At 40.0% G+C, this 144179-nt stretch overlaps 3 protein-coding genes across 3 annotated transcripts; 1 reads left to right on the forward strand and 2 right to left on the reverse strand.

Annotated features, from left to right (window-relative positions):
- Positions 1-3147: 3147 nt before the first annotated feature.
- On the reverse strand, positions 3148-10858 carry FBXO4 (F-box protein 4). Its single transcript, XM_058823707.1, has 7 exons — positions 10766-10858; positions 10417-10652; positions 8578-8798; positions 7514-7589; positions 6834-7012; positions 5835-6010; positions 3148-4807 (listed from the first exon to the last, which is right to left on the reverse strand). The coding sequence occupies exons 1-7, from the start codon at positions 10841-10843 to the stop codon at positions 4718-4720; spliced, it is 1056 nt and encodes a 351-aa protein (XP_058679690.1). The 5' UTR covers positions 10844-10858; the 3' UTR covers positions 3148-4717.
- Positions 10859-11177: 319 nt separating this feature from the next.
- On the reverse strand, positions 11178-14594 carry RIMOC1 (RAB7A interacting MON1-CCZ1 complex subunit 1). Its single transcript, XM_058823708.1, has 6 exons — positions 14504-14594; positions 14095-14195; positions 13560-13703; positions 13036-13167; positions 12711-12825; positions 11178-11510 (listed from the first exon to the last, which is right to left on the reverse strand). The coding sequence occupies exons 1-6, from the start codon at positions 14571-14573 to the stop codon at positions 11221-11223; spliced, it is 852 nt and encodes a 283-aa protein (XP_058679691.1). The 5' UTR covers positions 14574-14594; the 3' UTR covers positions 11178-11220.
- Positions 14595-28828: 14234 nt separating this feature from the next.
- On the forward strand, positions 28829-114957 carry OXCT1 (3-oxoacid CoA-transferase 1). Its single transcript, XM_058824533.1, has 17 exons — positions 28829-29275; positions 32731-32839; positions 34151-34241; positions 46022-46157; positions 50247-50396; positions 52093-52199; positions 58670-58730; positions 74476-74583; positions 77143-77254; positions 77629-77723; positions 78391-78439; positions 81527-81599; positions 82369-82444; positions 96767-96856; positions 101595-101675; positions 103710-103811; positions 111183-114957. Exons 1-17 carry the CDS (start codon positions 28829-28831, stop codon positions 111216-111218), a joined length of 1923 nt encoding a protein of 640 aa, XP_058680516.1. The 3' UTR covers positions 111219-114957.
- The last annotated feature ends 29222 nt before the right edge of the window (positions 114958-144179 follow it).

The following is a 144179-nucleotide window of genomic DNA, read 5'->3' on the forward strand; positions in this document are numbered from 1 at the left end:
CCTCTGCCCAGGACTTGTAGCTCTGAATCTGGAGGGTGTCCAGTTTTAAGTCTGCACTTTGCTGGATGCTCTCTGCAGAGAATCCAGCAAAGGGTCACTAAGACATTTAAGAGGCTGGAGGAAGGAACCCTGTCGAGATCTCTAGCTGGTCAGAGTGACCCGAGAAAAGTTGGAAAGTCTCTTTTCCCAGCCTGGCACTTGAAGGAGGAGTCAGGGCTCTTCATTTCTTGGTCTCAAGGTTGCTTATTGGTCCTTATCTATAAAATTCTTTCTCCTGTCTTGCCAAGGTCTGCTCACCACGACAGTCAGAGGCACTCTGCCTGCCCCCAGGGCGGTGTTATGTCTTTATACTAAAAACTATGTATACAATGTTTATGATTACTTTCCAATACCTATCACCTATGTTACACAGTGAGCCTCTACACTAAACCAATCTAAAAGTGCCAACATCACAGTAGAAGATGGAGACCAAGAAGAAGAAGAAGTATAAAGGCAGGACATGCCCAGATCCCTCCATCTTGGCCCCTGAACCTCCATTCTAGAAACCCCAAAATCTACTTTTCCACCCAGTGATAAATTGACTATCATTCTACTTAATTTGTCACGGCTTGCAGATCATCTAAGGTTGGTAACTTGCAAACAGGTCATAATGAAAACCACAGGCATTTCTGGGTTCTGTGCCAGGGTCTCTGAGACCCCTGGCAGGGGTCGTGGCTGCTCAGGACAGCCAGAGGGATGTCCTGGGTCCTGACAGAATCCTAAGAGAGTGGCTGCTCAGGAACCTTGGCCAGTAATGCCCAGACTGGTACCTGCCAACAGCTGCTCAGCAGAGATGTGGTAATGCTGGAGAAGGAGATATCTAATCTCACTGGTTCTTAGATATTCCCCTAAATGAGCCTTAATTGGTCTTATCCTAGGCAAGCTATTACAGCTCCAGAGCTCAGCCCCCAAGGGGACTGAGTGCCAGAGGCCAGCTCGCTCAGACCAAGGCCGTGGGACAGCCCTAGCAAACAGGGGAATATTCAGCTCTTAGTGATTAGGCAGCTCTTATGATTTCAGCTTTGCTTGCTAGGTAGCTTTTTCCCTTGGCTTGAGGCTCCAGCAGACGGTAGAGAGAGGAGAAGCAGAAGACGCTGGCTGTTCCACGAGTATGGCTTTATTGGAGGGGTCCGTGAAGGGTGTCAGCACTTCTTCCTCTGAGTTAGTAGGGGTACAGTATGCTACTTTTGTATCCTTGGCCCGCTTCCAATCCTGACCAATGGCAAAAGGTTAGAAGGACCATAAGTGACCAATAGTAGGGTTAACAAGATATTGCCTTACATGGCTGTAGGGATAGGTTATAGGGTGGATGTCCCTGGAGTCAGGAAGCTTCTTTGCTGCTGTGTCAGCATTTCTACTATTTAGTTTCTCCACGGGGCCCTGGCTAAAGCTGAGGGTTTCACTACATTCCCCTTATCCAGACCCATCATGTTTTGTTGTTTGCCAGGTCTCTGCTCTATGCCTACTACCTACATTCTTGATTGCAGTTTCATCCTCCTAAGACAACTGAGAGCAGCCTTTGTTCAGACATCCTCTGAGGTTTAAGTATAGGCTCTAGCTATATCACATTCTGTAACTGAACAAAGAATGTTATTTCTCTACTCCTGTGTTTGAGACAAGGAATTTATCCAGAACCACTAGTGCTAGAGTGGCGTGAAAAACACAATAAATCACAGACACCAATCACTTTGCAATAATGCCAATGATTATTTCCATACGTCTTCTGACAGCAACTACATCTGTTCTTTTCAGCTGTGATATTCATGCTGCCATACAAAGTGATATTGACAATACCCACCAGATTAAAAGGCAGCATATTCCCCGTCTATGAGCCTCTGAAAAGCATTTCGATTTTCCCAAAGTTCTTTCTGTAACTGCACCTGCTTCCTGCATTTCTGAGCAGCGAGTGCAATTGATTACTTGGAGCAATTTTGGCAAAGGGTGTAGGGATGTGCCTGGACAGCATCAGTGCTGATGCAGATCAGCAATGCCATCCTGCAGGACACACAGAGAGCCACAGCTCCTTCTGAAGCTGCAGCTGGAAGGGTCCTGACACTCGTGCTTAGATCCAGGGCTGGTCCATCATCATCATAACGTGCAAGACATCTCACCAGTTACAGCGTGCTGCCTCTGTCTGAGAGCCTGACAGGTGCCACCAGGCACTGCTCTGGGGCTGGCAGCAGGCATTTTTGTTATTTAAATTTTCAAAGATTTGAAAATTAGCATCCCCATGGCCACTTTCTTTTTTTGAAAGCAGCTCAGGTGAAGTCTCAGTAACTGAGTTTTCTTATAAATCACATACATTGTCATTTTAATCTCTTATTTTGTGACCACTGCTTAGATAAACATCCTGCCTCAGTGAGTACAAATCCTTCATCCCTAGGGAAAGCAAGATTCCTGGGATCCAGATGCTGGTTTGATTTTTCACAAACCCATCACAGTTGCATCTACTCTGATAAATACAAAACAAATCAGATTTTTTTAAAGTATTCTCTTTTTACATTACAAAGTTTTAAGATACACTTAAGTCATGTTCTAATATTCCATATCCAACTATTTTTGACTTTCTAAAAATGACAGTCCCAAGCTTAAATGATTTCTATGCTTCTAAATTCAGGAGACGCAGGAACTGAAATAGGAGGAATTGTCAAATGTGAAAGACAGTGCATGGCTTCAACTATTTGCTGTGTATGCTCAACAAGCTGGTTGCCTCTTCCACAGCGTATCTCTGTGCACCTCAGCTGCTCCTTTGGACAGTGTCCATGCTTATCTTCCTTGCCTGTGCTGATCCACCACAGTATTTAATCATGGAGCTCTGTGACTGCATGGACTTCCCGTGCCCACTGTGTGTTTTCTAGACTGCACCCTTAACACCTGTAATTCTGATAGGTATTCTAGCTTTAAGTTAATCTAACAGATGTTCTTTCAGAAAATCTACATACTCTACATTATCCTAACCTTTTGAAATGACAGTTATCTTAATTAAACTGGTAACATACAATAACCTTGTTCATTAATTACTATAGATGACACACCTGTAAGGGGCTTAACACACATAGGAAGACTCTAAATATCATGCTTTAAAAAAGTATTTATTCCTGATGAAGAAAGTAGAAAGAGGATCTTCCATAACCCCTGCATATTTGTAGTTGCAAACACAGCATCAGGTTGCTGCATTCAATCCCATACAAACAGACCACTATGAAATTAATGTGATTAGGAGGAAAATCACATACACCCAGTCACAAAGCATGGAATTTTACTCCAAACACTTAAATCTGTTGGGTCTGCTCTGTTTTAAAGGGCAAAACACATACACTATTAAAAAAAAAGTATAAACCACAGAATTTTCATTGTAATGTTCCTTTGGATTTTCTCTTTAAACTGTCACGTGTCCCTGATGAGGAGACATCAAAAAATCTGGGAAAATGGATTAATTGTGTAAAAAGATGGAAAAAAAGGAGATACTTTCTACTTTCATTAAAAAATCCCAAACATCTTCTCAAATGAAATGTTTCTGACATGGCTGTGTTGATCATCACTCAAGTATCCCAGACTCAAGTATCCCAGAGGGCAGTTACAGCTGTATGTGTGTTATGCAATCATTTATCTAGGGTTCCAAGAAGAAGCTACAAGACACCTGAATTTCCATGATGATAGGAGAAAATAAAACAAAAAGCCCAGAATAAAGCAAATAAATGCCCTAGCAATAAATCCAAGTGAAGTTTCTGAACATTCACCCAATAGTAAAAACATGAAAAGGTGGAAGATGATGACTATCCTGAAAGGCATCTATATGGAAAACACAATTTCCAGCTTTAAAATGTTGCTTTGCTTTTCATAAAACTATTTGCAAATGCATAGAAAATTTCAAGACAGGTATAATTCATATCTGCAAATGGCCACAACTATTTGGAAAACTTGATAGTCTGTGTATGCAAAAAAGTCCCAAATGATCCTGTTTAACATTTGTTCATGGAATCAGAGGAATATCCAGTTCAAGGTAATGTTTTCAGTGCAACAGAAAGAAAAAGATGCTGAAGTCTATTGTGGTTGGTTTAAGTAAGATCACAATAAAGAAACAACAATTCATATGCAACAGTGTTTGTTTGCTTTTAAGAAATTTGGTCTGGGCTGAAAATTCCCCACACTATTTTTTGTCTAGGCATTTTTTCTAGAAAAATTCAGGGGAACTCACTTTTCTAAATTCAAGAGTTACTGTCTTTCTGTCAACCTCCTACTGTACAACCTGCAGTATGTTTTCTTCGGTCAGGAAGTATCACTGTAAAGATCTCCATTGAATATATTTACTAAATGTGTGATAGGGCTGTGCTGATAAACTAATGTAGTGTTACATATTTATTTATAGAAGATATTAGACCATCAGATATATTGGAAAAGATTGTAATCTAAAGGCTTCTGGTTGAAAGGAGAGAAAAACAACAAAACACTCAAGACAGTCCCTTCAAATCACTTCTTCATTGCATGTAGAATCGAGGCAATCCTACTTGTACTTCTAATTTTGGAAAAATGTTAAGGATTTAAGTATGTGCAGTGAAATATATACAGGTCTGCCTTATTAGTTTTCCCTTCTGACAGTACTCTGGCAGGAAGGACAATCTTTAACTGAAATGGAAAACACCAAAAGGTTTATACATGGCAACAATGCCTAATCTTACTACTGGGCACTTTTACAATTTGCTTCTTCCAAGAGCCACTCAATTCCATTTAGCAGTCCATCTAAAGTTGCAGCTACAGTGTCCTGCATCTGTGAAAATAAAATTAAAATTAAAAGTTATTGTATTAGAGGTAACAGCTAACAGGATCTAACAGTATTTTAATATCACTCTGTGTCTATCTGTTAAGTCAGAAACACTCATATCAAATCTAAATTTTTATCACTAGTGTAAAGGTCCCTTAGACAAAAAAAGGTTTTATAAAAGTAAGAAAACAAAAAATCCCTGTCATGTTAAGAAAGCTTTCACTCTTAGTATCAGAGGTGAATTTTTTTTCAATTGTTTCATCAGCTGTTTTGGAAGATTACATTTACTTTACAGTTGGCAATCCACTTGAAAAATCTTGTTACTCTTAAAGTAAAACTGCCACTTTAGAGCTTTAGACTTCTATGCATCATTAACACTCAGATTTTGTAATATCCCATCCAGTGGCTATTATAAATGGTATGTTTTGTAAAAAGCCTATAAACATTTTCCTTATGAAAACAAAGGAATTACCTCAATTAGGATTTTTTTCTGGTTAACTTATTCCTCAGCTACACAACATCAACAAAAATGCATTTTGTGTGGCTGAACCATGCTGATAGATACTGTCCTTTACAAACATAAAAAACCAGGTTCAAGACCTCACATCCTAGGTAGAAAACGGATCTGTCAAAAACTTAAGTCATCACATCAACTGAGTGACAGTAAACAGTCTTTTAAAAATGTCCCAAAAATCTATCTTGTGTCCAAAGCTGTGACTCAGGAAATTTAGATTTAAATGAACTGAAGTTTCCTTACTCCCTTCAAGACCATAATTTTTCCTTCCTTACATTCTAGCTCCATCTTAAGTCTGTTGTGTGCTTTTGGGCAAGTCACTTAAGCTTCTTGTTTACAGACAAGCTAATAATTCATTTTGGAGCACCAGAGAAACAAAATCTTTCACTTGAATGGAAAGCTTATGTACTAGTGCTGAAAGCTGCACTCTTGCTTAGGTAGATATAGTTAAGGAACTTGAGAGCCTGAATTAAATTTAAACTGCAGTTGAACAGAAAATAAAGGTTTAAGAGCAAGTACCATCCAGGGCTGATGCAGCAGATTAAGTTGCAACTGATGTGCTACGTAAACACACGGAATTCTTTCCACACCGATGTCAGACACACAGGACAAAACCAGCAGAGGTCTGTTCGGAGGCCCGAGGGCTGGATCGATCATTGCCGAAATGCGAGCCAGCTCCTCCTGACGATCATGTGCTAAGAAACAATTTTTAATATATGAGTCTTAAGTATATGCAAAAAAACAAGGTGTTTTCTTGTTTTTTTTTTTTTGTTTTTTATTTCAGAGGCACTTAGACAGAGGGCTGGAAGGGCCAAATGAGCTTGTTCTGCTTATCACAAGACTTACTCATCTGCTCTTATGTTACACAAATATTTATGACATTTGGATGTTAAAGATCTCCATAGATTCTACGGCAGTCTATTTCAATCCTAACATCAGAGTGTTTTCTGAGTACCTCACAGAGATCAAAATTACAACAAGCCATTCAGAAGTACCCACACACTGCACAGTCAGCAGCCTTTCCCTACTGAATGCACTTTTCTCTTAGTGCATCCCTTCAAAGTTTTTTGCCTCTTTTCGGAGACAGCCCTTTTCCTCCATTCAAAGCTGATGAACGTAAAGACAACTACCGGAATTGTTATTTGGATTATCATCTCACAGGACTAAACTGATTTAGACTAATTGCATTTTTTACTGTTTTCCTGGAGAAGGTTGTTTCCACAGCACACACAATGTATTTTCAAGTTTCTCCTACACATACCCATGGGGTTTTTTTGTTTTTTAGTCCATGTGATTTCCCACATGTAATTTAGATAGCAACCATATCAGTATGTGCCATAAACAAAACAAGGGGCCACAATCCCTAACATGTTGATGAGAGTGTCTAGAATAGGAGACCTCTTCAACATGAAGAAACAGCAGATTTTTAAAGGATCAGAACATGGATTTTGATGTATTGCATATTCTTTGTAACCTAACACACCAGTTATTCACAAAATATAAAGAGAAACTCCTTACCTCTATGAGCTTCTGCATTAGCAACATAAATGAATCCATCAACTACTGCGCACGCCTTCCTCACTTGAGCTATTACACTGTAGTGCATGGCTTGCTGGTTCCCTACTGTGCTGTTCTCTTGGTAAAACATCTTATTCACAGCAACAGCTTGCTCCTCCCTTGCCCTCCTCCTTTCCACACTGAAAGATATTTCAGTGGTCAGGTTAGCTGGGAACGCCAAAGGAGAATCTCCAAAGTCTATGCAGTGCAGGAAAGGGACAGGAAAATGGGCTGAGCCAGAAAAACGGTTTCATTTCTCCCTGGCCCCTCCTGCTCTCCTTTCTTTCTGAGAGATGGTTGGCAAACTGCAAGATGCTTATGAAAATACACTCCAGGATAAGTGCATAAGAGTGTTTCCAAAGGGACTTAACCAAGGTATTAAGAGGGTTAGATACACCTGTAATGTGCATGTTGAACACCTTTAGTACATGGACTGTTTGGAAAAGCTTTTTACTTCAATGAGAAAACTTAGTGGTTAAAAAAAGAAAGGAAAAGCAAAGGCATGCATTGAAACTTCAATTTATAAAGGATATCCATGCATGAGAAAGTGCACATGAAAAGTCACAGGACAAAAATATGAAAACTCGAACATAAATTAGAAACTGTACTTTTCATTTACTGGAGAACAGATCTTATCTTACCTCGTGGTGGAATACAATGTCACAATATTGAATTTTTGATTGTTGTTAAACTGAAAACTGACTCCTGATCCAATTCCTACAGGGAAAAAATGAATCTATGAGATTACAGCTATTTGGCTACTGAATACAACTAAGTGGTAGTTCAAACATTCCAGTGGTGCTACAAAATGAATATATTCAAACCTAGATATTGCTCTTAGGGGTAGACGATTTACTATTTTACAATTAAACTTTATACATGCTCCAATTGATGAGACTTTTAATTTCATGAGAATCTAGTCAAAGGTATAAAAACCATTTATGTATTTCTGATTATTAGAATTGGAGCTAGAAATCTACAACAGAAAGGAAACAGACTTGTATGTATTAGCTGAAACTGGCATAGAAAAGGCTCCAGTCTGCTTATGACAAGCTGCATTGAAAAGGACATATGAGAGAAAAAAAAACCACTAAAAATAATTGTCATGCTTCCTATAAATACAATTTAATTATTTAACTTCTGCTGTGATGAAATAACTGTTAGTTAAAGAGTAACATATTTTTGTCTCTGGCTTGGACTGAAGTCAAATTAGACTTTCAAAGCTACTGTTTAAAACATAGAAAATCCCCCACCTGCTCCTCTAACTCTTCTAAGTAAAATTTACATAATTTGATATCAGAATACAGAATCGTATAAGGATCAGCCTTGAATTCCTGTGTAAAGTCACAAAGGTCTTTTTTAGCCATTTACTGAAAGCAGTACTGATAGAAAGGCTTGTCTGCATTTATTGATCACAACAGCAGCAGTAACATGGAATTTTGGATGAAAGTAGAAGTACAAGGAGCAAAATGATTCTTCAGACAATGTCCAAATTTAATAATAAATTCACTGAAGCTATTAGTTTGTCCCAAATGTTTGCTGCATTTATCCATCTGAACACATCAGAAATTGGTTTGTTTTTACCATGATTCTACCGAATTTTATGGATACAAAAAATTGTTCCTTTTCTTCATTTCTTCCTCAAAGTTTTTTGTGTTATATCTTTTTAGAAAACAAGAAGGCCAAAAGCCAAAACCATCATTACCATGAATTTGTCTCTGAGGTAGGCCAGCTACCAGCAGAATTTCTGGGCATGTCATCATCTTTTGTACTAAAGAGTTGTCCAGCTCTTCCAAACCTGGCCCAAACATAGCAAAGCGAGGTTCTGCCTGAGTGACCAGTGATTGCAAAAAGGAAGTCACAGTCCCATACCGGGGACGGATCGATTTCAAACTTCTTCTACCCTCAGGACAGCTCCTTTTATATCTGTTTAAAATAGATGCAACTAGAAATTAAACACAAAATACAAAAGAGGTATTAATCAAACAAATTAATTTAGGTCCCACATTTCTTATGCTTTGCAACTGGTACAACTCAAAGCATATGTCAAAAATTAAAAAGTTCCAAACTGATGGTTTCAAGCAGCAGTACAAAGCAGGCAAAAGCATCAGTTCTTTTAAAGTCCAAATACTGACTTTTTGGACCTCAGTACACTTCTATCTACAAATCTTTCAGTTTATTTAAAAATAAAATAAAAATCACAACTTTCAAACCTCACTGAAAACACAACATAGGTTAAATAACATCAAAGCAGAAGAGTCACATTAAAAATGTAATTTTAAAAATGAGCCAGCTGATTGCATTTTAAACCTTAATGAAATTCTTCTGTGTTTATAATAAGTAACCACTTGAAAATAAACATTTTCCCTGTAGTCAGAAAGCATACAAGCTGTGGAAGGAGACAAGCGTCTGCAAACTTAGATGCTCGTTTGGTGTGGATGCTAGAAGGCATGGGAAGACTGGTAATTGAGATGAAGAAAAACAAGACATCCTAGAGCAGCAGTTTCAGTTTGCTTCTGGAGCCATGGTAGGCTGCTGCTGAGCAAACCACTTAAAGGAAGCATCAAATGTGGGCTCCTTTATACCCACACTGAAATGTTTCAGTTGAGATCAGCAAAACAGCTAAGTGTGTGTAGACACAATGGAAATCAGTGACAAATGGTTTCAAATTAGTGATTCACACCCAAACAGATTTAAACCCAATTTCAAAATCAGTCCATATTTTGCATGTCAAATTCTGTGGGTACTGCTCCCACCTGTTAAAAGAGGATGAAGGGCACAGAGATTGCAGAATGTAGTGCACTTACCACAAAGCAACGTGTTAAGGACCACCTTTGGAAAATATAACTGCAAATAAATCAGAAGTCCCAAACAAATCTACAGACCACTACTGCAAATCAAGGGAACTAAATGAAGTTTAGAAAAGAAATCACCACAAACTAACTTGTTTTAAGAGTTCTTCTCAGTCATCCAAACATATTTATTGTGTTGCTATACTTTTCACCTATACTATCTGAAATCAGTCTTCGTCTTACAGCCTTTGACAATCAGACCTAAAACAATACAACTTGCTATTCTGTGCACATTCTGTACACTTTTTTATTATTAGGTCTTCCAAATAACATGAAAAACAATGAAGATTCATTTCACTCACTGTAGTTTGAAGACTTGGTACTTTTATGAAAATAACTGCTGTGGCACTGAGAGCAAAGAACACTTCTTTATCAAGATCAACAGTAAGCAGTATTTCTGTGCCACAGCAGACAGACAGTTTACAAAAAGCTGTAATTTTTTATAGCATTACCGTTGTCTTTTTTACAATGTTTTACATTCTTGTTGAGTTCCAAACAGAAAGAGCTGACCAGACCACAGAGCAACAGGAAATTGTATTTCCAAAATAAACAATGGATTTGAGACACATCAACATTTAAACAGCAGCTTACAGCAGAGCTTTATTTCTGTAAATATGAAACATGCCTGTGGGCTGAATATTACTGCTGTAGGCACACTTGGAAGTAATGTAAGAGAATATGGAGATACTTACACTGCCATGTAATCATACAGTTCATTGTCGCTGACCTCTGAAAAGGCTTTATTAAAAATCTCCTCATCTGGAAGTGATTTCCAATCAACAGATGTCCAAGAGGGAAGATCCCGCAGGAGAAAATACCTCCATAACAACGGGTCTTGCACAGCTGCCCTCCAGTAACAACTCGTGCTTCCCAAACGGCACAAATCTTGGGGCGAGAGGAAGGACATGATGTTCAGCTGCAAGTCGATCTGAAAACCATTGAGAGCAGTGGTTTAAGAACTCCCGAATTGAGCAGTGCAGAAGGACGGGGTGGGATGCAGCGCTCTGCCCCCCCTTCCCCGCCGCACCGGGCCCCTCTCACCGGCAGCGTCTGCAGGGCGCTCTCTCCCCCCGCGCCGTCCGGGGGCGCCTTCGGCGGGGCGGGCGCGGTGCCCCGCATCCAGCGCTCCCGGAGGAGGCGCAGTCCGCCCCGCACCGCGGCCTCCAGACCGGCACCGCGCGGCTCCGCTGCCGCCGCCGCCGCCGCCATGGCACCGCCCCCGCGCAGCGCCGCGCACGCTCCGGCACCGCCGGCACCACGCCCCGCTCCGGCACCGCGCCCCGGCGCTGCCCACGGCGGCTGCCGCACCCACGCCCCAGCACCGCACTGCACTTTGGACCGCGGTCCGGGAGTCCTTGGAATGCGCGTTTTTAATGCAACGGAAGTATACATTTCGGTTGGAAAAAAAAAAAAAAAAAGAAAAAAGAAAATAAGTCAGTGACGAAGACTGCTCTTATGTCACGAGTTTTCTTCTAGCACAGACGACGCAGTGGATCTTAGCTGTGAGATTTCACAAAGTAATGCAGCATTTGTTTTGCAGTTGTTGTGTTCCACCCTTGACCTTTTAAGGGTCCCTCACATACGGCCACATACTTAGTTAACATGTTTCTCCCCGTTTCTTGGAAATCCAGCGATATGCTCTGTGATCTGCTGCCCGGGTCACTGTTAGACACAGGATCTATTGACTCAAGGCTTTCCTGCTTCCCTTCTCCACAGTGTTTCAGTCCCCAGTAGCACATTTCTCCACTGTACATCATTGCCAGTAAGTGCGTGTCACTAAATATACCTGCAAAAATAATTTAGATCAAGTACTTTATTGTTCTGCTACAGGAAAGTACACAGCTTGTTAGTTCTTTTTCAGTAACAATGGGGAAGAAAATTCCAAAAAGACAGCATAAGTATATAATTATATAAATATATAATGCCCAGAAGGAAATCATGGATCAAGACCGTGCTCATTTCTCTGTCCAGTTTGGCCCTCCATAATGTTAAAATCTTTTAAGACTGCCATATAAATATTATTTCTATAGTTTTGTTTGCCTAATTATCTCATAGAATTTCAGTATTTCTTTACAGCCTCTTTGGCACAGGCATGACTGTATATATTTACTCTGGAGTATTTCTGTGCCTCCCACAGTTTAAGCCTAAGAGATACTGTCTGAGGTCATCTTAACTCAGGTTAACCAGAGCAGCTTTATTAGTATTTGAATTCAAAGGCACACGGGTGTCTTTCACCAAAAAAAAAAAAATCCTGCTAAATAAATCCACAACTTGACTTTACATTATGGAACTATATAGCAGCAATGCTACTTTCAGATGAAATTAAACAAGAAGGTGCTGCATATCCTGCTACAGTCAGAGTAGAGCTGGAATCACCCCACCTGCATCACACTAATGCAGCCTCAGATCCTCCTAGAAAAGCTCAACAGGAATGAAACTTACATAAAGCTACAGAAAGTGGTGACACAGAACATTTGCCAAATTTAACCAATTCTGCATCCAGTTTTTACACCTGTATGAAATCTGTAATTGTGTTTGTACCCCTACTCTCCTAGAGCTAAAAGGGAAGATCAATATGTGAACCTCTGGCACCCTCTGCAGTCATATTTGTGCCCTAAACATCTGACAATGGTGAACTGGATGGTTCACAATAAAATACTGTGCATAAACACTGCCAGCATAAAACACTACTGTGCATCAAACCCTCATTGCCTCAGTTCACCTCTCTCCAGTGCACTCATAAAACACCAGGAAAACAAGAACTGACACCTCCTAAAATCCATGAGTTTAAAAAGAAAGGGGGGAGACACTCTTGCCTGCTTATTTGCCTCATTTATTATCTTCTTATTCTAAAAAGTGTCAAGTCTTGAACATAAATTAGGTCAAACAATAAACACATGCAAAAAAGCATTTCATGAAGTGAAGCAGTTATTAAGAGGAGTGTGTTAAAAGGTTCCCTGGAGTTATTTTTTGGGTTTTTTTTTACCTTCACTGAGTAATCTAGCTGTGTCTTTATCCTGAAGTGAGATATCTTCATCTAGCTGAAGAGGGCATCTAAAGCTAAGCATCTTCATCAAGTACTGAACTCCATCATGAAGACACTGAGTACAGTTAAAAATGAGGAAAAGATAAGTTCTCGTTAAATTAATGATACGCAGAAATACTTCTTCCTATGAAGCCCCAAAATCCTAATTAAAGAAAAAAAAAAAAAAAAAAAAAAAAAAAAAAAAAAACAGAACAAAAAACCTAGCCATATTTTAAAAGTGAAGAGTCAAACTTTAAAGCCCACAGAACATTTTCATCTCCTGTACCTTTTTAAACGTGGCAATGTTTTCTTGTACCCATTCACTCCTTTCTTTTGCTGTGTGGCAATACATGTAAAGCAGGGCTCCTTTTCTCCAGTAAAGACATTCTAACAACTCTGCACCAAGGATGTTGAGGGGCTGAAATAAAATCCAACAAACTGGTCCAACACAAAAATAAACCACCTGAACTACTTATATGCACTGGCACACATGCAAACGCTGTGTAAATCTCTTATTTCAGGGGCTGTGTTTGACAACAGCACTCAGAGAGACAAGGCCAGCCTAACCTATCACTGTAGGTCAAATAGGAGTTAACTGTCTGTGGAATCATGAAATGATAGCAAGAGAAATTCTGAGCACACAACAAGGCATTTGAAATGATATTTTCAGAAATCCCTATTTAAATACCAAAAAGACTTCAAAATTCTTCAAAATACTTTAAATTCTGCCCATCAAAAATACAAATACTATGTCCCATTTCAGATTTTTTGTTTTTAAACAATGAAATAATTCGCCCTCTGGCTACTCACTTCTTTTATGCTGCATTCCCTCACTAGGTCTTCTGGTTCTGAAAGAACAGAAATAAGTTCTTTAAGTTTTGACAAGGCAGATTCTTCTGGAAAATCTTCATCCACAAGCTGGTTTTCCTCAAAATATGTGATGTCTAAGACAGCCTATGAAAACAAGAACATATACAAGGCAGAAATGCTACTGTCAAAATAATCAAGCGGATGTGTGTTGTAACACAGAAAACTTGTTAGTTTATAAAACACTACAATTCGAAGGTATTTTTTAACATTCAGTTTACAAAAGGTGCAAGTTGGAAGTATTGAAGGACTGGTGATGGTGACTGTCAAGCCAAACCCCCTTCTGTTCCTAAAGTAACAGCACGAAGGACTCCAAGTTATCCAAGTCAGAAGCGGTTCAGTGCTTCAAAGACGCTCACCACACATCCCCAAGTAACTGAGCCGCCTTTCTGCCCCGCCCTCCTTTTTTACACCAAACCGTCTCCCACATCCTACACGCATTTTCTCGAAAGGCAGTTTGATGTCCGTAACAATGTACCTGGGTATAGAGCTGAAAAAGCGCGGAAGGATTTTCTTTCCCTTCGTTGCATAGGTCCTTCAGCTTGTCCAGATTAGCAGAGCCTTTCGCTAAGAAGGTATCTGAGGGAAGAACACAAAGCTCCCTTAGCACCTTAGCCTTACTCACTCTCCTTTTCCACATGGCTTTCCTATCCATCCTTGGGGCATATTCAAGAGCGGCTGAATAATAATAATACAGCACTGAAGCAGGCCAGTCATCCTGTCAGACCGCACCTTTCATTATCAAATTAAGGCCATCCGCGGCCAGGCTCTGATGCTCCCAAGCGCACACACCGTTTGCGAAGACGCCCTCGGGGCCGCCCGTGCCCTCGGGGCCGCCCGCGCCGCCCCCTTCCCCGTCCCCGTCCCTGTCCCCGCTCCCCGCTCACCGCGGGCCCCGGGCGGGCCGAGCCGCCGGCCCAACGCCGCCACTCGCGGCCGCAGCGCCGCCGCCGCCATGGCGGACCCGCGCGCGGCCCCTCCGCGCAGGCGCAGCAGCGCGGGCCCCGGGGCGGGGAGCGGCTCCGGCCGCGGCTCCGGGACCGCGGGGCTCGGAGCTGTCGCTGCCGCCCGACCGCGCCGGGACACCCGGCCCCCGATCCCGCTGGGACACCGCCGGCCCGCCCGCCCTTCGCGCATTGTTGGCTGGGATTGCAGTTCTGGACTTGTGTGGATGTGAAAGGTCTTTCATAACAGACGGGTGTGGCGTCTGCAGTGCCCTGTCCGTCCCCCGGGGAGAGACCCTGTGTTTACAGAATTTATGGAACCAATTTACAGCTCAGAAAAGACCTGTGGTTCCAACCTGTGACCTGTCACCATGTCGACCAGTTCCAGGGACGATGACTCCACCACCTCCCTGACAGCCCATTCGAAGCTCTAATCACCCTTTCCGTGAAGCAATTTGGAACAACGTTTTGTGATGTGTTTTGTGAAATACTTCGTGAAACAGTACTCTGTCCAACATAGACCTCCCATGGCACAAATTGAAACGATTTCCTCTCTTCCTGTCGCTGGTTGCCTGGAGAAGGAGCTGACCTTCGCCTGGCCACAGCCTCCCGTCAGGCAGCTGCAGAGAGGGATAAGGTCACCCTGAGCCTCCTTTTCTCCAGGATAAACACCCCCAGCTCCCTCAGCTGCTCCTGACAGGACTTGTGCTCCAGACCCTGCCCCAGCTCTGTTGTCCTTCTCTGGACTTGTTCCAGCACCTCGATATCTTTCCTTGAATTGCAGGGCCCAGAGCAGGATTTGAGGTGTGGCCTCACCAGTGCCCAGCACAGGGGGACAGTCCCTGCCTGGCCCTGCTGGCCACACCATTGCTGATCCAGGCCAGGATGCCATTGGCCTTCTTGGCCACCTGGGCACAGCCTGGCTCATGTTCAGCTGCTGTCACCAGCACCCCCAAGTCCTTTTCCACCGCAAAAATTTGACTGGAGTTTTGCCCCTAGCAATGAATGCTTTCCAGCCTCACTGCAAAACAGGTGTTGTCCATAAAACAAACTGAAACAAAGGCAGCAAAGATCAAGCCCACACTTACTTTTCAATAAACGGTTTTGTTTTTTCTTTTAAACTACATTTTAGCACTTATTTACTTAAAATGCAGAAGTACAGCCACGAAAATACATTAAATAATCCTGAAACTAAATATCTTTGATTAGATAAATGAAGCACTTGCTCCAACATTTTGTTCAGCTTTTAATAAAACTCTTAATGAACTTCATAAATAATAGAGTTTGCATATATGAGGGAAAAACGAAAAGCTTTCCTTTTATTTTTATCAACATCTTCCTACTATCTGACGGTCAATCATCAAATACTTGGTATTGTCTAATTATAAAAGTGCTACATTTTATGATATTGTTTCCCTAGCCTTCTCCATATCTTAACCTGCCTGGAAAAAGCTAATGCTGTCTATTTTAGTAATGTAAAACCAATTCACACAATATTGAGAATTTTGTCAACTTGAATATTTTAAAAGAATAATTGACCAAGGACATTTTCCCATTTTGAGGTCATATGCTGTTCATTCTGTCATTGCCTATGTTCCCCCAAAGTACCTAAAAAAACCCAGCCAACCAACCAGCCAGCCAGCCAGCCAAGCAAGCAAGCAAGCAAGCAAGCAGAAACTTGCTAAGCCTTCCTCTTCCTGCATCCCCCAAAAAGAAAGTGTCACTTTCTAGAGTACTTTGGAAGTGAAAAGCTGTCTACTTACAGGCAGAGTTATTTTTGCTGTTATCTGTCTTATGTCTTATGAAAGAGTTTCCAAACAGATTAAATATAACAAAAAAGTAGAACCTAGAAAGAAAAATTGTGTTTTCTTCCCAAAATGGTTTGATTTATAGAAGAAATCAGTGTTTTGATTGGATATGTATTGTTCATTCCTGCATAGCTGATACTCAGATGCAATTTTTCATCAAAGGAACAGCCATGTTATGAATACCAAAAGTATTCTGGTAGCTAACCTGTGAGTGGAGGAGATGGTGCTTCATGGCTTAAGTGAAATACAGCACTTTCTATGTTGTCAGCTTTGGGACTTCAAAAGGCTTGTGAGATTGAGACATCCTCATCTTCAGATCCTTTGCTTGCTTGGTCCTTACCTCTCCTCTTCAATCCCCAGCTATGATTTAAGTGTTGCTTTTTTTCATACCTAGTCAAGTGGAGAGGTGTATCCGTCCTTAATAATGAAGGAGATGTCACCCAGCCTTCAAGATGTGTCCTGTAAAAAAAAAAAATAATAAAGAGCCCCAAACAACCTAAGCCAGAACAAAACACTAAATGGTTGTATGTTGACTCATCTGATAAAGGAAGTGGCATTTTTTCTTCCTGCTTCATGCAGTGCTGCAGCTTAATTTTGTTGTATCCGTTTTAAAAGCTGTGTGCAGTGACTTTTTTTTTCCCAGAAACTGTTATCCACTCTTTGTGTAAATATCCAGTGAAATTGGTTTTGACCTTATCATATGCTGAGATGAAAGAGGTGTGTTTCTGTTAATACCAAGCTGGTAAAATAAAAGCTGCTGCAAAGATTAAAAAAGGTGGTGACAGACAATTCTCTTGGGATATTTGTAGTGTTTGGTTTTTTATTTCCCCCAACCTGATTTTTATCATGATATGTGGAAGACATCTCTAGAGGCAATTTTCTTAACATTTGTTTCTCTCATACCCCACACACTCCCACTGGGAGCTGGTTTGTGAGGAACAGAGAGGACAGGACTTCTGGGCAAGTAACTGAGAGACTACAGAGCCTGGAAAAGGGTCGGGGGGCTGAACCAGCATGGGGTGGTGCCTCCTCGCTGCAGCTGGCAAGCCCTCGCTCCAGGCAGCCTCTGCCTCTCTCCTGCCTGGACGGGGCTCTGAAACAGCCTTGTGCCCATCCCTTCCCCAAGCTGTATTCCCTTGGGCACTAAACCCCCAGGCTCTGTTTTGTAGTTTATGGAGCTGCTGTGCCAGCCTTTTCCTCACACCATGCAAAGTGCACCTTTCTGAAGGTGAAAGACAAGGTGTCTGATTATTTGAGGGAATGGTGATCTCATTTGCCTTATTTTTTACTTTTGCTTAGAACCTGTTTTGTCGTAGGAAGGGGACCCGGACACCAGATGGTTCATCACAGGTCCGGTTTATTGAAAAAAGCATCAAACACTTATACAGCAAATAATAAGCTTATGAATATTCTGTAAGCCAGGCAATCTATTAGTTAAACTATACCATGAACTCTTCCTCACTCCTTAGGGGTTACATCTCTCTTTTCTCATGTCTCTTTCACTATTTGTTATCCTACTACAGCTAGGCCCAAGGACACGCTATCTCACAGGTACAGAAGTTGGAATTAGCCACGGCTTTGTATTTTTCCAGTCTCTAGCAGCTAAATTCCCAACACTGTATGAATGAAATCCCTTTTTGTCAGCTATTTCAAGGAGAGTGGACTGGTTCAGGGTTTGCTACCTCTCACCATTTTTCTCAGAGCTTGGGAAATGTAGCATTCAAATTTCTAGAGCCTCACATGAAGGGGCATCAAATATTTTTCAGAATATTTCTATGTTTAAAAAGAAACTCTGAATGACACCATAAATTACGTTGAAGCAGAAACATTGTTCACTTCATACTCTAGGGAACAGTTAAGATAAAATGATCTCTGGTGAGGGATTTCAGGTGGGATTTGTGCTCTTTCAGTGCCTAGCACTACTTGTTTTTAAGGGTACTGTTATCAATATGGATGGGGTAAGGTGTTTGCTGTTTAGCAAATGTTCCTAAATTGATGGAAGAACAACAGGAAGACACACTGTTCTTGTGTGTCAACAGTGTGGTTGATGGAAGAGGAAAAGCTGGCATGATTTTGTCCTTCAGGGGCAATTGCTGCTATAGTTCTGATATTTTGTGTTTGTATATAAATTAATCTTTATGTATATGTGCATATAGATATACATGGTGCAAATTAAAGTCGATTCTGTAGATTGCTACATAGGATTCTGTAGCTTCTTTCCTTCCAAACCACATGCTCTTGTCCTTCTGGTGTGTGTGCGTAAATGTGTATGGTGCTAGAGAACAGGCTGGTTGTAATGATACGCTTGGGAATTATTTTTGTCCCGTGGTATTCCATCAACAGTTGCTAACTGCCCTGATGTAAACTGGGCTAGCTCGACATCTCCAAATACCTGAAAACTTGGAACATACTAGGATAAGTCATGTATTGGATATACATAGTTACTCTGCTTCAGTAGCTCTAGGACATATATTATTTATATTGCAAGTTAAAGAAACAGTGCTTAAACACAAGAGAGTTGTTCCTTTGTGTATTTAATGTTATTTAAACTAGGGAAATGTCTTTAGCTTTAATAAGTAAAGCAGTAATTGATAAATTTTTGTCATTATTAGCAGTTTAAAGATCTTTTGAATTGTGCAAATTTTCTTAAACTGTGACCCTTAAAATAGGTAATATTTATAATACCTAAGCCTGGAAGGAACCAATAACAATCAGCAAGTCCAACTCCCTAATGTCCAACCTGAACTTCCCCTGGTTCAGCTTCATTCCATTTCCTCATGCCCTGATGCAGGTCACCAGAGAGAGGAGATCAGCACCTTCCCCTCCCTGGTTAGGAGGGAGCAGATTCCTGTGAGTCCCCTTCTGACTGCTGACTGTTTTGCTCTCTGGAAAAAAAGCTAACTTGTTTCCAGCAAGCTAGTCCTCTGACCAGAGGATACAAAGCCTGAGGATCACTGGATTCCTTACTGCTTGCTATGGTTATGAATTGACCTGTGGAAACTCAGGGCACCAGGAATATTTCTCTGTCTGCTCTGAGGTGCCTTGACCCCAGGGGAGCACTGACTTTGACCCTCATTCATGGAGAAAGTTTCCTAGACTTCAAGATAGATTAGAATCCACAAAAGCGTGAAGTAGATTATAGAGAGTAGTGTAGGTGTATCACTTGGTTTTGGGATTTTTAGTATGTTGTGGATGGAAGCAAGATGGAGGGCACAGGGTGTCATCCTGGGTTTCTTCTTCATGCTTCTTCCTTCTTCTTCTTCTTCTTGGGTTTGGGTGGCATTTTGTAATTGGGCAGAAAAGGGAAAACAATCTAGGTGTCAATTCTTAATTGGATAGTTTAGTCTTAAAAGACCTTGTAACAAGAGATTTTTGGCCATTTTGTGCCTCCTAATGAAAAGCTGCGGAAACCACAGTAGTGAGACTGTTTTACTGATAAGAAATAATAAACACTTGAGCCTGAACACGAATTACTGTCTCAAGTGCCTTCAGTCCAGACCCAGAGAAACCAACAACTGGTACTGCCACAGACTCCTAATGTTAAGGAAAAAAAAAAAAGAAGGGAAAAAAAAGATTGTGTGGAGGTGGAAGTAATAAGTCATGGAAAAAAATAGTGGAATTAGAAAGATAAAAAGATTAGATCAGACCTGATCGTACAAGACTCAAAAGTTGTTAGATTTATTCCTTAACTACCAGATGCCTAACAGTTTTAGAGTCTGTGGTCAAAATTTGTGTTTTAAACTACAAGGAGAGTATCATGGATGTTAATACAGATGTAATTGGTTAGTTTGAGTTTGTAGCAAATAAAGCAGCATAGCATGCTTCAAGTCCTGTAGAAAATGGCAGAAGCTATAAGAGGGTACAGCATCTTAGAATGGCACGGAATTGCTGTGATTTCAAAAATAAATATTTGCCCTTATTTTGCAAGCATGAATAATTAGTTGAGGAGTACAAGAAGATTTGGTTAGAAAAATACTTGAGTAAAGCTAAATTTTTAAAAATGTGTTGCAGAATATTTTGTCCTCCACTTGTCTCTCCTCACTGTATTATTTGAAGTAAATATTTCTCTTACTGAATATAAGAAAAATAAATATTTGTACTTATGCCGTGAAAATACGAAACAGAGGTCTTTATTACTGTATGTTAGCTTCATGTGTATGTTGTAAATAATAATATCTCTAATAATATCTGATGGTCAATAGTATGGTAATCGCCTTTCAGACACTCTTCAAGTTCAAAAAAGGAACTTTTTTCCTTTTCAAAAAAGGAACTTTTTCTTCATGGCTTTGAAATTACCAGGGAAGGGGAGGAAAACTGGAATTTATTCAGAATAATCCTAAGGAAGTGGAAAATCATTACCAAATATTTCCTTCATGTTTGTGGGATTAAGGATTATGAAATGATTTCCAGACTCTAGAGTCATATGGAATAATACCATGAGATTATTCATAATGTCATTATTCATGACATTATAAAGGGCAGTATCAAATTCATTCATCCCTCTTAAAATTAGGCTGTGTAGTCTGAAATATATCCAGGTGAGAGCATTTGATATTCATATTGTCCTTGCCAAACATAAAATCAGAGAATAAGGGTGATCTATAATGGAATTTTACCTTTGTGTCAATAGATAAGAAATATATTTATTTTGGACAGGCATATGAATGCCAATGATTAGAAATTTCAGGTGTGTCATATTTCTGTTTACCTGATCTTATATGGCTGTTCTTTGTCCTACCTGCTTTCTATTTTATTTATAGTTCAGGTGGTGCCCTGACAAAATATGAACCAGCTGCTTTCTTACAGCCTGTTACTTGAACAATGTGGTACTGGATGTGAAATAGGTTCTGAACATAGAAGGTAATTTATCAGTTTGATATCTGTTGTTAGAGTGGCATGCACTGAACTTTGATGTTAGAACTGTTGTCTTTTAAAGTGACCTTCCTAGAAGAGGGGAGCATTAAAGACTGACAAGGAACTTCTTGCTGTTTGAATGAGATCTGAAGAAATTTCTTTTTTAAAAGGAATCATAAATCTTCAGTACAAGAAGATCTATAAGTAATGAAATGGTTTATTTTCAACAGTCAGGGAAACCTGGGTTTGTCTATTACATGGTTAATGAACAAAGAATGGTGTGTACACTGTAGGCCTTCATCCAGAGGAATGGTGTGCCCGCCACATCTCGTTTATTACCTTCTGTCTGTCAGTGCTGGTCTGGGAGAACTTGCTTACATCAGTCTTTGTCCCAGTCTCAAATGTTACAGATCACTATGTTTATAATTTATGGTATTATTTCACAGTCGACTTACAGCAAACACAGAAGTAATGTTCTTTGGTAAAACAGACTCTTGTCAGTTACTGCACGTTCTCATCTTTAATTGTATTAATTCTAGTGTGATGGTTGGGTTCAGAGCATCAACTCTCTTGTTTGACTGAATGCTGCTCATTTCTTGCACAGACCTAGTGTGCAGCTGAATCATCAAGCTGATCTGAATGTCTTGCAAATGAGACTGTAGCTTCATTATGAAACTGTTATGTGTAGCATCCACAGAGAGAACCTATTTGGCATTTACTGAAGTTTTTTTTTGTCTTTGTAAGAGGTTTTATACAGTTAATTCCCTTGGATCATAGCAAAATTAAATCCACTAATTGGGGTGTTGTATTAATCTACGTAACACTTAGCACTTAAAGCTTTCCTTTTCTTCTGGGGTTTGTCTTGAGGGCAAAAGCCCAAACCAACCAATCAACATTCCTGAAAGGATCATACAGTGGATATGAATAAATGTACATGAGACAGGTGTCATGCCTTAGTCTGGCAAGCATTATTCTTGGAAGAAAATTAGTTTAATGAGCTACTTGGGTCTTTTGACATGTCTTCCGACTCTCTATGACACTGACTTTTAAATTGTGCTTACATGATTGCGTCTTTCAGATTAATATGGTTGAAGGCTCATCCATGTTAAAAGCCTCCTGACCCCTCTTCCAGTATTACAGTTGGATGTTCAGCTATGCAAATCGATGCACTGCTCTTGCTTGAGCCAGAAGTCCGTGTTTGTTGTATGTGTGTTGCAGAGGAGGACACGAGGGGTCTGTGGCATCCTGGTTGGTTTGCTGGAAATCCGCTACCTGTGAATGCAGTGAGTACCCTCTTGAGCCTAAGCTCAACTAAATACCTCATCTTCCAAAGTCATAAGAAAATAAATACAAACATACTGAATTTGATGACCTAATCTTGTCAAAAGTAATTCCTCTGTTACAGTGTGCAACTGTTGAAGTGGCAAACTATGATAATGATAGTCAAGGTTTTATGCTGTGAAGTAAACAAAAAATTCAAGATTGTTGACAAATTTTCTGATTCCTGTTGTGTATAACTGGCAAGCTAAATGAAATTCTTCAAGTGATTGCTTGAACTTATTAACAATACAAATACGCTATAATTGTGCTAGAATATAAATTTACTAAACTATCATGTTTATCACTTGGATAAATAATCTAGTCATGTGATTATGCATTCTAAAATTATGTGTGAGTCTTGACACCTTTTTGCCATTCCCATTGCAATTAGTTTCAATCCAATCTTACTGGTTACCATTGCTACTTAATGTTCTCTATGCCAAATTTGCTACAGAAGTAGCGTTTCATTGGTGCCTGCTACTGCTAGTCTTAAGTGAGAACGGGCATTGGTACTGAGAAACAAATGTCAAAAACCTCGAAGCCATTTGTGTCAGAGAGTTCAGCAGGATGCCACGGGGTGTCACCAACGTGCTCAGTACAGTCCAGCTTTTAACCAGGACATCTCATGGAATTGATGGCAATGTGAAATGATTGTGTTTACTGAAACTACAAAACTCAAAAACCAGAGCATGGAAGTCTTCATCAAAGAAACAAACTGGCCCCAGAAAGAAAGTATCTCTGATGAGATGGTCGGATATGCTGAAATTGAGAGCAAGAAGCCCAAGAGCTTTGCAACAAGCAACTGTGTGCTTTTAAATGCAGGGAATCTTCTGCTTAGGCTTAGCAGCCTTCAGAGTTCCTTCTGAGTGTGTACTTGTAGAACTAGTTTTAAAATCAGACAGATTTACTTTACCAAAAACAAGGGGTGGCTGAAGGAAAACATGGTACTCTAAGACTCAAGGAGTCTAAGAGGCCTTCTAAAAAGATAGAGAAGTGAATTGTAGGAGTTCATTTTAATTCACCTTCCAAAAAAATTAACAGTAAAAAGTTTCATATTTTTCCATTTATCTTGTGTGCAAATTGTTATTTTCCTTACTAATTCTGTTAATTTGCTTGTGACTGAGAAATGGGATGTCACTGTAAAGGGCTGTCTGTTTTTAGACATGCAAGTTTTGGACTGTTGAGAATATGAACCAAGCCATTGATAAGCTGCCCACTCTAAGGAGGAAGCTGTTCTGACCCCCAGACAGCTGCTCTTCTGCAGTTGGATGGACTAGAAGAATTAGGAAAAACAATTAGCATCCATACCAGTTGGAAGATGGATTGGCACTTGGTTTTTTCAGTGCATGCATTGAATTGTCTCCCTTGTCAATAGATGATAAAGTAATTACAAGGGCTTAGACTACATGCATGAGTTTGCATGCTAGATTCTTGTAGACAAGAAATGGTGCTTTCTAATTTAGCTCCACATCCATGAAATAGATGTCAAAGTCCAAGTTTCAAAGAGGAAACCACGGTTGCAGGCAAAACCGGCAAAACAGGCAGGTGTTGCCTTTCTTAATTTACAGCCCTGGCAGCTTGGCCTTGTGGTCTTATTGCATAGCATGAGTGAGGTGTGGGATTGGGTGTGTGCATGTGATCTGTTTACTGTGTATAACCTCTGCAAAAGAATACCTGCATAATCTTATTAAGGCTCTGTATTCATTTTGTATGTTGTGTATCAAATGGAAGGAATAAATTGGTTTACTAGCAGTTTTACAAAGTCTGTCTCAGTTCTGTTTTTATGGTACATTCTGTTGCTCTTGAGGTTTATTTGAAAGAATGCTTTGCAGCTTATTAATGTAACGTTGCATTGCAAAATCCAGAAAAGCCTGTTACAGTAGTGCTAACAAACATGAACTGACTTGTCATGTGAGAGCTGCTCAGGATTCCTGTTTAGAGTTTGTTGTTTCTGCAGCTACTTTTGCTGTGTTTACCCTTACAGCACCATTGGTATGGAGTGTAAAAAACACCATTGTTTCAGTTTGATCAGAGGGTGTGGAGGAAAAGACTTTCTGATTCTGTTGCACCAGAAAATTCCTGGCAAATGTGAAGAGTCAGAGGGTAGTAGCATTTTCTGAATAGGCATTTATACCATCCTCCTAAATATCAAATACACAAGCATACAGAACTTGTGCAGCTGATGTTTGCAAGTGTCTGCTGAATAGACATTTTGAGGTTTCATCACTCCTACTGTAAAGGAATGATAAGTCACTTATCCTTTCTCCAGAACTGTTAGATATACTGACTGTCACTGTCAAAGGTTATTGCACTTAACTTATTTAGACAATATTAACACCAGTTACTAAATGAGCAATATATAATTGTGAATAGAAGTGCCAAGGATCATGCTGAGTAACAGACTCTGTAGTTCTGTTTAAAGAAAAATGATACCTTAATTTTAAGTGCTGTATAATTAGACCTTGTTAAGTGCTGTGGTTTTGAATTGAGATGCAGCATTTGCAGTGGGGAGAAAGTTTGAAGTTCTGCCATTTTTTTAAGACTACCAAATTGTGGTAACTACTTAATTGTTGATTTAACTGCTGATATTTTAGTGGCTACTTCTCAAGTGCTGTCAAGGTAAATAATTTGCTGTGGTAGCTTAATTCTCAAATTTTGCTGAGTATAAAGTATTCAGTGACTTCTAAAAAGTTCTGCATAATTGCTTATCTTAGCTTGTAATAATGATATGATAGTCTGACAAAACATAGAAGCTTCTGTATCATTTAGATGAAAGTAGGGCAAATTTCTACCCAAAATATGAGTCTGGTATAAGAAAATCTGGACAAATATGAAACCAACAACAAAAAAAAACCAAAACCCCTAAGATTGTTTTTCATTGTATGGAACTCCTCATACAATTAGTGGGATTTTCTGTTTGTTTGGTTTGGATTTTTTTTAGCTTTAGTTTAGATTTTTTAAATTAAAAAATAATATTAATGAAATGAGCTCTAGTATTCTACTGCAATATTCACTGGAACAAAAATATTTGAGGACTTACTATTACCTGCTCAAGAAATACTTAATGGATAAAGAACTGCTCTTGCCAAAGGGGTGTTGCTTCTTCCTTATTATGTAGCTTCACTATCCTTTCATTATTTGGTATCCCTCTCTACCTTAAGTTTAGGACTATAAAAGGAAAGTTAGCAAAGAGATTCCTCAGAGGTTCAAGTGTTGTTCCTTACAAAATCCTTGGCTCGCTGCTTCTCTCATTTGCTTTACATTTCCACAACCCTCTAGAAAATGGCTTTTAGGGTTTGGAAGGTTTTGTTATTTTTTTGTTTCCCAGCTTAATTTTGTCTTTTGTATTTATGTTTAATTCTGTTTGAACTTACATTTGTTTAATTCCTGCTGACTTTTAACATATATAGTTTTAATTAGACTAGTAATTTTTTTTTTGTAATGATCTTCCTTTCACTGAAATCTTGTTAATAAGTTGAATATTTAAGTTCCCATGACTTCCTAGCGTGATCATTAGTCATGCAGGTAGCAGCCTGTTTGTCTTCCCCTAGTCATATATTCTGTAAGTGCTATGAGTTGATCTTAAAATTGTTGAACATATTACACAGAGCTCATAAGTATTTTCATATTCTCATTGTATTTGTTATTATTTAATGCTTTTAGGTCAATATAATGAGTTTTTTATCTTCTCTTTGTTTGTTTTCCCTGTAGCACTCCATTCTCACAGGAATGTGAGGATGCCATGAAGTAATGCCTCAACTTTCGTTGACCTGCCATCCCAAGTCAAGGGAATCAAATGACTCAAAGATGAGTTCCAAGTGCTCTTAAATGAATAATATAAATAATACTTTAGTATTTTGAGTAACAATCAAAAGTACTGAAAAACCAAAGTCTTGTTTCAGAACGGGACCTATTAACATGTTGAAGATAAGTTTAGGTGTTGCCTGTGTGATCTAGTTGCTGCATAGTTAAATGAGCTTTCCCTTCTCTTTGCCTCCATATATGGCTTACATACCTCACTAACTGAATTTTTCTGTCAAGTTCCAGTCAGTCTGAAAGAAAGGTAAATTGCTAAATTTTAATTAGCTAAAGCCTGGGTCAAGTATAAATTAATTAAAGGAAAAAAAAATCATTCAGAAACAAAGTTCTTACCTCAGAATTCCAGTTCTTCCCCCTGTGCGGGTAAATCAAACCTCTGAACTACCTGTTCGCTCTTTGATGGCTTCTTTGGGCAATATTATTTCACTGTATTCGTGTGCTGACTTTGACATCTTATGCTTGGTAGTAGTATAAGTAAGCTGGTGTTATACAGTGTATATAATGATTAACCTGTGGTAGCTCCAGAATGTCTACCTGCTAACTTGTTTTGGGCACCAAGGGTTCAAAACTCTCCTCATTTGTAAATGCTGTTGAATTTGGAAAGTGTTTTGACTCTCATTTACTGCTGTCATGTGATTTACTTCACTGAACAAAAATAATATATTGAAAAATTCTTTATCCTTTTAGAGACTTGTTTCACACTGGCTGCTTAGTTGTAGTTCTCATTGTATGAACAGCTTTTAAGACATCTGAAGTACAGGTTGATCTACTGTCCTTTCTAAGCTACTCCAGAAAAAAAAAATTATCTACTCTTACACTAATGTTTGGACTTTTTCTAAGCCAAAATAAAATGCTTGCAGTCCAAAGCATGTGAACTTTGCAATTTTTTAAAAAAGTGGGTTAACATAATCTGTGTCATCTGATAAGGAAAATTTAGTTAATTAATTTATGTAAGTAGAGCAAGAAGTTTTGCATAATAGTGTTCCAAGGAGGTATTAATACTCATCATGATACCTACTGCATACTGTTAGCCTCTTTCCTTCAATCTGCAAGGAGAAGCACAGTTGGAATCTCAAACAGTGCAAACTCCATGCAAAATAAATGCTGGTTGGGTATATAACAAATACTCAGTGCTGAACACTTTGATAAATTCTAGAATGCACTCTGTTGATTTAAAGGAAGATAGTTTACTGAACTGAAAAGAATAAACTTTCCTTAGACAAGTTTTTCCATGCTTAGGGAAGTTTTGTCATGAAAGGAAACATGACTTAAGGAATTTACTTGTTTATACAAGATTTAGGTAGAACCAAGGTTCAGAAATCCAGTGAAACTGTTATATTAATGCTTCGTCTCATAAGAATACAAGCTGTGCTGTTATTTTGGTTTTAGTTTATTATGTCCCTGTAATTTGTAGCTTTTTTCACATGTCACCATCCCAAACTTAACTGACTAGCTAAATATGGTGAACAACTAGAAAACTACTGAAAACCTTCACAATAGTGAAGGTGTCCCCACCACATTTCAGTGGTATCTGCAAGGTTTGCCTGTTATGTGAATTGTAAGTACAGGAACCAGCAATTTTCAAAATGCTTATATAAGAGAGTGGCAGGCCACAGGCCACCAGCAGCAAGGGGGGACCAGTGTTCTGAATAAAATGAGCAGGTTCTGCAGGAACATTTTGTAGACCAGCAGCACACTCTGAAGGCCTTGTTTTCCTTGTCGCTTACCCTTCCACGTGCTGATTGCCACAATGGCAAATTACAGTGAGGCTGGCAGCTGCATTGGAAACTGCCTGGAAACAAGACAAGGGTCAGCATGACCTGCCAGAAGTGTGATCTCCCATCATGTGCATGAGGAGAATTTCTCTTTTCCTGCCTATAAACCAATTCTCATATTTTTTCTGTGAATCCTTCTGTTGCATTGGGCATCTTTAGGGCATGTACTGATGATTAGGGGTATTTTTAGGAAGTGTAAATAATAGCAGAGGCATATTTTGAACTCTTTCGCAGCAACAAAAGGGCCATCAGGACCCATCACGTGGCTGTCGCTTAAACAAGTATACATCTATTCTAGTAACATTTTCCCACCTAAACATAGCTTCCCGGTCTCTGTGAGACCATGTGGTTTTTGGAGTCTGGGTCACCCTGACACCGTGCTCAGGAAACTTAACCATTTAGGCTCTGCCCTTTGCTTAATTCTTGTGCTTCTAGTCCTTGGTCACAAATGACAACACAGAAATTTAAGCCACCTTAACTTTATGGGGGAAAGGGCTGAGATGGCACATCTGAGTTATCCATCTGTGGTAATTGTGGAAAGGAAAACAGGAAAAGGAAAAGAAAACCAGGAAAAGCTCTTGTTTGCTGAAGTGATTATAGCATTGTAACACTGGTGTGCCGCTGGTTGATGGAGTTTGCCCACTTGTGTTTTGCGCGGATTCTGATGGTTTTGATGAACAAACCCGCTGACGATGGCTCAGAGGTATCAGTGGAGCTGCAGGAGTGGGGGCTGCTCCCTCCCGTGGGACAGCGCCCGGGTCGGGCTGCCTGTGCTCGGCAGGCGCGGGGCGGCTGGACAGCTCTCCCGGACCCCGCCGGAGCCGGCGGCTGAGGGGACACCGCAGGCACCCAACCCACCCTCCTGCCCGCCTCGCTCGGCGGCCCCGCCTCGGGCGCACCGACGTCAGCGCACGTCAGGGCCGAGCCCCTCACCCTCCCTCCGCCGCGGGCTCCGCTGTCCCGCCGCTCCTGCTCCCCGCGTCCCGCCTTGGGCTCCCGCAGCCGCCGCCCCAACTCGGCCCGGCTCCCGACCCCGCTCCGCTCCCCGACAGCCGCGCAGCGCGAAGATGGCGGCGTTCAAATTCGTCCTGCCGCCCCTCGGCCGCCGCATCCTCCTCCCCGCCGCACGGAGGGCTGAGGTAAGGGCGGGGGGCGGCGGGGAAGGCGGATCCGAGCCCCTCCGCCTCGCCCAGCCTGCCGGGTGACCTTGGCCGACATCGCGCTCGCAGCTGCCCGCGCTGGGGCAGGCGTGTGTGGCACGGGTAGCCGAGCCGCGGGTGGGCGGCCGCCCTACGGGCCGGGGGAGGCGCTTCCCGCCCCGCGGGGCAGCGATGGCTTTGTTCGTGAGGGGCTTGTCCCGCGGCCTCCCCGCGGGTGGCGGGAACAGGCGGGAGGGCAGAGCGCGGCCCCGCCGCAGGCCCGGGCCCGGCGGCGGGCGGGGATGCGGTGACCTTGAGACGCTGGCAAGGAGAGTTGGCTTAAGGTTTTTTTGGTCTCGTTTTTGCATTTAATTTATATTTATTAATTTAGATCCCCATCATTTTAAAAGGCAGCACAGTTACAGTGTGTTGCTGTGTATTGCCGTGTTGCTCTCACCGCCTCCTCTCCCGGAGGTGGGTAGCAGGTGTGCACAGCTCGCTGGCAGCCCCGCCATCTACTGCTATCCAGAAATGTGTGCTGTGCAGCCGTGCAGCTCCCTTCCTATGGGAAGCTTCTGCCAAATCGCGCAGATTTAATGGTTTCCAACCCACATGTAACCATAGCAAAGTTGTTTTTTTTTTTTGTTTCTTCAGCCAGGACTGTCTCTGTGGCCTTTCTTAATTTATTTTATTTTAAAAAAGCTCACCTTCTCATGCCTTTGTTTACTACTCCTGATATCCTAATGGACAAATCTTAGCACTTTCAGGTTTTGTTTTACTATGTCATATTTTTGCTTTTCCAGATAATTAAAATCTGATTATTCTAGGAAGGAGCCCTATGTTAATTCCTTAAACCTGCCAGAATTGTTGCCAGTTCCTGAGGTTTTAGCCTGCTGCCTCGGTGTGCAGGGAAGCATAGGTGATTGCTGGTGCCTCAAGTCCCTGAAAGCCCATTGCTCTCAGACACCGGGTGGGTAGGAAAGGGACGAGGAGAAGAACATATTTAGGATAGAAGAGCAGATACACTCATTGGAGACATCCAACCTGCGAATGCACACTTGTGTAATGCATGCTTCTCTGTTCACCACTGTTGCACACAGTCGGGAAGATTTAAGAAAAGGTACCACATGGCCTCTGAAATACTTTCCTGTGCATGGGTACAGGGACACAGCAGAGGCCTAGCTTCCCTCCAGCCCTGGCACTCAAGCCCTCTTGCAGCCCTGTTGTACTGTGATTCCTAAAGCTGCCAGCTCTTAATACTCCTTTGGACCTGCTCTGACAGGTCTCTGTCCTTCCTGTTCAGAGGACCCTAGAGCTGGATGCAGTGCTCCAGGTGGGTCTCAGCAGAGCAGAGCAGTGGGGCAGAATCCCCTCTCTGCCCTGCTGCCCACGGGGCTCTGGGTGCAGCCCAGGACATGTTTGGCTCTCTGTGCTGTGAGTGCCATGGCTGGGCCATGTGCAGCCTCTCACCCACCAGCAGCACCAATTAGTCAATGAGTTCCTCTCCCAGTCTGTACTCAGGCCTGGGGTTTCTCTGATGCAGGTACAGCACCAGCATCTGGCTTGTCCAGGTCTCTCTGGATGGCATCATATCCCTCAGGGTTATCAGCTGCGCTGGTTAACTTGGTTTGCAAAACTGGCGGAATGTGTAGTTGATCTCTCTTTGTCATTGATGAAGATATTAAGCAGTCTTGGTCCCAGCATGAACCCCTGAGGAACACCAGTATCCATCTAAGCCTTTTGCCACTCCCCTCTGGATGTTGCTATCACCCAATTCCTCATCCCCCAAGTCCATGCAACCAAATCCATCTCGCTCTAAATTAGAGACAAGGATGTTGTGTGGGACTGTGTCAAAGGCTTTACAGAAGTGCGGATGAATCCATAGTCCTTCCCATGTCCACTGATGTGGTCACTCCATCACAGAAGGTAACTAGTATGATCAGGCAGGACTTGCCCTCAGTGGAGTTGTGCTGGCTGTGCTGAATCATGTTCCTGTCCTGTGCCTTAGCACAGCTTCCACGAGGATCTGTGCCATGGCCCTCCCAGGCACAGAGGTGAAGTTGACAGGTTGGTAGTTCCTGGTGTCCTCCTTTTTTTACCCTTTTTAAAGGTGGGCACAATGTTTCCCTCAGGGAAGTCTCAAGGGACTGCACCTGACTCTGTGACTTTTCAAGTACCATGGATCAGTGGAGAAACATTCATGGTTTAATTTGGCATGCAGAAGGCTCTTGCAGTTTTTCTCACATGACATTGTTTCTTATGACCCACATACTGATTTTTTTTATTGAGCCCATGAAAGCAGAGGAACATCAGGGTATCCACTGGGAAGGAGGTAAGCTTCCATTCAGATGGGTTTTCTTAATATTCAGTATAAATTCTTGCAGCTTTAATTATAAAAAGAGAACAGCTTGTGTAATATTGAAACTGAGCCAAAATTTGTTGCCCTCGTTATAACTGTAGGTAACTCTTAAAGTAAGAGCTCTTCAGGGAAGAACTGGACTATTGTCTTCAAAGTGTGTAAATTACCTTGTTTATTTATTAATTTTTCTCTCGCAATATAATTTTTTTCACTCCTGCTATCAAGCTAGAATTTGAAACACCAGTAGGTAGTACTTTAGCTTCCAGATTTTCTGAATTTATTGAGACTGTTTCAACACAGTGACTTAGGTGTCAGTTTTCCTTCTGGTGCCTGAACAAATACTTGAGTAGTATTAATGCATGGTATTAGTGCTAAATATTAAAGAAAAAAACATGTAAGTGTGGTCTTAGTACATAACAGTACATACATAAGTTATGATGACTGCTGTGTAATGGCTTTGCCCTGTGAGGTCCAGGTTTGGGGGTGGGATTTATGTTGATTTTCCTCTTGCTCTCCGTATTTCATGCACTTCTTGGAGTCTCCTTGATTATGGACTGTTATTCAACAACATGAGGATCTCTAAGACCATGTTAGAAAGTTCTAAGACTGCACAAGGAAACTGGGGGAAGGTTCACTCTGTGGAAGGGTGTCCCTGCTTACCATACTGCTGGTACAGTGCTGTCCTTCCTATCGTTCTGTGGCTTCCACTCAAATTTTGTGGTGGTTTTGTCTTTCTTTCAGCAGTTTCTGATTATGCTAAGTGCCTGGATGCTTTTGAAGCTAATGTAGCAATATATAGGTTTAAGGAGTCTGTGGATGGCTCCAACTTGGGCTGAGGAATTGCATTTGTAAATCTGTTCTCAGAAAGGCACAATTTGTCAGTAATTCAGGATGGAATTCTCTTGTTTTTGGCGCCTGCACTTTACTTTCCTTCCTTCTCACCCCTGCTCTCCCTTCCCCTCCCCACCCCGGTCTAGTATTTACAGCAGCAATATCTTTTTGTATCTATTTCCCCCTTATCTGGACACAGGCACAGTCTTCATTATAAAGCCAATGCCTTTTGTTCACTCACTTGTTTCTTTTATTGTTGTTGCAGATCTGTGGGTGCTATTTTTCTACCAGCTGTCATCGCAACACCAAATTTTACACTGATCCTGTTGAAGCTGTAAAAGATATACCCAATGGGGCAACTGTACTTGTTGGTGGTAAATACTGAAATTCTTTAGGGTTGCAAGCATGTTATATTAATGAGATACTTTTTACTCATTTACCTTGTTTCTTTTACTATTAACTAATTTGAGAATCCACGGAAGTGCATGATTTTTTAAAAATGCCCTTCTGTTCATGAAGGGCATACTCTTTCAGTGAGAAAATCCAGGTTGTGTCATAGGGAAGGGGAAAAACCTCAGAGAAACAGGGTTTTTTCCTGACTAGCAAAAACCAAAAACTGGACTCCATTTGGTTGAATCCAGAAAATGACCTTGGGAGTTTTCAGGATAGCATTGTCATTTCACATGGTTTGATTATTTTATGTTTGCATTCTCTGTATCCTGCACAGTCTCTGGGTCTCTGTGACCGTCAACAAACTGCCTAACCTGTTTCTGTGTTAGGAAGTGAAGATAATACTTATCTACGTTGCACTTAATGCTTATGTGTGGCATTTCCAGTAGAGTCAAGAAGTTGCATCATACTAACTTTCACTGTGACTTGAGCTTTTAGATACTGTAGATGCTTTCCACAATTTCACGCTGTTCCATCTGCATTTAAAAAAAAGCGATTTAACTATTTCTTAAGTTGTTTTGATATTGCAGAAGGAATGAACGTAAGATTGCAAAACACTTCAATGGAGATATATAATGAGGCAAAATTCCTTCTGCAGGAATTATGTTTGTTTTTGTTGTTGTTGCTAATTCATGAAGAAAAGAAGATTTGAGGCCAAGATAGGTTGGTCTTGAAAATCTGAGGGGTCTTTTAGAACCTAATTGTTTCCGTGATTCTGTGAAAAGGTAGTCCTTGTAGTGTGACATGGCATTTCATTTTAGAGGTGCTGGAGTCTCTCAATTGGCAGTGTGAGGCTCTTGTGCCTTGGTGGAGATCTAGATTTTTGTGATTCCAGGCAGATATCCTCCCAAGGGTGTTCAGACTCCCAGACTTTTATCACCTAATTACACAGGCTAAGCAATGGGATGTGCAGCAGAGATAGGAAGGTTGAATGGGTAGAAAGAGAAGGAGGAATAGTGGTTACAGGGTTGAGGACATACATGTGGAGAGCCATAGCCTGGGAGCACTTCCCTAAAAGCCCAGGCTGATGGGTGAAGAGCCTTCTCCAAACTGGGAAGTGTCGGGTGAGTGGGAGATTCCAGTACTCCCAGAGCAAATCTTTCTGGAAATGCTGATTTATTTAATTGACTAAGGAGTTTCTCAGAACATATTTTTAATTCCCATACTTCTAAACATTCTATGTTCTTTCAAACACTTGTCACAAAATAATTTATTTTTTTTTTTATTTTGTGTAGGTTTTGGACTGTGTGGGATTCCTGAAAACCTCATTGGGGGTTTACTGAAGACTGGGGTAAAGGGAATAACAGCAGTCAGTAACAATGCAGGGTAGGTATTCATATGTCTGTGGTTTAATAAGTACAGACTAAAAATTCCAATTATGTGAAAAGGCTGATATATATTAAAAATATTTTTCTTTTCAACATCATAATTTTATATTAACCAGACAGCTTGGTTTGAAAGTGTTATTTTTGGAAGGAGCCCAGGAAGCTCAGTACTATGTGTATACTCGACTTTGTCAAGGACCAATTGTCATGGTGTAGAGTTGCAGTTATATTATATAATATTTTTATTTAAATTTTTGTGTATTTAACTGGTTGACTATAACTGAAAAGTCTAACCGAGAGACTTTAAATCTAGTATCAGTGATTTTGTGTGTATGGTTTTTTGTGAAGTTCCAAATGGGTATATATTTTTAAACTCAGTTTGGTGCTTTCTGACCCTCTTACTGTATTTGCTGTATTTGTTACTTTAAAAAAAATTCCAAGCAACACAAAACCAGCAGAGAATACCTATGATGAATGAATGGAGAGTCTCTTTAATGAGTCTTCAGATTTTTGATTTATGTTTTTAAATGTTTTCCCCTTAAATTCATGTGGGGTTGAAATTGAGAATCCTTCTTTCATGTTTAATTTCTCATCTTCTCATTCAGGCTAATTTTTACACAAACTGTTCATTATAGTTACATAATAAGCTCCACAATACCTAATACCTTATACCTCCACAATATAGATATATATAAGCTTCACAATATCTAATGGTCCCCATATACATAACTACAGCCACTTCTGTTGAAGTGCATTGATGAAAATATAAATTAAATTAAATAAAAATATTAATATGTAAAATATTAATTGCACATTTATTGGATAACAGATTTTTTTTTTTTGGTATTTGGTACATACACAGTCAAACTTAAGCTCCTTAGAATCTTGTGGGAAACAATTTCTGGTGGATGATAAAAAGAAGAAAGAAAGAAAGTAAAAAATAATTTTGCATGGAAAGGTCAAGCACTAGAATAGAGATCATTAACTTCCCTCATAGTCTTATTTTTGAATAACACACATATATTTGCAGATAGAGAGGTTGAACAGATGTTCCTGAAGAGGAGGTGAAAGTCTGAATATGAGTAAAGGCAGAAAGAGAAGCACTGTGGAATAGGATGAAAAGGAAGACATTTTGTATTGTATTCTGAATATAGTTTCTGGTGTTATAGGTTAGAATTAATTTATATTGGAATAATGTTAACTTTCCTGAAAATTCTTTGGATTTTGAGGTGGAAGTGATTTCTGTAAAAATTTCCACTGGCTGCTGGCAGGAAAGCAAAATTTAATTCCTGTTTCTTGAAACTAGTTTTGCATAACATTCATGAAAGCCTGGAGAGTTCCTCACAGAACAGTGTAACAATTTGAAAATGCTCAAGGGCATCTAGAATTATTTCTAAAAGTCTAGTTTGTAAAAATACAAGTTTTGCTCTTCTGTTGGACAGTATAATTTATTTTGAAATTTAAATAATAATAAAATAACTGTTTAATCTATCTTTGTATTTACTACTATGTGTTACTACTATGTGGAATTTAGCCTGTTATAGTATGGTAGTGTTTGGGAACCAGGTTAAAACACAACTGTTGTCAGAAATAAAGTCAGAATTCACATAACAGCAATTGCTACAATTTCTAATCTGCTAATTAGCCTATAAAAAAGCATGCTTTTCTAATACCATGTGTCTTCTAAGCATCTTCTAATACCATGTCCAAAAGTTTAGTGTTATTATCAAATATTGGAACACCAATAAATGCTTTTACAAATGAAGGAGGACAGCAATCATATACCCTACAGCAGTTGTATTCCAAGGGTCAATTGTTCCTGTAATGTTGAGGTGTCAGGCACTTTGTGGAATGAGTAATTTGCCACTTTCAAATTGCCATATGGTTTAGTGTGCTTTTCTTTGGTGACCTTGTGTTGTAGTTGATGCCTGGCTGTGTTTCAGTTTCTTGACTGCAGCTGTTTTCTTCTCCCCAGCTCTTCCAGCAAATAGGAGGTAATTGGTTGTGGTCAGGTTTTCTTGTCCTGCAGGGGTTAGCAGGCAGCTTGTAATTGGAGCAGGGAAGGAGCCAAGTGCATGGACAGCCAGCCTATTCTGGAGAGCAGTGCAGCTGCATGGATTAAGTCACATGCCTTTCAATATGTGAGAACCATGGAATGTTACAGGGCTGTCTGTTTATAACTAAAATAGCAGCAGTGGAGACAGCGATTCACTTACATCTAAGGGAGAGCAGTAATTAGGAAGTCCTGAAGTGTTCTTGCCAACTTTTCTAGCTGGAAACAAGGTTCAGCAGAGCCTAGAAATGCTTGGCAATGTCTGGAAACAACTTCAAAGGAGTAGGATGTTCACAAGTTCACATTCTACTTACTGTTCTGTACTGCAGTGTAATTGGGAGGGGATTCCTCCTGCAAAAACTTTTTCAAATCATGTAATTGCTGGCAAGTGAAGTCTTGGTTTTGGCCTCTTTAAGGCTTTTCAATGACAAGTTGTACAGTAGTGTGATGGGGTGCTCAGCTTACTGTCTGCTACTGCACATTATGCGCATGCTCATGCTGTGTGCTGGCCAGCGAAACAGCACCTTTAAGAGCAGTTACTCTTTTGCCAAGCCAAACAAGGCAAAGTGTTTGAAAGTGAAGCAGTTCAAATATCCAGTACCTCTGGTATTTACACAACTTGCTGCAGGGGAAACTGAAGCTTGTGAACCAGGGCAATAGTGCAAGATAACTGTGACAGATAGGTATGCTTCAAAATACATCCTCTCACACCTTCTCCTATAACTTGTTTTGCTTATGTTGTTCACACAGTAAATGCTTTATTTACACTGTGTTTTGTAAGCCCTTTAAATTGAGAGTATTCAGTCTCAGTGGGCTATCAAAATCCATTTTATTATGCATTTTCTTCATTCTTGTTTTAATTTGATTCATTCCAGATTTCCCAGTATTAAAATTAATAAAAATATTTCAAAATAGTAAATAAATGAAAGTAAATGAATTGATAAATAAATAAAAATTTTAAATCTCATTTTAAACATTGGTTCAGTAAATTCCCAAAATAGCTGTGATTAGTATACCATACCAGATTTCCCAGTATTAAAATTAATAAAAATATTTCAAAATAGTAAATAAATGAAAGTAAATGAATTGATAAATAAATAAAAAATTTAAATCTCATTTTAAACATTGGTTCAGTAAATTCCCAAAATAGCTGTGATTAGTATACCATACCTTTTTGGTTGTTTTCTCATCTCCGTGTAACTTCATGGTATCTTGTTGCATTCTGTTTGGAGGTTGCTTGGAACTTGGGACTTGGATGTTTTGGCTCAGCTAAAATTAGGCTCAGCTTTGGCTCAACTAAGACTTTCTAATGCAGGCTACCTGTTGCTTCAGGGCCTGTGTTGCAACAAAAACTATAAACATAGCCAAATATTTTAAATGAAAGTTAAAAAAAAGTGCATGAATTTTTTTTTAATTAATTGTGCTTAATAAAACAGATAAATAATCTTGGCTATAATCACATACTGAAATTAGCATTGTATCTACCACCTGAATTTTGCAGACTGGAAATGAAGCCCATTATTTGTGATACCTGTGTATGTGGTCTGATTGTTTTATCAAATTTTGGTTTTGTCTGGTTTTGAGACTGAAAAATGCATCCTTTTTGAATGCAGTAGTTTTGAATAAAAGGTTTTCACTTGGACTAAAAGTAGAGAAGTCACGGTTAAGATCATAATTGCTTATCACCTGGGCAATCATCTGAAAGAAGACTGACAGCGTCTGTCAGATTATCACTGGTTCAGACTGTGTTCTTATAAGGCATTATCAGCTTTTTGAACCTTTGGTCTCTGTATTCTTTTTGGAGGTCTTTTAATGTTACAATATTATGCATTAGGAAGGAAAAGATGACTTTGAGATAAGCATTTGCACTTTTGAGCATGATGCCTGAATGCCATTACTTAGCTCTGTTAAGAAAAATACTCTTGTTTTCCTAATGGGTTGGGCTGTTTGTGGTTCCCAGATCCCCAAAAGACAATATCTGTGGGATCACATGCAGTGGTAAACTTACTGCACCCCATATTCTAAAGCACAAAATGTATCTTTATATTCTTCACAATTAAATAATTTGGATTTAAGACAGGTTTGATAAATGTTCTGTAAGGTAAAGTTTAAGGTTATCTCATTTTTCAGTTGTTGCTTTGAATGGTACATTTCTGTTAAAACCAGAATGTGTCTGCCATCTTTGCTGTGGATTCCCTGGTTTTTCTTGCATGTAACTCATATGGCTTAATTCCACTGTTACTGTTACTAAAATATCTATATATCTATATGTCTGTCTGTCTTAATATTACTTATGCTTACTAAAAACATATTCAAATGTAAATGTGTATGTAAAATGAGACCATCACGTGGAAATTGCATTTTAAATTCACAGAAGGTTGTGAAGATTTTTCCATATAGTATTAAGTACTGAGTTGTTTTAGTGGTACAAATTAGATAATCTCTTGGTTCAGAAAGTTAAAATGTAACTGAAAATGTCTATGGAACAGGCAAAGAGGCTTGTATGTACACAGAGATGGGATCAAGGTGATGCTCAGAGTGTCTTACATTGTGGGTGTCATTTTTGTATATTTATAAGAAATTCTTCAAATATCCCAAATTTTATATATTTTCAGAAATTAAAAAGAAGGCTACCTGTGATTTTACCTCTCTTGGTAGAGAGAGAAGAGTGGAATTATGTAAAATCCTGCACATAGCAAATTGCCAAAATCAGGAGACTATATATTTTCAGTGAATTTGATTATTTGAATTTGATTTTTTTTCTAAATTGTCTGCATTCTTTAAAAAAATCTAATCAGGTGCTTTATTAGAGCTGTTGAATTGCTGACACTGTTTGAACTGCAAATCCCTGAAAATCTGCCTAGGTCATCTAGCTAATTTTAGTGTGAAGGTGATTTAGGATTTTGGCAGGGCAGGTTGTTCTAACTTTGTACTATGTGGAACTATTGCGAAATCAGCTGTGGAGATAACTTTCTGGTTGTGATGACAAATGAACTCAACAATGGTTGACAGATTGGTTGTAGAAATGACAAAGTTAAATCTGCCTTTCGGCTTGGTGACTTTTAAAGTGCGATGCATTCATGATGAAATTTAAATATTTATCAGATTAGTTCTATACGATATACCTTCTCTGTGAAGGAAAAATATGGTACATTTTAGTCATTCTGAATAGTGTTGTTTGACTTGCTATTATAAAAACACAGTACACCATTTCATACCAGAAAGGAGGGCGGAGAGGGGAGACTGCTGCTGGTGTAGCCACGCAATCTGTGGTATTTCTCCTCTTGAGAAATTATCTGCCTTGCATGGACTTGGCCTATATGCCTGCACTCATCACTGTGACAGCAGAAGAGCATCATTTTTGGAGGAGGATGGTGGAGGAACAATACTGCCATTTTGCTGTGAGACTCAAAAAGAAGTTATGAGAGCAGAGAGGACAGAGTTCCCATGAGAATACTTCAGTAGCAGAAAGACAAGGGTCCAATGCAGACACTGCAGAGAAGGAGTAGAGGGAGAGTAAGGCTCAGGAATGCCAGTTTGTACACAAGGCTTTGTGATCTTCCACAGCCTTCCCTTTCCCTTCCCTTTCCCTTCCCTTTCCCTTCCCTTTCCCTTCCCTTCCCTTCCCTTCCCTTCCCTTCCCTTCCCTTCCCTTCCCTTCCCTTCCCTTCCCTTCCCTTCCCTTCCCTTCCCTTCCCTTCCCTTCCCTTCCCTTCCCTTCCCTTCCCTTCCCTTCCCTTCCCTTCCCTTCCCTTCCCTTCCCTTCCCTTCCCTTCCCTTCCCTTCCCTTCCCTTCCCTTCCCTTCCCTTCCCTTCCCTTCCCTTCCCTTCCCTTCCCTTCCCTTCCCTTCCCTTCCCTTCCCTTCCCTTCCCTTCCCTTCCCTTCCCTTCCCTTCCCTTCCCTTCCCTTCCCTTCCCTTCCCTTCCCTTCCCTTCCCTTCCCTTCCCTTCCCTTCTTGTCATTGTCTCCTGAGCAGGACCACCGTAGCATATGGTAGAAGCCATAATTCCCTCTTCCACCTCTCTTTTCAGTCTACAGAAAGCTTCTTTTTTCTTAAAAGAGCTTCATCCTCTCTTTTTTTTGCTTTCCATTTAGCAATTTGCAATCAGACACATGGGAAAATGTCCTAGGAAAAGAAGGTGCCTGAAGACAGTGTCAAGGCATTTGGCTAAAGTCAAGAAACAACAAGGCAAATAGAGCTGAATCTGTTTTTCTGTGTCTGTTAACTCCTATTCCTCATCTTGTTATCATTTTTGGTACCCTTTGGGAAGTGAGGGACAGAGAAGGAGAAGCACAGTGTCATCTGAGCTGGCTCTTTAGTAGCCATACATATGGGGAAATTATGGTAGGACATAGTGTCATTATTATGAGCCAGCTATAAGATTGGGGAAGATAAGGTATAATGAACTATTATATGATTATCTGCATTAATTTTGCCCTGGGTGTGCCTGCACTTTTGTTCAGTGTCTTCCAAGAAACACCATCTAGTAGGCATTTATTAATTTTCTGCACAAAGGCCGTTAAGGATCTTTCTGGTGCAGCCAGGATTATACTTTATTTTTGTGGACCTAAGAATGTGTGTCCCTGAGAACTCAGGTGGTACCTCCGTCCACATAACTGTCATGTTGGTAAAGTTTCATACTATAGTCAGGCACCCCTGTAAGCCTGAAAGCTTAAGACTGCTGCTAAGAAATGCCACGCAGGCAGTGATTGATGCATTCCTTTTACTTGGGAAGCATATCTGGTCTTCCTTAAGAATTGTGGACCTATCAGAAGGCACAATTGCATGTAACTCGGAGCAAATCCTTTTGAAGGCTGAAAAGCTGAAGTTGCAAATAAAATCAGCCTCTCATCTTCTACATGGAGAATGTCAGAGGAAATTGGTTCCTTTCCTCACCCCTAGCCTATTGCCAAGAAAATTTCTAGCTCTGGAACAGGTCTGTCTGTTATCAAGTTTCATGCTTCATTATGTAACACTTGGAGCTGATGAATACCTAAAATGTCTGCCTGTCTATCTCCAGAAGCTGACTGGTATCTTTATATAAAATGTTTTCCTGGAGTAGAACCAACCATTTATGTGCATTTTTTGGCAGCAACAGCTAGTTGCAGAAACTTTAGTTTCTGTCTGAGGTGGAGCCTTGCCACAGGATTCTCATTGCATGCTTTTCCTTCTCAATCTGTAGTCTTCAGGGGTGGTGTAGTTTTACCCTCCTATCCTTCCAGTTCCCAGATTATGAGAGAAGGAAGATCAGGGGGTGCATCATGTTAGCTCCTTGATCAACATATTTTAATTCTCCAAAACTCAATGTATTCATTTTAATATTTCATAACTAACAATTTCTGGTCATGTGTAATCTCCCAGGAATATCAGCTTCTGGAGAATCTTTGAACAATTAGTAGAGGAAGCTATCTCTTTAAGAAGTCTAGAAGGAGACCCTCATTCTAATTGATGCTGCTTTCCTCCAGTAAAGGCAGCTGGCCTGTTCTGACCACACCCACATGTTTTAGAAACAAATAAATATCTTTACAAAGGCAGAGAGAGGGGAGAATTGTAATTGTCTTGTGATGTTTCCTTTTACACAGCCCCCCCAACAATAAGCCATTGTGTGTTTTGTGCCAGAGTGTGTGACATTCCAAGTAGCCATTTTTTTCTGCTTAAGAATGCAAATTTTTGTTTCCTGCTTCATCAGGCTGTGGAGGGCTTGTTGGTTTGTGAGGCTTTTTATCAGTTTGGAAAGTTAGGTAATCTGTTCTTCCTGTGATGCTGTAGAATGTGTTATGCTTGAGGCACCAAAGAAGAAGAGCTGAGAGCAGCAGATTATTGTTTATCTTCAGTAAAATACCGACATGTTGTCTTTGACTACTTCCAGTACACTGGAGATGTGTGGGCTAGATCTGTCTGGGAGTCATATTTGGTGAATTTTTTAAATTAGAAAAGGCAGACATAGTTTTTGTCAGGAAGTTTTTGTAGGTCTGACAGGGACAAAACAACTAGAATGAACGTGTTGCTAGACAATCAGAGATCCTTAATTTTTCTTGTCTATATCAATAGTTTGGGGTAACTTGGGTCACTGATATCCTTAATTAATGCCTAGTTTTCTTTTCCTATATGCACTTCATGTATTTTACTGATTCACTTTTCATCTTAATACAAAATGGGCAAACTTCTAGAAATCCAAACATATCTGAAGGTAAAAATGCATTCAGTGTCTAGCACTAATGTGTACTTTCCCTTTTCTGACTGCACTCATAACAACTATGTCAACTTCTACCACACCTTCTTCCTTCCTATCTAGGGCAGCATATTTTTATTGCATTTACCTTTGTTTTAATTTGTAAAGGACTGAATCCAGCTTTTGAAATAGGTGTATGGCGTATATTCTTTTCATGCACTCAGTAAAGATTCTTTTTTTTTTCTTTCTATGGTTGCTGTTTGATAGGTGGAGTGTAGCCTGCAAGGCAAATCTTTATAGGTAACATTTTGAGGGTAAACATAATCAAAGCTGAAAAGTTCAAAAAGCTCTTTGCTTAAAACAACATGATCAAGAAAGCAGCAAAAGGCAGCAAGGAAGAACTAATAACTTAAAATTGCCATAGAACTGTTACATTGAAAGAAGTATCCATAAACCAGAGGTTTTTGAAAGTTGTAATCTTGGATAGAGATGTCACATGAAAATCAAAGGGTAGGGAAAATAAGAGTGAGAACAGTGTTTCTGTGTGAAATGTGTGTTTCTTGGGACATTGACATGTAAGAGAAAAACAGGAAATATGAAATACGCTGAAGTGTTCAAGATGGGTTTTTGAAGGGACATGATGGGAAGGGAAACTGATGCACATGAAAGCAAAAGGGTTATTTTAGCTGGAAACCTAAATACAGATTGCATCCTCAAAGGAGGTGGATGGCAGTGTATTTTCTTTCAAGAAATGTACATCTGAAAAAACCTTATATGAATAATGGCAACAGGATTTTGTGCTGTTGCTCTGAAGATTAAATGCATGTGGGAGTTGAAGTAATTTTGTGTTACCAGGCAGGCAGAACCTCCTGGTGCATGTTTTTGAAAGGTGAAATTCCTGTTCTCATTGTGCTAGGGAAATATGACCTTGTTGTATGCTCAGTAACAGATCCTCACAGTAATTTTGTTTTTGAACAAATTTGCTACATTGGAGGAGAAGAGTAAGAAAGAGTGACTTAAGAAGTGAAGAACAACTTGGCATGAGTGTGACAGGATAACCTTTGTGCAACTTTCTGCTTAATTTCTTCATAACTACAGTTTCATTTGATAGAAGATACCTCGCAGTAGTAGATCAGGAAATCAAGTGTATCCACATGGAATCCTGCAGGATGATATGCAAAATCCTATTAAGGACAATATGGTTTCAGTAGCTGCTTCTGAGAATGTAGGAGCAAGGATTATGGATCTTAGTGAAATGAAGGAGAAATTTCTTTAACCATTACAAATCTACTCCTGGCCCTCTCTTGCCATCCTTTCTTACACCAATGCACACAGTATTTCATTGTCTAATGCAGAATTTGTTTTTTCTATTTGGTAACTTCCAAGTTTTGTAATGATAAGAGCAGTGTTAACCACCTGAGTGATACACAGAGATTGCAAACTCTGGCTTGCAAGCAGTTCAGGAAGCTTCCTGTTGTTCTTGCACTAAAAGCACTGTACAGTTTTGTTTCATTTCTGCACTTCTGCCACACAGTGCCATAATTACACCAACCTGTTCAACTGAGTTCTCTGCTTATATAATTCAGAGACCAAAATAAATGTGAGGAGCTTCACACAGATGTTGACTGGTCTTTTACATTTGTTTACTGCCTTTTATAATGAGATGTCAGGGTTAGATAGTTTTCATGTGAGAGGAATTGTCTTGCTTTGAATTAATCTATACAGGAAATTCTGGCTTTTAATTTAATTTTATTTTTTTTTGTAATCTCTTTTGCCCACAAGACTCCTCTTTCTTCTCTATTCTTAGCTCTTCTAGTTTCAAGCTGGAGGATTTTTTTCTTGTGGTGGGTTAGAAACACGGGTTGTTTCTAAGCAACGCACATTTTAGTCCCAGGGCTTTGGCACCAGAACATTTTGGAAGTTGCATCATGGTTAGATTTTTAAATTTTTTTTAATCGGTCAGAGTTGGAGAGTGGAGCAAGCTTTTATAATAAATCACATTCTTTTGTATCTAGAGAACGTAGAATAAATTCAGAGAACCAGGTCAGAGAAGCTGGTTTCACTTCCTCTCATCCAGTTTCCAAAGTGCTTGAGTATGCACTGAAGTGGGCCACTTCCTAAAATAGTCCTAACCTTAAAATAGTGCTCATGATGCATGCAGTTGCGAAGGCACTGGGGCTGCATGTCTGTCCATGCAGCCCTCAGAGTATTGTGGAGGGAGAGGAAGAGCTGGTGCTGGTCCTGCTCACTCAGCCCCTCTCCCTTCACCTGCAGCACTGCAGTCTGTGCTGGGGCTGGCAAGCATTTCCACGTTTATATTTGAAAAGAATACTGCATAATAGTAAAGTTTTTTAATCTGGTCTTAGTTTACAGCTCTTCTTTAGGAAGGGTGTTTTCAATGGGATTCATATATTGTAAGCACATATGTGTTAATTACAAAGTGCTAATGATTGATAACTTAAAAGATTATTTTAATATTTTTCTGTTTTTCTTATCCTGAAATGTCAAGCCATTGTGTGGATAATTAAGTCGTATTGAATTGAGCCAACTCATGGCAGAAACACATTTTTTGTGAGGTAATTCTGCATCATGGCATCTTTTTTGTAGAGGGACTGGAAAGTCTGAGTTGTCTGCTTATATCATTCAGAGACCAATATAAATGTGGAGGAGCTTCACACACATGTACCAGTCTGCTGGCATCCTGCATAATGGGCTGGAAAAGTGAAAGAAACATTTCTTTATAATATCATCTATGTTTATTTCCATATTTATATGTTTTCCTCGTATTTCCTTGAATTGAAGTAGCATTTTTTACAGAGAAACCTTGGTTGCAGGAACTCCTGAGAAATGTTTCTAATCCAGAAGTACACAGTATAGCATACAAAGATAAGGATATCAGAATTTTAGAAGTACTGGCACAAGAAAAATGTTATATAGCATCTCTGGCGTTCAGTTTCAGTTGACATAGACAAGAACATCTTGTTTGTAGTGACAAAATCCTTTGTTGGAGTAGGCGGTTATTTAGTAAGAGATTTAATTATTTACTATTATAAGAAAATTTAAATACAAAAAATTCTCTTACCTCATATAGAAACTAGCATTATAAATGTCAATATGCCTTTCTCTTTGGGCTTCTAAGCAATCACTTGTCTTTTTCACAGTGAGCAGGAGTGTAAACAAAAATATGTCTTTGTTCACTCAAAGCCATGTCTGACTTTTTATTAATTTGGTAAGGCTTTTTGAAGGATCAGATATGTAAAATAACACCACTTGTCAAGCGGGTATTTTTTAGCTCCTAACACGTGAAATGAATTTAACTGGAACTCTTTGGATGTATTCTGTGCCTTGGAAGAGATGAGGTCTGAAAACTGAAATATTAAATTTTAATTGTAGCTTTGATGCTTTACCCTCTAAAGGCTGGAATTTGTTTTTTGTCTTCAATTTGTGATGTGTGGGGGAGATAACTCTGTCCTTTTTTGTTAAGTCATTACAGCTTATCAAGTGTTTTTTTACAGTAAAACTGTTTTGTCTGTTTTTTTGCATTTTCTACACAGTGTTGACAATTTTGGACTTGGTCTTCTGCTTCAGACAAAGCAGATAAAACGCATGGTGTCATCGTATGTTGGAGAGAACGCTGAGTTTGAACGCCAGTATTTATCTGGTGAGCTTGAAGTTGAGCTTACACCACAGGTAAGGAGTGTCTCTAAGAGTGTGGTTTCTTTTCATCTAAAATATTGAGTAGAATAATGCCTAAGTGCTCTTTAAAAATTCTTTTTCAATCGAAACGCTTTCCTTGTATGCAGAAGACACTTGCCATCTGTGGCGGCCTGACCCTGACTGGATTCCAGGTGCTCACCAAAGCCTCACTCTTAACTCCTCTCAGCTGGACAGAGAGGAGAAAATATAACAACAGACTCATGGGTTGAAATAAGAGAGAGATCACTCACCAGTTAGGATCTTGGGCACCATAGACTCATCTTTGGGAACTTAGCTTAATATCAGTCAAATCAGAGTGGGCTAAGAGAAGTAAAACCAAATCTTAACACCCCCTTCCCCTACATACACTTTACCCCTACCTTCTTCCTGCTCCAGTGTGGATTCTCTATGGAGTCACAAGTCTTACCAACATACCTGCTCCAGCATGAGCTCCTCTTTCCTTGGGGCCACAGGTCCTGCCAGGAGCCTGCTCCAGCATGGACTTCCCAGGGTCACAGCCTTTTTTCAGGCATTTACCTGCTCGGGTGTGGGATCCTTCAGGAGCTGCAGGTGGATTTTGTGGCCCACCATGGGCTGCAGGGGCACAGCTGCCTCACCATGGTCTTGCCACAGGCTGCAGGAGAATCTCTTTTCTGGCACCTGGAGCAGCTCCTGACCCTCTTCCTTCACTCACCTTGATGCCTGCAGAATATGTTCCTCTCACATATTCACACTCCTCTCTGCTCTGGATGCACTTACATCAGTGCAAGAAGATCTCCTTCTTCAATATGCTGTCCCAGAGGCACTACCACTGTTGCTGAAGGGCTTAGTCTTGGAACCAGCTGGCACTGGTTCTTTGGACACTGGGAGAAACTTCTGGCATAGTCTCACAGAAACCACCCCTCTAGCTACCAAAACCTTGCAAAGCCAATACACCATTTTAGGGTCATGCATTTGTTAAGAACTGACTGTGTGTTATTTGTGTGGATTCCTTTAATGGAATGAATTAATTATTAGTAGATTATATTCATCTGAAGCTTTAAATATATATATATAAAAATATGTATAAATATATACACACACATATGGAGATGGTAGAAAAAGGCATAAACTATGCTCAGTACTGTGGCCCCGTATAAAGGAAGGAAGTTAAGAAGCTGCTCTGTTCCCATCTTGGTGGCAGGTTTTGGGGATGTTGCGTGGGCAATGCCTGCCATCTAGTGGGCAGGAATCAAATTCGGAGATTTCATTCATTGTGAGATAAAACCCTTTTTGGCTTGTTCATTAACTCTTAGTGAAATTCTTCTTTGTGTACTGTTATAAGCAAATTTAAAACTTTACTTTTTAGCACCGTATTTTTAATTATTTTAGCACTGCCAAGCTACCCAAATAGCATGAACGCAATGAGATCCTAAAATCATTGATATCAGTTATGTTCTATTGAGATCAACTTCTGTGAAGTTGGTGTTCTAACTTCAAAGACTACAGCTTGTTACTGTGTGGCATTTTCAGAGGTGACACATAAAATTTGGGCTTTAAACATCTGTTTATATAAATGTCTGAGGAAAACAACTGTGTTAAATTTTCATTAAGATTGGTATCTTGAGCTCCCTCTCTTGTGAATCACAGAATGGGTCAGGTTGGAAGGACCCACAGCAGATCATCTGGTCCAACCTCCTTGCCCAAGTAGGGTCATCTCAGAGCACATGGCAGAAGATTGTGTTCAGATGGTGCTGCTTGAATATCTCCAGTGAAGGAGACTACATGACTTTCTGGGCAACCTGTTCCAGTGTGTGGCCAATGTCACAGTAAAGAATTTCTTCCTCATGTTCAGATGGAACTTCCCATGCATCAGCATCTGTCCTTTGTCTCTTGTCCTGTTGCTCAGGACCCCTGAACAGAGCCTGGTCCCTCCTCCCTTCAGATACTTATAGGCATTAATAAGGTCCCTTCTCAGTCACCTCTGCCCAAGGCTGAACAGGCCCAACTCCCTCAGCCTTTTCTCATAAGAGAGATGCTCCATTCCCTTAAGCATCTTTGTTACTCTTCACTCCAGGATCATCTCCAGGAGTTCATTTCTCTCTTGTCCTGAGGAGCCCAGAACTGGACACAGCAGTCCAGACACGGCCTCACCAGGGCTCAGTAGAGGGGCAGAGTCAGCTCCCACAATGAAGCTCCCATCTCCTGTTGAAGATGCTTTTCCTGATGCACCTCAGTACACCACTGGCCTTGGTCCCAAGGACACACTGCTGGCTCATGGACACCAGGACTCCCAGGTCCTTCTCTGAGCTGCTTCCCAGCAGGCCAGCCCCTGGCCTGTACAGTGCATGGGATCATTCCGCCTCAGGTGCAGGACCCTGGATTTTCCTGTACTGAATTTCAGATCGTTTTTCTCTGCCCATCTCTCCAGCCTGCCAAGGTCCCTCTGAAGGGCCGCAGAGCTCTCTGGGGTATTGGCCACCCCGCCCAGGTTTGTGTCATCAGCAGACGTGCTGAGGAGGCATCTGCCCTTCCTCCAAGCCATTGATGAAATGTTAAACGATACTGGGCCCTGTATTGACCCCTGGGGGCACCACCAGTAACAGGCCTCCAACTATATCCTGTGCCACTGATTGTAATGTTCTGGGATTGCCATTCAGCCAGTTCTCAATTCACCTCACTGCCCTCTCATCTAGTCCACTCTACCTGAGCTTGCCTATGAGGATGTTGTGAGAGAATGTTTCTTAGAGTTACAGACATGAGTGGAACAGTTCCTTTTATACCCAGTCAGCAGACCTGAAAATAGCCAGACACTTGTCATGTCTGATGTTTCAAACGTCACAAATCTCACAATGCATATTTTCCTTCCTATTTAATGTTCAGCACTTTTACCAAGGTGACCATGAACTCCTTAGACATGCATCTGGCTCTGTGGCTACAGATAAGTTATGTAGATCCAGCATGGAATTAATGGGTCTACAGTATATAAGGGGAAACAGTAAAGTGAATTAATTGCTTGCTAGGAGATGTGGGGATTTGAAATATTTGTGTCAATTGTGTCAAGAAAAATAGTCTTTCTTAAAATAGTATGGTATAACCTTAGGCAAAATGGGAGATTTTTGTATTATTCTTGCACAGTAAGGAAGACATCATGGTGAGATCATGAAATGATAAGGCTTCTTAGAACACAGGACTCTGTATCATTGCATGGTTTGCATATGCCTCTTGCCACCATTTTGAAAGTTAACCAGAGGCCACTGTGCTTCTTGCAGGATTACTGGGGAAAATAAAACTATTTATTTTTATTTATTAACTATTATTTATTAACAGCCTGTAGAGGCTGTTAAACTGGGTAATTGATCATGATGTTTTTGTCTTGCTTTGAATCCAAGAGAATATTTAAAAAAATCTGGGAAATGACATTAATGAACTGCAAATACACATCTTTGGCCATAAGTTTATAATTAAGGCAAATGAGGAGTTTTTGCTGTTAGCATTCTGTACTATAGCTGGACATAGAGAAGAGTGCAGGCAGGGTGGTTAAAGAGAGTATAAAAACTGCTCTGTTAGCTTTTTGGTATTCTTGGCACGGGCAACCCAAATTACTGGACTCCCTCTTTCTTTCTCAATCTGCCATGCTTGGCTGTTTTGACTAGGAGTGGGCTCTGAAGTTTTTCTTAGAATGTTGAAAAATGTACATCTGTTAGAGAAGAAAAACCTTCTAGGATATGTAGCTGGGTGAGAAAAAGAAAAATAACTCTGTACTGTTCTCAAGAATAATTGGTCTGGAAACAAATAATAACTGGTTGGTAAACAAACTGCAGGAGAGGAGACATAGCCAAGTGCTGGGCCCTGGCATTTGGGAGGTGGTTTTATGACAGTGTCATCTTGAGCAGTTCATGACTGTGTGTCAAGCATTTCTTTCCATATCCAGTACTAGTCCCACATGGGAAAGCTAAAATGTGAGGAAGAAATAGATGATCACACCTGTCTACTGTGTGCAGAAGGAATGAACAGGATATAAAATAAAGTTAATGCAAGCCATTCATCAAAGTTTGATTTGTTGTTCCCAAGTGATGATTTCTTAAATGTGTTTTCCCATAGGGTACACTTGCTGAACGTATTAGAGCAGGAGGAGCAGGAATCCCAGCATTTTACACCAGTACTGGTTATGGGACGCTGGTGCAGGAAGGGGGTGCACCCATCAAGTACAACACAGATGGCACCATTGCCATTGCCAGCCAGCCAAGAGAGGTAAGAGGTCTGATCACCATTAGGAAGCCTTCACCATTGAAAAATTAATTTCTAACATATTTACAAGATAAACAGGTGTTTAAGAAGGAGTTATGAACTTTACTGTATTCATTTAATTGGATGTCTGTGGTACCAGAGACATCAGCTTTGCTTCCATTGCTTACTGCTGTCCTCTGCGATGTGTTAAAGAAGTTTTTACAGTTTTAGAGTGATTTAGCATCAAGACCTGGTCCAAGTGGAAGCCTGCCTTGCTGAGTTACTCTTCATGTGACTGTTTTTTGACCAGGTTTTCTGTGTATTCAAAGTAAGTTCAGAGTAAAACCTGTTCATGGGGCAGGTGCTCCTTAAATACTGCACTATGCAGTAAGCAGCCCTGCAGCTGCACATGGAGCTTCAGCCTTAGAAGAAATGGGGCATTCTCATGTTAAATGGCAAGAGCTCAGTTGACACAAATTTCAGGAAATTAATTTCCCAACATTTGAAATGCAATTTAGTCTCAGTTTTTAAAATTGCAAAGAAGTAAAAAGACTGTGGCTTTCAAGGTAGAAGCAAGGGTTTCATTTTGAAGTTGGATGTAGAATTTGGAGAAGGGATGTCTCAGTGCTATAATGTTTCTTGAAGAAATGGGTGGGGCTAATATTGTGTGTTCCAATTAGGCTGCATACAACATTAAATTTCACCTCAAGAGCTTTTCTGGGGTAAAGGTAATTCCACTTTAACCTGTGGCTTTCATGTATTTTATACATGACTATTTGCAGTATCTATACGTTGTCTTAATATTTTATATTCCCTTAACTTTTTTACAGCATACATCATTATGATGTTTCACCACTTGAAAGAATGTTTTGTTCAATAAACAGCTTATAATTTTAATAACATTTTTCTTATTTTGTTTTGCTTTTGACATTTGTGGGAAAATCTCCCTTACTCAGTCTAATAATGATGGAGTGCTAAAAACATGACTAGTGTGATTTGTTGATTCCATTCTCCACATCCACTTTGCACAGAAGTATCATTTTATAAAGGCTCATCTTGCCTTTTATGGTATTGGCAAACTGACATCTGATACACTTTCCTCATACTTCCCCTTTCAGCAACTTTAAAAACCTCTCAAGTAATATTTGTGTATATTCTTACCTTCTACATTGTTAAGAGAGGTGGTCGTTCACCTCTCTATATAGGACTGAAAGACTAGCTCTGTCCGTCTTCCATATTTTGGCTTCAGGCATAGTGTCATTCGTTCCAAATATTGATCATTAATACAGGGAAAACCAAATGAAACTCAGCCTGTTAAATGACATGATTTGAGAGGTCTTTCTTGAATTGACTTAATTTTGGATTTGGTGGTGGGCAGTGCTTTTGGCCTTTTTCAATAATTCTGCTTTAGCATTTCAGTTTTTGATTAGCTGGTAGATGTGCAGGACAAAGCATGTCTAATTCCAGTAGATGGAGCAGGAGGAATATGGATTCTCATGATGTTTCCCTGGAGACACTATGATAAAACAAGGGCTTATACCTGTGATAAAACTGGGGTTTCCATGCCTCTCTGTTATCATACAGCTTTTCAGTAAAAACTGTACAGAGTATAAAAAGAAGCTGAAATATAATAGTCTGCAAAATTAACCCCTAAAATAAGTATTACATGTGATATCTGTTGGAAGAAACCTACATCTCAATTTTGGACTTTTCTTTATAGGTGAGGGAGTTTGATGGCCGTCACTTTATTCTAGAGAAATCTATTACAGGAGATTTTGCTCTTGTGAAGGCATGGAAGGCTGATCGTGCAGGAAACATAATTTTCAGGTATGACTTGTTTACTGGTGGGAAAAGATTATTTTACAGTTTAGGTAATGAATGAGAAGGAGAATCCTGTCTCCTGTGTTATGGGAAAATAATGTTTTACTGATTTCATATTCTTTCATATTGTCTTTCCCTACTGTCAAATTACACTGCTATAAAACACCAAAATGTAATTGCTTTTTCTAATGACTTTTGAGAGTTCAAACATAGCTGTGAAGTAAAGCATTCATAGTTAAAAATGAGGCACAGCAGACCAAAGTCATTATGATGATTGTTTGATTGTTGAGAAACTTAGTGACATTCTCTTTCTTTCAATATTCATGCTAGTTTGGGTCCTTTTTCTTGAGCAATTAAAGGCTTACCCAAGAAGTACAGGTTCATGCACAACAGAAGAGAAGGAAACTGAGTCAGTTTACTGGCCAGTCAGTGATGGGAAACCTGATTCTGTCTAAAGAAAGATGTGTTTAAAGTTTATTTCATCATCACCAGTGGTGTAGGGAAAGGCATCATATGAATTTAAACATCTTTGCAATGAAAAGTTTGATGTTGCACTACTGGGAAGATCTTTTATATGGGTTGCTCTGTTTGTGTTCTGGTTTGGCCTGGACTGAAGCAGGGGAGAGGTTTGCTTATGTTTAATGCCTGGTTTTTATTTGTTTGTCTTATGGCTATCAGATGAAAAGGTGAGTGTTGTAGTTACCATGTGCAGATTATTACAAGCACATGCTGATTGAGAGTCTGTATGGAACAAACAAGGAGTTGGAAAAACAACTGAAAAATATGTGAACAAAATAACACCCATAAAGTAATGCTTTTCTTTATGTGTATATCTATACATATATATTTATATAGCCACATAATTAATACTAAATTAAAATACTTGAAAACTTATAATTAAGTTTTTATTTTGCCCAACACTTGGCATCTTGACTTGCCCATTGGCAAGATAATACGGTTTCTGATTGAAAGCTGAACTTTCTTGTATGTGTACAGATGAATTTGATGGCTGCTAAACTGCTCTCTGTAGGGCCTGGTACATTGAATACAGGAAACTCTCCCCCCTTGGCCTTGTCTTTGATCCTGAGCCACTACTCTGTGTGCTTTTATCCTGTATCTTTCTACTGATGCATACTGATGCATAGTAGATACCTCTCAAAAGTTCTTTCATTCTCCATGGAAAGACTGGTTGTGTTCTCCTTTCCCCCTCTTCTTTATGTTCTCTTGTTCTCTCTCCCTTTCCTTCTTGCTTTTCCTTTCAGAAGTCTTCGTTGTCTCCCACATTCACACAATACAGCTGATAACAGATACTACTTCCATCTGGAGTGAAGACCTAAAAATCTTGACTCCTCCCTTCCACTGTAACTAACTGAAGATGGAAACTGATCATCATCTGGTGTTCTATTCCATACAGAATATTGTTAGCTCAAAGGAATGTGTTTATGATAAGCAGTGACCTATTCTGTTTCTGGATAAGACAAGATTATCTGATAACACAGAACAGAGAAACACAGGGTCATCTTATAACTTGCTGTTTGCTACCACTTTCACAGCAGTGTGGTACTATTCATAGTTGTTTCCTGTGACAGTGTCAAGCCAGTAGCATGGTGTGTCTGCCAAACTGTTCATCGCTGTCAAGCTAAGAGCTTTTATAAATGTAGAGGATGTAAGTGTAAGTGTACTTAAAGTACCCTTACTTGGACCACAGACTGGCATTATTTTTTTTCCTATTCTCATACATTAAGCTATGCTGTTGTCCTGGAATTCAGAATGGCATCAACTTTTTAGAAAGCTGCTTTTAAAACTGTTTGGTTTTTTTCAAAGTTCTACTTCATGGGTCGCAGATCTTTTGTCCCATACAGCTTGTTGTGGTGGATTTCATTTCAGGCATCTTCATGCTGAGTGAACTATTCTGCACCACTGAACAATGGTTAGCTTTTGTCTAAGAAAGATCTTAACCTCTTGAGGCTTTGCTCATTAGGAACAGCATCAGGGAGTACTTCTATGGATAGTCAGAGAATCCCAGAATGGCCTGGTTTGGAAGGGATCTTAAATAGCATCCAGTTCCAGCCTCCAGCTGTGGGCAGGAAGACGGTTCACTGAGTTAGGTTGCTTAGAGGTCCATCCAGCCTGGCTTTGAACACTTCTAGGGATGGGGCATCCACAACTTCTCTGGGCAACCTGTTTCATTTTCTCACCACCCTCAGTAAAGAATTTCTCTCTCATATCAAAACTAAAGCTCCACTCTTTCACCTTGAAGCCATTTTCCCTGTTTTGTTGCTACATGCCCTTGTGAAAAGTCCATCTATGTTGAATACTCCCTTCAGGTACTGGAAGGCTGTAATTTGGTCACCTGAAGCCTTCTCTTTTCCAGGCTTAACAATTCAAATTCTCTCAGCCTTTCCTTGTGTGAGACCTATGGTCATCTTGGTAGCCTCTGGACTGGCTCCAGCCGGTCCCTGTCCCTCCTGTTCAGAGGACCCCAGCTCTGGATGCAGTGCTCCAGGTGGGTCTCAGCAGAGCAGAGCAGAGGGGCAGAATCCCCTCTCTGCCCTGCTGCCCACGGGGCTCTGGGTGCAGCCCAGGACACGTTTGGCTCTCTGTGCTGGGAGTGCCATGGCTGGGCCATGTGCAGCCTCTCACCCACAGCACCCCCAAGCCCTTCTGGGCACGGCTGCTCTGGGGCTGCTCATGCCCAGCCTGGGCTGATAGTGAGGTTGTTCCTACCCAGGTGCAGCACTACCCAGCACCAGCACTTGGCCTTGTTAAACCTCATCAGATTCCAAAGGGCCACTTCTCCAGCTTGTCCAGGTGCCTCTGGATGGTATCTCATTCTTCAGAAGTGTCACCAGCACCACTCAGCTTGGTGTCCTCTGCTAATTTGCTGAGGATGCACTAGATTCTGTGTCATTATTGAAGGTATCAAATAACACTGGTCCCAGTAGAGACCCCTGAGGGACACCACTTGTCACAGATGTCCACTGGGTCTCTGAGCCATTGATCATTAACCTCTGGGTGTGACTGTTGAACCCATTCCTCATCTACCAAACAGTCTATGCAGTCGAATCCATCTTTCTCCAGATTAGATACAATGATGTTGTGGGGCTCTAAAGCCACGTCAAAGGCTTTACAGAAGTGTAGATAAATTACATCTATAACCACTTCCCATTCACTGATGTAGTCACTCCATCATACAAGACCACTACATTGGTTAGGCAGGACTTGGCTAACAGAAGTGAAGTTTTGCTGGCTCTCCTAAATCATCACCCTGTCCTCCCTGCCACTTAGCACCCCTTCTAGGAGTATCCACCATGATCTTCCCGGGCACAGAGGTGAGGCTGAAAGGTCAGTACTTCCTGGGGTCCTCCTTTATATAATTTTTAAAGATGGGAATCATCTTTCCCTCTTTCCAGTCACCTGGTACTTCACCTAACTGCCATGACTTTTCAAATATCATAGAGAGTGATTTGTCTGTCTCCTTTGGCTGCCCTCCCTTTTCACCTGGTCCCATTCTTCTAGTTGTTCTGTCCCCATGTACCTCGGCTTTACAAGCTAATATGTGGCTTGTTGGTGATGAAAATAGACTATTGACAAAGAAGTGGAAATGTTGAAGGGATGACCTGAGTCAGAGCCTCTTCTGTGAGAGTCATGTCAGGTCATCTCTTCATGCTTCAACTGGTTCTGCAATACCTAAATTCAGCTCATACCTGAGGTGTCTCTGCATCTTCATATTGCTGGGTATGTAGTGGATGTAGTTTGTTGGTTTAGTCTGCTATGAGCTAGTTTGCTATCTTTTGCCTCTGGGAGAAAAGATGTCATGCTTTTGGGTGAGCTTAGAAATCCAGTGGAACAATGGAACTTTGTAGACGTTGCTGAATCTAGATGTCCAGAAATTTTTCTTAAAATAAAAATGCAAATTTGTCTAGCTAGTTTTTGAATTTCCTACTGCTAACTCGTTAACATTATTCTGTGTTGGAAAATAAGTGTAGTGTAGTGTAGTGCTTCTGTTTTGTTTTTTTTTTCTTCTGGATGCTGTGCTCTTTATATAAGAGCCTTTGATCCCATAAAACTTCTGGATGGTGTGTTCTTTAGAAATAAAGCCTTTGATCCTGTAAAAGATTGGTGCTTCTGAAACAACTTTACCTAACTCAAGAACAGTTTAAATGGCAGAAGCTTTTATAAATTACGTCAGATTAGAGACCATTAGCTCTTCTTAATGTCAAATTAACATTATGAAATGTTTTCTTGTAGTTTTCTCCCTATGTAAAAATAATTTTATATCAGTTTCTTTTACTGGCAAGAGTAGCCCCTACAATCTAGAGAAAGTCTTTGGCTCAGAAAAGTAGTTACCTGGGATGAAATATTGAATTGTTTTGTCATCTTCCTTTCCCCCATCTGTATCCATTTCTTAGCTATTTTAATTCAGGTTTTCTATCTCTGTTTTTCTTCTCATTTGCTACTCTGCCTAGTTTAGGGGAGTTTTTCCTGAATCACTACTAACTAGTATTGTTTTTGTCTCTCAGAGGAGAGTATAAATTCACATTGTGGGGTTTTTTCCTTTTGTTTCTTATTGTTACATATTTCTTTTGTTTCTTATTGTTACATACTTCTTTTGGGTGTGTATAGCCACCAAAAAGACCCATGGGCAGAAGATATTCATAGAATCACAGAATCTTGAGTTGGAAGGGACCCACAAGGATCATCAAAGTCCAGCCCCTGGCCCTGCACAGCACCATCCCCAGGAGTCACGTCCTGTGCCTGGGAGTGGTGTCCAAACACTTCTTGAGCTCTGTCAGGCTGGTGCTGTGACCACTGCTCTCTGGGTGAAAAACTTTTTTCAGATGTCCAATTTAAACCTTCCCTAACTCAGCTTCAGGCCATTCCCTCGGCCCTGTCACTGTCACCACAGAGCAGAGATCAGTGCCTGCCCCTCCTTGTCCCCTCACAAGGAAGACGTAGCTGCAGTGAGGTGCCCCCTCAGTCTCCCCCAGGCTGAACAGACCAGGCCCTTCATCATCCTTGTGACCCCCCTTTGCACAATCTCTAACAGTTTAGTAACTGCCCCCATCACTCAGGCTGAGGCTGCCGCAGCGCAGAGCGGGCCAATCCCCTCCCTTGCCCAGCCTGCGATGCTGTGCCTGATGCCCCCAGGACAGGGTTGACCCTTTGTTAGAGGCTTCACAGCTGCTATATATTGCCAATAAAACGGGGTTTGCCCAAGACAGGTGTCTTCGGGTATAGCTTGATGGTGTCGGTATGTGCGCTGGGATGCCGGTGGTGCCGGGCCTTGGCCGCGTCTCTCGGCGCTGCCCCCGAGCCAGGCGGTGGCAGCAGCGCCCCGAGGCTCGGAGCGGCTGCGGCGTTGGGCACGGTGCTGGCCCCGGGGGAGGCAGGGGAGAGCCCCTGCAGGCTGGACTCCTTCGTCTTAAGAGCTTTTACCCAGCTTAAATGATTCTGTGAGTCTGTGAAACAGGAATGGTCGGGGGGAAAAAATGTTTCTGTGGGAAAGGAGGTTTTGTCTTGTTTTGAAACCTGGTTTCATGGATTTTGAGGAAAAATTTTCAGAAATTCTGCTTTTTAACAGAGAAAAATGCTGTGAAGCTATCAGTGGAACACCATTAAAGCCTTTATAGTATTTCTTAATTATTAAGTGTGCCACGCTGCTTTGTTTGTTTTCTGAAAACACATGGAGTGGCTGACACAGATCACTTGTTTCCCCTGTGCTCCTAGGATCTTGGTACAGTTGCACAGGTATACATGTTAAGTATTGCTTTTATTCTCTAGAGGTTCTTTTTCCTTTATACAGAAATGCTCTGTGGGAGTACTTAGGGTGAATGCCAGAGTCTTAGAGTGAGTGCCAAAACTGACAGAGATTTGGGGTTTTTTATCTTGTTGGGTTTTTTGGTGTTTTTCTTTGTTTAATTTTTTTTTTTTGTGGGTTTTGGGTGGTATTTTTGTTTGTTTGTTGGTTTTTAATTAAGAAAATTGGATTACATTTACTACTGGGTAAAGTGCTATCTGAAATCCTAGTCTGAGTTAGGAAAGCTTGCTTGAGAGATTGTTAGGCCTGGTACTGGTCCCCTGTGGAGATTAATTTCATTCCTTGTGTAGTGAAAAAATGGCATTGTACAAAGTCCAGCTTGCTGCTGCTTTTGGATCCAATAAATAAAGATATCAGTTGACATACCCAATTTCAATTAAACAGTGCGCTGATTTAAAGTCAAAAGAGCTGTAATAAATACTTCCTAATGTAGAAAAATATGATTTCATTTCAGATGCATCTAACACAATTCCTCAATACTTTTTTCTCCCTTACACTTTTTTTATTAGTTTTTCATCTATTTGGCAAAAAGCTTTGTGATGCTTAAAATACAGACATTCCTCTAGTAGCTTATCTCTGAAAAGCCCTTAATTGTGCTATTATGGCCTTAAATATTTATTAATTTTCTTTTTTTTTTTTTTGTTTTATTTTTCAGGAAAACTGCAAGAAATTTCAACCAACCTATGTGCAAAGCTGCAAAAACCACTGTAGTGGAGGTAGGGAATTGAAACATAGTAAGCCCTATACTGGTATAGTCAACATACCCCTTTACCTTATAGGGTATTCTGGAGACAGGCTGGGGGGATTTCAAATCAGGGTCATTGGTCTAACCTCTCTCCTTGGATTGCCTTCTCCTGACACTGTGCTCTGCTTTGCTGAGTAATTCTTTGTTGCTGTACAACTGATGCTGTGCAGGACTTTGTGTTTGCTGTGATCAGCCTTTGAAAGGGAAACAAAGAAGAGCCTTCAAATTTGTTAAATAAAGTAATTCATGGATGAAAGAGGAAAAGAGTAGGCTTAGGCTCTGTTTGAGAAGATTCACATAAGACTTTATGCAAAACTTCTTGAAAATATAATCAAGTACATAACAACATAGATTAGGCAAACCACAGAGCTATCACAGTTGTGGTCTCTAAAACGTAATAAATTACATAAATATCAGTCCATAATGAGATACAGACATTTGGCTGTGTCTTGAGAATGAGGATGAACTAGCTGATCTAGAAGTTTCTTCCATTCTTTTTGCCCTTTTTCTTTGTCTGAAATGAGAATATTTAAAAACATGTAGCAGCCTATTCTGAAAAAAATATTGGTGCCTGGAGAGTTGTTAAGGCATAGCAATATGTAAAAGATAGACTGCTCGCTTAGCTTTTTCTTCACTCTCTGTTAAGTTTTTTTATATGCCTAATAAAAGCTAAATGCAGTTTGGCAGTAAGATCAAGACAAACTCTTCTGGACTATTTCTAGAAAATGGTTTATGGAAGAGGCTGTTATTTCTTCAGGGTTTTTTGTTTGTTTTGTTTGGGGGTTGGCTCGGGGTTTTGTCTGTTTGTTTGTTTGTAAGATGTTATTTGGAAAATATATTTGTTATATAAGCATCTCTGGATAGTACATTTGGGAACTTTAGTTATTTCTTTGTGCCTTACAGAACTATCACAAAAAATACCATGACATTTGCCACGACTTACAGTGCCAATACAGCAAAACATTCTCATGTTTTGTTTTAAAGAACGGTTTCAAGTATTTTTCTATCTAAAAATTAAATAAAGAATCTTTTCTTCTAGACACTTGTCCTTTATACCTTGCTCAGTCTGGCATTTAAAGAATTTAAGTAGATCAAAGCCTTCCACCTACATTCCATTTCTTTCTCTCTTTCTGCTCTTCTATCCATGTATGATAGGGTAGAATTTTCTTGTCAGTGAGCAGCTGATGTGACATCGTTCTTGCTGTAATTCCATTTATCAGTTGTTAGTAGATCTGCTGTGAACTGTGTCCACTGTGAGTCTTATTGCATTTTCAATACCATTTAAAAAACTGTCAATCTTTTTGCAAGATGCGTTATTAATATTACTTTGCAATTCTGCTTTTTATGGACAAATTAGATGAAGATACAAAACCACAGATTTAGGACAAATATTTTGAACCATCCTTGACTTAACTTCTAAATGTCACCCTTTCAAAGTGGAATTCAGAATGTTGTGTTTGGGTGTAAGAGTTAAAACCCAGGGAATGAGAAGGAAATGTCTCTGTATGGTGTCTAGTACATCCTCAGCATTGAGCAGTTTAAGTTGTCTTAGCTCATCAATAGGGAACTGAGGCAACTAAAAATTTTAGTTGAAGTTGGTCAGGGCTGAAGATTGAAATTCTCAAACCCACTTACAGGGAGAAGAAAAAGGTTTGTGTGGAGTAGTAATTCAGATACTGTCTTGGCAGGAGGGATTTCCAGATTCTGGTGCTTGTTCCCAGCTCTGTTTCTGTAACTGACTGAACATTTAACTGAATTTAAGCAGACAGTTCTAGTATCTAGGAGTAGAGACTTGAAGCCAATTCTGCTCCTTTTCATCAAAATAGCTGCAGGTCAGGCTTGTCTTCAAAGATAAAGTGATTAATTGGGGTTTTCAGGATTGTTTCCCACTTGCTGAGGTTTACTTTAGTTTCTGATCATTGATACAAATATGGTATGGCATTTGGCATAGTAAGATACTAATGAAATATAAACTGCTGGAAATCCAATCTCAGTGTATCTGTGAACTTGTTGAAAACAGAAAGTTAACTGGAAATAACTTTGCAGGACATGTTAACAAATGTTAACCTGGGGAGATGTGAAATCTGACATGCATACACAGTGAAGGACTTTTTTTTCTTTACTTAATGCTGTTTTTCTCTAGTTTTAGTCTGTGTGGTGTTTTATACACTCTTATCTGAAGTACAGACAGACACTTAATAATTGTAACAATTCAGAGGCAGACAAATTCTGTCGATGTGAAGGATAAAAGAAAAGGAGATAAGAAATAAAAACCCCCCACTTCTCCGACTCACAGGCTGATAGCTATTGTTTGCTTAAAAATTCTCCTGTATTGTGAGAAGCAAGATTGGCTGCACATAGTGGTGTCTGAAGAAGGAGGAAGTCAGACTGTTACCTGTTATATTTGGGACATGCAGTGAAGAATTACTGATTTTTAAAATGGCAGATAAAACTTTCAGCCTTGTTTATTTTGAATAGGGAAATGGTCAGAAGTAGCCAATCAGTACTCATTTTGGGATCAGAAATACATTGATTGTAAGCTTCTAATTAAATGCAACAAGTGCTTACTGATCTGCACAAATTTTTTTAACTGTTGCATGCATCTCTTTTGTTTATCTAAGTGAGAGGGAGTAGAATCTGCTGTCAAGAAAATAAGGATGGGTTATATGAGGAACAGATAACTGTCTATAAAAATCTAACTGTGTCAAGTCCAGTGGAATTTCTACTTTAATTTGAAGGTGACCCATTATTAAAGGTCAAAAAAAATTCCACTGTATTGCATGATTCCTGTTACTTGGAAGTTAACCTTTGCAGAGACAAATGCTAAATAATGTTGGTAGCATCAGTTATTTTGGCTTTATATATAAAAGTGAAGTGATGCAGGGAGTTCATCGCTTCTCACTTCAGCTTGCAGAACTTGCAGAAGTTAAGCATGCAGCTAGACCTGTAGCTTTGTTTGAACCTGAGCTCTCACACACATGCTCAACCTGAGGCTTTCAGGTTGTTTTTTTCAGAGCTATAAACACTTTCCTGCTCCTGTAACAAAGATGGGAGGGTTGAGAAATTGGCCAATACAAAAGAAACTCAATGGTCAGAAGTTACATACAAGCCACCAGCCCTTGTAAAGACTGATATGAAGAGCATGGCCTGTGAAAAAACTTGAGAGCTTGTGTGATGTTTAAGATGTGGTAGCACTTCCAACCCTGTTTAATGAAGGAAGGTGAAACTGAATTGAGGAGGTGTCACTGCTGTCAGGACCCTCAACAGAGCCATAGAATTTTGTGATGGGAAATGAACTGTGAGGCAGCTTGGAGTTGCAGGAAGGGCTCTTGGATGTGTGCCTAGACTCCTAGGGTTAGGGCTGTGATAACAGAGTGCTTCTTAACATGTGTATCTCCCTGTAGAGACGCCTCTGACCAGAACCTCACTGGGACTTTGGTAATGACACCTCTTTTTTTAGGGAATTGGGGCTACCCAAGTCACAGTAGAAAGCATGGTGTGACCTTGCCAGATGTGGTGTCATGATAACATGGGAAAGGGTGATATAGGCTTGGGCTCCTGCTTTCTGCCACAGAAAAGAGTACATAAATGTCTGTAACTGTCCCAAATGACCCCAAGCTCTATCTGTTTTCTTTTTATTCTCTGCTGTGATATCTACTGAATATTTTTCACTGGTGAAGTGATTTGAGAGCTCAGCCACTGCCACCATGAAAGTCTTTGGTAGTGGTAATGGTCAATATGTTTAGAAATATTTATTGACTGACTGTTTGAATATCCAGTTTGAATAATTTTCTTGTTCAGATCACAGAGGATGGCTAAATATATCTCCTTGGGTAAATAACATTTACACCTCAAATAATATCAAGGGAAAAGAGAGTGTACTTTCTCATAAAAATGCATTAAATAAAAATCATTAGGCCCTGCATTTTATCTCTGGTTGCCTAGTAACCACACAGCCACATCAGTGAGCACCATTTTCTCAGGTACAATGAACTGCATGGCACTAAGGGACAGAATCAGACTGAAATAAGCTATTTGTATCATGTTATCTGTGCTAAATCATGGCATTTGGTTTTATTGAGGAAACTTGAAATGAACCTTTTTTTGTGTGTATGTCTATACCTCCAAATGCTTGTAACAATGGCAAAACTTTCCTCACATGCACAGCTCTTTTCTGAAAAACTCTTCAAGATTTTTACGCAGTGACAGTTTACTATGAAAAACCTGTAAGTACCACTTTAAAGTGAAACAGTAATCTAATAGAAACTTTTTGTTACCTGGATGCTCTAGCCATGGAACTCAAAAGTGAAGCCTGGTAGAGGACGGCTTTGGGACGGGCACAGAGTGCCCTCACACACTTTACATTAGTGTGTGTTTCTGTGAAACCACAGTTCAGAATAGACATAGAATAGAATTAAATAGAAATAAATAGACACAGATGTAGAATTAAAGTTCTGTTCAAATGCTGTAGCCACTGAACTTTTGTGTTGCTATAGCTTTTGTTGATATTATTTAACTGCTCAATGATGAGTCTGTGGGTGTTTAGGCAATGGTTGTGAGGGAGGGTCCCATGGATGTGCAGTGGGAGAGAGGCTTTTTTTGAGAATCCCATTTGTCACAGGATGGACGCTGAACTTCTTAGTCCTGCCACATTACCAGCTGCTTTTAGTGACAGTAGAATTCTAGTTGCCATAATATGCTCCTATAATACATTATATATATAAGTGTGTGCATGCATATATATATGTGTGTGTGTATATATAAAATAAATATATAAAGCTTTTTATCTTGAATATGTAGGTAGGTAGTCGGGGCTTTTGACTGCATAAGTGTATTTACATGCCTAGGCCTTGGCTAAATCCTGAGTCAGGGATGCCTGTGGGTCTAAATTTAGATAACCCAAATATAATGTATAGACATTACAATAACCTTTCCCAGAGGAATCTTAGTTGAAAGATTTGAGTGGACATTTGTGGGAGAGCAACTTTGAAATACAAGCTCATGATTCTTCTAAAGTGTAGAAGGGAAAATAGCAAAATATCAGGAATGTCTCTTGGGAAGACTGATTTCATAGACTTGGATTGATGAAACCTTCTGGGAGGTATAGCAAAGAAGAAATGAAGTTAGGGAAAGACTGTGTTAATGAGTTTGAGAATAAAATTTTCCAATGTGGAGGAAGTATTGGAAGAGCAGTAGGAGTTTGACCATGATCACAGTCATTGTAATCTCAAACACAGAAAAGAAACATGATAGAAAGTGAGATCCAAGCTCAGATGTCTGAGACTAAGCATTACAAAGCCAAAGCAAACCAAAAAGCTTAAGCTTCTAAGAAATATCCAGCCCAATACAAAATAAAGAATACTTGAAAGTAGCAAGAAATCTTTTTAAGAATACATACATAGTTGACTGGGAGACCAAGAATACTTCATTCACCATTCAGTGAAGGGACTAAAATTATCTGTGCAGGTTACAATGAAGGCTGAAGAGCTTAATGCCGTTTCTCCTACAGTTCTGAGCAATGTTAACAACCAGTTTGGCAGCCATAACGATGCCAGTCATGGAAAGTTAAAGAGCAAATCAGAAAAGGATTGGAGTTGAAATTCAGGGACCACCAGTATTGTTTTGGAAAATCAGCTCCTAGAAACATTTACACACCATTGCGTCAACAATTTTAGTTTCCCAAAAAGAATCCTGCTCCCAGACTTGAGTACTCTTCTGTTGCTTTTATTTCTCTTCAATGTATTTTGTTCCTTGCTTCTGTGTGTGCATGTGCTTATTAAAAACAGAACAGAACAACAAAACATTTGTACAGCTGTGGCACAGACCCTTTTTGAATTATTAGAAAAGTACTGGAATATAAGTAGTACTGGGCTAGAAGGTAGTTCATATGGTAGTTCTTGTCACATTTAGCTAACATGTTTCTGATTCATGATGTGATTATTGGAGTGTCTTCTGCCAGGCCAGGAGTTTGACTTGATGATCCTAATGGGTGCTTTCCAACACAGCATATTGTATTCTGTGACTGTTCTATGATTTCATGGGAATAAACTCCTTTGAGATTTAATTTTGCAATGTGGGGTTTGTGGATGTTTTTTGTTTGGATGGAGTTTTATGTTGGTTTTTTAGCTGTTGTTCTTTTATTTCCTGGTTGTTGAGTTTTTTTTTTTTCCTACAATTGCTTTTCTTTTATATATAACATCTAATTAAATGGCTTCAGATTTGGCACTTTGTTGCTCAGGTAGTGAATATTAAGTAGTTAAAATTCATAGCAGATCAAATTGTTGCTGACTGCTGTTCAGGTAATTTTACCTCCTTATAATACATTGCTGGAAGATTTGAATTTGTTTTTTTTCTTTTATCTGTCTCTTATATTTTATTCCTTTTTAAATTATACTTTTTTGAATGTGTATCATGAGTTTTCTCAGCATTCAGCTTCATAAGTTCATTGCAGATGTGAATGTATTCTTCAATGAAAAAAATCCTTTTATCCTTGTCACATATGTTAAGAACAAATATGACATTCAATAAGAACAAGAAAAAGGAAGCTCGCAGTTGATCAGTAGATACTTCCTGGCAATCTGCAGTAAGTGTGCGGGAGAAACTGATGGAAAGCCTCTGTTTGCTTCTAAAGCTAAATTTAGAGGGTTTTTCATAACATTTTATAGAAAGCCTCATAGACTGTGCATTTGAAGTATATTTCACTAACAGTACTCGTGTCTTCTATCATGAAAATTTGAAAATTAAATTTAAAATGCTCTAAATTTTCAGCTCTGCTTTGTGTATAAGATGTGTGAATCAATCAATGACTTAACTGTCATTGCATTTAAAATCATGTGTTATTATAGGACTGAAAATGCGTGAGAGTTCTACGCATGATTCAAGGAATTTACAGGCATCTATCCTGGTGTCTTACAGCATTAATTTATTTTCTGTGCTATTAACATCTCTGATGAAGATTTCTAGCGTAGAATGAGAAAGATTTAACATCCAAACTGAAAATCTTCCAAAAAATTGCATTCTGACATGAAGCAAATGTGTCTTTTCAGGTGATCAACATAGGAGATTTGAAAAGCTGCAGCCTCATAACTATTGCTGGAGTGAAAATTTTTGAGTAATTGAATCAGTAGATCAGATGTTAGCAGCATCCTTTTAGCTCTTGCAGAATCCATCCCCTGCAAATGCTATGGAATTACTCAGTAAAAAAGTGAATATTTAAAGAGAAGTAATGGGTTGCGATATGAAGACTGGCTTGACTTAAATCATACTGATTTTTCTGCATGACAATGGTAAAATAATGACTGCAGGTGATGGTAAACGAATGAACAAGGACAACAGAATAGTTTTCCTTTTCTGTGTCCTAAACAGTTTCCTAGTTTTCCTGTCTTTTCTTTTTAGTTTCCTCCCCAAAATATTATTAAGTTCTGTTATAGAGAACTTGCATTCAAGGTGTCTGGTGTGTAGAAATGCACTCCCATTTATATTCCCATGAATATAAACTAAGATCCTTAGTTTGCAACTTCTGATTCATCTGGAGTGAGCAATAACTAAACAAATCTTAAAGCAACTCCATGTTTGAACAGGTGTGTTCCTGGATTTCATTACAGAGAAACAAGCATACTCCTCCTTTTCGTTAATCTTTGGAATAAGTCAAGTGTATTTTATCAGTCTTCTTGTTGCTGAAGGAAGTGGAGAAAGGCAAAGAGTTGTGGATTTGATCCCCATATGGGCCATTCACTTAAGAGTTTCATTCCATGATTCCTGTGGGTCCCTTCTGACTCAAGTGATTCTGTGAAATAATCCCAATTAGAATGGGGAAGGTATGTATTCAGTTGGCTCTATAAGCAGTGGGATAAGGGGCACTTGTGCTCAAGACAATTTTTCACCATTTCTAGTGAAATTTGAATTTTCTTGTAAGGCTATGATAAGCAAAAAATTCCATTTTTGTAGTTTAAAGGACTGATTTAAATGTTTCTGCCAGCTTCAAATAATAAAAAAGTGCTTTTATAAATACTTTATTCTTAGGGCTTTTTTAATTTCCATATGTGTCTATTGCTCTCTTTTCCAGGCACCTTTTAGGAAGGATAACAATTAAGTGCAAGAAAACTTTAATTCTTCTTAGAATATGTTACTGACATTCTCTTTATATCCATATTTCTGTGGTCTGTTGAAAGTGTCTAAGCCACATCAATTGTTTTCTTTCTTTCAAACTTTTCCCTTGAAAGGTACCCTGACTAATTTCTTCCTCAAAACTATGGAGAAGTTTATCTTCAATATTTTGGGAGGTTGGGATATCTGCTGTCATTCTGAAGGTGGAATGGACCACACTAATTCCTTTTTGAGAAACAAAGCAGTAGCATGTCAAGTAGCTTCCAGAACTCTTTGAAAATCACCACTGTCTCTAATGAACATCTGAAAGTAGGAGAACTTATAGATGCATGCATAGAACATGCCTTTTTTGGATGAAGATACCTTTTTGTTACTTTTACTGAAATACCTGCAGGGCTTCTTTTTCTTACTGGAGAGAAGCAGCAACAGAATTAGCTACAAATCAGCTGCTAATGCATTGTTTTATGTTGGTATTACGTTGCTGTGTATCTCCTGCTGAGCATGCTCTGGTCTGATCCTTAGTTAGAGATATTCCTTGAATCTGAGTGGGGTTTGATTGTGCTTAAATAGATTTTAAAGTACAAAACCCACCTTTGATAGTGCAATGAAATCTCTGGGTTTTTTCTTAATTTTATTTTGCTTTTCTACTTCTCACTTCAGTATTTAAATTCCACTTAGTTTACTTTTGAAAGTAAAGCTGAAATCTATCTCCTGACCTTTAAGTTACATTTCTTGGAATGTGTAGGATATGAGAGCTCTTCTTGTCTCTTTTCATTTGCAATTCTCAGATGTGAGTAAGAAAATCTTTTGTTGTGATTATGGTTGGGATTTTTTGGGAGTTCAATTATTACAGGTAAAATGTGATTAATTTTAATAAAAAAGTAATTTATTTATTTTTGCCTTCTAATAAGTTCAAAGGATTAATTTTAATAAAAAAGTAATTTATTTATTTTTGCCTTCTAATAAGTTCAAAGGATTAATTTTAATAAAAAAGTAATTTATTTATTTTTGCCTTCTAATAAGTTCAAAGGCTGTCAATCTAAAGCAATTTGAAAATAAGTAACAAAGTACAGCAATAATGTATTTAAAGCAACATATGTTTTGTTTGCAGAAATAGCAAATTATATTCCAGTACAGTTACTGTTGTTAGAAGCTTTTGTGTTCTGGAGTGGAAGTATTTGGGATGAGGTCAGTCCCCTTATTCAGCTGAGTATGGCTTAAATAGGTTCTTCTGCTATTGATTGGCCCTTAGCAAATGAAGACCATATTCACAAATTGTGGGAGTTTTGTTTGTTGCCTTCTGGCTCTTCTCCCGTTATTTAATTCTATGATTGAAAAATAATTACATAATACATAATCTAAAAAAACAGTTTTCCAAAATTTCTATCTCCAGATGTGAGATGATTTTGTATATATTCCACATGGATGGTTATGTTTTATTTTGTGTTAAGAACCTAGGTATTGAATACAAATTGAGTGCTTTATCACCTCATTTCATCAAGAAAGGAAAAGTCACAAAATGTGATCACAGCCAGCAGGAGGTTACTGATGACTTATATCAGAGCAACCACAGCGTTTCAGAAAGAATCATTCCCTAGGTGTACCTGCTGTAGGAGCCTGGTTTGGTTGGTAATGCTGGGCCTGCTGGACTGCTGGATCTTAAAGTAATCTCTCATGCTTTCAATTCAGGTAATTTTACCATAAAATAATAGACTAAAATGCAAATGAGTGAATTTAAGGAGGTAAGAAAACAGCTATCTTCATTTTGACTTTTTAGTGGATACAGAATTATATAGACATTAGTGCAAGTCATCAAACAAACAAGCCCATCAATTTAATGGAAGAATTTTTTTGAGAAATGTCAGTTTCTTCAGACTTTGAACATGTTCTTGAAAGTTAAGACTATTGTGTATCCTTTTTGTGCTAATATGTCACTAGCTCATAAATTTCTGAAGTGTAGTGCTATGTGTGTGGGAGACCCTCTTCAGAGACTTGTGGCTAAATTTTTCTTATTCTTTCATGCATGCGCACAGCTTTACAAGTACATGATAATCAAGTGCAGATAATTTACAAGTGCAGATAATCAAGTGTGCTTCCTCTTTTCTTTGTGGTATATGTCCTGGAGTTGCTGTGTGTGAGGATCTAGAGCTGGTTATTTACTGCTGTCTGTTTTCTTTGCTGTCAGCAGTACAGCATGGAGGAAGATGTCAAATGCGTGCAATGGGAAGGGGCCCTTGAAGAAAACAGGGAGCAGGTGCAGAGAAGTGTGAGAGGAGCTTAAGCCTGAGGCAACTACAAGTATAGGCGGTAATTGAGGAGATTTAGAGCAGAGAAAACAAATGTGAATTGAGTATATTCTAGGAGGGTCTCCTGATTTAGGAGGATCTGTAGCCACATGACGAAAATGTAGGAGATTTATGTCGGTTTTGCTTTCCTAATCATCAGATACAACACACTGGCTACAGATCTCACTGTTTTTCTCTGTGGTGTTTACAGAGGATAACACTCTACTAGAAAGAAGGAAAACATAAAGGTGCATAAGATCTTCAACAACATGAAACAGACAAATAAAGAACTGCTGTGTGCTATTTCTGTATGGCACAGAGAAGGGAGCACACAGTGAAATTACAATAGGTAATAAGAAATGTTTTACATAATAGTTAAATTTAAGAAATGCATCAATAGAGTCTCTTGGGTTTCATGAAAACAATTAGTTCCTGGCTCATCAGAAGCTATGAAGAAGGTGATGTATGTCCAGCCTCTGGCTGAGGACATCCTGCGGTTGACACATTGCTGGCAGCTGGGAGAATATAACCAGAAGTACCGCGCTGCCTTTTAAGATCCTGTTGCTAAGAAGGACTATTTGGCTAAGCAGACCTTCAGTGTGCATCTTTAGTGAGACCCAGACCAGGCTCATTGTGTGAAAGATTCTCTGACAAATATGAACTTTACAGGTTTTTACTGTTCCCTGTCCTTCAGTAAGCTCATGAAAACGTCTGTTTGAAGTCTAATATGACCATAATGTGGTAATTGTTGATCAAAATGTTGATCAACTATTTGGTGGTTGCTTGATTTTAAAGTTATAAAAGTCTCTTTTTCAGTAGGGATATTGACTGGCTAGCATTCCATTACTGTAGGATTTTGACAGTTGAAATTTCACGGTCTGTCTGATCTTGCAAAAGGAAAGAATTCGACTCAGAAGATCATCTGTTTCATCTGCCTGCTTGTAGAACTCTGTAGTAACCTGCTTTGCTTTTTTCTGTAGGTAAGAAAGTTTGTATAGTGTGGTCTTAATTTCGAGTGGACTGTCTTCAGAGTATATTTCACAGTTTTAAAATATCAAAGCTATTTGTGAAATTCAGTCTAAACAATTAATATTAACTTTTTCCCCTATTGTTTGTCATTAACCATCATGAATGGTTGGTTGATCACAGTTTCTGTGATCTTGAATGCAGACACATAAAATTTATTCTTATAGCTCTTATTATGTATTTTAATTTTTTTTTAATTTTAAGATTTTATAAATGTTACAAAGAATTTTTGACATCTTGACTCTTCCAGTAGTGAACTGATGATGTGTACTGATGAGTTTGTCTTGAGCATCTAAGTGGCTAAATTTTATTTCATTCCTCTTGTTATTTTGGACATTTAACCAACTGTAATGATTTGTTTTACTAATGTTCTGCTAGGAATGATTATTATTTCAGTTTGAAGAACTGAAATGAACTAGGATAATTGGGGTAGTGATAGAGAGATTTAATAAAGTTAGTATAAAAATAAGCTACTTAAAAATGTATAGGTTTGTTAGGCTGTGATTCTCTCCCCATCTCTTTTTTTCTTTCATGCACACATGTTTTTGATTTTTTTTCTGTAATAAGGAATTAAATTGCAGTTTTTGGTTATAGCTTAGTTTTAGGAAAACAGATTTAAAAATAAGCCAGCCGAAAATATTTAACATATCATAAAGTACATAATTGGGCTGCAGAAATAGATAAAAGGAACATACTAGAAACAAAGGCTTTTTTTATTTTTGAGTGTTTTGGCATAATAGTTTGTCATTGTTATTTCCTTATCAACTTTTGGTAAGGAACCATAGTTTTTATTTTTCTTACTTTATTTACTTTTCTTACTTCCATATCTATCAAGGTTCCCTTTTTCTTTTTGTGAGCCTTCAGAAATTCTGGAATAAAACTAGAAGAATAGCTGAATTTCTGTAAGGAAAAGGAATTAAAATTGCTTTACAAGAGAAAAGTGTATGTAAATTACAGAAGGAAGTGATATTGTGAAGCAAAGGACCACTGCCTCTGAATGCTGATACAAAAAGGAAGGCAGAAGGCTCTTGTGAATCATAGTGGAAAACAGCTTTTATGTTCTGGGTGTACTTACAGATAAATCAGTGTTTAGGAAGGACTGAATTCATTCATCCTCCTTCCACTGTCAGCAATCAGAGAAGATTTGCAAGAACACTATGCCCAGGAAGAAATCTCCAGTACTGTGAAACTCTTCAAACAATGAAAGGATTTTTGAATCAGGCATCAGAGCCTTCCCAGGAGAGGGAAGTCAGACCTCATGGTCTCTCGTAGTTCCTTTTTACAAAATGTTTACAAAGATGTAAACATTTTTTGTCTTTTTGTTCATTGATGAAATGAAGATTTAAGATGAACACATGTGATCAAGGCCATCTAAAAGGTACCAGAGGATTTTGATTTTCTAATTACAAAGAGTACAGGAGGTGGTCTGCCCTGATTAGTTCCCTCTCTGTGCTTTGCCAGAGTTGGTGTCTTTGGGTGGGATGACACATAATGATTTTTGATGTTTACAAAGATTCTTCTGTATGTTACAAAATAAAGCCTGAGGCAGGGTGAGTACAGAGAAGAAAGAACAGAAGCATATGTATGATGAGAGCAGAGCAGGAGAAAAACTCACACGCATCCTTTGAATTATTAATATGGATGTGCTCCTGCCTTTCTCTTTGAGGCTTCATCTACAGAGGTGTTACAGAGCCGACTCATAAAGGAACATGAAACCTGAAAGAGAAGTGAATACGCCCAGTGATGGTCCTTCCTATTGAATTTGCCGTATCATTCTTCTCTAGGAGGTTACTGGGGCAATGCCTTGCAGTGGCCAGAGGCACTGGGGTGCTGATTCCCATAGCCATCAGATATCCTGGTGTCACTTCAGCTGGCTCAGCTTCATCTCTGGCTGTGCTGGTGGCAGGCAGCCCATCTATGGTGCCTCATCATTCGGTTCCCTGGGAGAGAGAGCTGGAGCACTCAGATGGCGTTTGTACTTCCTCTGCTTGAATTCTCCCTTTTCCGTGTAACGTGCTGATTATTTCACTTGCAGAACTGGAAGACAGTTAATTTTTCATATATCACATGCAAATTCTTAATCCCTTTTCAAAATTCCTCTTTACTACTGTGGAGGTATTTGAACATATTTAATTTTAGTTACATTTGATGCTTATTCCACATAGTGGTAGAACATGGAAAGGTGTTCCAGTTGTCAGTGATCCTTAGGCTTACCTGAAATCCCTAGGACAAAATACAGTTTGCAGTGTTGTGTTCATTTAGGATAATGTTTGGAAATAATAGAGGAAAAGCTATCAGGCTGACTGATGTGTCCCAAGAGACAAAATACAAACCAATTAGCAGAATGGTGTGACTGATAACAAAATCCAATAATTTATTGTTGATGAATAATTTATTCGGTGTATTCTATGGGGGGAGAAATTCAGTGTGTCAAGTTTTCTGACAGTATAATTCTGTTTGAGTTAGTTGAATTGTGCCAAGATTTTGGATTTTTAATCTCAGCTGCTGCAGCAAATAAATGTAGTTATTCTGTGAGAAAGTTCAAATCAGAGCGATTAGTATTCCCTAGGCCTAGTTTTCCATCTGATAAGTGAAGATAAATGTAATTAGAAACGGTGAATTTTGGAATTCTGCTGGTAGCAGATCATCTGCTTGCCTATTGCTTCATTGGAAAGTCTTGTTTCCTGCTTCTCCTGTCTTCTGAGGATGATCTGACAGTAGTCACTACACTAAAAGTGCAATGTGCTTCAGCTGTGTGCTTCAGGATTTTTTAATTTTCCCCTGTGTTTGACGTGGTCTCCATATTAATCTTAAAATGAGCGTATAAAATTAGAAACTTCAAGTGAGATGGATGAAACTTTAGCATTTTTTCATGAATACCCAAATCAGAATTTTCAAGATACTGATTTGATTGGCTCTCCTTATCTTGTGGGTAATGGCTTTCTGGATGTGGGCTCTATTCTCCTTGAGCACTGAGGCTTGTGTTGCTGTAGCTGTTGTTGCCTTTTGCTTAGAATGTTTGCCTTGCAGATTTCACAGCACATCCTTTCTGTCTCTTTAACCAGGGTTTTTTTTGGGGATCATCTGAACCTGATTTTGTGATCATTAGTTTTTAATTTTTCTTTTCCCTCTCCTGCTTTTAGGGTGGGTTGTTTGGTTTCTTTGTTTGTTTATTGTCACATTTCAAGGCGCAGTAGGAAGGTAATTTTCTATCAGACGTACTATAGATTTTAATATTGATCATATGGTCCAGTAGGTTGTCAAATTGAGTTTTAAACTCTTTAATGTTGCTTCACTGGTGACAGCTGTTCAGAGATTTACCCTTACCATATCCCTGGTCTTGTTTTGGAGTTACTAAGCTTTGGGCATTCCTAAGAGTTTAATGAATCTCTGGTGATACAGCAGTTTGGAAATTGTCTTTTGATCTTTGAGTACGTTGTTATGTCCTTTGTAGTAGATTGTTGTATGTTATCTTTGACTGTTGCTCTAACATTACATGTTTTCTCTGTGGCTGATGCAAATGCAAATAATGCTAACATTAGAGTCTGTTGTGTGGCAGAGTGAAATGTGCTCTGTGTACCTCAGACTTGTTAGGGAAAGCACCAGCCATGGCTGAGAGTCTTAGCTGCAAGTATCTGTCCATAGCAGCGTCTCTTACTCGATCACCCCCAATTCAGGCCTAGAAGGAAGGAAAACCCCTATTATCTGGGCTGCTCCTGATAGGTGACATTTCAAATCTACTACAGGTGATGAGTGTCATTTTGTGCTTAATCTCTGTTTCAACTAACTATAAAGACTTCTAGATCTTCATCTTTTGTCTTCTTTCTTGCCACCCATTATTACAGTTCAAATGTTTTGTATTTTAGTTTTGAGTACACTATGGAACACTTTTGTTTCATCTTCTGTGTTTATATCCTCTAAATTAATACTTCTGCCTTATATTTATGTATTTTGTTAGTAGCATATTGTTCTTTGTTTGGGCAGAAATTTTTTGTAGTTACAAACAACTCTGATGTAACTGATATACACAGTATTATTTCTTCAAGTTGGCCATACAAATGGGCTGGTAAAATTATAAATTACTTTCAATTTTTTGTAAAGAAATATACTTTGAAAGAAGAGAGCAGATAAGCAGATAAGTTAATCTGTTTTAAAGACTATATATTTTGTCCCATTCATTAGTTTTCTTGACATCATTTGCTGTAAATTTAATGTTTCATTTCAAAACTTCATTGGTATTAAAACCTCTCATTGAATAATTTTTTCTAAATCTTTTCCCTTTTCTTTTTTACTCTGTAGGTAGAAGAAATTGTTGATATAGGAGCATTTGCCCCAGAAGACATTCATGTTCCCAAAATCTATGTTGATCGTCTGTTACAAGGAGAGAAGTTTGAGAAGAGAATTGAAGTAAGTAGCTCAGCTTCTCAGTCACAACATATTTCAGCTTGGAGTGTATTTAAAATTTACGTGGTGTTTAGTCTAGCCACCAAGTCTTAACACTGAGAAAATAGTGTGAGAAAGACCCATAAAGTTTTGCTAAAAACTGGAGCTTAGATAGGTACTTAAGTAGTTAGGTGGGGGCCCGAGGATTGAGCCTTCTTTCTTTCACTACATACTGTCTGGTTCAGTTCCTGAATAATTTAGGGCAGCTGCTGTAGCCCTGGATGACTTTACTGCAGTTGAAAATCTAGTGGAAAATGCTACTAAATTCTCCTTCCCTCTCAGTTCACCTGCTGTAGATATGACAAGGGGAACACCTAGACAAGGATCTGACTTTCTTTTCCACTGGACAGCTTTTGATGTGGGCATGTAGGGCCAGCCTCAGTCCCTTTTGTGCTGTACATTGAATTATATTATGTTGCAAAGGTCTTGCAAACCTTTGTTCCCTTTTCTTTTATCAGGGACTTTTCTAACTGGTGGCCTTTCTGGTCTGAATAAAAGATGTCAATAGCTATTAACATTGCTGCAATAATACTCCACCACTGAAAACACCCAATAAAATTATGATTATGTAATTGTTCTTTGTTGTTTCTATGACTTTGTCACACTCAGGCTATGTCCCTATATTCATTTTGGTGATGTGACAATCCTTTTAATGTGCAGCTGAAAATTCTGTATTTCTTCTGTGTCTCTGTAGTCTGGAGGTGGGAATTGTTCATCAAATAAGCTGGTAGAAGGGAAGATATATGACACAAGGAGAAAAAATCTGTGGGAAAAAAGTGCAGAAATGGATTTTAATAATTAAACTTCTGTTATTAAAATCAAAGCACAAGTCCCAGGAAGTCGTACAAGGCCTTTTCTCTGAGCATTCTCTTTTGTGAATACTAAGGTTAAGAAGCTCTTTTTTTAATTTCGTCTGTTCATTCTGCAAAAGCATCTTGCATGTTGTTGAGTAATTGACTGCAAACAGATGTGTCAAACCTTTTTTTTCCCCTCTGGTTGTGTTGGGTCAGATTACAATTAATGGCCTGTTTTCTTCTTCTGAATGGCTGCATTATCTCCCAGAAAAGCTTTTTACCTTTTATGACAGAAATAATTTTTCATTTATTAAACTTTGCTTCTGCTGCATCTTGGCTGCGTAAGTGAATATCTATTTAGTCAATACCTACTGAATACCTGGTGAATACCTACCTCATCATCTGCCCCCTTCCCTATATGCTTCAGGAAAAAAAGGGGGCAGGGGTAAGGGAGAAAGCTACTATAAACTGCCAAGCAAAATTGTAACAGAGATTAATTTTGATTATGCAGTTTTGTAATTCTGGCAGCTCTTGCTTTTATAGGAAGGAAATGGCAGATTTATTTACTCTTCTGTTAAATTTTATAAATCAGCTGGCTGTACGCAGAAAAGCATTGGGTATGGTAAGTGGTGAGAGAAGATGAAGAATGTAAGAAATAAAGAAATAAAGAGAAGCTAGTCTGTCATAATTCTTACTGGCTTTAAATAGCAGTTCCTGCCTAATATAGCTTAAAAGTGGTTTCTCTAGCACCAGCTATAATTTCTATCCAGCCTTCTCTTTGCTGTATAGAAACCCTCTGTAATTGTTCCTACTTTATCAATCCACAAACTAAGCAATTCTAGGGAAAATAGCCAAGGCATGAAAAGGAAGGTGATGGGAAATTCAAAAGGATTTATATTGACTGTTTCTGACTGCCTAAGGAGAAAGTGACTCTGCAAAAATTCTTTTGTGGTGATGAAAGGTAACAGGATAATTTTTTTCTGATGTGTTAATTGTAGCCTGAAGTAGGAGAAGATAGGAAGACATACGGGGGTGCAGGACACGATGATTCCCAGATGAATTTTACATGCATTGGAGAGATGTGCAAAGAACATAATCTATGTAGACAATAATTTAAAAGAAAGATGTTACAAACTTCTTAAATGTCATGGTGTTTTCACCTGCATGTGATTTACAAAACATTAACTTAAGATGAGAAAATAACAGGAAACAAATTCATGGGGTGTGCAAGATTATTGAGAGTTATGTTTGAAAATTTTGATTCTTAGCTCCCCAGTATCTTTAGATGAATGGCATTTGTCTGTTCAATCCTTATAAATCTAGAACAGCTCATTGAATTGAATGAATGCAGAAAGAGAGCAGTATTTGTATTTTTGGCTGACTTTTTACAAATCTATTTAGGTATCTCTGGGGTAATGAATCTGAGACTTGCTAGTATTTGCACAGTGCTTGGTGCCTTCTTCACCACTTCTCTATGTATCAGGCTTGGCAATACAGAGAAAGAAATAATGTTTTGCTCTAAGGCTGTCGCTGGCAATTTTTGATTACTCCATTGGCTTAGCTAAGCTTGAATGCATAAAATAAAAGGTCAGGTTTTTTTGTAGAAGATGAGTAAATGACTTTATTCTTAGACCAAGTATCTCAGTGCAATCACAAATCAAGCTTTTGTGTCTTGAGAAGCAAGAATCTGGATTCTAATCTTTACTTATGATTACTTCTTACTTTGCAGCGCTTATCAATCCGAAAGCCTGAAGACTCAACAGCCAAGCAAAAAAAAGGAGACAATGTGAGGGAGCGGATCATCAAACGGGCTGCATTGGAGTTTGAGGATGGCATGTATGGTATCCTTATCCACACACTGTAGATGTGCTATAGGTTGAAGTGATTGCTGACTAGAATAAAAAACCCATCTGGTTTGTTTAGAACAGATTGATTAATGTGCTCATTGTCTTTACCGGACTCTGAGGTGCTCTCATTTTATTAATACCCAATTGAAGTAGAAGTTGCACATTGATATTTTTATCATATATAGGATTTGACAGAATGCAATTAGGCAGTCCAAATGGCAAAATAATTAATCACAAATATGAGGTATTTAAGTAAAAACAAAAGTGCTTGTGAGTGGAACAGTTCTAATCTGCTCATAGTATAGAAGTAATTTTTTAAAATTTACTCGTTTGCAATAAGTGTTTTTGCCTTAACTGCCTTTTTTCAGCTAATCTGGGTATTGGTATCCCACTGTTGGCCAGTAACTTCATCAGTCCAGACATAACTGTTCACTTACAGAGTGAAAATGGAGTCTTGGGTTTGGTAAGGATATATCTTGGTCAGTTATTGTAGTGTTTTTATTTTGCTGTGGCTGGGTTTTATTTCCTGTGCGCCTCCAACTTGATTATGATATTGCTAAAAATATATATGCTATATTATATCATTGTATAGTTCTCACTCTGCTGCAGAGAAGTTTTCTAGGAAATGCTAATTTTATGCTTATGGTGCTACTTTGCTAAGGATGTCCTTAAGATTCTGGACTCAAACCATCAGGAATTTGTAAGACTAAGCATTGTAAACCTTAGCAAACATATTTTTAAATAAAGCTTAAAGTGTATATTATTTTTACTGTCATATAACTTTATGAAGTTGCAGTTATGACCTTTTTTTGAAAAATGTGTGTCACTTAGATTAAGAACAAAAAGAAACTCAAATCAAACAAACCTCTCACTTCATGATTGTTTTGTAATTCTAACATCCTTGAACAATAAGTCCTAAAGACCTGATATGTTACTTGATATAAACTGTGGCTTGTAATATCAGGATGTTTTCCAGGTAAAAAACAGAATTCTGATTTAATAAGATTAAAAAATGCATGTCTGCCATGATCTGGTTTTGGTAATAAGCATTGGAAATAATATAGCAATTATTAATTATATTTTAGAGATATTTTATTATAATGCTTGACATACATCTGTATTGTTGTCAGGGTCCTTATCCACTTGAAAATGAAGTAGATCCAGATCTGATTAATGCAGGTAAATACTTTAATTAAATTTAATTAATGGAAAAAGAATAACCATGGTAATTTAATTTTTTTCTTTTGATACAGTATTTAAACCTAGAGACCTGTTTTATTTGATAGTAAATATTAATGCATTTGTCTTCTTTTAAGCGATAATCTTCTTCTTTGGGGAGAGACTGTCTTCCAGGCCCATCAGTAAATGGTTAAATCATCCTTTTCAGAAGTGAGATTGTTTTGAGCAGCATGTAAAGGAATATGGGTTTGTTTTCCTGCTGCTTTTCCTTGAGTCTTCTAGAAAATGGTTTTCAATGATTTATGTTTGGGACATGTATTAAAACATCCCGTGTATAATGGCTTGGTTTATTCCCAGCCAGGAATATAACTCATTTGCATTCAGAGAGGGAGTGGTAGCCAAGGCAGTGGGAAAGAGCTGCGCAGCTGGCATCTGGCGCACCAAGGGCACTGCTGTGGGCAGCTGCTTTTGCCACTTTTAGCCGGGAATGGCAATTCTCACATACTGTCATTGCCCAGCTGCTTTAGGGCATTTCACCTCAGAAGATGCAATTCAATATAAAAATGTAAGTTTCTTATGATTTAGTGCACCCGCCTGATTTCTGTTTTTTTCATGGAGAAGTTGTGCTTATGTACATTTTCTGTCTTCGTGTAAAAATACATTTAAATATTGCATTGTGACAAACAGAAATAGGCCTTGTGACTTTGTCATTGATATTAATGGTATTGATTATAGACCTGACATTTCAGACTTGTTTTTTCATATGGAAAAGATACACATTTCATTTTTTTATTCAAATATACACATGCATACATACAAATACATGGATGAGTGTCTACATATGTATTTATACAGGGAGTACTTTTCTCAGTGGCTGTTAGCAAGTACAATTAAACTCTGAAAAGTCAAAAGGAGATAAAGCACTGACATAAAATGGTTTTAATTTAATATCAGTCCAGCAATTGTTCACTGATGTGAAACATTTGCTGCTTGGCTCAGCTAAATGATGCTTATCATAGCACTAGGTAATTGCCTCTGTTACTATATTTTAAATGTGGAGTTATTTGAGGCCATTGTCTGGTTTGAAATAAAAAATCATTTAAGAAATTGAGTCCAGCATTTCACCAGTACATATGTAATTGTTTCAAGAACTACAGGAAGGAATATGTCAGAGGATTCACTGGAAGAATAAAAATATTTATAAGAAAAAAATACTATGAGTGAAATTATATGCATGCATTTTAGAACTTAAGTTTTAATATGGGTGTGTATGAAAAACGAACATATTAACAGAGTGACAGTGAAAAAAATATCCAAGAACCTAATTTATTATCTGAAAAAAATTGTGCTTTAACATGGAAATTGAGATGGTCTTGAATTGTTATTTATAGTTGATAAATTTTTTTAAGAGTCAGTCTGGAAGACATGAAGCTAACATAACATGTCAGAATGCAACAAGAAAATTAGATTATTGTACTATTGTTAATTCGATGTTAAGCACATTCACATGTCCCTCTGAAGCTGCAGTAAACAGGACATGGGATAGACAAGCATCAGACCTACCACCAATCTACCATGTGAAGAAAACAGAAGCTGAATGGCAGAGAAATAGAAATTAATCTTGTTCTCATTCATTAACTGGAATGATCCCTCAGCCCCAAAGTCCAGCTCAAAGTTTTTAAAACATATACCTGTTTTGGGCTTTTGCCAAATTTCTCTCTGCAAATGTAATTTTAATGCTCTGAAATAGGTGTGGGTTTTTCTGTTTGTTTCATTTTTTTAATGTCTCTCATGAAGGATATCTTGACTGCAACTGAAAAGTATACTACTGTATTACAGCAGAAATATTTTAAAGTATTGACCTCCTGTGAGCATTTTAAGAAGTGGGTAATGTGGTGCTCTTTTGACATTATTCTGTGGTCCTAAGCCTGTGTGTCGTTCTTCTCATCATTACCTTGTCACTTTATCCTGGGCTTCTCTCTCCATGTTGCTGCCTGGAAACCCTGTTTTCTCTGTCACTGCTTTGGGTGCGTGTCCTGTAGGGAAAGATAATTCAAGCTGTCTCACCAGGTCTGAGTGTTAGCATGGTGAATTCTTGAGAAGTGTGAAAGACCACTTGTATGACCTTAATTCTATACTATTCTATTTAATTTCCATACAAATGGCATAAAATATGCCTCAGATGAGTTCAGTAGGTAAAGCACATATCTTAGATCTCTTATTTAAGTTTTATGCACAGTTTTTTTCCCTTTTCCCATTCTCTTAGTTAATCTCATTTTCTTTTTTCTTCTGTTTTCTGGAAACTGTTTAATGATGCATCATTCTCCTTCCCCTTTGTTGTTACAGTATGTCATATCTTGCTAAAATATTTTTGTTTGTATATTTTTTTCCTCTCTCAAGTTTACCGTGCTTCTTTTATAATTTCATCTTCATCTGTGTTTCTTCTGCCTTATCAGAGGCACCCTCTGTAAATGTTTGTTGCTTAGACTGATTCAAAGAACAGGCAGAAGAGGAAGAAAAGGGCCCTGAACAGAGTCAAAATAAAGACTCTTCCAGGTGTGCTCCATTGCTTGCATCAAGCATTGTTCAGAGCACAGTACAGAACACAGAAGCACATTTTCTTGTGCCCTTTAAAAAAGCAAGAATAGACTAGACCTGTCATTTATTTTTTTGTATTTTTCATCATTAGCAACTGTTCAATCTGATCGGCTTGCTTTTCTTTGCAGCCTCTCTGGGTCCTGAAGGCTTTATCTTCCTCTGTTTCAAAAGACAGTTACTTCTTACTTTTTCTGTAAATGGAGCAGAAAGCTAAAATCCATAGATATTTCCTACATTCTGATGTTCCTGGTGCTTGCCTGGACCTGCTGGTGGTCAAACAGCAGGCAAGCCTATCATTAGAAACTCTAACAAACTGCTTCACAATTCATTAGGATTGATTAGGTTTACATGGGATGTTGTAAGTGTAATCAGGCTGTAGCTGTACTGAATCCAAAGGAATTTTATAAAAAACTCTTATTTCTTGGTAAATAGCTGTGACTTCATTTGTCAAAGAAACAAAATGCATACTGTATCTTTTTTCTTTTACAGGTAAGGAGACAGTCACTGTTCTTCCAGGTTCTTCCTATTTCTCTAGTGATGAATCATTTGCAATGATAAGAGGGTATGTAACAACACAAACTCTAATCTTTTTGAAACAGGAAAAGAATAAACTGCATCAGTGGCAGAACTCAGAAGTATTTCTTCCAAATGCGGTTAGCATTTAACAACCTGTAAAATTATCATGGACTTAATCAGTTATGGTTTACAGAGGGTTAAATCTAGCTATTGGAAATAAAAAAACGCTGCACTAATAGATACCATGGTGATGTTTGTGCCTACTACCACCTGGCCATCTATAAACACATTTGTAGTGACATTTTAACAACTATTTTTTGGTCATTTCCAAGTATCTAATCTGTACTTGCACTCAGTATATTTTCTTTGCTCAGCTTGCAATTGTGATCCTCATTCCACCTCCTTAATGGAAATTCAACGTCTGCACCTGTTTTTTGTTTGTTTTTTGGAAAGGAGTTTGGATGCAAACAAACACTAAATCCTAATGGCTCTGAAAAGATAATGGGTGCATGTAAATACGTTAAGGAGTGCACTAAAAAGTATGAGTTCAGAGATGATTGACTGCACATGCAATTAACCAAACCAGACAAAAGTAGGAACATTTCTGAGGCTCAGTAAGCATAAAGAGAGACATTTGCATCAGTGATACATCTAGGGGGGGAAAAAAACCCCAGCTACGTGTGTGACAAACAGTTGCTACATTTGTCATATGCCACCATTTTAAAATTGATGTAATGAGCATGAACAAAAGCTTGTTAAGATTTGTGGGCTGTTACTTGAACATGATATGCTAATTACACACTTTCTGTTAACAGAGGCCATGTTGATTTGACGATGCTTGGAGCTATGCAGGTGTCTAAGTACGGTGACCTGGCCAACTGGATGATTCCTGTAAGTAGGTTTTTGAACTACTGGCAGTGTACTCTGTTTAGTATAACAAAAATGTAGCTGAGGGCCAGGCAAAGGAGAAAAGGGCAGAAATAGAATGGGAGTTGTTAAGCTAAAAGTAGTAAAATAGAGGATATGTGTATTTTTCCTGCATACTGCTGGCACCAAGCAATCCATTATCAGAAGTAAGCCTTCTAAAATTATGCTTGAGCATTGTGAAAAGCAAAAATTATTTATGCAAGTCTTTTTTCTGCCTTTTATGTCCATGCCTTTCAAATGTCTCTTTTTTTTGGCTGAGGACTGATGCCTTTTCTTGAGAGCGATGACTCTTGTATGGTTGTTCCTGGAGCAGTAAGTTGGAGGAAAGTGTAAACCAGGATGTAGTTCATTATAAAATTATAAAAAGAGCCTGCATTATTTTTCTGTATTTCTGTCAAAAGATTGTAGCATTGCCCTTTCAAATACATTAAGGAAAAAGCAATAATACTGTATTTAGCCAAACAGACATTCAGGTTTCAATGATAGAAATATAAGCTAATTCCAGCATTATTTAAGCAGTGGATAACATTAAGCCATTCTTTGAACTTTATGTTCTAGCATTAAACATTAGTGACTTCCATACTGTTGACAAGTTTGATATTTTCAATAGCTTTCAATATGGTACTTTCAGATACGGTATGTATCAGAGATGTCTAGAGGCAAACTTCCTTATTAGCCTTGTTTAAAGCAATGAAACATATTTCTACCTGCCTGAGCAGTGTTAAGGGCCTTGGGAAACTGAAAGATGATTAAAGGTGGACAAAAACCCAAATGAATGTCCTTGTCTCTTGGAGAAGCATTAGTTGAACCCAGAAGTCTGTGAGCAGACCTCTGAGCATGGAAGTCATGGAGCAGTGGCTGGGGCACAAAGTGCTTTTATTGAGAGGGGATGGTGTCTGACATGGGAGCCATACAAGCAGATGTGGGAGAAAGGGTTATGTGAAGGGCTAATCCAGGTATCTGTGTGAGTAATTGTGGGGAATGAGAAGGGTTATGGCTAGGCTGAAATGGGCCCTTCAAGATCTGAACTATCAAAAGATGAAGACAGCATTTTGTACTGATAACAAGATTCATTTACACATGCATTTCTTGAAACATTGAAGCTAAGATTGATTGTGATCCTTCTCAAAATGGTGCAAATTTACATGTTCATCCCTAAAATCACTATCTAAAAGATAGTGATTTTAGTTTTGCATTCATATTTATCAAAAAGATTATTTTTTATATCTGGTATTGGTTATCTTACCTATGAAGTTGCCTCTCAGTTCTGTGCAACCTCAAATTTGTGAATAACAGGTATGTTTTCAAAATGGGAAAGTATAAAGTGCAACTTTCAAGACTGTTTGACTTTTTGTTACCTTTGAGATGTACCTTGTTATTACATACTACAGCATACATCAGATGAATCCTCGTGACTTTTGCTGTTGTCATTTTCCACTCTTGCTGATCTTTGCCTGTTTGGAAATTTACTCTGCAGTGAGCTGTATTTACTTGAGAGTAAATATGCCAATGACACTTCATAAACCCAACCAGGAGCCTTTCCAAGCAGCAGTAATTTCTCTTTGGTTACTTTTATGGAGATCTGTTGGATGGATGATTCTTAATCTACTTTATTGATGTGTTACTGCTATTCTACAGTACAGATTTTAAAAATGGGATTAACTAGCCCATCGATAAACAGGTCTCCCTGCTTTTCCTGTAAATAAGATGATATATTATAGTCAATTACATTTAATTATGGGCAAGATGTGTTCCTTTTTTAGTCACAAGATTTGTGTGTGGGTGATACAAAGATTGACTTTGCTGAAAACTCATAGTGTAAGGAAACTTCAAGCTGTATTTTTGTTCTAAAATTTTTCATTTTGTTTTGGTTAAATACACTATAGTTTTGGATTCTTGTATTGATGATATTTGCCATTTTTTCAGAGGCAAGTAATAGCTCTGTATGTTTTGAACAAGTACTATTATGAAGCAGACCTTTCTGTCCCATAAGAGCTTGATAACACTTGAGGCCTAGTGTGTGCATGTGTGTGTACATGCACTTACTATTAGGAACTGAGCTGAGGAAGTCTCATTGCAGTAATTATAGCTTTTTTTTTGCTCTTATCTGCTGACTTTTAATGGAGAGAAAAATCCCCTGAGTAAAGGAAGAAGAGGGTGTGAATATTTTAAGCACATGCAGTAAGCAATGCTGTTTGCTTAGGCAGAAGTTACTTCCTAAATACTGGCATTTATTGGTAATTTTATTCCATTAAGCACTACTAGTTAATGGCTTTTCGTCTTCCTCACTTTGGTATTTCTCGAACTTACAAGAGGGTTTCTGAGGAGGAAAAGGAGAAGGAGGCAAATTTCTGTGAATCCCCTGGGAACAGAATGAGTCTGTGAGAAGTTGGCCAAGAGAGTTTGAAGAGAAACATGGAGGTCATGATCGTGGAGTATGTCAGGCCACAGCAGATAACCCATGGCTGCTGGTTGTTACTGGATGGAGCCACCTTTCATTACACAAGTGCAGGACTCTGGTAGCCTATCTGTGTGTCTCAGTTAATATTGGAAATTGCTGCCAGCAGGGCCGCTTCCCAGCATTTACAGAGCAGCAGCATTGTGCTGCCACACATCTCACATGTGGTTTTAAAAGCTGTGGGATTGACTGCACATATCCCTGCATGTACTTGCTTCATTTCTGTTCCATTCAACTAGTGTCTTCTTGAAACCCTAAGAACAGAAGCATTCATGAAACAGTTTCTGCTGCCCTTCTGCAAGGGCCAAGTTTACTACAAAGTACTACAGTGGCGGCTTGCACAGAGTAGTGCTTTGTTTTCCCCATCCTTCCTAAGAGAACACAAGTAACTATGACTATTGTTGTGACATGTTATCAGAGGCTAAGAATAGGTCAAAACAAAACACCAGAACTTCTGCCGTGTTCCCTTGTGACACCAAGGCTTCTGTCTTTTTAATATGCATTTCTGAACAACTCATAACATTAAACAACCCTAATATGACTACTGATACAGCTGACACACTGTAGCAGCAGAAAAAGTATTGAAGCAATAGTGGAGGGTTCCTGCTGCTGGAAGTTGATGAATCTGAAAGCACAAAATGGATTAAATGTCCATGACATATTTCACTAGGCAGAAACTTCTTGCAGGGGAAAAAGCTAACTATGCAGTAAATCATTAATGAGAATGTAGCACACTCAGCAGGACTACAAGGATCTCATGAGGTTATGTAGGGAGAGTATCAGAAGAGCCAAAGTCCAACTTAATTTGGCTACTGCCATAGAAGACAGTAAACAATGTATAAATACATTAATAACAAAAGGAGGGCTAAGGAAGTTATCCATCCTTCTTTGGAGGCAGGGGGAAACATAGTGACAAAAGACATGGAAAAGGCTGAAGTACCTAATATCTTCTTTGCCTTAGTCTTTTATGGTCAGAGCAGTTGTTACCCAGGTACTGAGCACTCTGAGCTGGAAAACAAAGGACATGGAGCAGTATAAAACCTCCACACTTTGGGGAGCTGGTCACCGACCTGCCACACTACTTGGATACACACAATTCTATGGGACCAGATGGGAGCCATCCCAAGGTACTTAGGGAACTGGTGAATGTGCTCGCTGAGACTTTCCATCATTTTCCAGGAGTCCTGGTTAACCTGGGAGATGCCAGGTGACTGGAGGTTTGTAGGTGTGATGTCTGTCTACAGAAGGGCCAGAAGGAGGATCCAGGGAATTGCAGGTCTGTCAGCAAAGGTTAACAACACTGGCCTTCCCTGTCAGTGTTAGGGAAGGTTATGGAATAGATCATCCTGAGTGCCATCATGCAGGGCATACAGGACAACCAGGGCATCAGGCAGATGGGTTTGGGAAAGGCAGTTCCTGCTTGAGAACCTGATCTTCTTTCATGACAGGGTGTCCAGCTTAGTGAATGGTGGAAAGGCTGTGTATGTTGTCTACCTGGACTTCAGTGAAGCTTTTGTCATAATATCTGGCAACATAATTCTGGACAAACTGGCTGCTCAGGGCTTGGATGAGGGACACTTGGCTGGGTAAAGAACTGTGGGTGGCTGGGCCAAGAGAGTGGTGCTGAAAGGAGTTATGTCCATATGGGGCTGGTCACTGCTAGAGTTCCTCAAGGCTCAGTGTAGGGGCCAGCCCTGATTAATATCTTTATTGACGATCTGGATGAAGGCATTGAGTGCACCCTTAGTCAGTTTGCAGGTGACACCAAGTAGAGTGAGAGTGTTGATTTGCTAGAGGCCAGGAAGGCTCTGCAGAGGGATCTGGACAGGCTGCATTGATAGACTGAAGCCAATGGTGTGGGGTTCAACAAGGCCAAGTGCTGGGTCCTGCCCTTGGGTCACAACACCCCAGGCAGTGCCACAGGCTGGGACAGAGTGGCTGGAAAGCTGCCCAGTTCTGGAAGGACTTTGCTGGAGCATGTCCACAAAAGGGCAACAAAGCTGGTAAAAGGTCTGGAGCACAAGGCTTGTGATGGGTAGCTGAGGGAGCTGGGAGTATTTAGCCTGGAGAAAAAGAGGCTCAGGGAACATCTTACTGCTCTCTACAATTCCCTGAAAGGAGGTTATAGCTAGGTAGGGTCAGCCCCTTATCCCAGCAACTGATAGTACAAGACAAAACAGCCTCAAGGTTTTTCAGGGCAGTTTTAGAGTGAATATTAGGAATGCTTTCCTCACCAAAAAGGTTGTCAAGCATTGGACCAGATTGTCCAGGGAAGTGGTGGAGTCAGCAGCCCTGGAGGTATTTGGAAGATGTGTAGATATAGCACTTAGTACCCACCGTCAAAGAGGAATGAGGAGTGGTTAATAGACTGGACTTGTGTAAATTCACAAGGGCAGACAGAATACATCCAAAGGTGCAGAAGAAGCTGGCCTTTTCCTAAGACAGCAGGCTCAAAGCCTAGTGTCCAGAAATTAACAGGCAGCCTCAGAGATGATACAGGACCTGACACTATTTAGCATCCCTAATCTCTATAAACAATACAAATCCGGAAAATAAACTTTAGCTTTATATAGTCTTCAACTGGAAAATTTAAAATTAATTTTTAGATTGCTAAGGTAGTGCAGTTAGCTAACACTAAGAGAAGAAGAGAGTGATGTAATTTGTGCAGGGGGTGAAGTTTGGATACATAAATCTGTACCATTCTTTAAGAAAAAAATCCTTAAATTTTAGATTCATCAGCCTGAGATTTTAATGCTCTAATTTGGAGTAACCAAACCTAAAGGATTAAAACATTAAGAATTAAATAAAATTAGAAAAAATTCTAAGCTTTATCAAAGATTATCTGAAAAGAAGAAATGAGGAAACCCATTCAAATTCAATAATAAATCCTTTAATGTACAGTCTGTAGAGGTTAGTATAACCTAAGACATTAGGAATATGATTTTATATGTTATTGGTAGCTTTTCTACGGAACTTCAAAGTACATATTTTGCACAGTTTTGGACACTCAGACCTCATTAGCAAAGATGTTTTTTAATGTAAAGGTAAATGGGCAACTCTGTGTCTGCATGAAGGTTTTTTGGTTTTATTTTTCCCTTTAGCTATTTGTAGTGGCAAAACTGGAAGTGCAGGTCTCCACACCAAGAGTTTTTCTTATACAAAATTATAATTTTTAATGCTGGAAGAAAGAACACCTATCCCTGATTGCGTCCCTGACTGCCTGAGAGCGCTGTAGGTCTTCTCTGAGGAGCCCTACTGCAGCCTGTTTATCACTTGGCTTGGGTAGGAATGCCTTGCATAGGGCATATTTTCATTTTGAATCCTAACACATTGTCTAGTTACTCTCCTAGTTGTCCTGGTATATCTGTGGCATTGAATACATTAAACTCAGTGTTTTGTTTCAAGATGTACAGCATTGCAAGTATTTTACCTATTAACCATGAAATGTGTGAAGTACTAAAAATGGGCTAAAATCTGTATGAATAGAAAATATGCAGATTAAATATACTTAATGACTGTTTTGTTTTAGTATTAATACCAAGTTTTTCTCAGTAATACTATTAAGTTGTCTGATGTCTAGGACATGAGTAGGGCTACATCAGTATTTCAACAGAGGAGAAGGATGGGACTTTAAGTTAGCCAGAGACTTCTTGGAAATCTACTTTTCAATAGGACATTGAAATGGGTTTAGTATCAAGATGTATTAGGTTTTTGCAGACACACTTCTTGAAATTACACCTACAATAATGTACCAGTTTACTGCTTATCTCCCAACAAACGTGCCTGAAAGCCCTGTAGAGCATTTGCAACACAAAATTATCACTATTGCAAAAGCTTGCAGCCAAAGAGGAGAAACAGAGTGTATTATGTTGGCTCTACTACTTCCACATTTTTGATGGCTTTTTCTATCAATTTTCTTCATGCTTATTTCTCTTCAGACTGCATAGAAGGAATGTAGGAGCTCCCTATTGGTATTTTATTCATACTCCTAAATTTTCAGTGTGGGAAGTGGCAGCTCTGCCTTCTGGATAATGAGAGCAGCTGAAGAAATTCTGCCTGTCTCAAAAATACAAGCATATGTCAAAGGACTTCTGATCTGTGGGTTAGTGGTGAGAACTGTTACTATGATATGGAGCCATCACTTTCAAGTGAGACTAGTATTATGTTGGCAGTAAAATTTAATTATTGCATGCTATGCTATGTGTTTTGGAAATGGTATGCAAAGGTAAATGGACAGCTTAATTGTCCCATTACTCTGAAATAACATTCATCACTGTAAAGCAAATCCATTTCAATGAAGCGTGTCACAGACTGTTTTGCATTGCTCCTGAGATGCGGCTTCTCAGCGTATTCATTTGAATTTTACTCTGTCATTCAAATCTGTTACCAATGGTTGAAATAAGAATTCCTTTAGTCTCCCCTAAACCCAATTTGGGTTTAGGGGAGAATAAAGGAATTAAATTTGCCCAACTTTCCTTGCATGTATTTCATGCAGCCCTAATTTTCTGATAATGGAAAATAAAAATATAATTAGTGCATGTATTTGTGTATGTTAAATTTTAGGGTAGAGTTATTATTACATTTTGCCAAGAAAAAGAAATCATTCAAGAACTTATACTCCATTCTTTCAGAAATTGGACTTACTTTTTGATTTTAATTTTCACTATGTGTTTGTGTGTGTGCCAGGAGATACCTGATTAACATTCTTCAAAACCAGTCTATTTCTTGTATGGTGAAACCATACAACTAGGGTTTTTTTAGTATCTTTTAAAAAATACATTTACCCTGTTGTGCATGTAGAGTGTGCTTCGTTTTGTTGTATTCTGCCAGTATCAACTTATTGTTGTGTTGTTGCATTACCCACTCTTCTGAATGAAAAATCCTGTTAATGACTTCCCACTGTTTGTTTTTTTTCCTCAGAGTAAGATCTAATCTAGCTGTCCTAGTTGACAGTATAATTACAATAATTCTGTAAGAGGGACATACGTAAGGACATAAAATCAGTGTAAAATACAACAAGGAAATATAGTTCAGAATGCTTGAGCTTTATCCATCTTTTTTTCATACAATCTTCATCCAGTCTTTTTCACTGGAAAAATGGAAAGTGAGATCTGGAAGAGTTGTGACTTTCATTTTAGAATCAACTACAAATATACTTGTTCGTTAAATACAGGACAGGACTGTTACCAAGGGGCAAAGGAGACATCTACATTTTTATGAAGCTAGAGTAGATTTATGCGTCTGTATTTTTTTAATATTACCTTCTGATTTTGTGGGGTTTTTTTCCTAAAACAAAATTTTGAGCTAATATGTGCTTTCCCAAACCAACCAGGTGTAACCCCACAACTGATGAGATCGTTAGGTATGGATCTGATGACCTCCTTTACTGTGCTGTGCTGTTTGATGCTGACACATCAGTGCTGGCAGACAGTGTCGGTGCAGACAGGGAGACCTGTGTGACTGATGTGTGTTAGCAGAACTGCAGACAGGGGCAGAGCGGAGATCTTTGAAGGAGCCTTCAGTTTATCCTTTTGATTGCATCATTACCACAGTTGGTGGTTGTGGTGGCAGTACCATGTAGCCACTACATTACCTTAGCTTTTGCTTTTCTCTGTGAATCTTGTACTGTTCCAGTTGCTCTGAATTTTAGTGTCTGTCCCTGGCATGATACAATAATTTCCTTTGATAAGGACACCTTCCATAGCTTTTTTCCTTTAATATCTGACACCTCGTCTGTGTCTGTGGCCAGGAGAGACAATGCTGACATCTTTGCTCTCTCCTCCTATGCATCTTCTCCAGTCTTCAGGGGGATGCCTGAAAATTGAGGTTAAATGGGAAGCTTGCAGTTTAAACTAGAAGCACTTGTTATCTTCTGTAAGACTTCTTGAAACAGCAGTTTCATTAACTTTGTTAATATAACAAAGCATAGTGTGAGGTATGTGTACTCTTTTATCTAACGGAAGGAAAGAGAAATTTCAGACTGAATGTTATTTGTTAATACAGTATTAGGTCAGTTGGAAACATGGGCAAGGACTCTTAGGAGGGAAGTGGCTTGATTCCTTTCCAAGCAAGGGTACATTTTTACCTTGCCTGTGCTTTGATGTTCAGTTTTGAATGGAATTATTCAAGAGGTATTTAACAAGTTTTCATTGTTTCTTGAACTCATCATTAGCATCTGCTCTGCTGTACTGTTGATGGAATACCTGTTTATCTCAAAAGATCACATTATTTTAACTTAAGCAAACAGTTCAAGTGTATATTTTCATATAATGTTGGGAGCAGTTATAAAATTCAGTTACAGAAGAAAAGTCCTTCCCCCAGGAATGCAGAGGAAGGTTTTAAGGCACCAGTGTGGATTCAAAACCTTAAGAGTATTAGAAGGCTCCTGAATTTTTCTCTTTTTTTCTCATCTAGCTCTTCTTCAGCTGTTTATCTGTTTGAATTTTCTTATTAATTGTTTCCTGCTTGTTGTAGCACCTTTCTAACTTGATTGAAATACCATTCAGGCAAAATTTCACATTCTCCTGAAAAATATCTTCTTTGCCTGGCCCACTTTGGAGTACTCACAAGTTTCCACTGGAATGCCAGGTTGTCTTGGGTGGCATAGGTGATGAAACAAACACAATGGTTCCTGTTTAGGAATTACTATTAGGCTAAATTAATTCCTCAGACTCATTCATGTTGTATTTTGACCACTCAAATAAATAAATTTTGACCACTCAAATGTTCAGATGTAAATGCAATAGATGAGAAAATATCCCAACTTACCTTTCTCTCTTTTTCTTAAAGATGCCCCATTACCACAATAACAAAACAGTTCATTTTGCAATAAGTAGTCATTATAAGAAATTTCACTAATACTGTGTACATTTATGTAGGTCTACACAAAGAAGGCAGGACAACCGATGATGTCAATTAAAACCCAAAGTATCAGGTCCAAAATTTCCATGTCTTGCACTCTAGTGTTATTTGGACTGAGACTCAGAGGAAACTGCTGATGAAAGCACAATGGGAAAAGGAGAATTCCCAACTTGTATTGTAACAGAGAAGTTGCAAGGAAATTGTCAGCTTGTGTCTGTTCTCTACCCAACTCTCTGTATAAATAACTGCCAACACTGGACCTCTCAGAAGTGCATGGCTAATGCAAAAATCTTTTATTGTTACTTCAAGCTCTGTCTGATGAAATGGGTTTTATAAAAGTGCTTCACATTACCAGTGCTCTATGACAGCATTCTTTCCTTCTGAATGGTTTCTTAAGCTAGCAACACCATTGTAATTAAAAACTAACAAAAATCATCTTAAATAAATTAATTGAGGGAGCAGGATAGGGCAAAAATGAGTGAAGTGTCTTTTTGGAACCACTTTTTAGCCTTGAATATTTTAATTCAAATTTAGTGTGTGGCTATCCCCTTTTCCAGTGTGGTGGGGGAGAAATGGGGGAAAATGCAAATTATGGTAGTGTTCTGGTTTGAAAGCAAAACCAGTGAGAGGCAGTGAAAGTCAGAAATACAATTTATTAGGAAAAGGAAAAGAAATCAAAACCAAAATACATGCAATAATACAAAAGAAAAACTACTGATACAGTCAGAATACAACCTGACACTCTCTCGGTCAGGGTGTTGTACCAGCCACCAGTCCAGTTGGATTGGTGGCTGCAGTCCTCCTGGAGTGGCAAATGTGGTTCTGCTGGAGCAGTGATCCTGTAGTAGGATGTAGTCTTCCTCTGAAAATCCAGTGGAAAGACTGCTTGTTGTGTCCCAAACCCCAGAGTATATCCAGGTGGGGATGCTTCGCTCCTGCCCCCTGGGCAGAGCATCTCACAATGGGCTGGTATCATTCTGTGAGTCATGTGGTGGGTCCACTAAACAGAAATGGCTCCCAGAGGGAGTTATCTCTGAGTCATGCAGAAAGGCATTGATGGGCCCATTAACAGGAGGTAAGGAAAAAAACAATGCCCCTTCTGGTTTCAGCAGTTCTTGAATACAGACTGTAATGTAGGACAGATGGTTTGGTAGGTGCACTGAGAGCAATGTAAGTCTCTTCTGCTTTGGATCTTCCTCAGAATAAAAGCATGTAATTACTTGGTTAGTTGCATTTAATGCTGAATGCTGAATCGATTTGCTTTACTAGGCACCACCCTGTAGTGGTGAATTTGTTTTCCTAAAGAGGAGGAGCAGATGAAGCAATTTAAAATCCTGAAGTCCTTTTCTTCAGCTTGCATTTTCCTCTTTCTTCACACACAAAGGGATAATGTCTCTTCTCTCAGTTCTGTATGATGGTTTCTTCAGCAGTACATTTGTTGTTGACCTTCATCAGCACTTAGTTCCTCAGGAATTTACTTGTCACTGTAGGTCTTTTGTAGTTAATAGAACGAAAAGACCTGGAAAATGAGCTAATGGCATTGTCAGGATAGATGTATTGATAGCCTGATCCTCAATGCAAGCATATTCTGAGTTACTGTGGAGATAATATGTAATCTTCAAATATCCTGCATTATCTTGTCATGGAGTTTCTGGCAGGCAGGTTGGAGGTCACTCCAGTCTCTGTGAGAGCTGTGTTTTCCAGGCAGGATGGAAAATGATCTGAACAGTGTCAAGAAGTTAAGGACAGAGATAAATCCTTTCCAGATTTCTATTTGCAAAGAACTATTTAGTAGCAATGATAATTTATGTGATAAATATATTAGTCTGACTGAACAGTGCCAAAGGGCTTGTTTATAGATTTAGGGAGATGTGATTTGTTCTTCACTATGCCAACAGCAGGGAAATGGGAATATTTGTGTGTGTGTGTGTGTGTAAATACTGCTGTTGTGGTTTGACACTGGCCCAGCACCAGGCACCCACAAGAGGTGCTTGTTCACCTTCCCCTGCTACAGCTAGGCAAAGGAGGGAAAAGGGAAAAAAATGATCACAGGCTTCATGAGTGAAACAAGGACTGGGAGAAATATTTCAAGGACAAAACAGGCTCAACTTTAGTTGCAAAGTGAAATTTATTACTAACAGAATCAGGGGAGGATAACGAGAAGCAAAATAAACCCTTAAAACACCTTTTCCCCTAGCCCCTTCCTCCCTCCCACTGGCAGGGATACAGGGCAGGGGAATTTTGGTCAGTTCATCACCAAGACTTCCTTCCTGAGCTCCGGGAGAGGAATCCTTCCGCTGTGAAACCATGGAGTCTCTCCCATGGGAGCAGTTCTCTGTGAACTTCTCCAGCGTGGGCTCACTCCCACGAACAGCAGCCAAACCACACCTGCTGCACTGTGAGTCCCTCCCATGGGCAGAAACTCCTCCCAAAACTGCTGTGGCATGGGTCACTCTTCCAGGGGGTGCTGTCCTCCAAGGACAGGCTGCTCCAGCCTGGAAGCTGGAGCCTTTCTCTCTCTGCTGGATCTCCCATTGGATCACAGCCTCCTCCAGGCATCCACCTGCTCCTGCATGGGCACCTCCCCCAAGGGCTAGGGGTGCATCTCTGCATCCCCCATGGATCCCCACAGGCTGCAGCTGGGTCTCTGCATCCCTTACGGATCCCCATGGGCTGGGGGTGGATCTCTGCATCCCTTATGGATCTCCATGGGCTGAGGGTGGATCTCTGCGTCCCTTACGCATCCCCATGGGCTGGGGGTGGATCTCCATGGGCTGGGGGTGGATCTCTGCATCCCTTACGGATCCCCATGGGCTGGAGGTGGATCTCTGTGTCCCTTGTGGATCCCCACAGGCTGCAGAGGCACAGCTGCTTTGCCATGGTCTCATCACGGCCTGCAGAGGAATCTTGGCACCTCCTCCTTCTTCAAAGACCTTGGTCTTTTCCAAGTTGTTTCCCTCATGTGTTCTTACCTCCTTCTCTTCTCTGACTAGAAGCTGAAACCTTATGACTTTGTTTTGATTTTCTTCTTAAATATGTAATCATAGAGGTGTTACCAACCTCTCCCATTGGCCCAGTTTTGGCCAGCTTCAGAGCCATCAGGGCTTGGCTCTGGTGGACATGGTGGAAACTTCCAGCAGCTTCTCACAAGGAACTGTCTTTGTGGACTCCCTGCTACCAAAAACCAGGCTGTGCCAAACCAATACAACTGCCTTCATTACATAAGAGACCATAATGATCTAAAGACTAACAAGTAGCTGGCCTGGGAGTTTATTGAGACAAGTCTCTTCCATATGTTTTTTATCATGGACCTTAGGTGCTGATACTTGTAAGGTGTTGGATCACATAGCTGATAAAAGGAAGCACAAGAGAAGAGCTTTGCACTAGGAAATTTTCCAGGCATTTAATCATAAACTTTTAGGTTTTATATCTGTAACAGTAAATGTTATATTACTGTCCATCTAACCACTCAAAAGAAAATGCAAACCATTTGAGGCAGAAATTAATTAATTTTCATCTGTAAAATTGACAGAATCACAGAATAAGAGTATTATGAGTTCGAAGGGATCCATGAGGATCATCAAAGTCCAACTCCTAGCCCTGCACAGCACCATCCCCAGGAGTCACACCATGTGCCTGAGAGCATTGCCCAAACACTTCTTCAATCCTGCCAGGCTTGGTGCTGTGACCACTTCCTTGGGAGTCTGCTCCGGTGCCCTGGGTGAAAACTGCCCTCTAGGTGGAAAGCCCTTTTCTGATCTCCAACCTAATCCTCCCCTGACACAGCTTCAGGCCATTCCCTCACATGCTGTCACAGGTCACCACAGAAAAGAGATCAGTGCCTGCTCCTCCTCTTCCTCTATAAAGACAGTTGTAAGTCCAGACTGACCTGATCTCAGCCATTCCTCATATGGCTTCCCCTCAAGGCCCTTCACCATCCTTGTTGCCTTCCTTACGTCATGTTTCCCACTAGCCCCTCTTGCAGTTCCCTTTCTTTCCTCCTTGGCAGCTCTGGGTTGGCATGTGAGGTTGTTGCCATCTTTAGTTATTGGGGTCTAGAGCTTGTTCAAAAGTGATTGCTCTGCTCATACTCACAGAGCTTTGTACTTCTGATCATCTCCTGTCAGTAGTCTGGTCTAGTGTCAGGTCTGGACCTCTTTACCTTCCAAGATCAGATACATCCAGTTTAAGGTAATGGAAATAGGCAGGATTGAATGCAATAGCATTACAGGAAATAAAAATAGAGATAGCTGAACACCACACCACAAAACACCTGCTGGTTTAACATGTGCAATTGTATCCCACTTTAAGAGAAGAATGAGTCCAGAGGCTGAAAGCGTTCCATGTTTTGAGGGACAAACAGAGGTGAATATTGACCCACATTTATGTATTTACCCATACTCTGAAATGACCTCTACAGACATCTGGAATAGACCAAACCCAATTGGTTTCTGCTGATATAGTGATACAAAGCATGGGTTTCTGAAGTGGCAAGAGACTTTCTAAACTGTGAGGTGGATATGCAGTGTTCAGATGTTCTTGTTGCTGCATTTCATAAGTAGAGATTTCTTTTGAGGAAGCAGTAGCATTTCCATCAACAGACAGATGAACTCTTTGCTTTCATGGGACAAAACCCTTGGAACTAAATTCATTGCTCCTCAGTGTAAGTGCTTTCACTAAGCCAATGATACTACTCAGATTTTGGTTACACCCCATGGAAAGAGCCATGGCAGTAGCTCTCCTTATTCTGCTCATCACTCTTCTTCTATTTGCATCAAACAGAGCCAAGAATGAGACAGCTCATTTCCCTCTGTTGGTGTTTGAATACTATGGTTGTGAAATAGGTGGGCTTTCAGTGCAGGAAGTGTTGACTGTCTTGTGCTGTCACTTGCAGGCACAATATTATCTTTAAAAAAAAGCCAAAACCAACAAATAATATTACATTTCCATTAAAAATTTCATTTTAGGGTAAGATGGTGAAAGGAATGGGGGGTGCAATGGACCTGGTATCCAGTGCGCAGACCAAAGTGGTTGTCACCATGGAACACTCAGCCAAGGTAAGGCTCTGGCACTTTCTAAATTAGTGTTTTGTGCTGCACAAAAGACAAAAAAAAAAAAAAAACAGGAAAAAAAGGACATATCCATTCTGCTACTTTGGGAGGATTTGACAGTTTTGCTGTTATTATGGTGATGCAACTGGAGGCTGGGTTAATATGGGTCCTTTCCTCTAGTAAGTGAATCATTCACCATGGGAGAAAAAATGAAATATTAACTTCAAGTTTAAAAGCTGCACACATTTTTTTTAGCTACTTCATGCAAATTTAAAGGGGATAGCCATTGCCAAAGCTATAGTAGCTGCTATTCTACTCTTTACCTCAGAATAGTTTGAAAAATGAGATTTCCCATGGTTATGATGGAAAGATATTTACCTTTGAAGTTGCCAGTCAAATTGGTGCTGACAGCTTAATAGAATATATTTTTTTGGCATGATGAGATGCAGGCTACCTTACATCATTTGTAAGAGGTTAATCTAGAGACTTGTTTGTGAGGGCATTGATATAGGTATATGCAATAGATAGAAGTCCCCCCCAAAATATCATAGGAAACTTTGCATTTGAAACTTCTAACACAGGAGAAAAATATACTGAAAGAGAAAAATCTTTACTTTTTTTAAAAAATTATTGTGTTTCTATTATTCCAAAGTTATTATATGTCTGCAACAAGAATTAATTTTGTATTTTCCAAAGTAATATCTCTTGTCAGAATTTGCATGGTAAACTGTAGTAAATACGTAAATATGAAAGTAAATGTATGAACTGTTTTGTATTTTTTAAATGAGATTTTAAAAAATAATTTTCACTTAAAAATAAACACAAATATATATTGAAAAATATTGTAATTTCACAATTTATACTAAACTGTAATCTCAAGGAGCACATTTTGAGTAACAGGGCTGAGTTTAACCTGATAGTTGTCATGTTCATATGCATATATGAGTAAATGAAAATATTAAATGAATTCATCTTCATGGCTTGGATCACTATCACACAGCCTCCCAAAAACTGTAGTGACATAGAGAGTTATCCATTTGCTCAGACACACACTTTAGGTATTCATGTGATCTGAATAAATATTTATGCTAAATGTCTACTTACTGTGGAATTTAGTTAAGGCTTAGAATCCACACTCGGTATAATCAAACCCGTTTTTCTCCTAAAAGTACTATTGCTAAAATATTTTTCCAAAACAGTGTTTAGAAATTATTTGCTGGGTTGTTTTTGTTTTGTCTGTAGGAGTACTGAAACAGGAAAAGAAGGAAAACAGAGATAGGTTCACTGTTATGAGCAGGTCAGGCATAGAATTATTTATTTTGGTGTATGTATACCTACTTTGTCCACTTTTGTGCATGGTGTGCCTGGTGTGCACTTCTGCAGTTACAGATTTTCATAAATCATTTCTTCGCCTTTGTGCAAAGGCACTGCCAAATTAACGACATGCAATATTTTTATTTTATTCTTATTTTAAAATGGCACTTTTTCCTGTTACCTAGCCTCTTTCTGGGGTCTTTATAGTGATGCTTCTTGCTTACTCAAGTGTGAGGATTGTGTCCTATAGAAATCTAGTGTTTAGAGATCAAAACTGCTGTTAGTTTTCAGGTGTTCTTCCTTTTTTTCCCCCCTTTTTTTTTTTATAGTCAAATAAATATAGCACCCATGAAGCCAGTTCTGAAAGTCAGAAACCTTTTGTTGGGGGTGACTCCATCTTCCAGAGCTGATTTTCTACACATGGCTTTTCAATTCTTTACACCCAATATTTTATCAGACTTACTACATGTGAATGTCTGCATCAGCGGAGCAATCCTTCATCCTGCTCAAAACCCAGTGTGCTACTGAGTGAAAGAACAGTTTGCAAGTACTGAGACAGTCTCTTGTGTCTGCTAGCTCTTTAGTAAAGGGACATTTCTGTAATTTTTTTCTCCAAATAAATAAGAACTCTACCATCAGACATTAAAATTTCCTGTAAATCAACAGCAGTCAAGATTTGATGAATGGAAATATGGTGGAAGATATGGGTTATGGGCAGTGCCTTCACTGGACATGTGCAAGAGGTGCTGCAAGAGGTAGTTCTTGTGCCAGTTTTGTGTGATTTATTATCTTGTCAAGGACCTTCTAATCCTTTCTAAGTTTAGTTGTTTGTTTTCTTTAGATAGTAGTGATGACTTGTTAAACATTAAAGTAAGTTTTTAAAGAGTTTAATAGCTCTTTTCCTTTCAGTAGACCTGTTGCAGTTTTTAAACATAGAAATAGGCTGAGTCCTGGCAGCACAGGCAGAATATAATTTACATTAAATTATGATGGTGGAACTAGTAACTGTTTAACCACTCTAATAAATACTCAAGGAATTTTGCTCTTTTAAAACTCTGATATGAAGTATGTTACAAATAAAAACAAATATGCTCAGTCCCAAGTTAATTACATTTTAAATTACATGTGATGAAAACCAAAATGTACAGAAGATAGATGAGACAACATGAAGTAAGCATTGTGGAAGAATCATCAGCTTAAGAACTGCTGTTGAGGAAGGGTAACAGACAAGTACACAAAATGATGAAGGAATGGAGTAGGTGGATGCAGAATTGCCACTGCCTCATAAACAATGTAGGGATAACTGACTGAAATTAGTTTAAACAAGAAGAAACACTTTCCACAGCCAGCTAATAAAGTTGTGGATGATAGCAGAATGATGCAAAAATCTCAAGGAATTAAGTCTATATAGAAAGGATTAAACTATTTTATGAGGTTGAGTTCATCAATGGCAATTAAATACCGCTGTCTGGAAATAGTCTCTGCCTCAGAAAATCTGTGCATTACAGCATTATCAGGAACCAAGAGGGCATATTTGCAGAAGGATATTTCAATTTTTGCTCTATATGCTTAGGCCACTGAGAGACACTTGGCAAATGGGCCTTTTGTCAAATTCATTAGTTTTTCTTAATGCATTTTTTTCTAAATTACATCTTCTTTCATAGCCATGAAGAAAAGAATAATATAATATAATCTTGTTAGTTAATGCCAAAACAGTCCCTATGCATTTATGTCTAATTTGCTAAATGCTACCTGAGAGAATTAGAAGTCAAGTCCTTACCCCCATACCATCATTGACATGTTTTGCAAAACACAGTAATGTAGGGGCTGGTAATTGTTCCATGTTGTGAAATGAGTTGCCTACACTGTTCAGAAAAACAGATTGGAGACTGGTTTTAAGCACTTGATTTGGGCATGACTGAAATGTAGAACACTGAATTGAAAATTCCTTTCTGTGAAAAGTTCTGATTTTAACGTGTTGTGGAAGACTAAGGACATTTTTGTTCTTCAACAACAGAATTTTTTTATTTAAAGCAGACTGGAACACCTAAGGTTTTATGTATCTACACAATAGTCTTTTCCTTTATCTGAACAAATCCTGAATAAATCTGAATAAATTCAGATGGTAAAAATCATGCAGGTCCATTTAATTAGCTCTTCTTACAGTGCCCTGATGGATGTATTCCAAAAGTCACAGAATCATTTAGGTTGAAAAAGGTCTACAAGATCATTGAGTCTAACCTTTGAAAAGATCAGGAAATGCATTTCATCTTTAAGGCTAGCTGGTGATACAACAATGTTCAGCTCAAGTGTTAAGAAGCTCAAATGTATCAGTTCTCGGGGCCACAGGAGCCATTCAGGCTGTCACCTCCATAAGTCCATGCCTTTCAGTCTCAGTTAGGTACCACAAAGAGACACTTCATTTCACATGGCTGAAAAGTGTATCTGATATATTGATGAAGATATTACAAATAGCACAGATTCATCTTGGCTCTTAGGCACATTCCACAAGGACATTCCCAAGATGGACAGGATATAAAAGTAGATCAATTGAAAGTAACTGGAATGAAGAAACAGTTCCTCACAGAGAAAGATAAATTCAAAAGCACATGGATTGCTCATTGTGTTATCACCCAGGAGTCAGACTGGCTATGAGATGGCCCCTGATTAAGCCTTAAGGTAAAATGATGATTCTAAATGGTTAAATGAGACATGTTATTCTCTGAGACTTTTGAAATGCGTAACTGAAAATTGATAATTAGACAAAAAGATAAAAGCATGGGGTAATAAGAGAAGTGTGCACTTAATGCTACTACTTCTGAAAAGCACTTACAGATACTGACCAGAAAAGTAATGATCCATCTACCTTGTATCCATTCATGGCTCTTGCAGCCTACATTAACTTAGTATGATCAAGAGACATTTTTTAAATTTTTTTTTTTTTTTTTTATGAAGAAGAAGAATGGAAAAAAACCCAAGGACTTTCCCAGAGACAATATGGATAAGTAAACTGGATTTACTGTTTTGACAGCATGACTCTTCACTTGAACTCTGGGGATCTGAAGTTCCTCTGTGTGTGGCTGATCCTGCACATACTATTTGTGATAAAGGATAAGACAGGGAAATATGTTGCCCATAGTGTTGTTCCCCAATTTTTGTCCTCACATCAATGAGGTTCCATATATCTCTTGTTCCATATATCTCATTTTAGCAGCAAGGGCAGATTATTAAGCAGCAGTGTGCAGGACTTCTAAACTCAGGAGTCCTCTCAGTGGTACAGTAAGATTCTTACTAGTCAGCCATTGAAGTGAATTTGAAGAGTGTTCTGAGCACATTGAGTATTTAAATAGCACTGAATGGTGACAGCTGTGATTTTCATGAACATATTTGAGTTTTTAAAAAACTGGTATATGTGTATTGTTAAACACAGGGAAATGTCCATAAAATCCTGGAAAAATGCAGTTTACCACTTACTGGGAAGCAATGTGTTGACCGCATCATTACAGAAAAGGTAAAGTACTTTTCTTGACTCCTTGTTTAAAATTTCCTCCTCTATCCCTAGTAACAATAGCAAAGCTTAGCAAAACTGAAGAATATGTTCCATATCTGTTGCCACCTAAGTGAAAAGATGGCCTTGGGGTTCTGATACAGAGGTCTTGGGGCTCATATTTTTCCTTTTAAAGTTTTGACATGTGGCATACTGAACTGTACCCTAAGATGCCTTCAGAACAAAGATGCCACATGTGACAGGCATGAAAAGTGTTCATCTCCTTGTTTTCCCCTAAAGTATTTCTGAAAATTTGCTGTGACATGCCAGTTTTCTAATACAGCTGTAATCACAGCTTGGGAGGCAAAGGTGCATTGTTGTTTGCTTTTGTTAGGTTTTTTGTTTAGTTTGATTTTGTCCTTTTGTTTTGTTTGTTGTTTTTTTTTTTCCAGCGGAGCACACATAGGTTGGACAATTTGCAGCTTCTTTCATATATACTGCATACTGTTTGAGAGAAACCTGTGGCTGTAGCAGAGCTTTAGTTCTTTTGTCCTACACTTGATTCCATTTGTGAAGCAATTTATTCTGGAAAGTATAAGTGGAAGTACATATGAGCATCTCATACTGCTGCTGCTCAAAGTACATTAGTGGATCTTTTCAGCAAAGGATAAGTGCTTAAGGTTTTAGCTGTAATCATACTCCTTTTATTTTTGGTGTTTACATTTTTAAGGACTTAGAGTAGTCCCTCTGTGAGCCATCTGTCATGTCAACTACAAAGCATCTAAGGTGCTGATGAAGAATTTGCTTTCTCATGGTGGGATATTGCTACATCTAAAGGATTTTTCCTCACGAAGTAAAGGAAAATTTATTAAAATACGGAAGTTTTCTTTTTTTTCAATTACTCTTCTACCAACTGGCCACGTACAAATGTAAGGTACAAAGAAAATGAGAGGGAAAGGACTAATAGAAAATAAACAAGTAGAAATGTCTCTAATATTTATCAATTGCTAGATCTTGTGGCTTTATTAGGAAATAATATAAATGTGCAACAACATTTGGATAGTGTTGCAAATTCCGTTTCCGCACTAGCATCCTGGAGTGTTCCTTATGCCCTGCATTTCTTTTAGGACTTAAAGAACCTGTCTTTTTCCACTCCCATGAAAAGCAGTTTCATGTGCCCAAAGGACCATTAGGCTTCAGGACACTTCTGTGACAAGCGTATGACTTCACTTTAATTTCAAGTTGAAGCTTTGCTGGTCATTTGCTACTAAACTTTTATTTTTAAGGAAAATTACTTTAGACCTTATGGTTTCCCTGGCAACTTGATTGCAACCTGTGCATGTCCCTCTGGTAGGCACTATTAAAGTGCACATTGTTTTACAGGTATTTTTATTTGATGCACTTGGAACTCTCAGAGGTGGAGTGCATATCTTATGAAGACATCAGACAGAACAGCCTTTGCTCCTTCAGCTTCTTCCTCTCAGACTTTCTTTTAAAAATACTGCAGGGCATCTTTTCTTTCATTGCTAGCTTCTAAAAATTCTAGCATTTGCATTGGGTATGCAGTAGCTGTTGGAGAAACTTATAGTCAGCCAAAGATGATCTCTCTACTGGCCATGAAATTAAATAAAACACTGGGAAAACATTCTCTTCCCTGTTTCTTTTGTGGTGTCTTGGTGGACATATTTTTAGAGCAAAGAACATCTCAGCCCTTTCCTTTGAACCTCCCATTCTCAGATTGGAGCAGCAGACATGGTCCACATTTCCTGCAGTGATGTACAGTTGCACTTTCCCCCCACTTTTTCTAGAATATCTAGAATACATACTAGATTCTAGATATTCTAACACATTCTAGATTCTCTTTCTCCGTACAAATAAATGTAGCAGAAACCTGTATTAGTCAGTTATGAAAGTGAAAAGTAACATCTTATGTTACTGAAGGAATGCTGTCTACTTCAGCACACCATTTAGTTCAGTGTTACTCCATTTACATCCTCATTTTCTCTTTTAATAATAATAATAATGATAATAAAATTATGTGCTTTTTAAACTTAATAGGCAGTGTTTGATGTGGACAAGAAGAAGGGATTGACCCTCATTGAAATCTGGGAAGGACTGACTGTAGATGATATCAAGAAAAGCACTGGCTGTGACTTCGCAGTAAGTAATTTTACAAACCGGAACAGTTTGGAGTCAGAACAAATATTCTCCACAAATACTTATCACATGAAGGCTTGTAGTTGAAGTAAGTTTCTTCTTTATACGTGAGGACTGAATAGATTACGTGTGGGATTTACAATGAAAGATAATTTGGAGCTAATATAGTGTGATGATGTCGGAAGCATCAGAAGCTAAGAAAACCAGGAGAGATGGAGAAATAAAGTTAAATTAGAGTAAAGTTTAAAAAATTATATAAAGTTTAAATTAGAGTAAAAAGACAAGTGGAAAGGAAATTTCTATGCTTTGAAGATGGGAATTGATTCATCTCTAAAAGATGGATAAATATTTATTTTTTCACTGTATAAGCTAGTTTACCTAACTCTCTGTAGCTGACTTTCCATGCTATCTTTAGGTGGAGTTGTGAGTGTTCTTGACAGGAGTGACTACAGTTTTCCCCTCTGTTTTAGTAGTGGCAATCAATGAACTGCTCTAAGACTGCCTTGTATAAATTGAACTTATGCTCTGCATTAATCCAGAAAACCCCTGCCTTTTGACATTCACATTCATTCTTAAGTTTTTCGTAATGAAAACACAAAACTGCATAATTCATGGAAAGCTGTAGCACTCTAGAGTGTAACTGAATGCATGTGTGGTTGATAATATAGTTTCTTCTTGGCCTGTCCCTACATCAGCATTTCAAATTTTCAAAATACAGCATCTTTTTTTCTGTGTTGTGAAGTCTTTTGGGGAAATTCAACCCTCCTTTGGCAGGGGCAGCAAGTATGACAGTGTAAAAATTGTGCTGTAAAAACAGTTCAGGAATATTTAGTAATGAAGCAAAATACTCCTTTTTGCAGAGTTTCATTGTATGGCTATGGCACCTAATTGATAGACTGCAGAGCATTTAGTATGTGCGAGGGTTTTTTATTAAGATTTTGAGCATATTCTTGGTAGTAAGGAAACTTCCTGAGCAATGAACCTGTGAAATTTCATTTATTTCCTTTGTTCATAAGAGAGTATTTCTGATAACTAAATATGATTGTGTGTGTTTCTCCTTAGGTATTTTAAATAAAGGTCTGTTAGCTGCTGAAAATACCTTTAATTATCTGAGAAAAAGATGCTGGATTAAAGACTTGTAGCCAGCAACTGCAGAGTTGCTATAGTGCTACAGAATCACTTTGTTGAACATAATGATGCTAGGTTCCTAGCTTTCCATGTCATATTTTAGGGAAGTCATTATTATTTCTTAATTTAAAGTGGAAGCAACCTGGCTGTATAGAGGAAGGTTACCAGATTGAATACCAGAAAGATGGTTTCTTTAACTTTGAGGGGAAACTGAACATCCTTCACTAGTGATGCAAACGATTCATAGGAGAAGAAGGAAAGCAGAGGCTGAAAAACCTCATTCCCTGCTGCTCCTCCTCTAACAAACTGGATGCATAACCATAGCCATGAAACATTCATACCTGGAGCAGACCCCAGCATGTTTATAAACTTTTTACAAATCATTGCCACCAAGCCCAGCAGGATAGCTATTCTGGTCACTGTCCCTCTGATATAAAAACTACGTATTAGGGACAACACCAAAGCTATTTCTAGATAAAAAGTAAACCTAGGGACCATAGAGGTATTAAAATCTCAAAAAACCCTAGGGACCAGAAATGCATGCAAACCTTCACCCCAATAGACATGAATTCAAAAAACATGGCTATTAGCTGCTTTAAACAAACACAGAATAATAGCAACCAAAATGCAGTCAAAACAGGGTTTTTCCACTCTCTTGAGCCACCAGGATGGGCATCAATATTTTGTCCTGGTTTAGGGCAAATTTGGTAGAGAATCTCCAAAGGAGGGCCCCTCCAGAAAACAAACCCACATGGCCCCGCCCCCCAACTGGTTTGGGAAGAATTCCTCGGAGATAAGTGAAAAGAACCTGTTTATTTGACAGGCACAGCACTTTCCAGCACACAACATGAGCAATACCGGGTGACACCGCTCTGAAAAAGGTGACAAAATGAGAAGGTCTCTCTCGGAGGTGGTCGCTCTGTTCTCAGTTCCTCCGGCGCTGGGGCAGCTGCTGCAGCCACAAGGTGCAAATCCTCGGTGTTTCCAGGTCCCAGTCCAGAGCAGGTTCAAGATGGTTGAAGGAGAGGAGAAACAGTCCAGGAAGGTATTTGGACTGTTTAGCTAGAACTAGCTAATAAGCAGAAGCAGAAGCAAGCAGAAGTGAGAGCAGAGAGAGAGCGAGCAAAGCAGAAAGCCAAAAGCAAAAAAAGCCAAAACAGCCCTATGTACTGCCCGTCTCTGTGTCCCTGATAAGAGAATCCCAAACAAAACTTTCACTCTTCAGAGACAGTCTTAAAGGTACAGAACATATGGATGGGGATACAAGCATCATAATGTCACCCCAGGACACATATACAGCAGTTCTGTGTGGAAATGAAATGATTCAATCAGCTTCTGACTTTGCTCTAGTAGAAAATTATCAATTTTTAAAAACTTTGATAATGCCAGGACTACTTTTTCTTGGCCTGATCTGTCAAGCTGCTAGCATCCAGAAGTAAAATATTAAAAATGATCTTTATATGTTTTTTATCTATCACAGTCAGTCACTTTGCTTTGTTCTTTTGGATTTAATTTGGGGGGTAACTTCATGATGAATTTGAAAGTGGAAGTTTTAGTAAGCATTTAAACAGATGTGAACTACGGCAAAGGACTTCTGTTTGCAGAAGTCACTGGAAACACTCCTTACTTGTTCCAAACCTGCTTGTTTGAAAAGACCTGGTTTTTTTTTGGTTGAGATGACCCAGAGATTCAATTAAGTGGTGTTTCCCAAAGTGAAAGCTAGCTGCCTGTGCTCAAGGCAGTGAAAGCAGAAGCAAGCAAAAAATTCAGAGAAAGAAGTGATAAGATTAAACTGTTAGGCCATGAGATTAAGCTTTGCAGCAGGTATGACAGGGCAAGGCAATTAGGTCGAAAGAAAAGATTAACACCACCCACCGTTCTTTGGTGCTTTCCTGGAAATGTTTCAAACAAGTGATAAAAACTTAAACTCTTTAGTGTAGCCTGAAGTTAGGAGTTGATGAGAGGTATTGGAACAATTCACTGTCTGGCTCCCTGGGATGTCTCTCTAAGGTCAGGAAGGGACAATTCACAGGCATCATTTCCTGGTTCTCCAGAAGGCAAACTCCAGCACAGTCTGCTTTGTTCGGCTGCTGCAGTCATGCATGAAATCACGAGCTGTGGGCATGAAAAATGTAGATGCTTCTTGGTTTATACATTTACATGTACTTACCTTGAAAGCAGTAGCTTGCATAAATGCTTGCAAAGCAATGCTTGTTTGCAAAGCGTGTACCTCTGCCAGAGCACGTGCAGGTGTTGGTGTGATTTACTTATGGCTCCTTACAAAAGTGCCCACAGTCCCTACAGCACTGCAGATTGAACGCATGACATGAACCTCAATTATTTGTTTATTAACCTGTGGCATGGAAGTGCACTAGCCCTTTCTTTCCTTTCCCTCCCGCCCCCCCATCCTGTAAAGAACCTTTCCAGGTCACAGTGTCCCAGTCCTGCTGTCATTGAAATCCTTACCAAATCTTCTCTGGAAATCTTTGACAGCAAGACTGGGTTGCTGTTGTGTAATACTGGACCCTTGATGGCCTAAATTACATATATAGCAAACAGCTACAGGTTCTTTGCTTAGTTTTGAATTTCAGAAAATAGGAATTTGAGGATAGTGTTTGGCAGTTACTCAGAATGCAGCCTCCTTGGTCCTTTTTTTTTCACATTTCAAAACTCTGCCTCAGGCTTTCTTGCAAGAGTAATGGTTGTGCTTGTGATTATTTATGTTCACTGAATGAGACATCTTGGGTTTATTTATATCGGTAACAGGAGCTTTAGTGATACTGTATTGCCACAGTAAAAGCAGGATCATATATTTTACTAGTTTGAAACAGAGCTAATCAGGGGAAAATGAGGAACTGACCCCTTTTTCTAGTAGCTTTTTTTTCAGTAGATGCCATGTATGATCTGAACTAAAACAAATGTCTCTCTGAGTTCACTAGAAATGAGATTTTAAGAGATGGGTCTATCTTTATATGTAACTGTCTTAGCCCATGTAGACTACTCCTGTTTGGAGAGGAGAAATTCATAGTCTATATGGCCATATTCAAGACACATTTGACTACACAGTTCCATTTCACAGCCTGCTTGCTTACTTGGAAAAATATCTCCTAAAGAACATTTGCAAAACAAAATGTCAAAGGAAACATGATTTAGAGTCAACAATCTTCATTATAGACTGGCATCATGTAAAAAATAAACAATTCGCTCTCAAATTTACTGTGCTGCGAAGACAAAATGTTGGCTTATCTTGCATGCTTAAATAAGATCTGCTGTAGCCTAGCATATAGACCACCTTGGCAGGCAATCTATTTGGGCTTGTACTACCTTTTAGCATTGATGAAACCATGACAGAACATACTTTTGCAGATGTATTTAATTATAAAAATAATCAGGATAAATCACAAATCCCCATCACAACTTTTTTTTTTTCCCTTAATCTTGAAGCTTGTTTTTTCAAAATATTCAAAGCTAACGTGGTGTATAGAAAAAGCATCTGCCACGTCTAGCGTATGTTTAAAAAGGAATTGTCTGTCCAAGTTCAACCACTGAGTTAAAAATGATACAGGATATAGATTTTATATTGTGGAAGTACATTTTCCTTTGAGTAACATTTTTTTTTGAGGCTATTGCAAGATTGAGTTGATTATTACATGGAAGCTGTGGGGGTTTTTTTCCTGATCAATCACCACTGCTGTGAAAACCATTAAGAGATATTTTTGTATCATATATATACACATATATATTTGATGTTAGAATTGTGGTTTGCATTTTTCTGAAATGAAAAATAGGTGTTAATAAGAGATAAGCAACTTTTATTAATTTAACAAATAGGGACTTCTTTTTTTTTGCCTTTTTTTTTTTAAGGGCTCATTTTAAATTTTTGAACACTAACTTGGAACTTAACAGAATTCAGCCTTATTCAGAATCAGAACCTGAAGGAGTGCTTGCTTCATGGAAATTCAATGAAATAAGCATAGGGCTGTTTGTGTAGCTGAAAAGGGTACTTTGGGATTGGAAATCAGAGATTTAACAGGCTTGGACTGCAACAAGCCCCAGAGCCTGTGTGTCTTCTTACCAGTTGAGGGGCCACGTACTGGACTGCACAGGCAGACTCCTCCTGGAACACCTACCTGTCCAACATTAGCAAAGCATTTGAAACTTCCAAGATCAGGTGTTCTTCCTCTAAGTGAAAGAATATTAAGACTGTGTTGCTTAGGAGGTACCATAGAAAGTAGCAATTCTGAAGCTATGCACTGTGAATATGGTCTGCATTAAGCCCTTTCAGCCCTTACTAAATGCTGTCTTCCTAGCACACAGTGATACTGGATTGACGTCTCTGGTGGACTCAGGGAGTCCTGAAATGCTTTCTACATTTCAGACTTGATTGCTTGTTTTCCAAGCACAAACCATCTGTTTTGTTTCATCGGCATTTTTCTGCTTATTTAATCAGATTTTAGTTAGAGCAAAAGTTGTGTTTGGGTCCAGTTGTGAGTGGTGCTGGGCTCTCGCCACCTTCCTTATCCTGAGCAGACATTATGGCACATCAGACCCGTCTGAAGTGGATAGTGGTGCGCACAAATGACAGCTGTTAGCGTCAGATGTGCAGACACCACAACACCACATTTAATGGAATATGCTCATCAAATGTAAAACACTTGATGTTTTGATGGTACTGAAATCAACAACATCAGAAAAAATAGAAATCTCTACAGTAATTGCCTTTGCTGTTGTTTGCAGAATACAGATTTTAATGCTTCTATCTTCATCCTCCAGTGTTTAGCTCTACTTGAATGGAGCTGTCCCTGTCTGTGGCACAAGTAGGCCCAAATAAAGCGGGGCATATAGTTACTTGGACTCTGAAATGTTGAAGCATTTCTGGAACTAATACAGGAATGCTGATGCATTGTACATATTACATCTATTTATTATCCTAGTTCACACACAACTTTGAAAAAAAAAATGAATTGTTGCTATCCACTGAAAACATTTCATTAGCATTTGATACAGTAAACACATTCTTCATGAACTTAAGTTTTCCTCAGTGGCTAGTCTCATAAGGTTATAAATGATGATACACGGTGGCTGGAGGAAAGATCACGTAGAAATCTAAGTGGTACAGAAAATACATCCCTGTACCTCTAAAAGAAAGAGGCATTAATGCTTGAAAAGGCACTTATATATTATTCTTTCATGAGTTAGTTTCTTGAGTACTTTTAGCTGAAAAAGATGGGTTAAGGAGGCAGGAGGATGCTGTAGGTGATGCTTCCATGGGGCACATTTATCAACTAGGGGCCAGATTATCCACGGAACTGTTTTTCATCCTGAAAAAGTAAGATCACATGAGTTATTTCTGATCTTCATCCTAGGGCATCAGGCTGGGAATAGGAGATAATTAAAGGGGCTTGGACCTTCTGTGGAGACCTATTCCTCAGATGTTTTGTGTAGACCTGAGTGAAAGTTCAAGCAAATGTTAACCACTGCTGCTATAGAAAGTATTGTTACTATTTACACCTTCTTTCCTCATCTACCTTCCTGTTTAGGCTTACTGTGTTTTATTTTTGGCCTGCGGTACATCTTAGAATATCTCTAATTGAGTTTTGTGAGCAAGTGAATTAAAATAATGGAGTACATAAATGTGTCCCTACACAAAAATTATTGTGAATGGGAAAATGAAAGTTTTTTTTTTAAAAAAGCAAAATTGGAATTAATTAACTATATAATCATCGAGCAAATAAAATTGAATGTGAATGGAAGAATGACATTTAAAAATAGGAAATATAAATTTGATATTGTATTATATCATCATCAAACAATCCCATCAAATGTATCCATATACAATATTTACAGAGTGTTTATTGTGTATGTGTACCTTTCATTGCGTATCCCCTGCTCATATGCATCTTCCAAAAGATGGACATTATTGCACAGAAGACTCTGCAGGGGGCAAGTACAGGTTCATCTGCCCAAGTTTAATATGCTTGCATTCTTACACAATAACCTATCTCAAAATAAATGAAGCGGAGAGTCTGGGTACTGGCACCACACATATCTTGTATTCTTGCATCAGAAAATTTAGTTGTGGTGGTGTTTATCTAATATACTGCAAATATGGCAGGTTAAATAAGTACAGTGCCTTGAGTCTTCAATGGTAATAGTAGATACAGGTGGAAGTGAATGGTGGGTTGTACTGCTAGATTTTACCTGTATGACAACTTTTGTTGGTTTTTTTCCCGTTCTTTTTGCTAGGTTTCACCAAAACTAATACCAATGAGGCAGATTTAACTGCGAATTACAGACTGGGCGAAATTCGCAAGAAGGCTTGTTTCCAAATGGAATAAATCGATGACCGTCTTGCAATGTTACTTTTTTTTTTCTTTTTCTTTTTTTTTAAGGGCTCTCTAAGTAGTTTCCAGATAGTTAAACTCAGGCTTGACTATATGTTTAATTGTATTCTGCTTTCATAACATTACCAGCTTTAATGGAATGGTGAATATATTCTCTAAGTTTTGAATCATATTATAGTGAAATGTTAATGATTGCTGTAAAAAAGAAAAAAAAAAAACCTTGTAGTCTCTCTGCCAAATGCTAGGGTGTTTTTACACAGAATTAGAAAAAAAAACATGCAAAACTTATGATTGCCTCTTCCTTTGATGATATCTGTTGCTCTGGAACTATAGCACTTACCACGTCCATTCTCCTCTAAAGGTGTGGGTCTTTCTTTTCTGGAGTGGTCTATAACAAATATATGTATCTGTAGAGAGATATTGGGAGTATGGACATTCCTTTTCCTGAACCTTTTCATCAGTCTGTAACAAAATTGTTTAAACCAGTGGAAATAATTGGGACCTAAACATATCTGCTGTTTCCACAGTGTGTGTCTGTTGGTACTGAGAGGTCTACACCTCCCCAAGTCCAACTGTGACCCTTCATATTTCAGTCATACAAACTAGAATGGGGCTAGTATCAAGGAGGAAGATGAAAAAGTGTCCTCATGCAGGCAACTGGTAGCTGCACAATTATCCCACATGAACTGCTCTTGTTCTCCAGATATAATGCTTCTCCTCACCTCCCAGTCAAAGGCAACTGAATATAGTTTCTGCAGTCAGGTCTGTCTTCCCAGTGCCTCATAGAGAAACAGGGGAAGAGAAGGTTTGGACACTTCGATGAGTCTTCTGAAGGGAATACAGATGGTTAAGGGTAAAAGCAATATGCACCACTTGTCACTCAAGGCACCAGAAAAATCTAAAGAGTTTGGAACCCGATTTCATCATATCTTGAGACAATCAAAATGAAAAGACATTATCTCAGAGTCATTTTGATGAAGGCCTTATTTTCCCTGTTAATTACAAAATCATTTTTATATTTTGTTACTTTTGCAAACAGATGATATGACAGCTTTGGATCTCACATACCAAATCAGTACAATATGTCTTTGTTACACAGAGCATGAATTGACTGGAAATCAACATTTACTAAAATACAATGTTCTCTCCAATATAATGGTTTCTGTCATTTCTGTCATTTATATAAATAGGAACATGTAAAACACTTCAGTTAAAATAATTCCTGACATAATGTGTGACATCAGGAGTGCAGCATATTGAGTGACTGAAAAACAAAATGTAGATACACAAGAAGTTTATATAATGCCTATCATGCATGTAATAAGCATGTTTAGCACGTGACATAGAAAAGCATTCTAATACTAAGTGAATAAGGGATTCATCATAGTCAATGTGTGTAATGGAAGGAATGTAACACATTTCTTGGGCAAGCTAAATTGAGCAGTATTTAGCTCTTGTACTAGTCTTCGTACAGCATTTTTCCATTCTAAAATATGAATTGCTTCTCTTTCATGGAAACAGCTACAAAATTGGTCTTGATCCATACATGGGTTTTACAGCAGTAAAACTGCTTCAGTTGGAGGTATTATATTGTATAGTTGCAATTACCCTAAACAGTTCTTTGATAATCTCTTGTCAATACCATAACAAACTACGCTTCATCCCAGATAGAAATGAACAAAATGCCTTTGTAAACACCATTATGCCAGTACAAAAGTATTCCCATGATACTAAACTGTGACTTGAATTTGTGGCTGCTGGTGGGTAGTAGGCCATTGAGTAGCCTGAATCTATAGGCAAGACCTGATGCTGGGCCTGTGGGAAAGAAGTGTGTTGTACAAAGACCTGTGCTAATTTCATGACTAATGTATACAAGTGATTTGGTTGATAGGTAATTTTCATCAAAGACTTAAAACTACATTTATCATAGTGCTCCAAGATATCTTAACACAGGATGTTAATTTTCACGTTTTCTCTGTTTAGGCTATTTAGATGTATTGCCTGTGTTACTCACTCATTCCACACGAGTTAATTTTGACCATTTTTTCTTCTGTGGAGGTAGACTCAAGTTCTGCTCACAGAGGTTTTGAAGATTAAAAGTCTGTATAGTCTGTATATAATAAAACCTGACTATTTTAGCTCACTGTAAACAGTTTCACTTTTGAATAGAGCAGCCCACAGGCCTCTTCCCTAATCCATGTGGGAAGGGTCAGTGACAGTTCTGACCCTTGTGGTGGTGTGCACAGCAAAAGGTGCCTGTCTTTGCCTTCTGAAGAGCTACTCTGAGGGAATGGATGTAGTCCCTGAAGGTGTTTTGTTCATCCTCACTCAAAGCTCTTGTATAGAGTACCCAAAATGGATGATGGTTTTAGGGTAAGCAAGAATTATAAAAAACTATTGTACAGGGGAGGGCACTAACTGTTAACTTATCCAGAGGAAAATAACCCCACAAAACCAAAAAGACCAAAGAACACAAACATTTAAATAGATGGGCGAGTCTTAAAGAAATATAAATGAAAATGTTGCTCTATTGCAATTACCTATGCTACATTAGTTGTAGGACTGATTAGTTAATTCCAGTGAACATTTACACATCTATGAAGTGCAGGAGAAGTGTCTGAGGGCAGGATCAAGTGTACACTGCTTCTGCCATAGAATTTTCCTTTGCTGGTACACGCACAGAAGCTATTGTTGTCATTTATACATGGCTATAAAAAGACTAATGACCTGTTAATGTCTGGGAGTTTAGCACCTTGGTTTCTGAATCAAAGAACTAGGACCCAAGAACTCCTGATTTCCAGCTTTTCTGGTTCTCCACTAACTGCCTTGTGGAATGAGCAGCTGTGTTCTCTGCCTTGTCTCCTGTTGCTGGAAAAGGGGATGTTTTTCTTCCTACCTCACAGGGATGTTGTGAGGAATAAGAAGCTAAGGTCTGTGCAAAAGGTTATTTGTTTCTCTTCAACTTGGGGATCACACTTGATCGTGTGGAAGAGTACTTGAAGACTGTCATACGTGCTGTACATTTGAGTTCTGTGTCTTATTTGTGTCAGTGTTAATGCAAGAGAGCAAAAGCACATGGTGCTGAAAATTGGGGATAAAAGGAGAACAGGCTCTCTCCATATACAGCAATGATGCTGTAGCAACAGGAGACAAGATATGTATGTCACACATGAATTTTTGTATCTTGAGGACAAAAGATTGTATTAAAATATTGGTATTGTTATGAAAATGTCATGAGTTCGCACAAGATAATTGCAACAAGCTTTGAATCCACTTTTAAAATTCATTTATTAAGCAAAATAAAAATTAAAGCTCTCCTAAGTATTTCCCTCTCTGTGGGCACAAGTGTGGTTCATAGGTAAGGTATACTCTGAGCAGTAGTTGCAATAGTTGGCATTGCAGGGATTGAGGTTTATTTGGACTGAAATCATTCCCTGCTTGACAGCACGTCACAAACAAGGACAGTTGTTACTCTTTGTCCTGAAGAAGATGATGATTCTACTATGTTATCACATTGGACTCCGCTTTATATTTTATTGATTTTTTTGTCCATGAAAAAAGGAAAAAAATGCAGAAAACATAGCTGTGCTGTAAACTCTGCAAACTAAACATCAAAGTCCTTCCTATGTGCAAAAACAATCGATATAATAAAGGTTTAAAATTGCAGGTTTTGTTTATTAATTTGTCTGTTACCATTTTTTGAGGTGTTCTGTTCTGCTTTTGGGAGAAGTAAAAGTTTAGCTTGTGTTCACACCAGCATATTGCACATCAGCCCATGGCAAAACCTCAAGGTCTTGTCTGAATGTGGATGGGTTTGATAAACAGAAATAATGAAGCTCAAAAATCAGTTAACAGCTGGATTCTGCATGTTCTCTCTTCTCACTGGTGTCTCTGTTTGGTCAATCTCAAACATAATTATCACATTCATTTTCAAAATGACTTGTTTTTCAATCAAGTTAAATAATGGACTGCATATGTAGTCCTTAGAGAAGAGATTTTTTACCTTTTGATTAAAACTGCTGTAGAACTGATCATATTTGAGATGTTAATCATCGATGTTAGCGTGTGGCTGCACTCTGAAAATTGTACTAGATGACACATGAAGACAAATTCCATTAACCACCTACTGAATGATAAAGTAGATGATTGCAAAGGGATGAAATTGTCTGTGTGTAGTGGGGTCATCCTTCCATACCTGCCATAAGGTCATGCATAAATGTGTCATAGAATCGTTTTCTCTTCGGTATCATCAGAAAGCAGGTTGATAAATGTGAAGAAAAATGTTTTGAGTCATAAAAAAAAAACCCTGATGTTTTTCTCTGAAATGAAACTCTTCAGTAATTTATATGCGTAGTCAAAATCCAGCATCCCTGTGAAGGAGGCTAGAAGGTAAGTGGCAAAACCCCAGAGATAATGCAGCAATCTTGCAGCTCTGAAATTCACTCACACGAATGTGGAAGGTTATGTTTTCCTCTGACAACAGGAGAAAGTTACAGGCGTATCTGGGAAGCTTTGTGGTACCTTGTATGTCTTCCATTTTGCCTATTGTGCTGGTTGGGGTTTGGGTAGAGTTAGTTTTGTTCACAGTAGCTGGTATGGGGCTGGGTTTTGCATTTGTGCTGAACACAGGGTTGGTAACTCAGGGATGTCTCCCTTATCCTGAGCAGTGCTTGATCAGAGCCAAGGCCTTTTCAGCTCCTATGCCACCCCACCAGTGAGGAGGCTGGGGATCCCAGGAATTGGGAGGGGACTTGGCCAGGACATAATTTCTTTGCTGTACAGCAGTATTCTTCTGAGAGCAGAACCCTCCTTTTGCACATAGCCATCGGCTTCTGGAGACTAGGGATCTTAACATACCCATTCCACAGTGTGTTTGGCAGCTTTAAACAAAAGAATTTCAGAGAACAACAGGATGAGGAAGAAATTACTTTTCTCAAGGTATTTACATAACATCAGGTTTTGAGGCTCCAGCAAAGATAAAAGTAGCTGTTGTGTTTGTGTTATGAAAACTTGCTGTCTCTGGTTCACATGTTTTTGTACACATTTGGAAGAAGTAAGGGCAGGGGAGAAATCCTTGCCTTCAAGGTGATTGGATTCTCCATCTGCCTCCCATGATACTTTCTGCTGATTGTATTTTACTGGTGTAATGGCTTGCAGAAGCAAGCAGAACATGACTTATTTGTGGGAGCAGCAGAGTCTAAAAATAGAACTTTTATTTCCATGTACTTAAAACTGTCCCCTGAGCATGTAATCCAGAGAAAAACTGTTTAATTTGTGTCAGTCTTGGATAGATTATTAGACTGCAGCTGCTGTAGTGCTTTTGGGCATTGCCCCTGGGCTATTACATGGGTGAGAAATACTGCCCTTGGTGCAGTGCAGATCATCATGCTTCTCTCAAACCTGTGCCTGTGTGAGGGCTACAAGCTGGTGTCCACCCACCTGGCTGCTAAAGGGTCTCACCTTGAATGTAGGTTTGTGCTGTTTTCAACACAGCCCCAGCTCCTTTGAAAAATTGTGATGATGTTTCTTTCCCTGTATTGACTTGGCAGAGAGAGTTTTTGCAAAGGTTCAGCTCCTAACCCTGACCAGTAGGATTCGGAGTACATCTTTCTTGTCCCAGAAAAACACCTAACCAGCCATGCTGCTCAGGGAGCTGGGTGAGAGAGCTGCTCCAGGGAATAATGTCTTTAGCAGAAAGGATGGCAAAAGCCACAAGGCTGTGAATGAAGTCAAGAAGGAGCAGGAGATGTTCATGCAATATGCATTCGCCCATCAGTGGCAAGACTTGAGCTGTCCTTCAGAGGATGGCTCCTCTTTTAGTAACATGTGCTTTCAAATGTGTAAGCAACTCACTGCCCCTCCTTTCTTTCTGTCCCATATGTAGGCACCTACCTGCAAGGTGATTTGGGGCAAGCAACAAAACTGGCAAGTCTCTTAAAGAACAGGCAGGTCAAGCAATATACTGCTATGGCACCTTAGTACAGTACACTGAGGGATTTTCCCTTTTGATTTCTCTAAATTAATCCAATTTGTTTGTAGATGCCCATGCTAATTACTTTTATTACTTGAATAAATTGCTTAATATTCCCTTTAGTTCTCTAGCTGGAAACTAGTAAAAAGGGAACTGAAAACTTCTCTAAATGCAGAGAAAACCTGTTTCAAGAAGAGCAAAAACTGCAGCCAGGAGGAGAATTAATTTGCAAAAACTGAACAAAAAACAACATGAAAATCAATCTCACATGTTACCACCCAAAAAGCAAAGGCAAGCCACAGAAGCAACACATTCATACCACTTAAGAAAGTATACATTAATGTAATACAAATTCAATCTCATCTGTTTAAGCAATGAGTGCATAAAGACTATGAATTGGATCCGATGCCTATATCCTGGAAAATCACATTTCCCCCACCCATTTTGAAAATTTGGCTGTATGAGCAATTAACACTGTCACTCAGAGTTGTCCAAAGAACAAGACAAGCTATGTGATGCTATAGCAGGCAAGGCTGTCATGTCCAATAATATCCCTAAAAATACAAACTTTAATCAATCACTCTGGTTTGCCTCTCATTTTTGTTTAGTTCCATCTTGCATTTGTTGCAATCAAACCCATCACCCATGCTTTCCTCTTTCTGGCACCCTACTAATCCTAAACAAGTAGCTCCCTCTGCTCAAGGAAGACTGCTCAAATTTCATCAGTTTTCCTGCTTGCCAGGACTTGTTCTTAGCATGAGGAGAGGAGGTAGTAGTGTGTGTGCCCGTGTTCTGCTGAGCCATGCCAGCAGGGGAACTGAGACCAGAATAGCAGAGCAGACATCACGGGCAGAGATGGTGCTGGGGAATGGTGTTAGCGAGCCACTGCTGAGCACCAGCGCCTCTGGTGTTCTGGCCAGTTTCTAAACTGCCTCTCACACATCTCCTGTCTGAAAAAAACACAGATGCACGCTACGTTCTTCTCTCTGTCTCCAGTTTTATTTCAACTTGGAGATCACATGACTGCTCTGCTTGAAAAATTAAAATAATAAACTCCAATGAAGGTGATGAATTGGGCATTTTCCTGACAGAGCCAGGAAAAGCTCTGGGCATTTTCCTGACTGCAGTGCCCGCTGGGGCAAGAAGGAAGACATCAGGCTTGGACATGGCTCTTCTCAGATCATAGATGCTTGTCCTGTGGGCTGTGCATATACAATGGTGGGGGACGGGGCTGAGAAAGGCTCAGGACTTCTTTGGAACTGAAGGCAGGAGCTGAGATCTGGGACTGAAGTGGCACAAACTCAATTTCTGTCCTGCATGGTGGAACCACTATGGGAACTCTCAGTTCCACCAGAGGATGCTTCTCATCGTAGTGCTAATACTTCTTCAGGATTACAGGCTGGTATTGCTGATTTTTCTGCTGCTGTATTGATTAATACCAACATTTTCAGATTCCTGTCTTCTTCAGGCAACCTTTGGTCTGGAAAAGGAGAAAAATAAAAAAAGCCAACTGCATAAATCTGCTAGCTATAAAACTGAAGGATGATGAAATTATTCTGCAACACCATATCCATATTCTCATTAGAGCAGTTCAGCGTTTTTAGGACATATTAACTGCTGCAGCAAGAAGAAGAAGCTGCAGATCAATATAAAATAAACCACAGCTTCACAAAAGCCAATTTATAGTTTCCAAAGTACTTTTCCTCTGTTGTGCAGGAAAGTCATCACTGGTACACCAGTGGGACAAAGTTACAGAGAAAGCCTCAGACCTCTTAGGATGTGGAGTTGCAAAACTCATCCAGTCTGAGAAAAACATCATCAAATTGTAATGACAAAAACCTGGAGGTAACCTCTCACAGAGAAACTGGGAAAGGGGTATGATCACTGATAACTTCACTTCAAAAGCGGAGAGGTCACGGCTTAATTATCCAAATTGCTCCTGAGTATATCTCTTCAAAACAAGCTGTGTGACTTATTGCAAAACAATCCCTCTGAGAAAGCAACAATGCGAGATCTTTTTTCCATGGGGATTTTAACTTTGCAACAGACTGTTTTCACAGTGGAGCTGAAAGGGGTAGAGAGACCAGGGAGCAGCAGCACCACATCATGGCACTGCTGGTCCTGGGGCAGCAAACCCACCCACCAAGGTCATGCTTCCTGGCTCTTGATTTGGGTGGGATCCTCCTTGGGGTGATCTCTACAAGTGCATGTGTTGTTTAAATATATCTTCAAATTTAATCAGATTTAAGTGTGCACCTGTGGGCCTCCAGGAACACCTCGAGGAGCATGAGCTTAGAGTTGAGGGTCAGAGGCAGGCAGAGAACAGGCATCGTGGCCTGAGAGGGCTTTTTGGCTGCAGCAGGGTGTGGCCAGCAGGACCCAGCAGCAGATGGGAAGCGGGACACACTGCAGTCCCGGGGAAGGCTGGGAAGTGCAGTGCAATGCAGGTCTCTCCACGCTGCCATTCCCTTCTCCGAGTCTGCTCGAGGCCGTGCAGAGCTGACATGGGCAGACCCTTCAGCCTGCTTTGCAGAGATTTCACATCTCCCAGAGATGATGAGTGCTGAGTGCTGAGCCCTGGATTAGAGGGACACATCTGAAGGCTTTCTGTGTACAGAATAGCACTTTTGACATAACAAATTTTGGCAGTACCTGACAATTTTACCCCAAAGGGAGCCCGTTTTTAGTACAAAACAATATGCACAACATGATGCTTTAGCTGGGGCAGGTGCATGGGGAAAGTGTGGGGAAGTGGAGGTTGCCCAGAGCAATTTTAGCTACTTAAACATGAACTATTAAATGTGTATTAATTTAGTGAGAATGTGGCCTAAGGATCCCAGGATTACTGATCCACAGTGTATTCTTTCATCTTTGAGTACGCAGTAAATATTAAAAGTACTTGGCTTTCAAGTGATTAGGAAAGGTTGCACTAAAATCTAGAAATTATCTAATAATAATATAATCTGAAATAATCTAATAATAACAATACATCTACAACTAGATTTAATGTAACAAGTTCTGTAAAAATCTAATGAATGAAGAGGGTAGGAAGAGAACGGCTTTCCGGTGAATTTCTTGCCACTCATCACTCCAAATTTTGTATATTCACACAGTGGTTAACAGCTTAAGGGAGCTTTGTCAAATCAAACCCAGCAGCAGACATTCATCTTCATAATTACTGGGGCTAGAGAAGAGGAAGCAAGTGCTAATATTACCACCACTATCTGCAGGTGAAGCCTCCAGTAATAAAAATGAATACAGCTGGAGTCCCACTAGTTACACAGAATCTTTAAGGTGGGAAATGAAAAAAGATAACTGGGCTTGCTGAATAAATCAGCACTGCCACCCCTGCTGGGGAATGTGGTTACATGTGCCACAGCAGGAGGAGGTCAGCGTCCTGCGCAATTACCTGGGGAGTGGTGGGGCTGCGGCTGGAAATGGTGCACTCACAATATCCCTCATCCGCAGAGGGATAACACCCAAATGCACTGAAATGACGGGAGGAAAGGTCAATTCTTAACTGTTTTCTGGCACTAAGCTGCAGAGGACTGCAGAGAAGGAAAGCTGCTCTGTTCTCTTAGGTGAGTTAAGCTGGTGGTCTAGCATAAGCATTAATTCCTCTGCAAAGTGTGATTTGCTGGGGTGGTGTGAGCCCCAGGGTTTGATTGCTGCTTCAGCTGTGAGGCTCTGGGTGGCAGGATGCCAGCCAGCCCCCACCAGCACCTTCTGCCAGCTTTGTTGCTGTTACTAATTTTTAAGGCATCACAAAACATTAGAGGTCCTTAAGCATGACATGGAGCTGTGGCTAAGATATTATTCAAAAAGAGAGCTCTTTTGAATTGCTATTTGAGTGTTCACAGTAAGATTGCAGAGGTATTTGCTAACCCTAGTAAACAAAAAATCCCTGCAGCTAAGAACCATCTCCAGAAAGCACAGGCAGGGTTGTCTCTCCCACAAAGTTGTCCCTCCACTGTTTTTCTTTCCCCCCAGTCATGTACAAATACAGTATTTTTCACCCTTTTCCCTGTGTGGGGAAAAGAAATTAATTTTTTTCTTATAACAAGAGTTTTTAAAAATACCTCTTCTTCCACATGATCCTAACAGAATCCTCAACATGTGCACATGAGTGTAAGATAAAGGGGGAGAAGATGGTAGGCAAACATGTTACAGTGATATTAAGTGGCATGGGACTAGAAATGCCACAGGATCATTTAAGGATAATTTAAAACCTCTTTGGCCAAGTCACCATCTTGTTGCCTGTCCTGGAAAAGCCACTGCGCATCTTATTAAAAGCTGTAGTGCGTGAAAATCCTGTGGCCACTTAAAATGAGGGAAGAGTGAGACAGCAAGTAAGTGAAAGTTCAGCTTTCAGAATCGGAGAGCATTTTAGATGACTGAAGAGCATAAGGTTTACCAATTTGTATTTTGGACAGTGTTAGAACTGACAAAGCTCATGAAGTGCTGGCAGAGCAAGATCTATAGTAGATCATCTCTTCAGTAGTGGAGATGTGTATTACTTCCCATGGATTACTCTTGGACAGGTGGAAACAAATATCTCTGATTACAAAATGGGAAATGTGTGTGATGCCAGAGCCAGGGTTCCAATGTGAGCACTGCTGCCCTTGGGGCAGCTCCAGGCAAGGAAGGATCTGCTGGGGGCCAGGGCTTGGGATAAGGGTGCTCTGAGTGTGCTCAGTTTGGACTCTGGCTTTTAATCAGGCCCTGGAATAGTCCCCAGAGGATCTTGGTGCAATGAAAGACAAAAGAAAAGATAAGACTATCTAGAAAAATCAGCTCATTTTAAAATTAACAAGTTTTGGAGAGGAGCAGTTGCTGTTCTCCCATGCACAGGAGAACAGCAACTTTGTTCCTTGTCTATGCCCATGGCTGGGAAAAGTCTTGTAAAACTTGTTTTAAACAGCAACTTTTGGCCAATAGTGGTAGTTTTCCTCTTACCAGAAAAGTTACTATTTTTCCTGCCATCTGACAGCACCATTAGAAACTCATCCTTTCCCTTAACCTTCATGTCAGCTGTTACTGAGTAAAAAGCAGGTTTGGCCATCTGCACCTCTCCCTATTAAATGCCCTTTTCATAATTAATTATACAGCGACTCTCCCAGGGTGGTAAGTCTGGCAAATAATGGTGTATTCCAATGCAAACATTCTTTTGATGAGGGTGAACCTGCTCCAAGAGAGCAGGCACAAGGGACAGTGCAACCTCCACCACGCCCTACAACGGGGTCGTTCCTCTGACGTTTGTGGCTAAAGGGACTTACAGGATCCTGCTGTTCAAGGCAGTTTCCCAGGTTGCTCACAATGGAAGTCCTCAAGTAACCCTAGAAAAAGATGAGGGTATTACATGACTGTTTCTTGGGATTTGTCATGCTGTGTGTACAGTATTGCAGGGCCAGGGAGAAGTGCTGCATGGAACACGCGGAGAGGCGCGTGTTCCTGAATTATCAGCAAGGCAGGTTTCCTGCTCTGCCACAAGATAACATGAGAGGAAAGTGCTTTAGTCTGGCAAACGAGACTGCTCTCAGCAGGAAATACAAAAAAAAAAATCACGATTTTTTCCTTTTATCAAAGCTGAAAGGTTTGCTGCTGAAGCTGTGCTGCCTGGTTTTGGGTACCCACCCACCTCAGCTTGCCTGGGGCCCCTCCACCCTGGCATCTCACGCCACTCCAGCCAACACTTCAGCAAAAGAAATGTTCCCCCTCAGGGAAACTGCAACACTGGCAAAAGCCTGGGAACAAGAACTGAAGGCAAACAAATGGGATTTCAGACTGGTTTTTTCCCTTTAAGTAAGGGTCACTGGAGGAGCTGAGCACCCTCCCAGCAGCTTTCAGAGCAGCTGGTCCAGGACCCTCCTCCATCACCCTCAGCAGGGCTTCACCCCTGCTCACTTCCGCCCTTGTGCCACAATGGTGCTGGTTTCAATTTTTTCTCTTGGCAGCCTTTCATGAAATTATATTATTTATAGTCCTGTGTCCATTCACATCATCATTACTCTCTAACAATAAACTTAATAATGCCTTTGCAAGCCTTTGTTATTCGCTGAATGCAGTGGGGTGCTGTGTTTCAGAGCTATCGTGCACTTTACAGAGCCTATGATTTGTCTCTCGGGTATGTTATCTTGCTATTAGCTGTAAATAGGGATCTAGATAATGTTTTACATCTGTACCATTAAGAAGCAACAAATTAGACTCTTCCCTAGCCTCCTCTGCTAGCTCACTAATCTTAGTTAACTTCAGGAAAAATGGGGGGAAAAGAAATCACTGTTTGTAAAGATACTGAGAAAACTCCACAGTTCATATGCTTGCTACTATAACAATTGAGATTTTTTAACCAGATCTGGTTGAAATTCAATGCTCCTTTTCCTGGGAAAGCCACAGATTGTTGCTATTTGTTTTCACAGCAAAATGAAAAGGAAGCCCAAAGCGTGAAATTTCCTTTACAGAATGAGATAAATATTAACTCCAAATCCACTATTTAGAACATTTTGTTTCCATGAAATGCAAAATAAAACAGTTCAGAATAAAAATCCACTTAAAAAAGAAAAAGACAAAAATATTCCTTCTTAGTGCAACAGAAGCATTTGTTTTCAATGTATTTGCAAAATAAAATAAGCAGCTTTTACATGTTCTCTGGGAAGTTTTTTTCAAGGCTGTCCAGACAACAGTTTTCAAGATGAAGATAACTGAGAAAAAATGCTGAAGTTGTCCATCCCCAGTGCTGGCAAGGTTTTGAGCAACTCCTACAAGTTAGGGGAACAAACACTTTTCAAAAGTTTCTTTCCACATTAACAAAGAGCCAGCCTTTTGGCTTTTGAAAGTAATGATTCAGTAGCTGAGGTTTTGAAGCTTAAAGAGCAGCTTAGTTTTGGACAAAGGGGCTTTCCAGATGGACAGTGGAGGAGGCAGTAGGACAGACAAACTACCTGGGCCCTGCTGGCCCCTTGCCCTCCTGCCTGCTTTGCCTGGACTCTCCTTCAAGGGTGCATCCTACTCAGCGCAACATTTCCAAAAGTGACGTGTTCAGGGGTTTGAGGTCTTGGCTGAGCACTCTGAAACAGTTTAAACACCTTGGGTAGTGTTTAGACACCCAAAGGGTCAACATCAACACCCCACAGGCAGTTTTTGCCTTTTTCCTACACACTTGATATCTTGAGTTTTTCCTTCCTGGGAGCACCGTCAGCACCTGACACTCATTAATGGAATAGAGCTCGGGAATTCACTGCCACCCCAAATGCATGAGGAGACCATTGGAGTGCACAGGTGTTGGTTTCTTTACCAAACTCATGTTTTTCCACCTCTTGACATATTAACCAGCCTCACAAGCCAGCCTCTCTGCTTACAGAAACAGAGTGACTTGTTTTGTTGGAAACCATCACTAGGATGGAGAGCAGACCTGTCCACAGCTGGGCAGACAATGATGCCTGTGAATACCTCATTTGTGGGTGGTGTTTGGAGTAAAAGGAAACCTTTTTATCACAGGATCAGTGATGTAATATGAGCAGGGCTGTGATTGCCTCATGAAACTTAGTGCACTTTCACAAGATCAAAGTAGCCCAGCTTAAGACTTGGGGAAGCATGGAGTTTGGGGGGGATGTGGGTGCTGATGGGCACCATGGGATGTAAAACTCTGGAAACACTGTTCTCCTGATTACTCATGAGAAGGGATATGGGGTTCAGCACCTCATAGCGGTAGGCACTGTCCTGCAGTAATGCAAGTTACCGACAAAGCACCAAAAACATCATCTGGTGACGTGTAGGGATGGCATCCACTGTAACAATGACTCATGGAAGCAAATCAAAGTTTTATGGAATATTCATGGCTTTCTTAGCTGCTCCCTTCTACCTTGAAGTGGTCTCCTGACGTACAGGGCTAATTTTGCAGTGTTGGTTTCACTCCTTTCCAGTTCTCACTGCTGAATTTCATCTGCTCTTCTCTCACCGACTCCTCAGCTGGGCAGTGATCCTGGCCCCAGGGTACAACATCCCAGGCACCTGCTGAAGATAACTGGCTGCTTCTCTCTGAATACTTGCTAAGGGAGGCTCACCCCCTCTTCTTTACATTCTCAGTCTTCATTTGTCTTTGGGGTGATAGGTGATTTTGACTACTTGGTTTTCAGTTCATAAATGCCAGCAGTTGGAAGGGTTATCTGTGATTTCACTCCCTTCACGTGCTCAGAAGTGTTTGTAAGAGAACCAAGATAACGTTGTAGTGTTACATATCTGCAGCAATAAGAAAAAGAATTTTTTCTTATTTTTCTTCACAGAAATATGGGCTCATAAAGATCCACAAAGGTGAGTTACTGCACAGACTTGTGGAAACAGGTTTGCAAATGTGGAAACTGAAACCATAAGTTTTAGATACTAGAGGATCTCAAGCCCAGCTTTGGATGTCAGCCTGTAATTAGTAGATGTGTAAGAGAGGAGGGACTGGGCAAATGCTTCCTTAATTTTAATATTTAATACATCCAGATATATTTCATACATCCAAATAGCCTTCTTCAAAGGGATACCACAGAACATCCCCGAGGGAAACAGGAGAGGTACACTAGTAACTTGAGGGCCAGGTACCAGGCATTGTCCTGGTATGTTAAGATTAAGAGACATAAATTCTTTCTGTCCCTTGTCTCTTTGTGTGTTGTCCCCTGCCACTTCTACTCTTCATCCCATCTGGTAAGGAATTAAAATAATCCTGGTACATCAGGGGAGCAAGTAGAACCACAGGAAAGTTTAAGGCACCAGCTGGAGGCTGAATTGGGGTCTAATGGAGGTGCTGCCTTGCCTCAGCCTCAGTGGCCTGTGAAGAGAGGCAAAGTGCCTTAGATTTCACTGCTCCCCACCAGCCTCTATCCCCCAGTCCCTGGAAGGGAGTGCTTGGCAAGCCAAAACAGCAGGAGCTGCCCCAGGGAAATTGGTATTTCCAGGTCTTGCAGGGGTCCCTTGCAGAAGACATCTACTGTCTTCTGTGTCACACAGAAAAAAGATCCCTCTTTAAACTTATACCTAAACCTCATCAGCTTTATTATTCAAATCAGGAGTTGCATACTCCTGCACATCCAGGAGTGGTGAAACAGCAAGGAGATGGTGCTGCTGCCTGGTGTTCTCCTAAAGGGGCTCACAGGTGCACCCAGGCGGTTGGACAGTGTTATTAGTGAAATAAATGAACCCCTAAGGGGAGTGATGACACTGAGTGGGTGCAGTAGGGCTGATTTGGAACGGCCCCAGTGGAGGTGAGAGATGAACGGGTCAAGCCCTGCTGTATTTCCTACAAACATTCCTTCCTCTGCAGTTGAAAAAGCCGAGGAAAGTGAAGTAAAGACTAACCTAAACTCATCATCTGGGGCGCTTGCCTTTACTGCACAGCGCACATTGCCAGGGCCATGCCCAGACTGTGCACTCACATCCAGGCTGCAAACCTCCCGGACTGCACCATCCGAGCAGCTGCTCCCAAGGGCTGAGCTCGCTGGTGGGAATGGGGCACCATGGCAGGCCCCTGCTGGGAGCAGTGTCAGATGCCTTCCCAGTGTCTGGGAGAATGCTGCTGCGGCAAACTCTGCAATCTCAGCCAGTGGTTCGCCATGGGGCGCTCTGTGTGGCACCAGGGACAGTGGGGTGCTGTGGGGAAGCTCACAGGCTTCATTCCACTGCTGGCACAGGGTCACTGGGGAGGAAAATGACACTGCAGCCACCAAGGACACTGCCAGGAGTGGCAATGGAATGGAGCAGTGCCTGTGCTCCTGCTGGCCCCTGGTGTGGAAAGGCACCCTACAGTGCAGGTCAGCTTGCTAGCTGCTTCTCTGTGCTTGGTATCATGGCAAGGGTTTGCTGGCATTGAAGTCTCATTGTAAGATAACTCACAGGGGCATTAATATTTGGAAAGAGCAAGCTTGAACAAAAAGACAAGGTGTTGTGTGTATATTCTGCTAATAAATCTACAACCAGAATCTCAGCTGGTCAGGATGAGGTGCTCAGGCACTGCAGAGCCTCCACAGAAAAAGGCAGCCTTCCCTTCTTGCTCTGGGCTCTGGCACAGGTGTCAAATGCTGCTGAAAATGTCTTCACACCAGAGGAATTGTGGATTGCTCACAGCAACAGGCACTTTCTAGTTCTTTGTAGTCTTTCAACCATGCCTCTTATGGTTGTACTTGATGATCCTAAAGATCTTTTCCAAGCTAGATGTTTCTCTGATTCACTAGTTTAGTGGGAAATATATTTGACTGGACACATCTGAAGTTGGTGGAAACCAACTTTTATAGTTGTGCTAAGCATGAGCTGAGAGAGATACTACTTTCTACATTGCCACATGTTGGAAAAGCTGAAACTGAAATACTTGTGATGGTGATAGCACGCCTGTCAGCTCCTTCCTCATGCCTTGGGCAGCCCAGAGAGGGTGTGCAGTCTCCATCCCTGAGGAGGTTCAACACTCAAGTGGATGCTGCTCTGAGCAACCTGCCCTGGGTGACCTGCTTGAGCAAGGGGTTTAGACAAGATGACCTTCAGAGAAGCCTTTCCAAGTCACACAGCCTGTAATGTTACAAATCATGAGCTTTTAGAATCTTTTGCATTCTTTCTATTTCTTAAGGTCGTTCATGTTGAGTTTGAATGAAAATGGAATGGTCTCTGGAGAGATGCTCCTTTCCTGATGGGCTCCAGCCAGTGCCAGCTCTGAGGGCAGCTGCAGCACCCTTCCCTTGCCACAGTTGCCAAGGGCACCAAAAGGCTTTGAACCCTAGGGCTGAACAGCAAAATGAGAGATTGATGAAAAACCTCAAGTGAGACAGAACAGAAATGAGGGTTTAAAAGAAAAAACAAACAAACAACACCTCCACCAAAATCCCTTTGGTCCCTGCTGCACCCCGCAGTCTGCTCCTTCTTCCTTCCAAGGCGCTGCTCACTCTGTGGTGGCTTTGCTGGTTTTCCACAACCTCTCGTGCTCCTGAGTGATGGCCACATCCCAAATGTGGCCTGCCCTCACCTTCGATGGGATGTGATCAGCTTGACAAGATCTTTTCTACTGAGGACAGGACTGTCTGCAGATAAATTCAGCTTTTTGGAAATGGGCAAAACTGCAGCAGTACTCCTGTCTGGCAGGGTGTCTGCCTTTGCACATGGACTGCAGGGAAGCTGTTTCCATTAATCACTTTTCTGTCTCTCACCCACAGCTTGCAGGTATGTTCATGGGCAGGTGCTGCAGGAGGGTGCTCATGACAGGAAACCTACAAAAAACAGGGAAAGGGGCAAAGGAGACCTGCCTTCTGGAGCAGCATTAGCTGCAAAAATCAGGCTATCTTATCTAAGGGCTTATCTGATTTAAAAAGAAAACAAAAATCTTAAGAAAATAGATGCATTAAAGACTAAAATATTGACAGTAGGGAAAATTAACTTCAATCCTTCAGAGGAAAGAAATGTAACAAATTGGCTCTGTCCTGCTTTAATATTATTTTAGATCACCTATTTGGAAAATAAATTCATGTATTGCAATTTCCCCACGATGTGTGGCACTGCTGGAAAAATTCTTTGCTGAAGGAAAGGATGTCATTAATGTGTACAGAGAAAACAGTTTGATTGATTTTTTTCTAGAGCCTGTTTTAACATGTCTAAATTACCATGTTTTCTGGTTGTTTCTGTCCTTTTTTAGATGACGACCATCAACTGACATTTTTAATCATTGATTTTTTTTGCCTAAGCTGCCTGCTTATGAAAACCCTGCTTTTAACAGGAATCCACTTTGAATAATATGGAGCTTTAGCCCGTTTTCTCTAAATAATATATCAAAATTTTTCTTGGTATCATCACATGAGGGAATTCCTCTGGTGTAGCACCTCCCTTAGATAAGATCCCTTTGTGGCTGAATAAAAAGGCACATAATCTTTTTGCTACTCCAGCATATTTCCTCAGGGATTCAGGAGCTGCATAAAATTACAGGCTCCTCCAACTGCAAGGTCTTGGTTGGTGTTTCCTACTGCTGTTAGGTTCTTTTTGAACAGGAGTGAAGGGAATGAGAATCATCCTCAGCCACACAGTGAATGGTGCATGTGAAACTCTTGCACGTGTTCTTGTGCTGTGTCTGGCAGACTTGGGCTGCTCCTGTTGTGATGAGGTGCTGGGAGGCTGCACACAGCTGAGATCATGACTGGGGACCTGGTGCTGTTCAGTGGTTGGAGCTACACATGCTGATGAAACCTGGGTCCACATTTGGAAATCCTGAAATGGAAAGTAGAATTCAATGCCAACAGTAAAAATCAGGCAAAAGAAAGAAAGAGTTTGTTCCCTTTTAGAAAACAATTTATTTTCTCCATTTATTAGCTTATCTCTGACTTGCCATTTGAATTTTTAATGCATTAATTGTGCTGTGTATATTGTTGGAGACTTCTGAAAATGTCAGTGAATTTAGATTGTGATTTGAACAGAACATAAAGGCTAATTTAATTTAAAATCATATCATCTTCAAACTGAAGTCCTGTGTCCAGGTCATATCCTGTTACTACTCATGGCTTATCCTGTCAAGGTGCCTTGGAGTCCAAATCCTCGCTGTGTGAAGGACTTTGGGAAAAGGGTTCTCTATGTCTCTCTCTCCCCATCTCTTCCTCAAGGACCTGTGTTTCCTTTTGCCTATGCAGGATCTATGGGCGAGACAGACATCACATCAGCTGGAGGCAGGATTAATCCAGTAAGGAAAGAGCTGCAGGCACGTATCCCACATCATGCAGGCCAAAGAGGCTGAAAGAGTTGGGGGTTTCCAGCCTGGAGAAGAAAAGGCTCTGGTGAGACTGTAGAGCACTTCCAGTATCTGTGGGGGTCATCTACAGGAAAGCTGGAGAGGGACATTTTACAAGGGCATGCAGTGACAGGACTCAAGGGAATGGCTTTAAGCTCAAAGGAGCTTAATTTAGATTCGATATTAGGAAGAAATCCTTCACTGTGAGGTTGATGAGTCACTGGAACAGGTTGCCCAGAGAAGCTATGGGTGCTCCATCCCTCTAAATGTCCAAATGATGCTGGATGGGGCTCTGAGAAACCTGATCAGGTGGAAGGTTCCCTGCCCATGGCAAGAGGGTTGGAAGTAGATAGTAGATAATCTTTAAGGCCTCCTACCAACCAAACTATTCATTGAGTGTATGATGAGTGACCAAAGCTTGGTCCTGACATGTCCTTCTGGGCAGCTCTAGTACAAATTTCCTGGGCTGTCCCCTTCCCAGGGACATTCTGCACATCAGCTTGGGCAGCATGCTACAGTGAGCCACCTCCACTTCTCTGCACAGCCCCCTTCAGCCATGTGGTGACATTTGCATCTTCATCTATCACTCAGTAAATGAAAATACTGCATTTGTTTTGCTGCAACACTTCTCTTCCATGATTGTCTTGACATTTATATACCACCAAGAGACATTGCATTATGTCAGGATTTTATTCTTGTGGCATTATCTACACTAATTAAAGCTGTCACTACATGGCTGAAGCAGGTAGGAAAGTAATGAAGTTGCTTGAATTTCTGATTCTATTGCAGTTTCAATGAAGGAGGCAGCTGATGCCATGGGGATGGGCACCACTCCCTGCAGTCTGCCTCAAACCCTGCACAATGCGTTGGCATGCACCAAAGTGCTCCTTCATGTGTTCAGAACAAATCCATGTCCTCAGCCCTGGCTGGCATCAAGGCTGTGTCCAGAGCTCCAGCACTGGAACAGGCACTATTCCTGAGCACATATGCATCTCCTTCATAGATCAGCCACCATAAACCAAAAGAATCGTGCTCTCTGGAAAGCTAGGAGAGACCATGCTTAAATCATCCTGAGGAATGGGAGAAGAACTTACCATACAGATGAATGCAGGCAGTATCCATGAGTACACAAGCCTTTATTTTATTTTTTTCCTATCTCCCTTTTCTGGAGTGCAGCCTGGGCAGGCAGAGGGGCAGGTAATCAATGAGGCAGCTCTGTGGTGATGTCCTAGGCTCCTGTGTGATTCAAGTGGCTCAGCTCCTCCTGCAGACATCCTAATTGTCATCTGGAGCCATTTACTCACATCCAGCTTCTGCCCAGAGCTTTAAGCTGTGTCCTCTCTTGTAACCTCCCTGAGATGCAGCAGGACTGGGCCAGAGGCCCATGAGGCCACGTGGAGGATGTAAACTCTGGCTTGTCATCAAATAGCTGTGGTATTCCATTAGCATGTTTGCTCATGGATGAAAATGTAACAGCTTGGGAAAAACTAACTACAGATGAGGAAGAGAAGTAATCTCCTACAGCTTTTACAAGCTTTATTATTACAGCGGCCTGAGTGGGTCGCTGCTGGTGAGAGAGAGACGGTGAATCTTGTATCTTGATCAGAAGGCTGAATTTATTAATATATGATATATAATACATTATTACTATACTAATAGAATATAGAGAGAGGTTTGCAGAGCTGCTAGCTAAGCTAAGAATAGATAGAAAAGAATCCACAACAAAGTTGTGTCCAGGGACTCAGTCCCCTGGCTTGCACTGATGATTGGCCCTTAATTATAAACATAGAAAATGAGCCAATCAAGGTGAATCCTATTGCATTCCACAGCAGCTGATAATAATTGTTTACCTTCTCTTCGGGGGCCTCTGGCTCCCGAAGACACAGAAATATGAAAGAAAAGGATTTCTGTGGAGAAATGTCTGCGACACTTTATCAGACTGCAGGGCAAAGATATTTTTCTTCCTTTATGCAAATGGAAGCAGTTTCTGTAGCATTTATAGAAGAAAGTTTGTTCTGGCTTTGACTGGGATAATTTTTCTTTATAGTTGGTACAGTGCTGTGTTTTGAACTCAGTATGAGAATCATGATGGAGGCATGTGGTGTTTTGATTGTTGCTAATTAATGCTTATCCTGTGTCACAGACATTTCAGTGTCCTGACTGCATTGCTCAGAGGCTGGGGGAGCATGGCCAGGAGAGCTGACCCGACCTGGCCAAAGGGATGTGCCATACACAGACTGACGTGGCCAGCACACAAACACTGGGAATTACCTGAAAACGGGTCATTCAGGTATTGGAGACAGGGTTTGGCATCGGTCAGCAGGTGGTAAACAATTTATTGTGCATCACTGGCTTTCTTCTTCAGTTTTATCTCATTTTATTATTGTTATATTTTTCTCTTTTTCAGTTATCTCAGCTTACAAATTTTACTTTTGATTCTCCTTCCCATTCCACCAGGGAGGGGCTGGGATGTGGAGGGTAGGGAGTGGCTGTGTGGTGCTTAGTTGCCAGGTGGGCTTAACCCACCACAGGATTTCACACAGACACGCATTAGCTATCTGTATATGACACATTTCTTGGACACATAGAGATGTTCTAAGACTCACCATGGTTTAAGCACGGTGAGAAAGAGAGGGCAGAGGGTTCAGCAGCTGATTAATTCTTCTTGCTGGGTTTGTATTAGAGATGTGCCCATCACCTCTGCAGGACTCTAATTTGAACAAGGAGGCAAATGTCTCCAGGGTGCCCTTCCAGGGCACCTCCTCCCAGGTGCTGGTGACCAGTGCTATGTCCCAGGCATAGCTTCATGTCCAGTTAGTTGAGCCACTGACTTCTTGGAGGAGACTGTTGTTTAAATCAGGAACTTTTTTCTGCTGTTCTTTCTTGGAAATTGAGTGTTTGGCGTATGGACTGCTGCTGGTTTAACGACAGGCTCCTTCCCCAGGATGGGGTCAGATTTCCCATTTAATTTTTAGCTGCCGTACAACTTCTGACACTTTAAAGTACAAACATAAGTGTCTTAAAATCACAACTTGCATAAAGAGAAGAACCCGGGGGTTGTTTTTTTATCTCAAAAAAGATTGTAAAGAGACTCAGCTGGACATAAAGCCAAGTGGGTCTATGTCAGTGGAAAACAAATTCACTAATGACCTATGAAAAAGTGCTCCTTTTGCTGGCACAGCCAGCATTCTGCCTCTTGTTACAGCTCATGCATGCAATGCCTGTGCCATGGCTGGAGGTGCCTCCTGAGATCCACGCTGGCAAAGACCAGAAGATGTGCAAAGAGCTGTTCCAGCTGGAGGCTGGCTGGATACTGGACACATTTCATATTGTGAAGTGTAAAGTCAATTATCTTTATCCTTAGTAGAAGATTTGTTCATTTCTGTGTCTCATGGGGAAACACGTATTTGGGAAATTAATGATTGTCTCCAGCTAAAACCTCTAAGGCACCTTCCCATTTTAATTGTTACAACTGCAGTCCCTGACTTTGTAGTCTCTCTAGTCTCTCTTGTTAGCAGAACTGGTAATTGTATTTTAAAATAATTACAACATTTCCTCTGATGAGCTTAGTTCCTTTAGCCAGGTCAAACAAAGGTCAGGGGAGATATAATATCTCATAATAAATATGCTGGGTGGTAAATGCTGAGGAGAGGAGAAAAGCTTTTTGAGCTGAAACATATTATTAGCTGAGGATAAATGTGTTGGTTATGGATAAATTTATACTTTCATATGGAAGACAATTTATGAGCATCTGAAGAGGCAAGTTGTGAAGAGCTCGTTCGGTCACAGAAGTGGATGGTTTGGGTTTGTTTTAAGGTGGAGCATCACAGCCCCGTGTGAGGGGCAGAACAAGTGAAGGGAGGAACTCTCAGAGAAAAAGGATTAGGTTTGTGCCTCTGCAGACACAGGTTTTGTACTGTCATTACTTGTGCTGGAGCTCTCTGGGCTTCTGGGAAGGAGGTTTCTCTTTGGCTTCAGCCAAGACAGTGACTGGTGAACCAGGGCAGTGGTAAACATGCACTGCTGCTGCTGGAGCATTCAAAGGAGTCTCAGTGCATGTGTCCTTGTCTTGCTCTGCTTGAACCTCTGTGGTGGTTTAGACAGCAGCAGGAAATAGTAACAGCTGCAATAACACATCAATTTGCAATTACTGGAGAGCTCCTGATGTCCCCAGTCTCTCCTGTTATCTTCCTATGGATGAATCTTGGTTTATCATAATATGCTCTGAGTTTGCTGAGTTTATGGCCTGAGAATGACTTGACAGAAGGTAGATGTCCTGGGGTCTCTCTAAATTTGACACTTGCTGCCTGGCACTTGGTCATCATGACAGTCCCCCTGGCTTGGCATTCTTGACTGAACTGAGTACCACTGTCCATTGCCCTGCCAATACCACTGGAAAGCAGGAGATGCTACTTTGTAAGGCTTTTATTCCAGGCTGAATCTTCACAAAATTATCATTACTGAAATTACCCTCCTGTATCCATCTGCTGTGCACTTTTTTCCAGCCTTCCTTCTTGAAACCACAAAGTTCTATTTAAGTTAAGTTTTTTTGCTTAGAAAAACTTCCTCTTCAAACATGCTAACTCTCATCAACAGTACCTGTGATAGCCCAAAATATAACATCCACCAAGTGGGAAATTTTTGCAAAAAAGCTTTTTGTTTAACTGTCTGTCTGATGTCCAGCAGTGTGTTGCCTTTGCCTGGAACAGAATTCTGGACTTTAGACTTCTCCCACAGTAAGTCATGGGACCTGCTGGGTGCAGTGGGTGTAGCATTAACTGTGGGAGCTCAGTCCTTGGGAACAGAAAAACTAGTTTTAGCCATCTTCTTCTGTTATATTCTTCAAGGGTAGGCAAATGACACTGAATAAACAATTTTGCTGAAAAAAAAAGGAAAAATTGGTAATTTTGACAGAATGATGTACACACTGAAACAATGTTGGATTTTTTGAGAATTAAGGGTTTCTGGGAGAATGTGATGCAGCATTGCCTAAGAGTATGGTCTGTTCCAAAAGAGCATGTTCTTTTTGTTTGCTTCTGCACTAACTCTTTGAATGTATTCTGAAAACTTCATAAATAACCCACTACAGACTGAGAGCAAAATCTCAACTGGGGTGCAGCACCTACAACTTCCAGGACTATGAAGGAAGGTGAATGAGGCAGCATGTTCATTTTCCTTCTACTCATGCTGCTGCTGTGTATGCTTTGCTTGCTCTGCATGGAAAGCAGACGCAGGAAAGCTGTGAAGCTTCCCATGTGGCATTGGCAGCATGCAACCCTGCTTTTTGGTTTGGTTTTTTTGGTTTGTTTTGGGTTTCTTTTGTCCATGGTAGGAGGATGAAAAGAAAAGCTTAACTGTGAGGAAAAATATTGTGAAAGCATTGATTCAGTACCAGAATCTCGGGTCAGTCAGTAGGTCTCCAGCTCCTCACTGCCTAGCTCTTTCTTCCTCTGTTGCAGCAGGGTATTCTAGTGATCAGTTTTGGTTAATAGAAGATGAAAGACCAAACTAGTTCATCTGTCAGGGAGATTTCTTTTGGAAATGCCAGCAGGGTCAGACAGAAAGTGAGAGCAATGGCCCAGCAAGGAGACAAGTCTCTGGGCAATTCCAAAGCCTGGAACTGAACAGACATGTCTGTGTACGTGCAGGCAGGTAGATGTGATGTGTCAGTGGCAGCAGTTGTCCTTTTTTTCAGAACAGTACTTCCTACTGACATTTTTATCTTTCAGTAGGGAATTTTTGTTTTTGTTAGAAAAACACAGTTCAGAAATAAATGTATTTACTTTACATTACATTTTTGGTTTTAAGCACTTTACCATGGGTACGCTAGTAAAATAATCATAGCTAACTTAATAAAGAAATCCAAAAGGTCAGTAAATTGTTCATAACTATGGCAAATAATTATCTATAATCACAGACGTCCACAGGACCATTGCTAATGGTAGCCATGACACATTGTTTAGGGATCCTTTACAAAAATCTGCATAGAAATTGTGACCAAAGGATTATTAAGAGCTGCCCATTTCACAACCTGCCACCTCCCTAAATGAGAAGCATGTGGATCTGTAATATCAGAATCTTCTGCAGGGATGCACCACACTTCCCTGTGTGTGTTGGACTCTTGTGTCTTGAAACAGCAGGAATTGATGTGTTAAATGAGGTTTTCTGGACAGCTTTGTTGTTGTCCATAAGCAAAATCAAACCAGTCTGATTTGTTAGGAACATTTTTGTCACTCTTTCCAGTTTGCAGATATCCTGCGCATTCAGGCCCTGTGAGAGCAATAATTGCCTTGTCCTTGAGGGCAGCCTTTCATTACCCAGGAACTAAGGTGTGTATGCTTGGAACCCCTAAGGTGTAATTCCCTCTTTCTACTCAGAACGTGCAGCAGTCATGCTGGTGGTGAGGAACACGATCAGGGCCATCACTCACAGTGAAAAACCAAGGCTTCCCTGACTATCCAGGCAGAAAATCCACCCAATGTTATTTGTTTATTCTACAAAATAATGCATTGTTCATGGATGTTTAGTCTCTCACACACTAGTCATGCATGAATGCATATACTCTCTGCTGCTGATGCTTTTAAGCCCTAGAGACCATGGCTGAGCTTTCTGCCTTGTTACAAAGCCCCAGGTTTTGCTGGTCCCACTGAACACCCCAAGTCTTTGTGGACACCAATGCAGAAAAATCCATGTGGTGCCCAGTGCTGGGCCAAAGCAGGCTGTGGGGACAGTGCTATGAGACACCAGCAGGCTCTTCCAGTGATCTGGCTGCAAGGATATTTCAAAAAGCCCTTGAGTCTACCGAGTTGGACTGCTTTGTACAAGAAACAGCGGGCTTGTAAATTATTCTTTTATAATATTAATGACATTAAACAATACTTCCCATATGATCTGAACAGAGATTTTTTCTTTCACCAAATTTAGATTTACACCAAAGAACAAACTTCAGAAGGCACTACATAAAGCAATTCACAGTGTGCCCCTGCAGAGGCTTTAATGCATAGTATTAACCTCTCACTTCCATGTATGCATTTCTAAACAGAATGGTACAGATTTTATACAGAACAGGGGGTTTTACAGAACCCCCATCAGTGTAGTATTTGAAGGGTTTCCATGGTGCTTCAGCCAGGTATGGATCATTCTGTAGTATGTCAGAGACAAAAATGTAGTTGCAGAAAAGCGTTTTACTTCATTTAGGCTTGAACCATTTTGAGTTTTGAGTTCTATTAATGGCTACAGTTCTGGTGGCCTTAATAAAAAGCTGTGAAACTGAGGCTGAGTTACATGTGATGATGGGAATGAACCTCTTGCAGAGACAAGAAGGATAAAAGTACCATTCTTTCATGCCACCCAGCACCAGCACCATGAAAAACAGAGCAAGCTTCAGACGGAACTCTGCCTGCCTGCAGATGCGCAAATAGAAATCAAACCTTCTCGAGCTATCAAATGTGCTCTCCCACTATCCCTGTCTGACACTTCTTGTTTTCCTATTCACATGTCTACCAAGCCCACGTCTGCATGTCATCTTGCCTGTTGTCCAGGCTGAGGGACTTCTCCAGAGACTCTTGTGGCTTTCACCTGTCCTCCCACTTCCAGCCTGACACTATCACTGGCAGTTTGCACCTTTTGCTGTGGTGCCAAACACACACCTTAAAAATTCTTCTTTCTGTTTAGTTTACCCATACTATATTTCAAGAGAACATTCCACTGCCATTTGCCAATAGTTTCCAATGGCTAAATGCTCCAGGATGTTTCACACTGTCACAGGTGTGTGAGTGTGTGTTTCACACTCTCACAGCCACCCATTTTGATGTGTTCTTACTGTAATCCACACTAATTCCACACTAATTTGTACTGTGGAGAAATTGCTTTCATTGTAATCAAATAAAATCAAAACAAAAAAAAAAAAAAAAAAAAAAGAAAAAAAGAAAAGAGAAAACTTAAATTCAGATTATTTTTCTATTTGTATTAATATTTGTAATTTGTTTTTCTTTTGTAATAATATTGTTTAATGTTAAGCCCTGGAAAATGTAAGACCATTACCCAACAGATGTGAGCTCCAACCACACCTCTAAGCATGGCTACGTTCACCTTCTCCCCACCCTCAGGAGTATTTCATTATCCTTACAAAGTGGTGTTCCAGGGGAGCCCACAGCTGGTGGCTTGGGCACTCAGGCAGGTGCTGTGTGCTCACACCCTTCTAGGGGAGGTTTCCTGGTGCTATGGGGATCTGGGCAGGCCCTTGGGGTCCACAGGATCCTTACAGCTGACAGCAGGGACACAAAGTGCTGTTGGCCAAATATGGCAGGTGAGGAGGGAATCTGCATCCTGGAGGGGCGACTGGGAAGTTTTAGAGCTCCAGTGATGCCTTGAGCCATTTCTGGAGCTTGTGGACACCAGGCAAGCCATAGTGACCTGGGCACCATCACCCACCTCTTCCGCAAAGTGGCAGAGTGCAAGGAGCTCAGCCTGTGGCTCCCTGACATGGAATGGACAATCTCCAGTTGAAAGGCATGGATGCCAGGGCAAGGATTTTTGTTGCACCATTGTCATCAGGAGAGGGAATATCACTGAAACAGGATGAGCAAGTGGTTTGATGTTACCTGGAATATTTTTGTAGAAACCATGGAAACAGAATTCCTCAAAATTAACAGCAGTTTTGCTGTCTGAGAGCTCATTCTGCACCTGCTTAAGCTGCTACTGGTTGCAAATCCCTTTCCTGTGGTAAGGCTGCCTGAGCAGCTGAAGCCAAGCATCTGAGTACTTCTCTGAGTTTGGTGATTCCACCACTATGGCTTCAGAGGAACAGCAATTTTGTCAGTGAAATCTCTGTGTATACTATGAGTGTGTGTGTAATTTCCAACCAGATAATTTTAATTTATTCATGCGTAAAAGCTCTCATAGTTTGCTGTTTGTCCTGCATTGTTCTTACACACGGACAAATCGCTCTTCAGTGCTGTGTCAGAAACAATTATTTATGGCCTGGTGAAGGTCTCATTTTTCATTATATTTTATCATTCTGCTTCATACTAATTACAAACTGGAACTGTTTATTTACTCAAACCACAGGGGCTCAGCAGTATTGCTAGGTACTCTGCATGGCAATGTGAAATGCAAAGAAGAGAGTAGCTCTCTGAGTGGGCTTGTTTTCCCCATGCACAGGCTGCCAGCATTACAGATGCACGGCGGAACCCACACTTCACTTACTCTGCCAACTTGTGTGTATTAGTGCTATTTAATATTCACTGTGAGGAGGGTATTTTGGAGGACTTCTAGGGATCAGTTTAGTCTCAGAGCTGTTTTATTTGATGAGGTCTGGTTTGCTGTGGTTTTTTTTTTTTTGGATGGGTTTGGTAAATAGCATCTTATCAGAAGCTCTTTCAAGAGCTTCTCTTCTTGTACCCCGGGGCTGTTTTGTACCTTGTGGGCTGTGGCAGAACATATGCTGCTGCATGGTGCTGCCAGGCAGATGTGTGGGGGAGCTGGGCAGTGCTGTGACAGCTCCTGTTTTGTCACCCAGCTCACACAGCAGGACCAAGTGCAAGGGGAAGCCACTGGGTGAGAGGCTATGATATTTCTGCCTTACTTTGCTGCAACTTCCCAGGCAGCTGATCTGCTCTGCTAGCCTGAGGGTGAATAACAGTAATTGCCATAATATGACACTTTTCCCAGAGATTCCTGAACTGTACTATCATAATAAAATGGGAGAATAATTAATAAAAAAAAAATTAATCCAAGCATTGAAGGCCTATAGTTCTTGAGAATTTTTTTATTAACATGAATCACTGAACACAAATAAAAACCATTGTCCTAGCTGTTGCAAACAGAGCCAATGTTTTATTGTGGAAGTTCTTTCAGCTGCAGCTGCGTAGAGTCTGATGCATTTTATTGAGTCAGAGAGAGAAAGAATTTGAACAATACATTAGAGCAAAAAGGAAAATATCATAGTTTTGTGGCTTGATATGGTGATCCATCTGTAATTCAATATCAGCCATATATCAGATGGTAATAAAATCACTGTGAGACATGATCCAAATCTGATAGTTATTTTTTTTTAAACTGGATGGAGGCCTTTTCAGCCTTTTTTAAGGGGCTCTCCCCGCTAAGAGTACAGAAATTGCTTTTACTTGATCCAATTTCACATTACTACAAAAAGTAAATTTCATGCTACATTTCATTTTCAGATGTAGGATATAAAATCATGAGCTACAAAAGAAAGTCGTGTACTGCTCCTATCCTTTGTCTCATAATAAAACAAATAAACAAACAAGAAGCATGGAGAGAAACAGAGAGTTTCCTAAGGAAAAAAGCCCTACCACACAGGGGCAAAATTAGGATCCTGTGTACATTATTGTACAATATGATATGGTTTTATTTATTTAAGGGGCAGGGATTTGCACAGTAGAAGGTGATGAGTTCATATGTCCTGCTGGCCTTGGTTCCTGCCTCTGGCTCTCACTGAATGCATGATCTGTCATTCACTCCTCTGGTGAGCTGATTAATCAATATAAATGCTGGAAGACACCCTTAGTTACTTAGTCTGACGCATATGCCACATGTTATAAAGCTTCTCCCTGACCCATTGATCTATGTATGATTTATCTTCCAGAAAAATACCCAGTCTTGATTTAGCGAGGCAAAGTGATGGCTGAACATCGGTGTCTTGGTGCTTTGTTCCAGCTGCCAGCATCCTCACTTGCCAGACTTGGTGTCCTTGTCTCTGTAAGGCGGAGATGTCAGCCAACCATTCTTGTTCCACTCCTGTCTGTGACAGAGATGGCTTGCCTTCACGGGTGGTTGGGTTTCAGCAGGTGGTAAAGGGAGCCCTTATGCACCTTCTGAGCTCTAAACTTCTGTGAAACCGTACATTGTTTGATCTAGCCCAAAAATACATAGCCATTTTAAAATTATATAATTAATATATTATGCTAAGACAATCTAGCCGTGATCAGAAGTTTGCCCCTTATTTTTGGCTGAAAATTAAACCCCAGTAGCAGATCTATCACCTAGTAAAGGACAAATCAGATAGTTGTCCTTTTACTTGCAAGTCTTGAGACAGCATTTTGCAGGAAAAACATAATCTGAGAATTTTCAAATAACACAGAAGAAAATTCACTACCGGAGAGATTAACATGTTGGTACATTGAGGAAATACTACCTTACCTGACCATGTCAGATCAAATCCAGCTGCATTTCTTCATGTATTGGTTTTGCACAGCCTTGTTTTGATGGGGAGTGGGGATGGGGAGGAAGGGGGAAGCAGAGAGGTGCCTTCTGTGAGAAGTTGCCAGAAGCTTCCACCATGTCCAGCAGAGCCAACTCGTGGTGGGTCCAAAGATGGACATGCCACTGACCAAGGCCGGGCCAATCACAGAGTGGTATAGTAGTAATGATTCTGTGAAATGTATTTAAGAAGAAATCAAACCAAAATGTTGCACAGTTTTAATTTCAGCAAGAGCAGAGCGGGGTGAGAAGATGTGAGGAGAAAAGCCCCGCAGACACAAAGGTCAGTGAAGGAGGAGGGGCAGGAGCTGCTCCAGGCCCAGAGCAGAGATTCCTCTGCAGCCCCTGGTGCAGCCCTGGTGAGGCAGCTGTGCCCCTGCAGCACAGGAGGTGCATAGGAATGCAGAGATGCCCCTGCAGCCCCTGGAGGAGCCACAGCAGAGCTGCTGGGTGCCTCAGAGGAGCCTGTGAGGGCCCTGCTCCCAGAAGAAGCGGCCTGTCCCTGAAGGACCACACCCCATGGAATAGTGACCCAGTGCTGCAGCAGTCTGAGGGGAGCTGTTGCCCATGGGAGGGACTCACACTGGAGAAGTTCATGGGAGGGACCCCATGGTGCAGCAGGGAGTGACTTCTCTCCCTCAGCAGTGAGAGAAGCCCTGGGTGATGAACTGATCACAACCCCCATTCCCTCTCTCCTTGCACTGCTGGGGTAGGAGGTACATCTGGGAAGGAGGGAGTAGGGTGGGGAAGCTGTTTGTAGGGGTTTATTTTACTTTTCATTATCCTGCTCTGATTTTATTTGTGGAAAATTCACTTCATATCTCTAAGTTGAGCCTATTTTGTGATGGTATTTGATGAATGATCTCTCTTGGTCCTTGTCTCAACTTATGAACCCTTTGTTAAATTTTCTCTTCCCTGTCCATCTGCAGTGGGGAGTGAGAGATTGTCTTTGGTGGGGTTCTGGCATCTGCCCAGGTGCCATGATTTGACACTGGTCAAACACCAGGCACTCATGAAAGCTGCTCACTCACCCTCTCCTGTTACAGCTGGGCAGAGCAAAGAAAGTTTAATGAGGGGTTCATATGTTGAGATAAGGGAGAAAACACCCCAAAGGCAAAACAGGCATGACTTAAGAGATATTAAGTGAATTTATTACTAACAAAATCAGAGCAGAATAATGAAAAGTAAAATAAGTCCTTAAAAACGACCTTTTTCTCCCCAGACCCTCCTTCCATCTCACCAACAGCTTAGGGAGACAGGGGTGGGGATTTTGATCAGTTTGTCACCCAAGCTTTTCTTCCACTCGCAGCCTCCTCCATTAGGGGCACATCCTCCATGGGCTGCACATGGATCTTTGCAATCCCAGAGCCTCCAAGGGCTGCAGGGGCTCAGCTGCTCATCCTGGTCATCGCCAGCCTCCAGAGGAATCTGGGCTCTAGTGCCTGGAGCACCTCCTCCCCCTACTTCTCCACTAACTTTGGCGTCTCCATGTTGGTCTCCTCACAAGTTCTCACCTCCTCCTCTTCTCTGGCTTCTAGAATTAAAACTGTACCACAAACTTGTTTTGGTTTCTTCTTAAATATGTTATCACAGAGGTGTAGCCACCATCTCTAATTGGCCCAGCCCTGGCCTGTGGCACATCCATCCTCAGAGCCACCAGGGACTGGCCCTGCCAGACATGGTGGAAGCTTCTGGCAGGTTCTCACAGGAGCCACCTCTGTGGTCCTCCCTCTACCAAAAGCAGGCCGTGCAAAACCAACAACCCACGACAGTTTTCTTGGTGGAGAATGCAGGCAAGCATGAGAATTTTAAGATAAGGGTGCTAAATGGGAGAAGTAACAGACAGAACAATACTGAATATAGTTATAGAGTAAAATGATGGCGGAATTTTTGTTGTTATTATGGTACAGGGTCAAAGGATGGATTTTGTGTAAATGGTTCATTTTTTGTTCTGTGTTGTGATGTTATTTTGGTTTTGGTGTAAGAATTTTTTCCTTTTGTTTAGTTTAATTGTTTTTGTTGTTTAAGTGAAGCTTATGTGATTATTGTGGGTTTTAATAACTCACAGAGGTGAGGGGTGGAATGTATTAGCTTTGCCTGGTTTTGGTAGTACAGAGGGGATACAGGGGATCACCAGGGTCACCATTCTGTAGGCACTGGAGGGGTTTGATGCTGATGGGGGGTCTCCAGGGATCCTGGGGTCCCCATTCTGTGGCCACAAGAACTCCAGAGGAAGCTGCTGATAAAGACCTGCAAGTTCTCTGTCCAAGAGCACTGTGATTTTGGGGCTGTAGTGAAATGTTGGGGCCACAGTGAAATGCTGGTGGATGGGTGCCATCCTTGTGCTCCTCATTCCCTTCCCACCTTTCCTGCAGTTCCTGACAGCTCCATCCACCTTGGCTTTGGCCTCATCCAGGCCCTTGATGATGCCCTGGGCCTTTTCCTGTATCTCCAGCTGCCGTATTTTGATTTGCTCCAGGCACTCAAGGCTGCAGCCCAGCAGGTCCTCAGCCCCACCAGATCTCAGCACTTGGAGCAGATCCTGGATGAACTCTTCAAGCTCCTCTGTTGCTGTTGAGAGACAGTCACAACACAGAGAAGTACACCATGCATTTCAGAAGGGTTCTTTCTGTTTATTTTAACAGCATGCTGTCTTTTTATAACTTCTCACAAAGTTTGTACCTATTCATTGGCTCCAATAAATCAACGTAATGTTCATTGGCGCAGGGCAGTCTCCATCACTGTTTTCCACCAACATCCAACTGCAATCACCCCATTTATCTTTCCTTCCTCTTGGTTTCTGTGTCGATGGCCTTGGTAGAACTCCTTTCAGGGGCAAAGGTGGCTCTTACCAGCCTCTCTTCTTCAACTAACTCTGTCTGGCTTACAGACCAGCTGTCATCCCCTTCCACATTCCTCCATCCATGGGGAAGTCTTTGCCAGTCCTGGTTCCAGCACCGATCCTGCTGATGGGA

This window comes from Ammospiza caudacuta, chromosome Z, assembly GCF_027887145.1.
Source record: "Ammospiza caudacuta isolate bAmmCau1 chromosome Z, bAmmCau1.pri, whole genome shotgun sequence".
Classification (NCBI taxonomy): Eukaryota; Metazoa; Chordata; class Aves; order Passeriformes; family Passerellidae; genus Ammospiza; species Ammospiza caudacuta.

What these genes read in the sequence shown, in the direction of transcription:
- RIMOC1 (XM_058823708.1), bottom strand. Translation starts at nt 14,573, where the DNA reads ATGGCGGCGGCGGCGCTGCGGCCGCGAGTGGCGGCGTTGGGCCGGCGG. An exon ending in CGGCCCGCCCGGGGCCCGCG is followed by an intron (nt 14,196 to 14,503) that starts GTGAGCGGGGAG and finishes TTCTTCCCTCAG; the next exon opens with ATACCTTCTTAGCGAAAGGC. An exon ending in AGCTAGATTACTCAGTGAAG is followed by an intron (nt 11,511 to 12,710) that starts GTAAAAAAAAAC and finishes TTATTTTTGCAG; the next exon opens with GTATATTTAGTGACACGCAC.
- FBXO4 (XM_058823707.1), bottom strand. Translation starts at nt 10,843, where the DNA reads ATGCGGGGCACCGCGCCCGCCCCGCCGAAGGCGCCCCCGGACGGCGCG. An exon ending in CTGTATGATTACATGGCAGT is followed by an intron (nt 8,799 to 10,416) that starts GTAAGTATCTCC and finishes TATTTTAAACAG; the next exon opens with ATATAAAAGGAGCTGTCCTG. An exon ending in TAATGCAGAAGCTCATAGAG is followed by an intron (nt 6,011 to 6,833) that starts GTAAGGAGTTTC and finishes ATTGTTTCTTAG; the next exon opens with CACATGATCGTCAGGAGGAG.
- OXCT1 (XM_058824533.1), top strand. Translation starts at nt 28,829, where the DNA reads ATGGCTCAGAGGTATCAGTGGAGCTGCAGGAGTGGGGGCTGCTCCCTC. An exon ending in GCAGTCAGTAACAATGCAGG is followed by an intron (nt 34,242 to 46,021) that starts GTAGGTATTCAT and finishes TTTTCTACACAG; the next exon opens with TGTTGACAATTTTGGACTTG. An exon ending in AAGTTGAGCTTACACCACAG is followed by an intron (nt 46,158 to 50,246) that starts GTAAGGAGTGTC and finishes GTTTTCCCATAG; the next exon opens with GGTACACTTGCTGAACGTAT.